This window comes from Lynx rufus, unplaced genomic scaffold (assembly GCF_022079265.1).
Source record: "Lynx rufus isolate CCGP_SWC_20201006 ecotype Redwood Valley unplaced genomic scaffold, mLynRuf1.p SCAF_20, whole genome shotgun sequence".
NCBI lineage: Eukaryota > Metazoa > Chordata > Mammalia > Carnivora > Felidae > Lynx > Lynx rufus.
The window spans coordinates 24,134,929-24,279,107 of record NW_025814835.1 but is presented as its reverse complement, the minus strand read 5'-3'; the positions used below and the strand labels follow the sequence as shown (position 1 = coordinate 24,279,107).

At 41.3% G+C, this 144,179-nt stretch overlaps 2 protein-coding genes and 1 pseudogene across 5 annotated transcripts in view; 2 read left to right on the top strand and 1 right to left on the bottom strand.

Annotated features, from left to right (window-relative positions):
• The window catches only part of ELAC1 (elaC ribonuclease Z 1), a 12,545-nt gene extending 7,408 nt beyond the window's left edge, over positions 1-5,137 (top strand). The window contains exons 3-4 of the mRNA XM_047086376.1: positions 2,239-2,706; positions 4,454-5,137. Coding sequence (XP_046942332.1) covers positions 2,239-2,706; positions 4,454-4,920 — 935 coding nt within the window. The 3' untranslated portion in view covers positions 4,921-5,137. The remainder of the gene's footprint in view (positions 1-2,238; positions 2,707-4,453) is intronic.
• A 37,864-nt stretch (positions 5,138-43,001) lies between these two features.
• On the top strand, positions 43,002-105,383 carry SMAD4 (SMAD family member 4). 4 transcript variants are annotated; one of them, XM_047086161.1, is made up of 12 exons: positions 43,003-43,118; positions 62,734-63,111; positions 63,952-64,126; positions 64,559-64,588; positions 69,530-69,742; positions 73,730-73,849; positions 73,944-74,060; positions 75,455-75,505; positions 84,975-85,158; positions 86,465-86,633; positions 97,061-97,199; positions 97,728-98,654. In XM_047086161.1, exons 2-12 carry the CDS (start codon positions 62,863-62,865, stop codon positions 97,739-97,741), a joined length of 1,461 nt encoding a protein of 486 aa, XP_046942117.1. In that variant the 5' UTR covers positions 43,003-43,118; positions 62,734-62,862; the 3' UTR covers positions 97,742-98,654. The 4 variants fall into 4 exon arrangements, with proteins under 4 accessions (XP_046942118.1, XP_046942117.1, XP_046942115.1 ...); XM_047086159.1 differs by lacking the exon at positions 97,728-98,654 and adding an exon at positions 98,686-105,383 and having other exon boundaries at positions 43,004-43,118; XM_047086160.1 differs by lacking the exons at positions 43,003-43,118; positions 97,728-98,654 and adding exons at positions 43,403-43,492; positions 98,686-105,383.
• LOC124517033 (40S ribosomal protein S4, X isoform-like) lies at positions 48,506-50,782 on the bottom strand (annotated as a pseudogene).
• Positions 105,384-144,179: the final 38,796 nt, after the last annotated feature.

The following is a 144,179-nucleotide window of genomic DNA, read 5'->3' as shown; positions in this document are numbered from 1 at the left end:
AATTCAAACAAAGCAGAAAAATATTAAAAAAGCCTAAAATCCCCCTTATAGGTAAATATTTTATAGATGTATATATGTTAAAGGTATAGGTATATTTGGTGTGTGTGTGTGTGTGTGTGTACAATTTTGCATAAACAGTATCATACTAGGTGTAACCTTTTTTTTTTCAACTGAACAATAATATATTGCAGATATTTTCCTATGGCAGTAAGTATAACTGTGTCATCGCTTAGGGGATCCTTAGAATTCCACTTCTCTATGGATGGCATATTCCCCTGTAATTTTCTTGTTCGCAAGTGAAAGGAAATTCATGCACTTTGCTTTCTTCATTTGATAGCATCCCCTAAATTTGATAATTGAGGTTGCTATTCCTTCTCCTTCTGAAATCAATTTTCTTGAAATGAAATGTTTGTCTTCCCTGAACCTGTGATAACTGTGGGAAGCAATTTTGACTTACTTAATTTGTCTCACTTGCTTTGGACTCACAGATTGTTTTGGTGTTCAGTTTTGGCTTTGTTTTACACCAGATAGGGAGAGGGCCCAGAAAGTCTCACTTGGCAGTTTTAAGGTCAACGTGGAGATCATGACTCAATAGCCATTCTAGTTATCTAGTTCTTTTGTCTGCAGAGGCCTCAGGTCACACTTATGTGTGTCTTGGCAGCTCGGACAGCAGGAAGGGGGGGTGATGAATGGGTTCCAAGAAGTCAAAAGACAGCAACAACAGGGACTAAAAAGAGAAAACAAAAAGGAGCATACTGAGGATACTTCTGGAGTGCCTCAGGGTTCTCCAGATCTCAGATCAGCCTCTGCCCAACTGTTGTTCTCTGCCATGGGGCCTGGGTTTGATGTATTAACTCAGGAAAGACTTACTTGGAGAACACTTTCGCCTTGATGTCACAGGATAAATCACATTACAATAAACTATTCCTGTTCTTTTATGGTATCAAATACTTGAAATAGATGGGCCATGAGCTAGGAGCAGAAGCCTCTGTTATACTAAAATTGTGTTAATTGGGATTGTTACTTTTAAAATGCCTTGTGGCGCATCTCAGAGAAATGCTAATGTGGCATCATGCCACATACCAGCAGTAGATTCAGTTTACCATTGATGAATTCAAGTTACGACCTAAGCCAATATGTACTGAAAAAGCCATTGTGTTAGCTCACGTTGAAAAGAAGGCATGGGCACATGTACGTTGACATAATACCATAGGAGATCTGCCCTCTGATCTACATTCTAGCATCTGTTGCCCACCTTCCCTCTGGGTTCTTCACCCCTTTCCTCTCCTGCGTCCTCCTTTCCCCCTCCTGTTTCATCATCTTCTTTTTCCTCCTCCCCCTTCAACCTCACTCAGACAGGCAGGCTCTGTCTTGGTTAATTCATCTCTGTCCAGTGCAGAGGGTCCTTACACGGCAGTTTTGGGTTCAGGCATTGGTCCAGTTGGAGCCTGGGGAACATTTATTTTGCTGGAGGTATGTATTTTTTATTCTCAGAGGGAACAGTAGAGGGCACTGTAACTGTCAGATGCTTTTGACGTTTGAGGCCTATCTAGTTTAAGTGAACTATTTTGGTACACTTTTTGTGTCCCTTTTCTTGCTTGCTTGCTTGCTTGCTTGCTTTCTGGCTTTCTGTCTTTTAAATTTTTTTTGAGGTTATTCATTTTTCAGAGATAGACAAAGCATGAGTGGGGGAGGGGCAGAGAGAGAGGGAGACATAGAATCTGAAGCAGGCTCCATGGTCTGAGCTGTCAGCACAGAGCCTGACACGGGGCTCGAATCCACGGACCATGAGATCATGACCTGAGCTGAAGTCAGACGCTTAACCGACTGAGCCACTCAGGTGCCCCTCTTTCCCTTTGCTTTGCTTTGCTTTGCTTTGCTTTGCTTTGCTTTGCTTTGCTTTCACACTCTTTGTTTCCCTTTTCTTCCCTTTTCTTTTTCTATTTCCTTTCTTTCTGTAAGAAGATATGTAGGAAAATACTCTTAAAACTGCAATACTATGTAAATTGAAGATGCTTTATGAAAAAAGTTACATCTAGATCTTGTTAAAACATAAAGCCTGTCTTGCTTCTGAAATCATGTAGAAAAATATAAAGAAATACGTTTATGGTAATAAATAGAATTCTAAATTCATTTTGCTGCTTTCTATGTAAGTTGTTACACATGTTTCAAGTAGCTTTGTATAGGTTTTTATTTCTGGAAAAACTCCCAAATTTTTTTCTCTGCCTCAATCAAAAGGGAGAATTACCAAGATTTTCATCACACATCTTCATGGAGACCATTTCTTTGGCCTTCCTGGCCTCCTCTGCACAATCAGCCTGCAGAGTGGCTCTGTGGTTACCAAACAGCCTATTGAAATCTATGGCCCTGCCGGGCTTCGGGACTTTATCTGGAGAACCATGGAACTCTCTCACACAGAGCTGGTCTTCCCTTACGTGGTCCATGAGCTGGTGCCTACAGCAGATCAGTGTCCAACAGAAGAACTAAAAGAATTTACGCACGTGAATAAAACAGACAGTCTTCCCAAAGAGGGACAAGGAAGAACTATCCTACTAGACTCAGAAGAAAACTCATACCTTCTGGTTGATGATGAACAGTTTGTTGTAAAAGCATTTCGCCTCTTTCACCGAATTCCCTCCTTTGGGTTTTCAGTCGTAGAGAAGAAACGACCAGGTAAACTCAATGCACAGAAACTGAAAGACCTCGGTAAGTGGTTTTCTTTCTTCTTCTTTTTCTTCTTATCAGTTGAGCTGTTGTTAGCTGAAGCTGTTAGAAGTGTCATAATAACCTTCCTTTCCTCTCTCCCAGGCCCGAAACTGACATTTCTCCATTTATTTCTTTTGCCCAAAGTCTGCTTATTAAGGGAAATTCTTGAGGCCAAAAGATGCTATTCAGACCAAAATCCAAATATATACTTGAATCCTTTTCTCTTCAGCTCCCTGGATCCACATTTTTAGTCTCTCTTATCTTCAGCTAATGCTGTCTTGCTTGGGAGGGTGGTTGTTGTTGTCCTAGGTCTAGGCTTTTATTTTTTCATGTCTTCCTTTTGAAATATGCTTTCAGTGACATCTTTGGCCTGAGAATTTTTGCCAGAGTTCTTAACCTTGCAACTGCAACCAGCTACTTTTCTTTCTTTCAGGATTTTCTTTCTTTATCAACTTTGCCTACTCATTCAACCTTGATTAAATTAATTTGATGTTCAGAATACTATGTCTCAATTGTTTTACATGCCTGGGTTCATCATAGGTGGAAACAAGCATACAGAGATAGACTTGGGCCCCATCTGAGGCTGTGTACCTCCTCCCTGCCAGGCCATCAAGCATGAGAGGATCTTCAGCACCTCTCTTGAAACAGTGTCCAGGTCCTTTATACCTCCAGCATCACCACCTTCCTTGTCATGGCCATGTAGACCCTATAAAAAGCATGATGGTATCTTCCGTAGATTTGTTTCTTTTTTCTTTTAAATTTACTTGTTTTTGAGAGAGAGAGAGAGACAGAGTGCGAGCAGGGAGGGAAAGAGACAGGGAGGGAGACGCAGAATCTGAAGCAGGCTCCAGGCTCCGAGCTGTCAGCACGGAGCCCAACATGGGGCTCGAACTCATAAGCTCTGAGATCATGACCTGAGCTGAATTCAGACACTTAACCGACTGAGCCACCCAGGTGCCCCTAGATTTGTTTCTTTATGCAAACTCTTCCTTCCTTCTCAACTAAAACAAAATGCTAAATAATGAGGAAAAGTGACTTAGGCCAAAGGTATTTTTATTATCTAAAAGCTGTGGAAATACTATTATATTGGGAAACTTTAAATATGATGTATGCTGGAACTAGCGAACACATTCTGTTTGTTTATAGGTGTTGTTCAGAGTGATGATCATCAGGTGTTGTTCTATATTAACGTAAGATAATTAATATAAGTTTTACCAAACCTAATTTGGTAAACATGGAACTGCCCCTGCCTACGAAGAAGATTATGTATGATTGCCAGAAGTTCTCCTTGATCTTATGATCCAAACAATCCCCTCAAACAATTTTTTTTATTAAGTTAGTCAGTTTGTAGGTACTTTGTCATTATTTAAATGGACTCGTTAAATTTACTCAAAAGATGAGCTTGTTAAGTAAAGCGGGCTCAAAAACTGTTACTCCTGTTCACAGCCGAGAATCAAAGCTGATAGCTTGACCCTAAGAAGGTCTTAGTGGGACTTAAAAGCTTAAAACTCATCTGACATGTGTGCTTGGGAAATGTTTTAAGTACTAGGGCATCACTAACATCAATAGCCAACACTGAACTTTTAAAAATGTATAAATATTCCAGCTTTCCACAAGTAGTAAAATATTTATAACGATTATGAAAAGAATTGGATGCCTTTTCCATTTTGGTGCTGTTAAAACAGACTCTCTTAACAAGTCATAAATTCCATTCCCATGATGTGATGTTATCTGCCTCCATCATTAGGTGTGCCGCCAGGTCCTGCGTATGGGAAGCTGAAAAATGGAATTTCTGTTGTTCTGGAAAATGGAGTTACAATTTCTCCCCAAGATGTCTTAAAAAAGCCTATTGTTGGAAGAAAAATCTGCATTTTGGGTGACTGTTCTGGGGTTGTGGGTGACGGAGGAGTGAAGCTGTGCTTTGAAGCAGACCTGTTGATCCATGAAGCGACCCTAGATGATGCCCAGATGGACAAAGCCAAGGAGCACGGCCACAGCACACCACAGATGGCAGCAGCATTTGCAAAGTTGTGCCAAGCAAAGAGGCTAGTTCTGACTCACTTCAGTCAGAGGTACAAGCCAGTTGCCTTGGCCAGAGAAGGAGAAACAGATGGGATTGTAGAACTGAAAAAGCAAGCCGAATCAGTGTTAGATCTCCAAGAAGTGACTCTAGCAGAAGACTTTATGGTGATTGGCATTCCGATCAAGAAATGAAACCCGGGTTCTGGAATACATACTGACATATCTGTGAATATGTTCCTGAGCCAACAGCCAAGTTGGTTGTTGTAGTTGGAGGTTGTGCTTCTAGTTTTGGTCTGAAATTATTTGGGTCCTAACCACCCTAAAAAAGGATAGAGCTGCATTGCTGAGCTGATTCAGCAGTGACAGGGAGCAAGCTTTTGGATAATAAACCATTTTAAAAAGAAAAAAACCAGCATCCTTCTTAAAGCCCAAATTTGACAAAACGATAACCTGTTCAGGTATACTTTTTGTTCTGTGGCTGCTGCCTCAGGTGTAAGCCAGTACCCCCATGCAATCCTGGGCTTAGCTTCTGCCCAGGTTTATCGCTGTTGTTGGCACAGTATATAGGGATTGGCCCTTTGGGCTAAAAATGGTATTTTGGCAGTTTGTTGAATCTGTTCATATTATTAGAATACAGAGAAATGTAATGAGACATTGGACATGCAGGATTGAAGGTAGCATATTAAATCTGTATTTGTTTGCTGGAATACTGAATGCAGGATCAAGGTAGGTGTTTGTCTTCAGTCATTGTTTTATGGAACTTTCTGCTTTGCTGTAAACCTGTGGGTCTCGGCTGGGGGTGATACCACTCCCTTAGAAATTATGGGGATGTTTCTTGTCAAAATGACTCGGGGGCTGGAGAGGGGTACTACTAGAATTTAGTCAGTAGGGGCCAGGGATGCTAGATACTAAAAAATTTGAGTCCTGTACAGTGAAAAATTATCTCCCCCCAAAATGCAAATCTCAGGCCTTTTGAAATACACAGCAAGTTAAAACCTATACTCCCAATGTAAATATACTTTATCAAAATTAGTGATGTGAATTGAACTACTGGGTAAGTCAAATTCTGCAGCAAGCATTAAAAACCTAGCTACATGAAGGTATGGGGATTGGAATGTTATGTCAAATATTATTTGACAGAAATGAGCCATGAACTGGAACTTATGAATCTGGAGGTAAAGAAATGATATCTATTAAACCGAAGTTTAATTTTTGTGTCCCTATTAATTAATAATTCTTTGAGCACAGTTTCAATAAGCTAGCTTTTCTTCCTTCTTCCTTCTATCTGCCATGGGGTTATCTCTGACTCATTTGACAGTTTCTCAAAATGGGTTACATGGAAAGCTAGTCTCAAGCATAGATTCATTCAGAAGGATTTCCTAATCACATTAGTTTGGGGAACACTTTATGTTGTGTGTCCCTCTGGAGGTGTTCTAGTTCTCGTCAATATATCAAAAACAGTACTGCTTGAGTGATAACAAACCAGTCTTTGGTGCCAGAAAGACTGATTTCAGAGTCCAATTCTGTACCTTATGGTGGTACCTTTGTGGCCTGGTGCAGATTACTTACTCCCTGTCAGCTTCAGCTTGCCCTTGCCTTTTCCTTTTCCTTTTCCTTTTCCTTTTCCTTTTCCTTTTCCTTTTCCTTTTCCTTTTCCTTTTCCTTTTCCTTTCCTTTCCATTTATTTTGAGAGAGGGAGTGTTGTGAGAACAGGGAAGGGGCAGAGAGAGAGGAGAGAGAGAAAATCCCACGTAGGCTGCCTGTTGCCAGCGCAGAGCCCGATGCAGGGCTCGAACCCGTGAACCGTTAGATCATAACCTGAGCCAAAATCAAGAGTTGGATGCCTGACTGAGCCCCCCAGGTACCCCTTGCTCATTCTACACTAGGAAAACTAATGAGACCTACTGTGTAGGATTGCTGTGAAGACTAAATAAGACAGTGCATAAAAGGAACATAGCACATGGCTTAAAGGTTGAGAAGTCCTGCAGTAGAGGGGCCTGTCATCTGTTTTGGACCCCTTTCTCAGTCCTGTTTCACCACATACCATCTATGAACATGCAGGAACCTAGAGAATTTCATAGTACACATATTTACAAATTCTGTCATGGTATATACTGTTAAATCCCTTTAGGTTCTTTCTGGGACTTCTCTCACAAAAACTTTTGACTGCTGATTCTACCCTACTCTAGGCTCCCGGGCCACCAAAGTTTGACCAGCCTAGCATATCTTGGTTTCTGAACTCAGTTAAAACAAGCATTTATTAGACACCTAATGTGTGCCCAACCCTGTACACCAGGGACTGGTTGGTAATACTCCTGGGGCTCTTGAGGTTAAAGACTGTAGCTTAATCACCTCTGCATTTTTGGAAGTACCCACTCATCATAAGCACTCAAAAGTGTTTATTGAATGAAATGAGGCCTTGATATCATGACTGCATAAACTATATGGCCTGATGTTGAGGACCTGTGCTGAGCCCATTTCATTATTGGATTTGTCTAAAAAAATTTGGCCACCTGTTTGGTTGTGCTCTGTTCAACTGAGTACCAACTAAGTGCCGGGCTTTACCGTGTTAGAACTACATAAGTGAATATAAGACACAATTTCAGGCTCAATGTCTGGTGGTAGAGACTACTAGTAAACAAAAGTAAATATATAAATCCTTCTCAGATTCTAATTTGGTAGCCTGGCACTCAATTTTGTTTTTCTTAAGTGTTATTTGGTAACTGATTTGAGCTGTGCCCTTAGAATCAGACCCTATTAATGTATGTGGTCTAAGTCATCAGAGACCATGGGAATGTAAGATTGATCAAACATAGACTGTCAGTCCATAGTGAGAATTCTTGGGCTCTCTCCTGGCCTAGAATTTTTTTTTTAAGTTTATTTATTTTTTTATTTTGAGAGAGAGAGGAGAGAGAATCCCAAACAGGCTCTGCACTATCAGTGCAGAGCCCAATGCAAGGCTCAAACTCATGAACCACGAGATCATGAGCCAAAATCAAGAGTCAGACGCTTAACTGACTGAGCCACCCTGGTGCCCCTAGTTTTTTTCTTAATGGTAGGACACATCCTAAGAATTTGTGGAGCTAGAATTAAGAATGAAGATTATACTGGACTTCCCAGAGCCTATAATATGCTCATGGTTGTATGACTCTAAGAGAGGATTAGAATATGTATCGTGCCCCAAAGTTATTTGATCACTGAATCCTTTTTGCCAAGGAACATCTTGGAGCACAGGAAAATACTGTTTCTTAATACTTTTCAAAATTATTATATTTATATTTTTTACCTGCACTGTTTATTGAGTTAATGAATTTCGTTTTTACACTTAGTATCTTTTTTGTCCTAAACTATTTATTTTTTTCATTTATTATTATTATTATTATTATTATTATTATTATTATTAATTTATATCCAAGTTAGCATATAGTGCAATAATGATTTCAGGAATAGAATCCAGTGATTCATCCCCTATGTATAACACCCAGTGCTCATTCCAAAAAGTGCCCTCCTCAATGCCCCTTGCCCATTTAGCCCATCTCCCACCCACCCAAAACCTCTCCATCAACCTTCAGTTTGTTCTCTCTAAACTGACATTCTGTCAGGGATCTATAGGTACCTGCTTGCTTTAAATTTTAAAAATGCACTTTCCAATTCTCAAAAGGTGTTTAGACTTGCCCAAATAGACCCCAAATCTGTTCTGTTTTTCTAATACTCATGCTTCATTAATATACTTTTAATGAGCTTTTAATTACAAAAGCAGCATATGCTTGGCAGATAATTTTTTTTAAGAATTCCAGGAAGAAGATTACTCATAATTCTGTCACCCAGAAAGCACCTACTTCTCATTCACTGGTGTTCAAATGGAGGTGTGAATCAGTATCAATCAAGGTAGGCCGTAGGTGAACAAGGCAGTACATAGGTGGACAAGGCAGGATATAGGCAGACAAGGTAGTACGTGGGTGGACAAGGGTGTGTAGGTAGGCAGAAGTCCTAGGGCTGTGATGCCAAAGCCTCTAATTCAGTAGGTCTGGAGTGGAACCCAAGGATTTGCATTTCTAGCAAGCCCTCTAAGACACATGGATGTCTGACCATAGTGGGTGAAAAAGCTCTTTTTCTATGCACTGAAAGAAAGAAAGAAAGAAAGAAAGAAAGAAAGAAAGAAAGAAAGAAAGATGGAGCGTGTGTAGATATTTTATATATATTTAAACATATTATGTTTGGGGCGCCTGGGTGGCTCAGTCGGTTAAGCGGCTGACTTCGGCTCAGGTCATGATCTCACGGTCCGTGAGTTCGAGCCCCGCGTCCGGCTCTGTGCTGACAGTTCAGAGCCTGGAGCCTGTTTCAGATTCTGTGTCTCCCTCTCTCTGACCCTCCCCTGTTCATGCTCTGTCTCTCTCTGTCTCAAAAATAAACGTTAAAAAAAAAATTTAAACATACTATGTTTATGTATGTGTGTATGTTTTTACATGTAGGTCTACTTCAACTGTTTTTCTAATTTCACATTACGAGCATTGTCCCATGATGTTAACTGTTCTTTGAAAGCATGAATTTAATGATTATAATATTCCATTCTATAGATGTAACATAATTTAATCTATTTCCTATTTGGGGGGCATTGAGATTCTTTTCCATTATGTATAAATAATACCATCATGAAGATTCTTTGGTGTCAATCTTTGTATCTCTGAATATTTCCTTAGGATTGATTGACTTATTGGAAGGCCAAAACCTCTGAGTGTTGTTTTAGACTCTGCATAGGAATCACCCACCTGTTTTCTAGCTCACAGCAGTGTGAGAGAGGCCTATTTTGCTAGTCAGTGGGTGGATTATACAGTTCATCAGTTAATGACTTTTCTAACACTTCTCTTCCAAGATATTTGTCTTGTAAAGATTATTTTTGCCTCCTAGTGCAAATAGCTTTATTATGTCTTTCAACTAGCATGTATAATTCAACTATAATTTCCTTGACTATTCTTATGCCAACTTAAAAAAATTGAACAGTTTTTACTTAGTGGGGTATAAGTCCTTACTGCTTTAAGTGTGTTCATGACCGATGTACAGGGAAAGTACTTTTGTCTTCGCAATGTACTTGTTCTGTCCTTACTGATTGATGGATTTTTCAAGTAATGAATGAGTCAATATTTTTTCTTATTTGGGAAGAATAAAAAGAAAATGTTGGTAATGCTTTGAATATTCACTCTTGGCAGGATAAGAATAGAGTTTGGGCATGGTGGGACATGGGGTAAAATCAAGAAATTCTTTTCTTCCAAAGTAGAAAGTAAACAGTGTTTAAAACTGGAAAATAGAGGTGCCTAGGTGGCTTAGTTGATTGATCATCCTACGCTTGATTTTGGCTCAAGTCACAATCCCAGGGTTGCAGGACTGAGCCCTGTCAGGCTCTGTGCTGAGCATGGAGCCTGCTTAAGGTTCTCTTTCTCCCTTCACCCTCTCTCTCCCCCTCGGGCACTTTTCCTGGCTCACGCTCTCTCCCTCTTTCCCTCTAAGATAAAAATTAAAAACTACTGAAAAATAAATAATGCTTTTAGCATGCTGTATTAAAAAAGAAAAAAGGGGGCACCTGGATAGCTCAGTCAGTTAAACATCCAACCCTTAATCCCAGCTCAGGTCATGATCTCACAGTTCATCAGATCATACCCTGTGTCAGGCTCTGAGCTATCAGCACAGAGCCTGCTTGGGATTCTCTCTCTCTCTCTCTCTGCCCCTCCCTGCTCACTCTCTCAAAATAAATAAGTAAACATTTTAAAAGGTAAAAAAATATAGTCTAATAATAAAGGGGGGGTGTAGTCAATACCAGATGAATAGTTAGGAGTGGAGGAAGGAATCTTGAGTGGAAGGTGCGAGGGGTATGAGGAGGAATGATCAGAGGACTACTGACTTTTATAACCTAATATAGTACGAGTATCAGTTGCTGTTTTTAAAATACTGTTTGCTATTCTGAATGATTTATGTGTATATGTATTCATTTCGTTTAAAAATTATATGAAACACATGAATATTCAGAGTAGAATAATCGTATCAGTTGTTGGTTTCCACATGGCTGCTCCAGGTATTCGACAGTTTCTCTCAAGCTTTTTTTAACATCCAATCCATTCTCCCTACTGAAAAGTGATTTTTTTTTTTTTTTGCAAAATGCAAATCTGAGCCCAGCATCCCCTACTTGAAACTTTTTAATGGCCTTGCCTTAACACCCTTTCCAACCTAATCTTTCTCCAAAGTGCCATTCATTTTTGCAGCTCCAGCCACGGGTCCTTCTTTTGCTTTGTTAGGGGCTTCTGTTGTTCCAACCTCCACTTGGAAAGTTCTTTCTCCTCCCCACAAGATAACCTTTAGTGGGCCTTCAGATCACAGCTCTGCAGTCACATCCTCAGAGAGACCCTCTCAGACTTCCCACCAGGAGGCATATTAACTCTTGAAGCACCTGCACCCCCACCTTTCTGGTGCTTGTCGCTCATATTTTCGTTTTGTTTATTTGAGTGTTTGATTAACGTTCCTTTTTCCCACTAACACTGCAGTCAGAACTGTGTCTGATTTTGTTGCCTTTTGTGCCCTAGCTCCTAGCTCATTGGAGCATACTAGGCGCTCAATAAATAATAGTGACTGGCTCAATTTTCCTTGCCATCCTGTTCTATTAAGATGCAACACCTCATTCTCCTAGGGATTTTTCCTGATCAATACTAAAAACAAAGAAAAATCCCCACCGTTACTCTCTGAACTAAAACTGGAGAGGAATAGAATGGTTGTCTGTGACCTTAATGAGGCAAATCCTTATAAATACTAATTCTAAAGCTTTAGCTTGTGTCCTAAGATATGCAGACAGATACCTAGAGTCAGAGAAAAGGTTGGAAAAAAGTTTTTGTGCCTAAGAAATTGGGATGTTGCCTTTTGCGAGGCATAGGAAAGTCAGAACAAAGGTAATAAAGAATGAGAGAAGGCTAAGCCCCATTCAGGGTAAGGAAACTGGGGGAGAACCTTAAAAACACAGATGGGTGATAATTCAGTTTTATGGTGGCTGCACTGCTTGGAGTAAGCCCCTCCAATTCCCCCAGACTATCTTTGAAGTCTGATAGACACATAGGATTTGAGTAATCTCTCCTCAACTCTGCACACCAAATAAGAACAGGTTCTGAATTCCCTGACTGTGTTGACCTGGGTGGAAAAGGGACAGCAGAAGTGAGAGTGAGACAACCCCAAACTAACACAGTTGACAGGAGCTGGAGTCAGAGGTGAACACAGCCTAAGTCTCCCAGGAATTTTCAGAAAATTGTAAGGAGGGCATTGACCTTTATGTAACCCATGGGGTGGGGAGGCAGGAGAGGTATTGAGCCAATGTCATGTGTATCTTAAAGGAGAGGGCAACTTTGGCTAATGTCTGGACACATATTTCTGTGCCCTTGACAGAAATATTCTAGGGATTAAACACCTGTCATCTCCAGGATAATAAGGAAGTAGAGGGGGGTGCCTAAGTTGACCCAAAGTAAAAAATATTTCCATTCCTAAATAAAGCTGAGAAACACTGTTGCTCAGATGTCAGCATGCTAATTATACACTCAGCAGACATGGCAGGTACAAAGATTAAATTCGCCCACGAAAAAGTAAAAGGGGAAAGGCAAGAGATCAAGTTTCCCAGCTATATAAATCCCCCTGTAACTGCCAGAAACTGTTCAGGCAACCTCAGCTAGAGCTAAGCAACATTTAGTTTGTTGTTGCCAAATGAAGCCAAGGTTATTTTGTCTAGGTTGTACTCGACATTGTTGTGGCTTCCAGAGATCATAGGTTTGTCTGAATGAGACCATATCTTTGTCAAACATCCTGGACTGGAACTGACCTTGTAGAAGTACCTATGTCTGGGTCAGCAACCCAAATGCTGTTCCTAATTGACCACAAAGGGCCTTGCTATGGAACGCATCTTCATACAGCTGGTAGATACTGGAAAACAGTTTTTTGTCCCACATGCCTCTACTAAGAGGCAGCATAGCCTACTGCAGTGGTCTTCAAACTAGGATATTTGTACCCCTCGGGACATGAAAAGACTTTCCTAAGGATACACAGGCAAGCTTCCATATGAAGGATTTCCTAAAATCAATCTTGCTGATAACTAGTGTAGGCACAGTATCTTTCTGGGTCCATTTCACAATGCTCCAGGATACCAAAAAAGGGGGAAATTGAAGTATTGGCATTGGGGCTAAAACATGAATGATTAGGTACCAAATTCTTTTGCAAAATGGGTAAGTAGTTTCTAATTTGTTGCTTTGAACAAAATTGAAGGAGGATCTAATCAAGTCTAGATCAAGGAGTATCTGACCTATGCAATGATAGATTTCTTAAATTGCTTTATTGAGATAACAATTCACATACCATGAAATTCAGCGGTTTTTCTTATATTCAGAGTGTTGTGTAAATACCACCATTATCAATTGTAGAACATTTTCATTATCCCCTGAAGAAACTCTGTACCCTTTGGCAGTCACTCCCACTTTCCTCCCAAACTTCATAGCCCTCAACCACTTTCTACCACTAATCTACTTTCTAACTACTAATCTGTTTTGTCTCTATAGATTTGCCTATTCTTAACATTTCATATAAATTGAATCATACAATATGTGGTCCTTTGTGATTGGCTTCTTTCAGTTAGCATAATGTTTTCAAGATGTATCCATGTTGTAGCTTGTATCAGCCAAATAATAATATTCCATTGCATGGATACACTGCATTTTATTTATCCATTCATCAGTTGATCCAATGATAGATTATTGAAAATACTCTTTACAATATGCCTATATCAGGAATGAAGAAGGAGACATTGCTACAGATCTTACAAATATTAAAAAGTGAAAAGAATACTGTTCACTAAGATTACTATTAGATTAGTGAATAATCTAAGAATACTATTAGATTAGTATTAGAATACTATTTACTAAGTACTAAATACTAATACTAAATCTAAAATACTATTTCAGATAAAATTGCTAAAAGAACTTCCTTAAAAAACAAAATTTTCTAGAACTGACATAAGAAAATATAGGACTGTTCAAATTTTCTGTTTTTTAAAGAAATTGAATTTGTGGTAAGAAACACTTCTTACAAAAAACCTCCAAACCCTGCCCGCCTCCCCCCTGCCCCCCCCAAAAAATCCAGGCTTACATGGTTTCACTAGTGAATCATTCTGAACAATTAAGGAAGAAATATACCTTTCTCCTACAAATACTTCCAGAAAATAGAAAAAGAGGGAACACTTCCCAACTCATTTTATGAGGTCAACATAACCTTGATGCCAAAACTAAAGGACATTAAAAGAAAGGAAAATTATAGTCTAATCTCTCTCATGAAAACCCTAAAGAAAATAATTAGTTAATTGAATTCAGTATTATATAAAAGGAATAAGACATCTTGACAAAAGGAGTTTGTTCTTCAAGGAATGGAAGATTTATTTAACATTTTGAAATCAATATTATTCACAACATTAATAAAATAAGTGGGGGAAAAAGTGGTAACATGATCTTCATAAATACAAGATTTTTTTGATAAAATTTAATACTCATATGATAAGAACTCTTAGCATATTAAGAACAGGAAGGAATGCCCTTAATCTGATATATATCCACAAAATAATAGACTAAATATTATATACATTTAGTAATAAAATATTGAAAGCTCCCCTTGTGGTGTGAGAAACGGACAAGGGTGCTCATTTAATACCACTTCTATACAACATTGTCTTGAAGGTCTTAGCCAGTGTAATAAGGCAAGAAAAATAAATGAAAGGTATAAGGAGTAGAAAGGAAGAAATAAAACTTATTGTTAGCTGATGATATGATTATGTCCACAGAAAAATTCAAAAGAATAAGCAGATAACATGTTACCATTGTAAGTGAGCTTAGCAAGATGTCTGGATACTCAATCAGTGTATGGAAAATCAATTTTGTTTTTATATTCCAACAATAAACAGATTTAAATATTTTAACTGAAGCCATTTACAGGGGCATCAAAACTATCAAAAACCTTGGAATAGGGGCAGTTGGCTGGCTCAGTAGGTGGAGCATGTGACTGTTGATCTTGAGGTTGTGAGTTTGAGCCCCATGTTGGGTGTAGAGATTACTTAAAAATAAAAATCTTCAAAAAAACAAAAACAAAACCCTGGGAAAAGATCTAATGAAAGATACGCAAAACTTAATTGAAAACTACAAAACATTATTGAGATATATTAAAGAAGACTCAAATACATGGAACTTTATACCATGTTAATAAATTTGGAATACTCAGTGTTAGAAAAATGTCATTTATCCCTAAATTTATCTTTAGTTTCTTGGTCTAGGTGAGAGTTATATGGGTGCCTTTATGGTGTGAAAATAATCAAGCTTTTCAGTTCTGATTTAGGTATTTTTCTATATGTAGTTATACATCAATGAAAATTTAAGAACATTTTTGAGTTATATGTCAATTATATCTCAATGAAGCTGAAAAAGGGGGGAATATTTTTTGAAGAAAAGATTCTAGGAAGAGTTCTAATTCCTATTTCCTGGTTATTTGATCAAGCACCAATCTAGGTACTGCTATGAATTTTGCAAATATGATTAAAGTCCCAAGTCAATTGACCTTAAGACATGAAAATTATCAGTTTGAGCCCTGGATCAGGCTCTGCGCTGACAGCTCAGAGCCTGGAGCCTGTTTCGGATTCTGTGTCTCCCTCTCTCTCTGCCCTCCCCCTGCTCACACTCAGTCTCTCTCTCAAAAATAAACATTAAAAAAAAGATATGGAAATTATCTGGATGGATCTGATTCAATCAGGGGTGTTATTTGAAAGCAGAGAATTTTCTCTGGCTAGTAGTAGAAGGGTAAGTTAGAGAAGTTTGAAGCATGAGAAATATTTGAGAGTCCATTGCTGGCTTTGAAAATGGAAAGGGCAACATTCAATGACCTGAGAGTGGTGCTTTGCCAGTAGCCAGCTGGGAAACAGGACTTTGGTCCTACAACTGCAAGTATCTTAATTCTGCCAACAATATGAATGAAACATTTTCTTCCCCAGAGCCTCCAGATAAGAACTCAGTCCTACTAATATCTTAATTTTGGACTTGCAAGACCCTAAGCAGAAAACTCAGCCAGTAGTCCTAACCCCTCTACCCACCACAGACTTCTCATCTATAAAATGGTAAGATAATAATGGGTGTTATTTTAAGCTGCTGCTTTTATGGTATTTTGTTATGCAATAATAATACAATAGAAAACTAATGCAATCACTATGTAATTAAAAAAATATTTTTGTTTTATTAAGATAGAATTCACATACCACAATTCACTCATTTAAAGTGTACAATTCAATGACTTTCATTGTATTCATAGGGTTATACAAGCATCACCACAATCAATTTTAGAACATTTTCATCACATCAAAAAGAAATTCCTTACTCATTAGCTATCATCCCTTAGTTTTCCATCCCCTAGCCCTAGGCAACCACCAATCTACTTTCTGTCTCTCTGGATTTGTCTATTCTAGACATTTCATATAAATGGAATCATACGATGTGTGATCTTTTGTGCTTGATTTCTTTCACTTAGCATGCTTCAAGTTTCACACATGCTATATCCATGTATCAGAACTTCATTTCTTTTTATGTCTGAACAGCAAATATTCCATTGTATGGATACACATTTTGTGGATATATGCATACATTTTGTATGGATATATATTTTGTTTAGCTATTCATCAGTTGATGGACCAGGCTTTATTCATTCTTCCTTCCTTCCTTCCTTCCTTCCTTCCTTCCTTCCTTCCTCCCTCCCTCCCTCCCTCCTTCCCTCCCTTTCTTCCTTCCTCTCTCTCTCTCTCTTTCTCAGAGCAAGATATATATTTTCTAATGTTTATTAATTTATTTTGAGAGGGAGAATGAGTGAGCACACAAGCAGGGGAATGACAGAGAGAGAGGGAGAGAGAGAATCCCAAGCAGGCTCCATGATGTCAGTGCAAAGCCCGACACGGGGCTTGATCCATCAAACCCTGAGATCATGACCTCAGCTGAAATCAAGAGTTGGACGCTTAAAGAACTGAGCCATCCAAGCACCCCTCTTTCTTTTTTTTAATAGTAAAAAAACCCAATAAACACATAAACTTGCCCTAATAATTTTTAACTGTACATTACAGTATTGCTATTACCAATAACACACTATTGTACAACAGACCTCTAGAATTTTTTCACTTTGCATGACTGAACCTTTATACCTATTGAACAACAACTCCCTATTCTCCCTCTCCCTAGCCCATCAGTCATATAATAATATAATATAATATAATATAATCCTAGCCCATCAGTCATATAATATAAATGATATATGTAAATAAAATATAATATAATATAGAATAATAAAGAGTATATGGTAAATATTAAATGAGGTTATAGGATAATCTATTCCTTCTATCTATCTGTGTCTTTCTAGAAGAGCAGTTTAGCATGATGGCTAAGAGAGTGTTCTTTTAAATTCCAACTGTATCATTAGTCATGTGATTCTGGACAAAATCACTTAATCTCTGATTCATTGTCCTCTTCTGTACACTGGGTAATATAATAGTATCCATCTCACAGGGTCATTGGGAGGCTTAAATGAGTTGATATGAGTGTAACACTAAGCATAGTGCCCAACACATAGTAAGTCCTCAATCAATGCTAGCAAACAATATTATGTCTAAGTTATATAGATTATAAATGCCTCAAAAGCAGGGGCCCTTGCATTCTTTATAGCTAACGTGTAGAGACTGCTCAAGTTTTATCCATTTGCTTGGCTCAGCAGTATTAATTTATTAGCAGATGCAGGCATTGTCTTGCTTGCTGGTTTCTCCATCTGCTCTAAATTTAGGACTAAATAAAGACAGTTGTGGGGGTGGAGGAAGGTTTAGAGATCTCTGGTCCAAATCCACTGGGTTTTTGTTTTGTTCGAAAGCTGTAATCCAGAGAAAATTTAGAAGCATTTGCTGAAGACCATTTTTAGGCATTTGCAGAAATGTGTAGCATCTATTTACATTGTTATGTGCATCCATACTTCGAATCTTCAGTCATTTGCATAGAGTAATATCCTAACTGGTGTTCCAAATTTGATGGTACTCTGTATATGGTAATTCCTAATTCATTATAACATATAGATATTAAATAAATTGATTTATGAGAAGCAATTCACTTTTTCAATCTTTGTAATTAGAATAGTCAGAATCTTACAATCCCCGATTTGAATAAAGATGTCTAAGAATAGGGCAGTGTAATTAAACTTTACATTTGTATAGTGCATAATAATACCTTACATCTGTATATCTTTTTTTTCAATGTTTATTTATTTATTTTGAGAGAAAGACAGCATGAGCAGGGGAGGGGCAGAGAGAGAGAGAGAGAGTATCCCAAGTAGGTTCCACACTGATAGCACAAAGCCCAATGTGGGGCTCAATCCCACGACCCTGGGATCATGACCTGAGTCAAAATCAAGAGTCAGATGCTCAACTGACAGAGCCACCTAGGCACCCTAACATCTGCATATGTCGTTTGATGCAGGGGAGTATGATGAATTCCATTTTGTAGATGAAGAAATTAGAATCAAGAGGTGTTGGAGCACCTGGGTGGCTCAGTTGGTTAAGCGTCTGACTCTTAATTTCGGCTCAGGTCATGATCTCACAGTTCATGAAATTGAGCCCTGCATCAGGCTCTGCGCTGACAGCATGAAGCCTGCTTGAGATTCTCTCTCTCCCTTTCTCTCTGCCCCTCCCTCCCTCTCTCTCTCTCTCTTTCTCTCTCAAAAATAAATAAACTTAAAAAAAAAAAAAGGAATCAAGAGGTATTGACTGAGTTGCCTAAATTTACTAACTGGTATTAAATGGCAGAGCCAAGGCTATCCTCAGGTTTCCTGACTGTTAGCCAGTGCCCTTTCCATCTGTTGGCAGAGGAAAAAGTTAGGAATTCCCACTTTCTTCCACCAAGTTTTACAGCCTGACTCTACTAAGGACCAGACATTATTTTCCAGGATGGTCTGTGTGTGAGCCTTCAGTGAAGCCCAGGCCTCCCTTGGTCAGTCCCATTTTGTAAATGCTACAGGCTCATCCCCCTGACAATGAGGATTTATACTAGGGAAATGTTGCAGGTAACAGTGTTTAACTGCATTGCTGGAACTGAGAAACTTTGGAATTGAAAGATCAAAAGCAATCATCTATTAAATAACTTGAATGATGAGGGAAAATCTTCTAGTCAGCACTCAACCTCTTTGCTTCTCATGTCAGGCTAAAGATGCCTATAAAACCCCATGTAATGTGACTGCAGAAGGTGTTCTGTAGACAGAACATTGAATAAAAGCCATCATAGGAGTTTTGCAGTTTGTTTTCCCTGGAAGGAAGCCAGCATCCCAGAATTTCTTGTCATTGAATAGATGAGAGGGAGCAGGATTAAAGTGGAAAGAGAAGTAGCCTGAACTTCTAGTTGAATGAGACTGCTTCTATGTGGTTGATGGAAAGTATTTATACTGTAAAGGAGTTAGCTTGAGTGGTAGAGACAGAATGACTAAAATCTCAATGCAAGTTGTGTATAAATCCTGACCAGACAAGTATAAACTGGCATAGACAGGTATGAAGCATATGATGTTGGGGATAGAAACTGGTGAAGAGAAAGCCAGTGTAAAGGACCCATTTTATGTAACACCCAAGTATGATAGGAGTGTTTATGTTTCAGAGGACCAAAACCAAACTGAATGAGCCTAAACAGTAACAGAAGTTAATTGATTTCTTTTAAGTCAAAAGAACAGAGATGCTACCAGCATCAGGTACAACTGGATCCAGAGCTCAAAGGAGATCAGGGCTTTTTCCTCTCTCTCCTTCTAATTTTTAGCTCTGCTCCCCTCTGTTTATTATCTCTTTGCTAATGTAGAAGGACTTCCTCTACCTAGTCAGGGAGGAAGGGCAAACTGATGCTCCATCCTAGCATAGCAATCTCAGCACAAAGAAGGAATATGGCTTCCGTGTATAAATTCACACAGGATTGTGATTGGCTAGTGTAGGCCATATGTCTCCCTGTGGACCAGTCTAAGGCTCAAAGGCAATGGAGTGCCAGAACTGGTCAATTCTTGCTCTTGTGCTCACACCCAAATCACAGCCCATGGAGTTTATTATCAGGAAATTGGTGGTGAGAAATTTGGCTGGGCTATCACAGTCCACTATAGCTGTAGTTCTCCAATTTACCTGCAGATAAAAATCATCTTAGGGTATCTGGGTGGCTCAGTCAGTGGAGCGTTTGCCTTTGGCTCAGGTCATGATCTCATGGTTCTTGAATTCAAGCCCCACACCGGGCTTGATGTTGTCAGTGTAGAGCCCACTTCATATCCTCTGTCTCTCTCCCTGCCCTTCCCCTGCTTGTGCTCTCTCAAAAATAAATAAAACATTAAAAAAAAAAAAGGGGTGGTGGTGCCTGGATGGCTCAGTTGGTTAAGCATCCAACTCTTATTTTTGGCTCAGGTCATGATCCCACAGTTTGTGAGCCCCACATCAGGGCAATTTTCTCAAAAATTCTGTACTGCACTGTTAGCTGTTAGAGGGATTCTCTCTCTCTCTCTCTCTCTCTCTCTCTCTCTCTCTCTCTCTCTGCCCTTCTTCTGCTCCTACTCTCTCTCTCAAAATAAGTAAATAAACTAAAAAAAGTCACCTTGGCCCATTATAAAACAGATGCCTAGGCTCCCCCCTCAAACCAATGCAAGCAGAATTTACAGGAGAGACAGATGGTAACTTGTATAGTAAACGAGTAACCCAAGTGTGTTAGTTTCCTGTTGCCACTGTAACAAATTGCCAAAATCTTAGTGGCTTAAAACAACATGAGATTATTGTCTTACAGTTCTGGAGGCCAAAAGCCCAAAATCAATTCAAATGGACTAACATCAAGGAGTTGATAGGACTGCTTTCTTCGGGAAGCTCTGAAGGAAGAATCTGTTTGTCTTTTTCAGCTTCTAGTGGCTTTCTAGTGGTGTTCCTTAGCTTATGGCCATTCCTCCATCCTCTTAGCGTTTTCTACTCTCACTTTTCCTGTGTCCCTTTGGGGAGGGCCATTGTGACTACCTCAAGGCCCACCAGGATAATCCAGGATAATCTCCCCACCTCAAAATCCTTAATTTAATCATGCCCACAAAGTCTCTCTTGCCATATAATGTGATATTCATATGTTCCATGGATTGGGTCATGGACATAGTTGAGCCATTATTCATGCTACCATACCACATAATTGTTATTAGGTAGATTTGAGACATACCACAAGGAATGCTAGCTAATACTAGAACTGCAATGTAAATATTCCAAACCACAAATATACAAGCATCATTAATTGTTTAACTGTATATAATATATAGATGCCCAAACTGGGTGGCCCACATACCATGTCTTTGCATGCATCAATTAATCTTGCCATTTTGTGTAGGAGACCATTGAATGAATTTACTGCAATCTGTTTGTATTTTCACCCATGCATGGGTATTTGGCTTATTTCCTGTTCTATTTTGAATAAAACTACTTACGAACATTGGTGTACAAGTCTTTGTGAAGACCTATGTTTTCATGTGGGGGTGGGGGTAAATATCTATGAGTCGAATTGCTGGGTCATATGATGAATGCATATATACATTTTTTAAGACACTGCTGAACTGTTTCCCAAAGTGACTGTACCATTTTACTCCCTACTAACATTCCAAGTGCTCCACATCCTTGCCAACACTTTATACAGCAAACCTCTGTAATTTTAGCTATCCTGGTGGCCACAAAGAGGTATCTCAGTGTGTGTGTGTGTGTGTGTGTGTGTGTGTGTGTGTGTTAATAAGCTCTATTTCAGTGTGTGTGTGTGTGTGTTTTATTTTAATTTATTTTTTTCAATATATGAAATTTATTGTCAAATTGGTTTCCATACAACACCCAGTGCTCATTGTGTGTGTGTGTTTTAATAAGCTCTAAGCCCAATGTGGGGCTTGAAGCCTTGACCCTAAGATTGAGAGTCACATGCTCCACTGACTGAGCCCGCCGATGCCCTTCATTGTGGTTTTAACCTGCATTTCACTGATGACTATTACTCTCGAGCTTCTTTTCTTGTGCTTTTGGCCATTTGTATATTCTTTTGGCATTTTTTTTCCTTTTTTATTTGTACCATTTTACTCCATCACCCTTTTTGAATTTTTTTGAGATCCTGTTAATGCAAATGCCCTTCAGGCAACAGTGGTACCTACATAGGTGGTGGTTTCTGCTAAGTGAGGCCTAGGGAGGAAGTGATGATGGTAGATGAGGTTAGGGAGGTGGGGACAGGTGGGGTCAATGCTGAGAACAGGGTGAGGAAAACTGGGAGACTTTGGATCAGGAAAGTTAAGACAAGAGCAGCTGCAGTTTGGGTAGAAATGAAAGCCTTCCTCATCACCTTGGGGCTTTCCTCCCTCAGTAGTGCCTACTGAATTGTGTTGTTTTGCAACCAAAAGAGAACTATAGCCTAAGAAGGCACTGTGCTCCCTAGTCATCTGATCCAATATAAATTCTGACATTCCTGGGTAGTAACTGTGAAACTTCTTTGGATTTGTATCTGCTGAGCCTTTATTTTCTTATCTGTGAAAATGAGTTATGGCACCTTCCTGACAGAATTATCGAATAGCTGAAATGAGATCACACATCCAAAAATGCTTAGCAAATTGTGAGATACCCATAGGGTATACTGTGTTGTTGCTCCTAGAAGTTTTAACGCGGAAGTGATTGACAACAGGGTTAGCTTTGACAATCAGTTGGCTTGTGAAATTGCATTTCTAGATCCTTTTTGCCAACCTTTTTCAACTTCCAGGTGAAAATTGTCTAAGAGCCACTTGGAAATAAGAGTTTGCCAAGAAGGATGGAACAAAGGAACAAAGATTTGACTTGATTCCTGAGTGTTACTCACTTGATTCTTACAATGGCCCTAAGTTTCTTTTAAGGATAAGGCCAGGACATTTGCAACTACGTGGATGGAACTGGAGGGTATTATGCTAAGTGAAACTAGTCAGTCAGAGAAAGACAAAAATCATATGACTTCACTCATATGAGGACTTTAAGAGACAAAACAGATGAACATAAGGGAAGGGAAGCAAAAATAATATAAAAACAGGGAGGGGGACAAAACAGAAGAGACTCATAAATATGGAGAACAAACAGAGGGTTCCTGGAGGGGGTGGTGGGAGGGGGGATGGGCTAAATGGGGAAGGGGCACTAAGGAATCTCCTCCTGAAATCACTGTTGCACTGTATGCTAACTAATTTGGATGTAAATTTTAAAAAATAAAAAATAAAATAGAATAGAATAAAATAAAGGAAAAAGGATAAGGCCAGGAGCAGAACTGCGGGGTTGGAAGGCTACGTACTCCTGTTTCCAAGCAGTGATGCCAAGTGCTCTCCTGAATGGCTGCCCAATTTACACTCCCACCAAGAGCACCTTAAACGTCCTGTGCCCTAGTCACTGCCAGCAGTTAATGCTATCTGATTCTCCTTTTTCTTTCTTCTAATCTGAGATGTGTAAAGTGGTATTTTAGCTCTAATTTACATTTCACTGACTACTAATGAGTTTAAACATCTCTTAGGAGACTTGATAGTCATTCAGATTTCTCCTGTGAATTGCCTCATCACATCCTATGCTCATTTTATTTTCTGTTAGATTTCTTATATTTTCCTTGGAGCTATCTTAGGATTTTTAAAATATAAATCTTTATTTTGTGTTGACTTTGAATATTACAAATAAGCTTTCCCATTTGATCACCTATTAGTTGTGTTTATGGTGGCCTCTAGAAGACAGAAATAATATGATTTAATCAAATCTATGGCTTTCTCCCTTAAAATTTGTACATTTGGCATCTTTTAAAAGAAAATTTTCCCACCCCTAAAGTCCCAATGATATTCTTCCACATTTCCTTCCATTGGCTTTACAACTTTTTTCTTTCAAATTTAGGACTTAATCTGCTTAGAGGATTTTTTTTTTTTTTTTTGCATATGTTGTGAGATTCAACATTCAGCTGATTATTCTAGCTTTGCAATATGTCTCATTATTTGGTAGGGTGCATCCCCCCTTTTACTCTTCTTTTGAGATGTGTCTTAACTCTTTGTAGATATGTGTTCTTCCATATATATTTAATTCTCTATATACTTTAGAGTCAAATTCTCTTCAAGTAGGATTATAATACAATTAGATTTAATTTATAGGTTAAAATTGAGAGAATTGCTATTTTTATGATGTTAAGCTCTTCTAGCAATGAACATACAATATGTTCTCATTTATTCAGGTTTTCTTTAATGCCTTTTAATTGAGTTTTACATTTTTATCCAGATAGTTTATGTACATTACTGGGTAATTTAATTTCTGCATATTTTATAGTTTTATAACTCTGTAAATGGTATCTTATTTACTGGAATTTGAAGGTGTACAGAAATACTATTGATTTTTATATGTTGCCCTGCTATGTGGCAATCTTTGTGAATTTGTGTGAGATCTGATAACTTGTTAATTCTCTTGGGTTTTCCATATAAGTGACAATAACACATTTATCTCTTTCCTTCCAATCCTTGAACTCTCTTCTCATGGCATTAAATTGGTCATTCCTCTATATTTGTATCAAATTGCAGTGGTGGTTAGCAAGTCTGTTATCTTTCTGAATTAAAAGTAATCACATCTAAGGGGTTGCCATCTAAAGTCTTTGAATTCTAGATCCTCTTTTATCTTTTTATTTTTTTAATGTTTATTTATTTATTTTGAGAGAGAGAGAGTGAGAAAGAGAGAGCACACACACAAGCCGGGGAGGGGTAGAGAGAGAGGGAGAGAGAGAATCTCAAGCAGGCCCCACCCTGTCAGTGCAGAGCCTGATGCGGGGCTCGATCTCACAAACTGTGAGATTGTGACCGAGCCGAAATCAAGAGTTGGACGCCCAACCAACTGAGCCACCCAGGTGCCCCGTAGATCCTCTTTTAAAGGGCTATCTGGTTAGTCAGGCTCACCAAGGTTAATATTCTTGATTAATTTAAAGTTAACTGATTTCAGAACTTTAATTATGTTTTTAAATTTTTTTTTTCAACATTTATTTATTTTTGGGACAGAGAGAGACAGAGCATGAACGGGGGAGGGGCAGAGAGAGAGGGAGACACAGAGTCGGAAACAGGCTCCAGGCTCTGAGCCATCAGCCCAGAGCCCGACGCGGGGCTCGAACTCACGGACCGCGAGATCGTGACCTGGCTGAAGTCGGACGCTTAACCGACTGCGCCACCCAGGCGCCCCTGTTTTTAAATTTTTTTTATGTTTTATTTTTATTTTTATTTTTGAGAGAGAGAGAGAGAGAGAGAGAGAGAGAGAGAGATCATGAGCGGGAGAGGGGCAGAGAAAGAGAGAGAGAGACAGAATCTGAAACAGGCTTTAGGCTCTGAGCTGTCAGCACAGAGCCTGACATGGGGCTCGAACTCATGAACTTCCAGATCATGACTTGAGTCAAAGTCGGATGCCCAACCAACTAGGCAACCCAGGCACTCCCAGAACTTTAATTATATCTGTACAATACTTTATTTTCCTTTTTTATCATGTCCCTTTGCCCTATAACGTAACCTAACCACAGGAATGACACTTCGTCATATTCCCAGGTTCCGCCTGCACCCAAGGGGAGGAGATTTCACAAGGGCTTGTCTCAGTGAGGATCATTATACAGTTCTGTCTACCACATACTTCCAGTTCAAATCCAGGACTCCACACCTTCATCTATGTAACCCCTATATCTCCTTTCTGTCATGTCAGAAATCTCAGTTCTCAATAATACCAACCTAAATTACTCATTTCCTTTATCCTGCAATACATACTAGCATTCTCAGAATAATAATACTAAAACTCCCTAGCACCTAGGTAGCTTAGTCAGTTATGGGTCCGACTCTTGATCTCAGCTTAGGTCTTGATCTCAGAGTTATGAGTTCAAGCTCCATGTTGGGCTAGCACTGTGTTGGACTGGGCATGAAGCCTACATAAAAAGAAACCATGATATCAAACCTCTACCACCAATGTGATTATCAAAAATAATTTTTAGAGATTTTTTATGTGTATGCTTATGTTTGTATTGCAGTTCTTTCGTCCTCAGGCTATGTCCTGCTAGGGATATAGAGTCAAGTTATTTGTTTTAAAGTCACTTGGTGGGCACCTGGGTGGCTCAGTCGGTTAAGTGTCTGACTTCAGCTCAGGTCATGATCTCACAGTGCATGGGTTCGAGCCCTGTGTTGGGCTCTGTGCTGGCAGCTCAGAGCCTAGAGCCTGCTTCGGATTCTGTATCTCCCTCTCTCTGCCCCTCTCTGTTCACCTTTGTCTCTCTCTCTCTCTCTCTCTCTCTCTCCCTCAAAAATAAATAAACTCTACAAAAAATAAAAATAAATAAATAAAGTCACTTGGAACAGCTCCTTTGTGTGCCACCAACTTGAAACAGAATCAGGTTCATCTGTTTCAATTTGTTTTCACATTTTAGGGATTGCTTTTTAACTTTAATTTAATTTTATTTCATAATTATATTAAAGATTTACGTAGTTTTACAGTAAAATTCACGCAACCGGGTATATTTAGAGAATTCTAGTTTCTCTCTCCTTGTCTCTTTCCTCCTAAGTAGATTTTACGATTTCTTATGACTTAGTTTTCCATTGATTTTTAAAATAAGCAAATGTGTGTATATGTTTATATCTGATGGAGTAGGGGGAATCTCATGACAATTTCAAATTTTTTAACGGTTATTTTTCTATTTAAAATTTTGTGTCAACAGGTATTTTCTGTTTTTCCAGCTGTATACCCTTCTCATCAATGTATTCAAATTTATTAGCAGATAGTAGTTAATAATCTTTTTAAAAATGCCTATTTTGTCTGTAAATTATTTTTTCCTTTTTATTTGGTGTTCTATTTACTTGCATATCTTCCTGCTTTTTATTGATCTTGGCACGATGGTCACTTTCAGGAGTCTTTTGAAAAAAATCATCTTTTAGTTTTGTTATTCATGTGTACTGCTTTTCTCCCCTCTCCCCTGATGCCTCGTTATCATTGATTTTTGCCCCATCTTTATTCCTTTCTGCTTATTTCTCTGGGGTTTTTGCATGGGGCACTTGGCTCATTTGATTTCAATATTTCTTATTTGTTAAATGTATATAACTCTACAAATCCTTTTTATGTACCAGCTATGTACAGTTTGACACACGGTGCTTTTATTATATTTTGTAATTTCCAGTATGATCATTTTTTTTTTCAACGTTTATTTATTTTTGGGACAGAGAGAGACAGAGCATGAACGGGGGAGGGGCAGCGAGAGAAGGAGACACAGAATCGGAAACAGGCTCCAGGCTCCGAGCCATCAGCCCAGAGCCTGACGCGGGGCTCGAACTCACGGACCGCGAGATCGTGACCTGGCTGAAGTCGGACGCTTAACCGACTGCGCCACCCAGGCGCCCCAGTATGATCATTTCTTTATTCTATTATTTAATAGAATTTTTCATTTCCAGACTTCTAGGAATTTGAAGGTATTCTTTTGTTAATGATTTCCAAATTTATTGTATTATGATAGAGAACATGGCCTGAATGATGTGGATTATTTTGGAATTTATTGAAGCGCATGACTAGTACATGACTGATCTTTGGAGTCTTCCATACATTCTTGAAAAATGTATATTCTTTATTTGTTGAGTACAAAGTTCTCTATTAGATCGAGCTCACTAATTGAGTCATTCAGTTGACCTACACTGCATATACAATCTTCTTTGTCCCTCATGATGTTTTCCACCTTACAGTCTCTTTCAGATGATATGAAAGTTACTACCCTGGAACTGTTTTGGTTTATATTTACCTGTATCTCTTTTTCCATCCCTTAATATTCAGATAATGATTTCACTGGGCACTTTCTGGGGCATGTTGTACAACAGCATGGCAAGCATCAGGACGCCCTTGAGCCAAGCTCAGTCCCTAAGGTTGCAGTAGGCGAGGCGAGGCTGTCTCTGACCCTGCAAATCACCCTGCTCACTTTCTCATTTTCCTTTCCCACATCTGTGTTGTTCGTTTTTATATTCCTATCTCATAGCACAGTGACTGACACCTGGTAGGCACTCAGTATTTTCCAATGAATGAGTGCATTCAAAGAGTATATAGCCTCGTTAGGAAAACAAGACCCCTTTAAGAATAATTGGAATGTATGGAGCACTGACCACATGCTGACGCTTCTCCCCACATATTACCTATCTGATCTTATCCCCTACCTTGCTCCTCTCTCTTGCCCTGCCCTAGCTGCGCTGATGTTACTGTTGTTCCATGAACACATCGACCTCGTTTCTGCTTCAGAATCTTTACACCTGCACTCCCCAGATTTTTGCATAGCTCACTTCTTTGTATCATTCAGGGCCCTGATCAAATGTCCCCTCTTCAGACATCCTTCCCTAATCATCCTATCTAAAATACTACTCCCCACCCTCTCCAAATCTAATCACTCTCTCTGGTATGTTGTGTTTTTTTTAATGGTAATTATCACTAGTATTGTTTGTTTGGCTACAGGTTTATTGGTGTATTGTCAGTCATCCACCAGAACGTAAGTTCTTTGAGGACAAGGAGTTTGCCTTGTACGCCACGGTATTGTCATCCACAGTAGTGCCTGCCAAACACCAGACACTGGGTATATTTTTGTAGGATGAGAGAATTTGCCTTTAATCTTGGGAGGAGAACATTTTTTTAACAAGTGTGATGATACCTACTTTAAGAGAGGAAGTAATTAAAGCTGAGAAAGGTTCAGTAACTTGCCCAGGAACACACAGCAATGGAAGCAGGATTTGAATACATGTCCATTTGACTCCAAAGCCCATCTGTAATCTCCACTTCTATGCTACTGTCTGTTTACAGGACATTAGGAAATCAAGGGTCAGTGGAGTGGCTGGTGAGATCAGCTGGGCTGGAGTCGTTGGTAGGGGAGAGTTGGGCCTCCCGATGGGATTTGGCATGGTGAGGGAGGCAGGGAGGGAAGGACGGCAGGCAAACGCTGGGCCTGGGCCTGGGATTGTTCACATGGCCTTTTCCTTGGCCGAAGAATCTGTTGGGACTTGCTCCTGGGGGAGCAGTGGGAATGGAGGGCAGCTGTAAGGGAGGATGGCATAAGCCTGCATTCCTGGGCCTTTGGGTCAAAGCCTGCACCAAGAACCCCTGCCAAGGAGCCTTTGTGGACTGTGGCTAAGACCAGAGTCGGCCTGGTATTCTAACTAACCCATGGAGCCTCAGGCAAGTTCAGACCAACTGCGGCTCCTGGGCCACACCAGTGGTGTGTGTGTGTGCTGGGGAGGGCGGGCCGGGCGTCCAGGCTGGAGACGTGCTGCGGAACCAGGGCACCTTTCTCAGTGAGGATGGGTGTCAGCGCTGAACCAGGTGGGGGCCAACCCGGGAACCAGCTTCCCGGAAAAACGGGCGGGAGGCAAACAGCTGCCGCCGCTGGTGGCCTCCCGGGGCGTGTGGCTGGGAGGGTGTTGACTTCTCACTTCCTTGCTGGTGAAAGATGCGCGTGTGGAGGCCCAGGTAGCCAGGCCCAGAAGGCGGCTCCATGGGCAGCAGTGCTTCCGCACGGGGCTGACCTTGCGTGGGCTGCACGGGGCGGAGGGCAGGAAGCGTGGGGACAGTTCATCCGCAGCAGCTGGGTGCAGCTTGTCAGAAGGGCCCGGGAAGTGAAAGTCCACCAGGCAAAGGAAAGGGGAAGAGAAAACAGCAGAGGGGAGAGGTGGCCGCAGCCAATGGGCGCAAGAGAAAGACAAATCTGAGTGGCAGGTGTTGTGGGAGCTTCTGCCGGGCACCTTTTCTTGGAGGAGGGGACAGCAAGGAGGGGACACCTTTTCTTGGAGGCTGAGTACTGGAAGCAGCTTCGCACATCCTTCACACAGCCGGTTCCCAAGGAGAAGCGAGGTAAGGGCTGTTCAAGCGCTCACAGCACCCTTCTCCTTCAAATCCTGCGTTTCCACCTCTGAAAAGGTGGCACTTGTTTATCCTTGAACCCTTTAAAATAAAATAGTAACTGCAATTTTCTTCCCAGGTAAAGTTAATTACCCGCCTCAAGGTTGTCTCCCAAGAAAAATTCTTTAAAACTAAGGAAAGATTTTGGTGATGTTAAGGTTAGATGTTTTCCCCCCTCGGAGCTGAAAGCTCAAAACCCTTTGCACAAATATTCATTATAAGATCCTTTTATCACTAAAACGATACCAACTCTACCTTTAAAAAAAATGTTTTGTTTTTGCCTTTGATGAAATTGTTATTTCCAGCACCCCCCTCCCTGCAATGTTCCCTGTTGTGCCTGTGACACTGACTGAGACGGTTAGATGCTACATTCACTTGTTTGAACCAAAAACTGTCTAGTTTTAAGGCAGATCTGGAGTCTCCTAGGGGAAGGGAGAGGCTGGATAAATTTTAGGCGTTTCAGTTAATGTTCATCACCATCCAATTCCTCACCCGAAATAAAGCATGGCACCCAGTAGGCTCACTCTGCATGTTTCCTGAATGAAAGGATGTTTAAAAAAAGAAAGCTAAGCTAATCATTGACAAGCATTTGAAGTAGGTAGCATCGCAACTGTGGACTGTCTCCTAAATCAGCTAGTTTTCCTTTCTATTTCCCACCTCAAGAAATTTTGCAGTTTAGGCTCTAGAGATCTAGGCTCTGGAGTCTAGGGTCTTGCGTTCAGAGCTCTGGTCCAGCGGCCAGCTGCATCACTTCACCTGGGAGCCTGTTAGAAATGTGGCCCCACCTTGGAGTCACCAAATCAAAACCTGCATTTTTTGTTAAAATTTGTTTTTAATGTTTCACTTTTTTAGAGACAAAGAAAGAGTGCAAGGCCGGGGAGAGGCAGAGAGAGAGGGAGACACAGAATCCAAAGCAGGCTCCAGGCTCTGAGCTGTCAGCAAGGAGCCTGATGCGGGGCTTGAACCCATGAACCCGAGATCATGACCAGAGCCAAAGCTGGACGCTCAACCGACTGAGCCACCCAGGCACCCCAAACCTGTATTTTAACAAGATCATGTTAAAGTGGAAGAAACACTGTTCAAAGGCACCTGGGCCACTTCCTGAGGCATCTGGTCAGGAGGCCCTTCTGGGTCCTGGCTTCAGATTTGGGTTGCAGGACTGCTCCACACTGCACTCAGTGTGGAGGGCTGGAGGCTGGAGAGGGCTCAGGTTCCAGCTCTGCTGTTAAAGGGACTTCATTACATGGGCAGGTAACTTAAAAATTGTTTTAAAAACCCAGTCTTACAGAAAACTTGCAAGGGTAGTACAAAAAACTTCTGCATATCCTTTACCCAGATTCACAAATTATTAACATTTTGCCACATACGCTTTAATATTTTCTTTCTATGCTTATATATTATTTTGGAACTACTGGGAGGCTAGTTACATACATACATGCCTTTCTTCTTAATACTTCAGTGTGTACTTACTAAAAACAAGGACATCCTTGGGCCGCCTGGGTGGTTCAGTTGAGCTCAAGTCGGTTGAGCATCCAACTTCGGCTCAGACTGTGATCTCGTGGTTTTTGAATTTGAGCCTCGCATCGGGCTCTGTCCTGACACTGCAGAGCCAGCTTTGGATCCTCTGTCCCCCTCTGTCTCTGCCCCCCTCCCACTCATGCTCTCTCTCTCTCAAAAAAAAAAAAAAAAAAATAAATAAATAAATAAAAATAAAAATAAAATAAAATAAGATAAATAAAATAAAAACAAGGACATCTCTTATGCCACCATAACACCAGGGCCAGATTCAGGGGGGAAGCAAGCAATGCCTGAGTCATGGCCCTGAGAGGGCTTCCCAGGAGCTTTGCTCGCCACACCCTAGGTCCTGGCTTTGCACACTATCGTTGCCCAAATCAGGAATCCTAACATGGATTCACTACTATTATCCGATCTGCTGTCCATATTCCAATTTTGTCAGTTGTCCCAATAATGTCCCCCCCTTCTTCCATCCCCAGTTCAGGAGCACGCACAGCATTTGATTGTCATGTCTATTGCGCCTCCTTCAGTCCAGAACAGTTCTCCAGTCTGTTTTTCATGACATCGACACGTTTGAAAAATACAGACCAATTATTTTATAGAATCTTCCCTAATATGGGGATAAGTTATTTTTAATCTCTTGATAGTTCAGTTTCACCACCTATAGATTGAGAATAATCCCTGCTTCGTGTTGAATTGAATAAATTAAGACATGTTATAGACTTGACATATGTAGGTGTAGGTGGATTAAAAAGTTAGCTAATACTGATTAGGTGCTTGTCAGGACCATGTTACGTGCTTTACAGGCATTATCTCACTGAGTCCTCTCTACAGCTCAGTGGCACAACAGGCTTTATTTTTATCCCTGTTTCACAGATGAAGAAACTGAGACTTAGAATGCTTTGTCCCCTGTCTCATAGCTAGTAAGAAGTGAAATGAGAACCTGAACCAAGTGAGGCTGCCTCCAAGGGCTATTTGCTTAGTAACCTTGTTAGTGATGCATACCTCAAATGTAACTTTTTTTTTTTTTTTTTTTGAGCAGCAGGCAAGTTTATTAGAGTATAAGATCAGAAAGGAAGAATAGTAGGAAAGCTCTCTTTACAGAGAGGGGGCATTCGAAAGTGAATGCCACCTAGAATGTAACTTTTTAAGATAAAATGTACATAACATAAAGCTTACCATTTTAATAATTTTATTTCCCCCAGCTTTATTGAGAGATAATTGACATAAAGCATTGTATAGTTTAAGGCATACGATGCAATGATTTTATACATGTATATATTGTGAAATGATTCCCCTTATAAAGTTAGTTTAATACATCACTCACCTCACATAATTATACCTTTTTTTTGGTGGCGAGAACATTTAAGATCTTAGCAACTTTCAAGTATATATGATACAGTATTGTTAACTAAAGTCACTATGCTATATGTTAGATCCCTAGAACTTATTCATCTTATTATTGGAAACTTGTATCCTTTGACCAACATTTTCTCATTTCTCCCCCAACCCTTGGCAACCACCATTCGACTCTTTGTTTCTATGAATTTGAACGATTTTATTTGTTTGTTTTTATTGAAGTATAGTTGACACACAGTGCTACATTAGTTTCAGGTGCATGTGTTTTAACCATTTTAAAGTGTACAATTCAGTCTTTTAATATATTCACAATGTAGCACAACCATCAGCACTAATTCCAGAACATTTCCATTACCTCAAAAACAAACCCCGTGTCTTTCAATTCCCCTCCTCTCCTGTCCTGTGACCACCGCTAATCTGCCAATCTACTTTCTGTTTCTATGGATTTGCAAATACACACAATGGAATACTACTGAACAATAAAAAGGAGCTAACTACTGATACACGGCAATAACATTTTAGATCTCAAAAACATCATGCTGAGTAAAAACAATCCAGATGCAAAAATTACATGTTGTAAGATTCCATTTATATGGAATTTTCGAAAAACCAAAACCTGAAAAACAGGAAGCAGGCAGCGGCAATGGTTGCCTGGGGCCAGGAATATGGGGGTGGGGATTGACAGCAAAGGGGCAGAAGGGAATGTTCTGGAGTGATGGCAGTGTTCTAAACTTGATTGTAGTAATGGTTGCACAATGTATACATTTACCCAAATTCATCCAACTCCCTTAAAAAGTTTGTAAATGTAAGTTGTACCTCAGTAAAACTATAAAACCCAAACATATCTGTCCCCCAGTGGAGTTCAACTCATGAGCATGTCTTCCTTCATAGTCTGGCTCCAAATCTATCTTCCCAGCCTCATCTCTCACCTCTGTGCATTCATTCAACAAACATTCTCTGACACTTCCACACTTGTTATGCAGAAGGCCCTCAAGAGAACCTCTGTCCTCAGGGACAAAGGAACTCACAGTCTGGTCTGGGAGCAGAAAGAAAGGGCACCCAGTCCTGACAAACATCAGGGATCCTAGAGGATCATCAAGTCTTTTTTTTTTTTTTTGAATATATGTATATATATGTGTGTATATATATATATATATATATGTATATATATGTGTGTATATATATTTAGTACCTATCACGGGGCTCAAACTCATGACCCCAAGATCAAGATCAGGAGTCCCATACTCTTCCAACTGAGCCAGCCAGGCACCCTGATTATCGACAGAGTCTTAAAGGAAAGGAAGGGCATACACATTCCAGTCACTCTGAATTTCAAGTTTGAATCTAGTTTCAGTTTAATTTTTTGAATAGGTAATGCATCTACATGGTTGAATAATAAAAGAAGTTATACAGTGAAAAATTTTCTCCCATCCATTCCTCATCTGTCCAATTCTCACTCTACTCCATACAACCATTATTGTTATAAACGTATACTATTTTTCCTCCTTTATGATAGAAAAGATAGCATAATATACACATTGTTTTGGACTTTGCATTGTCATTTGGCAGTAAACCTTTGAGATCTTTCCATATGGGTACAGTGAAAACTTCCACTTAAATTACAGCTATCTAGTCTTCCATTGTATGGATGTGCCATAGTTTATTTATCCAGTCTCCTTTTGGTAAACATTTGAGTTATTTCCAACAGTCTGTTAAGGCCAACAACGTTGTAATATGTACCCTCTTGAACGTGGTGTATTGCGTTTTGCTTTGTTTGTATATGACAAGTATACCTACGGCTATATATTGAATTCCACAAACACACCAATCACTTTCATATCTGTAGCCTGTTTTCTCTGCCCTGAAAGTCTTCACTCAATCCTATTCTACTGGCAAACTCCTACTTTCCCTCAAAGTCCAGCTCAAATGTCACTTTCTTGTGAAGGCTTCTGAACTCTGGCAAGATTAGGTTGCTCCTTCTTTGTTTTTTCACAGCATTCTGTGTCCACCTCATCAGAATTATCTATTAACACTTCACTCTTCCCCCACTAGACTCGGCGCTACTCAAGGGCATGTGCTATAGATTTCTCTCTGAATCCCTTAGTACTTGGTACCTGGTCCGTATTGAATAAAAATGTGCATTGTGTGAATGGTTAGGGCTGACAGAGGGGTGTGTACTGCTCCTGTCCCTTGCTTTCAGCTGCCTCTTGGTCTCTGTCAGTACTTAGAGGACTGCAGCCAGACAAAGGTGGGCTGTGATTTCCCTTCCCCTCCCACGTAATTCCTTCCTGCCTGCCCAACCCCTTTCCCCCACTTCGGATTCTGTCCACAGCTGCCTCTGTCACCCTTGCTGGATCTGGCATGGATAGCAGCTATTGTAGCTTTTTAGTAGATTAAAATAAATAAATAAAATGGAGCATTGGCTCTACCCATCTTCGCTCTTCTTCATCAAGTCTTTGGCCTCCTATAGAGCTGAAAGAACAAATCACTTGATAGTCAAATGTACACCAGTCACTCTCAAACATAATGTTCTACACTTTAAGCCAAAGGAGATGACAGTTTACTGTAGTGCTTTTAGGGATGAGGGAAATAGTGCTTTGCAGTGTTTAGGTTAATCAATATTAAATGATTTTCAAGGGCAACTTAGATTATTTTTTAAAACATTGGGTTAACTCCCATTATGCTCCTAAAATAACCCATTGGTTCTATGTCTTTTTTAATGTATGAGCTCCTTTCATTTTCTCAGTACCCTTTATTACTATTCACTAGACCTGGCATAAAACAGTTATAATTTATCACTTGCCTAGCTAATGAAAACAGACAGAACCAAACAGGCTGAAAAAAAATTGGGTTAACTCTAAAATGTCATGATGCCTAACTCATGCCTTGAGCTGTCAATCGCTACATCATTTCCACATTTCCATTAAGCATCTAACTCTTTTTTTTTAATGTTTATTTTATTATTATTATTTTTTTTGAGAGACAGAGAGACAGAGCATGAGCGGGAGAGGGGCACAGAGAGGGGAAGACACAGAATCTGAAGCAGGCTCCAGGCTCCAAACTGTCAGCACAAGCCCGACATGGGGCTTGAACTCATGAACTGCAAGATTATGACCTGAGCCAAAGTCAGACGCTTCACTGACTGAGCCACCCAGAAGCATCCAACTCTTGATCTCAGCTCAGTCATAATCTCACAGTTTGTGGGTTCAAGGCCCACATTGGGCTCCGTGCTGACAGTGAATAGTTTTTTTTTTTTTAAGTTTTATTTATTTATTTTGAAAGAGAGAGTGTGATCAGGGGAGGGGCAGAGAGAGAGAGAGAGAGAGGGAGAGAGAATCCCAAGCAGGCTCCACACTATTAGCACAGAGCCCTATGGGGGGCTTGAACCCACGAACTCTGAAATCATGACCTAAGTGGAGATCAAGAGCCAGATGCTTAAATGACTGAGCCACCCAGGCACTCCCACATGAAAAATTATTCTATTTCTTCCTCAGTGGGCGGTGCTGGAAGTGGGACGGCTAGGTCTTCAACTGTGGGATGAAAAGGTAAAAGCTCTATGTTCTCCTTATCCTGGGGAAACTCTGTTTCACAGGAGGTGAGCCTCAGAGAAAACAAAAGGGAACAAGAGCCCAGGGCAGAGACGGATGGAAGAACTGAGTGAGATGTTTCACCTGAAGAAGTCTCCGGAAAGGTGGTGGCTTAGGTCCCCTGGAGTGCCTTGGCACTGTGGTCTTCAAAATTTCTTGCTTGCATGCCTCCTAAGAGAAATTTGAGAAACGATGTTTCTTCTTGTACCTTTAAAGGTCATATCTAAAACGTTTCATCTTAAGTTTAAATAATGGCAAAGTTTGTTATTTCTGGCATATTATAAGTATTGGCATTTTAAAATAAGATTGTTACATCATTCTGTAAGTGTATCCAAGGGAATCTAAATATCATAATGCATCTATGATCTATTTAAAAAAATACATGAACAAGCTTTTCTTAAAAAGAAATTCTGTATCACTCTTTTTCTCCTTATCTTGTACTTCCATTCTACTTGCTCCTGAACATTTTAATATAAGATTTTAGTCTGGAAAGTCTTTTATTGATCAGCCTATCATATTTCCCTAAAAATTAAAAAAAAATCTTTGAGTCTCTAAGTTTAAAACATTCATCTTGCTTGTATTATTAATACAATTTTGAATACCTAATTGGTATAAACAACATAAAATGTTATAAATTTTGATGAACTACTGAAATTAAAATGTAGAATATTTTTGCTGGAATAAGACATGGTTAGAAGCATGAAACACCGTATTCATTTACCCAAACAAATTTCTCAAGAACCTCCTATGTGTCAATAGCAACTCTAGTCACTTGGGATATATTAGTAAACACTATGTATAAATCCCTGCCCTTGTGGAGCTTACATTCTAGTGGGGGGTAGGAGACAATAAGCAATAAGCATAAATATAAGTAAATAACACAGTAAATGAGAAGAGCTATGAGGAAGATAGATCAGGGTAAGGGGAATCTGGGGTGTAGGGTAGGGTTCAAAATGAGTTATGGTTTTAAAAAGGTTAGGGTGGGCCTCATTGAGAAGATGACGTATGACTCAAGAGGGTTAGGGAGTTAGCACTGCAGGTATCTGGGGGAGATGTGTCCCAGGCAGAGGGAAGAGCCAACACAAATGCCCTAATTTGAGAATATGGCTCATATCTTCTAGGGTCAATAAAGAAAGTTAGTAGGGCTGCAGCAGATTCATCCAAGGGAACAACAAGAGATGAGATTAGAAAAATAATGATTGGGGTAGGATGGTGGTGAAAATCTTGTGGAACCCTGTAGACTACGGTAAGGACAGTCTTTTACTCTGAGTGAAATGAGGAGCCATTGTGGAGATTTAAGCAGAGGAGTGACATCATTATGTTTTCGGAGGATCACTCTGGTTATTACGTTGAGAACAGACGCTAAGGGGCAAGATGGAAAGCAGGGAGAGCTTTTTTTTTTTTTCCTTCAATATATGAAATTTATTGTCAAATTGGTTTCCATACAACACCCAGTGCTCATCCCAAAAGGTTCCCTCCTCAATACCCATCACCCACCCTCCCCTCCCTCCCACCCCCCATCAACCCTCAGTTTGTTCTCAGTCTTTAACAGTCTCTTATGCTTTGGCTCTCTCCCACTCTAACCTCTTTTTTTTTTTTCCTTCCCCTCCCCCATGGGTTTCTGTTAAGTTTCTCCGGATCCACATAAGAGTGAAACCATATGGTATCTGTCTTTCTCTGTATGGCTTATTTCACTTAGCATAACACTCTCCACTTCCATCCACGTTGCTACAAAAGGCCAGATTTCATTCTTTCTCATTGCCACGTAGTATTCCATTGTGTATATAAACCACAATTTCTTTATCCATTCATCAGTTGATGGATATTTAGGCTCTTTCCACAATTTGGCTATTGTTGAGAGTGCAAGCAGGGAGAGCTTTTAGAAGACTAATCCAAACATGCGATGGTGGTGGCTCAGACCAGGGAGGAAGCAGTAGAGATGGTAAGGGATGCTCTGAATCTGGACTAGACACTGGACATAAAAGAAAGAGGGAAGGCAGCATGCTTCCAGGGCTTTTGATCTGAGCAATTTGAAGGATGGACTTGTCGTCAATGAGAGAGGAAAGCTGGTGAGTTGAACAGGTTTAAGAGAGAATATTTTTTCAGTTTGTGGCATAAGTTTGAGATGTACAGCAGATTGCTGGATATCAGAATCTGGAGTTTAGATGAGAGGTCTGGGCTGAATCTATAAATTTGGAAATGTCATCATATATGATGATATCATGTATCTCTGATGTTGTTGAAAGTTAGGAGATTTAATGAGATCACCAATGAAATAAGTATAGATGGAAAGGAGAAGTAATCCAAGGAATGAGCCCTATGTCATTGCAAGGTTGTCTGGGAAAAGAGAATCAACAAAGAAGAGATAAGACAGGGAAAGAGGGATCAGGGATGAAGGAGGAAAATTGGTGGCTGTGGTTAAAAAAAAAGGTGAATCAAGTGATTAGCTATGTTAGCTGTTACAGACAGGTCAATTAAAATGAAAATTGTGAATAGATCAATGGACTTAGGCAATATGAAGTTCATTGTTGACCTTGACTAGAATAGTTTTGATAGAGTAGTAAGGATGAAAGCATGAATGGAACTGGTTTAAGTGGGAGACCTGCTCACTTGGATACTTCAAATATGCCACATATGTAACCTTATATGCACTGGTGTGATTCTATTACATATGCATGTAATGTTATCACAGGCATTATATTTGGCATGTTTTTTAACTTTATATAAATTGTATCATATGGCATGAATTCTGCTGCTACAGGGTGGCAGGAGAACCAGAAACAGAAAGCATGGAAAACTCTTGAAATTTTGTTGGAATTGAAGTACAGACACGAGGCAGTAGCGGACAGAAGTGGGTCAAAGAGGCTTTGTATGATTGGAGAACTAACAGCTGCTTGTCAGCTGGATGGGAATGACCCGGTATAGAGGGAAACATTGATAATTAGAAGGGGGCAGATAATTGCTGGAGTCATGGTGATGATCTTGATTAGTCAAGCCAAGATTGGTATTTGTTGCCTTAGCAGAGGGACTGGCTTTAGCTAGGAGCATGGAAAATTCAACTACATAATGGAGGGAAGGTGGAGAAGAGGTTATAGATGTTGGTATGAGGGTATGGGTAGATGGGATCATGGGATTGTGTGGAGATTTTCATCTCATTGCTTCAATTTTCTCAATGAAACAGGAAGCAAGGTTACTGAGAATAAGGATGAAAGGGAAGGAGGTGTAGGTTAGAGGACAGAGAGCTATGACATCCAGAAGAATGGAGGAGTGAAGTGGGAGTCTGGGGCAGCACTGAGGGCGCACTGGAGGTTGAGTGATGAGATTAAAGTGAAGCTAAGCAGTGTCATTGTGTTTTTCTCCAGCCACATTCAGATGCGTGAGTGCTGGTGTGGGGTAGGTGGGAGCTGGCTTGATCAGGATTGTGGTTTTGCCTAGCAAGCACAACAAAGGGGGATGAGAGTGTGCCGGGGTGGAGAATGTGTGCAAGGGAGTGATTGTAATGATTGGCCAGATATTTAACCTGGGTAAGGATGGGAGAGAGCAGATACGTACTTTCAACAATTGCTGCAAGGAGATTTGTAAATGAGATCGTGTTCAGAGTATATTTGAAATTGTGATTATGATGAGTTGCAAAGTTTGATAAGGCTCCTATGATTATGCCCATGGGAGTGAGTGGCAGACTTAGGGTAGGACAGGATCCTTGGAAGAGAAGTCAAAGAACTGAGAGGTCAGGATATTGGGAAGATCATCCACATGTACATTATAAGCACCTAGGATTAAGACAGAAGAGGGGCGCCTGGGTGGCTCAGTCGGTTAAGCGGCCGACTTCACCTCAGGTCATAATCTCGCACTCCGTGAGTTCGAGCCCCGCATCGGGCTCTGTGCTGACAGCTCAGAGCCTGGAGCCTGTTTCAGATTCTGTGTCTCCCTCTCTCTGACCCTCCCCCGTTCATGCTCTGTCTCTCTCTGTCTCAAAAATAAATAAATGTTAAAAAAAATAAAAAAAAAGACAGAAGTGGTATTGGAGTGACTGACAGAGCAAATGGTGACAAAATGAAGGGGAATGAGAGCAACGATGAGGGGTACGGGATAGGAAGATTTAAAGCTGCAGGTTAGTAGGAAGAGAGGGGGATGGTCTGTTGAGGAGCAGGGAGGACACCTACCCGGCTTCCAGGCACAGTCTAAGAGACTTAGGATTGAAAACACAGTTACCACTACTTTCAAAGGGGGAAGGGAAAGCACTGTCCCAGGGGAAAGTCAGGTTTCCCTTAAGCAAGGAAGTGAAGAGAACTTGAAGACAAATTCTGAGGAGGTTGGGGTTATAGGATTATTATTTGCATAAATAAATAGACGGTGTAGTGGATTCTAATACGGCCCCACATGATCCCTGTCTTCCTATGTGGTCTCCTTCTTTTGAGTAAGGGCAGGGCTTGTGAGTTGCTTCTGGTCAATAGAGTATGGCAGAGGCACCTGGGTGGCTCAGTCGGTTAAGCCTCTGAGTTCAGCTCAGGTCATGATCTCTATATTCTTGAGTTCAAGCCCCGTGTCGGGCTCTGTGCTGACAGCTCAGAGCCTGGAGCCTGCTTCAGATTCTGTGTCTCCCCCTCTCTCTGCCCCTTGCCTGCTCTCACTGTCTCTCTCTCTCAAAAATAAATAAGCATTAAAAAAATAGAGTATGGCAAAGGTGACAGGATATATGCAATTATGCATACGTGATTGTTACATACGTCTGTTACCAGTGTCTTACACTGAGAATCTCCCCCTTGCTGTCTTTGAAGAAGCAAGCTGCTATATTGACAAAAAACTGAAGGGACCTCCAGCTGACAGTGAGCAAGGGACTAAGGCCTTCAGTCCTGTGCAGCCTGCAGGGAACTGAATGCTGCCAGCGACAGTTTGGAAGTGCATACTTTCCCATCCAACCTTCATTTGGGATCTTACAGAGGACCCAGCTAAGCCATGCCTAAACTCTTGACCCACGGAAACTGTGAACTAATAAATGTGTGTTGTTTTAAGCTGCTAAATTTGTGGTTATATTGTCATACAGTGATAAATAACAAATACGAATGGCAAAGGAAGAGGTTTAGTTATATCAATGTTACTTTTTAACTCCTTCTGAGGTATAGTGCCTAGGAATCACATATTGATCTTTTACCAAATCACCGAGTTAGAGCTTCCTTCAATTTTGTTGGCAGCAAGAATTGGAAACCACCTGACTTGCAAAAGAATTTATAACCCATTCATTTGGGCCATTCACTTCCACATCACAGACACCCATTTCTGAATTGTCCCTTTGAATTGCCCTGGAGGTTTTTACATCTTGAGCTGATGCACCTTAAGTAATGGGTGAGAGTTTTACTTTTTTTCTGTCCGGTGGGAGAAGGACAGTTTTGAAAGGGGACACTCTGTCCTCAGGTGATTTCTCAAGCTGAGCAATTTTTATTAAATAGCACATATAGCAGTGGAAGATGTGTAAATGAATTCCCTTAAAACTAGTCTTGGAAAGTCTTCCTGCACCCTAGGAGTAGGGAACACCAGTGAACATGACAGTTGTAGAGGCTTTCTGGTAGAAGAGGTAAGAGCCCAGGACATGATGGTGGGTAGGACAGCATGGGGATAGGAGGTAGGACACTGTGTGAAAGGTAGGAGGGCAACGAGACTTAAGAAATGACTTTAGAACTTCCCAATAATTAGTTCCCGTGGGACTCCCAATGGAGGTATTTCCTAGGTGGTAGAAAAGTAAAATAAAAATTAAAAAAATATGTAATTAGTATGTGTTTTCCGAAACTTTTAAAATATAAAATAAACGCATGTATCTTGGAAAGCTTTCAAATAAGTATTAATTCAAAAGCAGAGTTTATGCCTTTCTCTACCCAACAGGTAACCTAGTTAACAGGTGTGTTGTAGGTCCTGGAAGGTCCCTTCCAACTCTGAGGTTTCACCTAGATTCTTCCACTCACTTTTCATAACACCTGGCCAGACTCTCAAATGTGTGATTCCTTGACTCTCCTGTGCATCTCTTCAGCCCAAAAAGGGATTTGGCAAGTTTAAACACCTTTGGATCTAGTAACCCAGGGCTGGTGGAAAGGGAAGGAAGGTGCGGTCATCGCCTGTTTCTTCCCAACGTAAACCGCTACAACCATCTTCTCCCCGGAGCTGGCTGTCCAAGCCTAATTTTTGTGGCCGCAGGTCCTCAAAAAACAAGGCCCGGCTCATCGCTGTTTACAAACACTTACTGGACGCCCACTCTACTCCGAGCTCTCCAGCGCTGCTTGCGTACTTTTCTGTAAAGGGATGCCAATTTCCCTGATGAACACACTGCAAGCAGCCTCTCTGGGGCAGCGCCCTCCGCCAGGCCCGGAGCCCAGACCGGCACTCCGGGCAGCTTGCCGACTGGTGCCGCCTCGTGAGCGCCTGCGCAGAGCGACCCTCCCGTCACTCCGGGCGGGAGGCGGGGGCAGCAGGGAGAAAGGAAAGCTGCAGGGGGAAAAAGGGCCAAACCCTGAAATTACCCGGATGTGGTCTCCGTGCGCGCATGCTCAGTGTCCTTTCGACAAGTTGGCAGCAACAACACGGCCCTGGTCGTCGTCGCCGCTGCGGTAACGGAGCGGCTCGGGTGGCGGAGCCCGCGTTCGCGCCCGCCCGCTCTCCTCGGGAGGCCCTTCCCGCCCTCCCCGCGACTCCACGGCCGCCCAGGGGGCGGGAGCGGGTGAGGGGAGCCGGGCGCCCCGCGAGAGAGGCCCCCGGTCGCGGGGCGGCCCGGGAGCTCTAGGCGGCCCGCGCGGGCAGCGGCGCGGCGCCGAGGAGGGGCGGCCTGGCTCGGACGCGGCGGGGCCGGGGCCGAGGAGCGCTCCGGGCCGCCAGGGGAGCGACGGGCTCGGCGCTCCCGCGGACGAGTCGCGGCGGGAGAGTGGACACTCCTCGCCATCGCCCGAGCCCAGGTAACGCGCCATGTCCCCTCCCCTTCCCCCGGCCGGGCCCGCGCACCCCGCCCGCCCGCGGCTTCCCCGCCCCGGGGCGGGCTCCCGGCAGCGGCCGGGAGCAAGCAGGAGGCCGGCGGGTGCGCCGGGAGAGCGAGCGCGGCCCCCTGACGGGCCGGGCCGGCGGCCCCTGCGCAGGGGCCGCGGGGCCTCGCGTCACTCGGGCTACGGGCTGGGTCCTGCGGCCCCGAACTCCCCTTGCGGATTGTGGCAGAATCAAGTTAAACTCGGACCGGGACTCCTGCTGCGGCCGCCGCTTCTCTTTGTTGTTCTTGAGTAGTTTCGCTGTCCGCCCCAGCCGAGTGCGCTGGGTTGGCCGGAGCGTGTCGCCTCAGGTATAAATGAAAGTTGTAAATGGCTTGTCTTCATTTCTTTTCTTAAGCAAATTTTTGTTTTCTCTTTGTCCTTCACTTTCCCTTCCTGGTTGTGTCATTCCAGTTTATGTTTCTGGCTTTGATTTGTTTACTTACTTTTTGAGTATTGTGGGTGATGGCGGTATGCGGGAAACATTCTCGGCACCTAACTGACCACCCCCACCTTCCACTCCTCTAACAAAAAATAAAGGACGTAGTTTATTTTATTGCTAGGATTACGTGTACTGAGCGTGAAATTGGTATACGATGTAGGGCGGTGGCTCCATCACAGCCCCAAACTGCTGTTATAATCTCTCCGGCAAGATTTTCAAAGAAATGGGTGTGTTTGGTTAACTGGAAAGATTTCTTTGAGGGTGCAGAGAGGTTTTTAAAACTCTGTTGATGATTGATAGCTATCCCCCCCCTCCCCGAAAATACTGGTAAAAATTTTAATGAGTATATTTTTAATTAATTTGTTTTGAATTTGGTTTCCTCATGCCTTTCGTTTTTGCACTCTAGTTTAAGGTGAAACCGCTCGTTTTTCCGGAATTACAAATATAAGATGATGTGGAATCATTTTAATTAGTCTGAGTTGATTTTCTAAAGGCATGTAATCTTGGCTAATTTTGTTAACAACCTTTGACTTTTGCCAGACTTACATCTTTTTAGCATCAATAGCAGTTTAATAATGTGGGTTTTAAAAAGTAGGTTCAGTATTTTTTGTTGGAAGAAACTATGTAGTCTTATAGAAAATAAAGAAATGCATACTTTCATAAAGTAATTAGATTTAGAATATTGCAGTGGAATAAATTTTATTGTGGATTTCATTAACTGCCTTTGCCTTGTTGCACTGAGACTGTATTTCAGTTGAAATATAGCATAGGAAGTTCCAATGTGTAACTTCTTTTTCTGCTAAGGACTTATTTCTTATTTTCTCTTTTGGAAAGTTCTGATATGCTTAGTACATGACATTTCAAGTTGTAAATGATTGATATCATTAACGTTTTAAAATATGATATCCTGTTAATGCTTTCTAAGTTCATTTTTTTATGGTTTTGTTTTCTTAAATGGGTTTGTTACTGAACAAAGTAATACAGGTAGGCTAAGCATTTAAGATTTGCAGAATCTTTAGTTATAAAGGTGCTAATGAATTATGTAAGTTTCAGTTGTTGGAATTAAAACTAAAAGCCTTTCTAGAGAAAATTGATACATTTTGTGAGTCTATTAATAGAAGTGGCTTTTTCTTTGCTTTCCAGGTTTTTGGGGTGAGGTTGCTTTAAAGAGGTATTACACCTTAATTTTCTGATTTTCGAGGTGGGAGTACCTAATAGGAATTTTTCTGTATAGCTAAGTGCCTTCATTGTAAATCTTGAGCTTAGAAAAAAACTGCAAATCAATTTCAGATTTAATGAAAATTTGGGCTGAGAAGGTGAATTTGAAATTTTTGTATACATTTTATATGGATCTTTGGCCTTTTCTGATGGCTTTGTTGTTTGAAACAATTCTGCTTATACTATGAAGCAGCAATTCTTATTTCAAAAACCTATGCTTCACTTTTTAAAGCTGCATTTTAGTTGAGCTATTTCTTTATTTGTATGTGAATTATTTTTTCTGCATTCCTCTTTAGATCTGCCCCCCAACCCCCCAAATTAAGAGCAAGTATTAAACTAATTTATGCTGCCCAGTCACACACCGCCTCTCTGGCTTGGAAGCTGTTTTTTCTGATTGAGCTGGTGTTATAGTAACATCATTAGCCACTATTCTAATTGAGCTGTGAATTGCTGAGGCCCCTACTAGGGCAGTTAACCCCACAGGATCTGCCTCGTTCATTACATTTAAAATGCATATTTAGTCTTGTCTAAGATTTTACCTACTTTGGCGAGAACATATATTATTATTTTTTTTATGTTTAAACTTACTTCAGTTCTATTTTGGCCTCCTCTAGCTCATGCCTAACTTTTTTTTCATTTTTCATTCAGTGATTTTAAGGGTGAATGGTTCTTTAAACATCTTATGTTGGCATTTCAGTGCTCCTTGTACATGTTTTGATTTCCTTTTTTTCTAGAAGATTGTGTAGTTAGGCAGGAATTTTTGTTTTGCTTAAGTGATTAAAGATGACTGTGGGGGCACCTAGGTAGCTCAGTTGGTTAAGCTTCTGACTTCGGCTCAGGTCACGATCTCACAGTTCATGAGTTTGAGCCCTGCGTCGGTCTCTGTGCTGTCAGCTCAGAGCCTGGAGCACGCTTTGGATTCTGTGCCTCCCTCTCTTTCTGCCCCTTCCCTGCTCGCGCTCTCTTTCTCTCTCAAAAATGAATAAACATTTAAAAAAATAAACATGACTCTGAGGTGATGTTTAATCATGTGTAAAACTAATATGACTAAGTTTCATTGATTTCATTATTTTCTACACTCAGTGAAAGTTAAAGGACTTAGATCAGCATAACACAGAATTTAATTTTGTTAAATTATCAAATTTAGGGCTTTTTACTCAACAGTTGATGAAGATTCAGTTGCTTTAAAAAGAGAAACAGTTGACAAATATGTCTAGATATTCATTTGAATAACTTTCAGTATGATACTGTTTGCATCATAACATAACAAAACATATGCTTGATAATGAGTCAGATTTAGTATTTTTGGATTTTTTGTTTCATTTTTAAAATGTGTAATTTTGGTGATGGAAAATGTGGCCGAATTCCAGTTTCTCAGGAACAAGGTATTTTAGGTTGTGTCACCTTGACACTATTATGTGATATGTTTGGCATCCAGGAAAATTTGTTTTAACCGTGAAAGTGGATAGAAACTAGGGTGGTACTTATGTAAAGCTAAGATGATGGGTGGTCAGAATCTTGTAATTTAAGTCTTGATTATTTGCTACTGCAAATGATACAGGTCAGATAGCTAGCTACAAGAGACCGATTATAAAGAGTACCTGTTGGGGTACCTGGGTGCCTCAGTCAGTTGAGCATCCGACTCTTGATTTTGGCTCAGGTCATGGTCCCAGGGTGGTGGGATCAAACCCCATCTCTGGCTCCATGCTGAGCGTGGAGCCTACTTGAGATTCTCTCCCTCCCCCTCTCTCCCTCTCCCCCTCTCCCCTCTCCCAGGCTTCTGTTCTCTCTCTCTCAAAAAAAAGTGTCTATTATAACATCTTAATTTAAAATTGGTGATAATTGGGGGTGCCTGTGTGGTTCAGTAGGTTAAGTTCCCGACTTTGGCTCAGGTCATGATCTCACGGTCCGTGAGTTTGAGCCCCACGTGAGGCCCTGGGCTGATAGCTTGGAGCCTGGTACTGCTTCCGATTCTGTGTCTCCTTCACTCTCTTCCCCTCCCCTGCTCACACTCTGTCTCTCTTTCTCTCTCTCAAAAATAAACATTAAAAAAATTTTTTTTTAGGTTGGTGATAATTGTAAATACGTTTAGGCTCAAAGACTGTGTTAAATGAAAATTGCATTTTAGAAAACTTGTAACTGTATGGGATCCATCTTTTTATTGCTTTTTTACTCCCAAGGTTTAGGACAGTGGTTCTCAACTTTGGCTGCATTTTGAAATCTTTCGGGGAGCTTTACAAAATACTGGTGGCTGGATCCTACCTCCAGAAATTGTGATTCATTTGGCCTGGGGTGCAGCAAGATCAGAGTTGGAGGTGATTTAGCTGTTAGAGTCCTCTAACTTAATTTTTTTAAATGTTTTTAATTTATTTTTTGAGACAGAGTGCCAGTGAGGGATGGGTAGAGAGAGGGGAACAGAGGATCTGAAGTGGGCTCTGTGCTTGATAGGCTGACTGCAGCAAGCCTGATGTGGGCCTCGAACTCATGAACTGTGAGAGATCACAACCTGAGCTGAAGTCAGATGCTCAACCCACTGAGCCACCCAGACACTCCATCTAACTTTATTTTTTGAACTGTTTCAACTTGTGTTGGCTTTACATTCTTTAATACAATGAGGTGTCTGTGTACTATGTAATCATCTCACATCTAATTTAATGGGTCTCTTGAAGGTATTGCCCCATTCGTTTTGCTTCAGTGTTTGTCTCTTCATTTGTCGCTCTCTCCCCTTTTCTCCTCTTTGTTTTTCAATTTATTTGAAGTGTCTGGTAGCAAGTTTTAGGTACTTGTATTTCCCATGATAAGAAGTTGGTATAGCATCACTATTCTGAATAGGGAGTTGATCTCCCCCCCCTCCCCCCCCCCCCCCCCCCCGGCCGGCCAAGTACTCTAAAATACTTACTTGGGCTCCTTTTAGAGATTTAGGATTTTGTGTAGGTGCCAAAATTACCATCTAAACTCCCAGTGGAATTTGTTCTTCAAGGGGGGAAGGTTAATCTGCTTGGAAGCCATAACATTTTCTAGGCACCAGTTAACTAGTCACTTCACTGGTTCTGAAAGGCAAGCTGCACCTTTTTGCTGTCAGGAGTTAACTTAAACACTGGGAGACAGTTGTTCAGCAGGCCCCACCAGTTGGCATTTTTTTATATCATCCAAGGAGGGCATGTCCAGTTCATTTACATCACCTGGAGTAGTTCCCAAGTGCTAGTTGAAGAGTGGTTGCATCTCCATCTCTGGAAGAGCTTTATTTCTCTCTTCCCATGCTCCATCCCAACACACACACAGATTCAGAATGGGAATTGAGTGGAGGAGGCATGGGAATCTGTATTATATATTTTAAAAAAATAGCTCTTGATTTTATAGGCTTTGGATATTTTAGTATGCTTATCCTTATTGCTTTAATATGGTACCAGCTTTATTTTGCAGTCATTGATGCACTGGAGTAATTTACTTAAAATCTGTCAAATCCCAATTTGCATGTTTAGAATGCATATCATTTATGTTTGTTTTTTTTTAAAGGACTGCTACTGAATATTTGTGTTTCTTTGTAGTAAGGGATGATTTCTATATTTTAATATTGATGAATTCAATCTTTTCAAGTCAAAATGTATTTCTGGTTTTTTTTTTCATGCTATATGATCTTTAAGTATAAAGACTTCCAATCACATCACCTACGGACCATTTTACCCACTGCTCTTTTGGCCCCCAGTCTCTTGTCTCTCTCTTCAGCAATGGTGAGGTGGATACCCTTTCCATGGGGAAGAGAAATCCATGTTTTGTTGCCTTTGTGATTAACAAAAATGTTGGAGAGCTGGGTGGCAAAGCTGTTGCCATTGGCATCTTTCACATGACCCAGTTCTTCCCAGGTTAGAACCTTCAGTCACCATACACAGATTACCGGTATCAAACTTGATGAAATCAGTAATCTTTCTAGTCTCCAACATTCTGAATAGTGTCATTCACCTTGATTGAGGGGATCAGGATAGCAGATGGTGAGAGCATCATGGGTCACCAGATGAGGCATTCCTTTTATCCCCATAAAGATCGTTCTCATTTTGCACAACTTATACTTGGCCTCCTTAGGTGAAATCTGATGAACAGCAAAGTGACCCTTGGTGTCATAAATGAGACAGAAATTCTCCCCAGTTTTGTCAATGCTGATGACATCCGTAAAACCAGCAGGGTAGGTTGTATCAGTGTGGACCTTGTCATCAATCTTAATAAAGCACTACATACAGATCTTCTTTACTTCACGTCCTGTTAGGGCATACCTAGTCTGATCTTTAGGGAAATAATGAGAAGGAGATGATCTCTCAGTTTGTGGGGACTGGTAGATGGATGAGGGGCAAACATGCCAATCAGTTAATCCAGCATCCTGTGCTCTGGAGCTGCTACATGCTTCAGAGGCTTCTTGGGACCACAAGCATGGCCACAGTAGGCATGAAAAGAGCAAAATATATTTCTAAATGTAAAACTTTATGAAGGATATTTATCAATGGTATTCATTAGTGAATTCTAGAGCATATCAACAGATGCTAATCATTGTAACAATTCAGTAATTTGGTGAAAGGATGGCCGGAAGTAGTACTTAATGTGGTAAGATAAACCAGGTATCATTGTACACAAACACACTAGGTACATCTCTGTCATAGATATGTCCCACTAAATTAGTTAAAGGAAGAATTTCGTGTGTATACATGTTGAAATTAAGCAGCGAGTTTTAAAGAAAAATGATGTAACTTTTGTGCAGTTAGTCTTTTTTAAAAGTTTCTTAAATGTTTATTTTTTAGAGAGAGAGCGCGAACAGGGGAGGGGCACAGAGAGAGGGAGATATAGAATCTGAAGCAGGCTCCAAGCTATCAGCATAGAGCCTGACATGGGGCTCCAACTCACAAACCGTGAGATCATGACCTGAGCCAAAGTCAGGCACTTAACTGACCGAGCCACCCTGGTGCCCTGTGCAGTTAGTCTTTTTTATCAGTTGAATATATCCATGATACTGCAATTTGTTTCACTGTCTTTTTGCTAATTTGTAAAGTGAAGTATGTAGACTAGCATAGGCTAGATCAGTGCTTTCTGAAACTGACAGCACCTCAAACTCTTAGAGTGCTTTTTAAAGGTAGGGCTCCATTCCTGGTACATAGTTAGTAGGACTGGGCTAACCTGCAGGGGATTCTGAAACACCTCTTTTGAAAGAATAAGCTACATGAGTTGATAGTTTCCTTTGTGTCAAAGGTTTTAGGAATTGTATTTTTCAGTTATCAGTTATTAAAATTCAGTTTTTAGAACAGTGTTTCCCAAGGCACCTGGGTGACTCAAGTCAGTTGAGCATCCAACTCTTGGTTTCGGCTCAGGTCATGATCTCATGGTTTGTGAGATCGAGCCCCACATTGGGCTCTGGGCTGATGGCGTGGAGCCTGCTTGGGGTTCTCTCTCTGTCCTCCCCCACTTGCTCTCTCTCTCAAAATAAATAAACATTAAAAAAAAATAAAAATTGTGTTTCTCAAAGTGTAGTCCACAAAATCCTGGGGTCCCCGTGGCCTTTTCCTTTTAGGGGGCTCATGAAGTCATTATTTTTAATATTTAATTTTGAGTGAGAGAGAGAGAGAGAGAGAGAGAGAGAACACAAGTGGGGGAGGGGCAGAGAGAGAGGGAAACAGAATCTGAAGGAGGCTCTGCACTGTCAGCACAAAGCCTGAGGTGGGGCTCAAACTCAACCATGAGATCCTGACCTGAGCCGAAGTTGGATGCCCAACTGACTGAGCCACCCAGACGCCCCATCAAAATTATTTTTATAATAAAATATGTTACTTGCTGTATTTCTGTGTTGATATTTGCACTGATGGTGAAGAAGTGGGTGGCACACCGCTTGTACCTTAGCATGAATCAGGGCAGTGGCATTAAACTGTATGAATCTTTACTTGTTCTTCACAGCCAAACACATCTTAAACGTTTGAAAAAGTCTCGTTTCACTTAAGAAAAGCCTTGGTGAAGCAGTAATAAGTTTTATTTTTGAAATCTCTACTCTGGAGTGCATATCTTTTTAATACTCTGTGTGATTCAGTGGAAGTGTGCATAAAATACTTCTGCACATCCACGTACAAGATTCATCTCTAGGAACAGTACTTGTGTGGTTGAGCTGCAAGGTAAATTAACTTTTTTTGAATGGAATACCACTTTTATTTTTACTTAAAACTGACTGAGATGAACTATAGTTTCTCATACTTGGATATTTGTCAGGTATTTCCTTGAAAATTAATGAAGTGGGCCTGACACTCAAGGAGAATAATTAGCTGTTGCCAATGATAAAATCCTGATCTTTCAGGTGAAAATTAGATTTGAAAACTTGTGTCTGTCACCATGGGCAGATCATTACACCAGCTGTGTAATACTTAAAGATTTTTCTGATGAGATTGGTGATGATATTAAGGAATGTGATTTTTAAAAGATGTATATTGTGTAAGGAAGTGTGCCAGCATTTGGAAGATGTGTATAATTCATCGAACCAGTACTTTTTAGTGACCAATGCGTGATGTTACAAGATATATCACCAATATATCACCAGTATACACCAAACAGAGCCAAGAAGTTCGTTGATATGGTTTCAGATTCCACATTGCAGCTAACCTTTAACGATTGCCATTTGGTGCATTTTGGTGTTGAATAAAAGATGAATAATCATTATGATCTAACATGCTATTAAAATACTCTTCCCTTTTCCAAGTATGTGTGTGTGAGAGGCACATTTTCTTCATGTTCTTTAACCAAAACAACAGATTGAATGCAGAAGCAGGGGCACCTGCCTGGCTCAGTTGGTGGAATGTGCGACTCTTGTACGTTTGAGCTCTATATTGGATGTAGAGATTACTTAAAAAGAAAATCTTAAAAAAATAAATAAAATAAAAAAGTGCAGAAGCAAAGATGAGAATCTAGTTGTCTTAAGTTAGATACTAAAGAAATTAGCAAAAATGGAAAACAGTGTCACTCTGAATACTGATGTTTTTGTTTTGGAATATAGTTATTTTTCATACAACATATTAACACATATGGGCTTATTATTTTAAACTAATTTAATAAAATGCTTGTTTAAACACTTTTTAGCTTTAGCACATGAAAGAAACATTAACAAAAGCTGTTTGGAATTCTTAGTAATTAAGAATGTAAATAAGGGGACCTGAAACCAGACAGTTTGACAACTGCTGTGTTTTTTTTTAATGTTTATTTATTTACTTTGAAAGAGGGAGGGAGAGAGAGCAAGTGTGGGGGAGGGGCAGAGAGAGGGAGAGAGAGAATCCCAAGCAGGCTCCCTTCGCAATGCAGAGCCCAATGTGGGGCTCAATCCCACAACCATGAGATTATGACCTGAGCCGAAATGAAGAGACAGATGCTTAACTGACTGAACCACTCAGACCCCCCTTGACAACTGCTATTTTTAAGGTTATTAATTGTCTATTGTTGACAGGATTATGATTGGTTCCACTTTTTATGTGGTTTGTGTTATATCGCTGTTATTTCTATGAATGTTAAGTCAATTTTTGCTTAGCAATTATGTACTGGAAAACATGTATCAGTCAAATTTTTGTCAAAAGGGGAATTCCTTGGCTTGGTCTGAAAATAGAGCTGGCCTCAGAGTGCCAGATCGTGGGTCACAACCAGCCAGTATCATCAGGACTCATTGTCTTGTATTTGCTTTCCTTTCTGTTAGTTTAAGTCTTGGGTCAGGTTGAGGATAACTACTTCCAGTGTCAGGCTCAGCAGAGAGAGATTTTTTTTCCCTTTGCAGTTCCAACAGAAGTCCTGGAGCTGTGTCATTGATCTGACTTGGGTCCTTTCCCATCTTAGAAGCAACTAATGTGGCTAGGAGGTGGCTCTGGTTAGTCAGCCTGGGGATCGTCCCACCTGCCCAGATGGGGAGATTCTCCTTGGAAAATCAATTGCAGGATAGTTGGCAGACAAAAAACAGGTGTCACATTCACATAGAGGACTTCGTTGATTCTTTTTTTTTTTTTTTAATTTTTTAGAAGTGTATTTATTTTGAGAGAGGGAGCGTGAGTGAGCAGGGGAGGGATAGAGAGGGAGAGAGAGGATCCTAACCAGGCTCCGCACTGTCCGCACAGAGCCCAGTGTGGGTCTGGAACTCACGAATGGTGAGATCCTGACCTGAGCCGAAACCAAGAGTTGGATGCTTAACCAACTGAGTCACCCACGTAGCCCCTGTTGTTTCTTCTTTTAACTTCTATTATGAATCTAGAAAAATGTTAATTTTTTTGGCTTAATAGAAATTTATTTTAACCTTAATTAACCTCTTTAAGTTTATTTATTTTTTTTTTGAGAGAGAGAGAACAAGTGGGGGAGGAAGAGAGAGAGGGAGACAGAGAATCCCAAGCAAGCTCTGCACTGTCAGTGCAGAGTCCGACGCAGGGGTCGAACTCACGAACTGTGAGATCATGACCTGAGCTGAAATCAAGAGTTGGACGCTTAACCCACTGAACCACCCAGGCACCCCCTTAATTAACTTCTTTAAAGCTCTGTCTCCAAATATAGTCACATTCTGATGGAGTTCTGGGGTTTAGAGCTTCAACATATGAATTTGGGTGGGAGAGACCGTTTAGCCTGTAACACCCTGTCAGTAACAGTATTTGAAACTCTGATATGAAATACTCAGATCAGGCACATCTTAAGCTCCTTCTAAGATTCTCTGGATTCTTTAGCGGCTTTGGCAGCTTGTTCTGTTTCAGCTGCTGCTCCAGCCTTCCTCTTCTGTTTGGGACTACATGGTTTCACTACCTGGAGGTGACCATTCACTGAGACCTGCTGCAGAGCCTGACTGATCAGTTGTCACCCTGAGTTTCTGGCCTCTCCTCCTCCTCTGGGACCTGGATGAGATGCTGTGTGGTGGGGCATGGGATCTCATTTCTGGCACAGCAACCAAAGGGGCCAGATGATGCAACCCAGAAATGCAGAGAGGTTAAGTCCCCATTGAAGCAAACTTTTTTTTTTATTTAAAAAAAATGTTTATTTAAAAATTCTGTTTATTAAACAGAGAGGGAGAGGGAGACACAGAATCTGAAGCAGGTTCTAGGCTCTGAGCTGTCAGCGCAGAGCCTGACACGGGGCTTGAACTCATGAACTGTGAGATCATGACCTGAGCCAAAGTTGGACACTTAACTGACTGAGCCACCCAGGTGCTCCGAAGCAAACTTTTTTTTTTAATTGAAGTATAATTGACATATAATATCCTATCAGTTTCAGGTGTATATCATGATGATTTGATGTTTTTATATGTTATAAAAATATCTCCACAATAAGTCTAGTTACAAAGTTAATTTTTAAATAAGATTATTTAAGGTAAAGCTGGTATACCAGTATGACACTTACCCAAGACCAGTGGGTAAACAAGAAGCTTATCTCTAAATTTGTCCCTTGTAGTTCATCTTTCTCTTTTTTAAGTTTATTTATTTTGAGAGAGAGAGAGTGCAAACAGGGGAGGAGCAGAGAGAGAGGGAGAGAAAATCCTAAGCAGGCTCCGTGCTGTCAGCGCAAAGCCCAACGCGGGGTTCCATCTCATGAACTGAACCGTCAGATCGTGATCTGAGCCGAAATCAAGGAGATCAAGAGTTAGGTGCTCAACCAACTGAGCCACCCAGTCGTCTCCCCTTGTAGTTCATCTTAAATGTTAGCACAAAAACATTCTTTTTATTTGATTGTATTATTTGCACCTGAGATTTTATAATCACTTATACCTGTGCACTTAATCCTTTGTGCTCTTTGGAGTTTTTCTCCCGTTGCCCTCAGTTTAAGGAACTTCAATTCTTAGGAGCACCTGGGTGGCTCAGTCGGTTGAGTGTCCGACTTCAGCTCAGGTCAGGATATCACGGTATGTGGGTTCGAGCCCCGCCTCGGGCTCTGTGCTGACAGCTCAGAGCCTGGAGCCTGCTTCGGATTCTGTGTCTCACTCTCTCTCTGCCCTTCCCCCACTCACGCTCTGTCTCTCTCTGTCTCAAAAATAAATAAAATGTTAAAAAAAAAAAAAAGGAACTTCAATTCTTAGACTTTCCTCTGTTTAGAAACTAGGCTATAACTTCTGCTGTAGGCAGTTGAACTAAGCCTGCACAACCTTTTTATGTTTTCTGCTTGTAAACCTATAGTTTGAATTTCTTTCTAGTGATATTTCACCGTGCCAGGCTTTTTTCCCCCTTGTTAAACATAAGCATTTGTCTCATATTCCCATATTAACTAGTTTATTGATCATTGATCAAAATACCTATAACTTCTAGAAAATCTGTTTCATATGTATAATAGTGCCAATAATTCAAAAGTAAATAGCCATCTGAGAATAAAAAAATGTCAACATTCATTAACTAAAGTTTATGAATTCCCATGAGAACCTCTCAGGCCAGCATTCATCTTTGCTGTTTTAGAGAGTATCTTAATTAGTTTGGTTGTCTGGCTCTATAGTTCATGGAGTTCCTGTTAGACCTGTGGTCAGTATAGCTTATGATATATAGCAGGTGCAAGGCTAGAGACATAACACAGTAGGTGGGTAGATGTAAGGGAGCCTCTATCTCTTTTGCTGACTTTTTACCTCCCGTTACCCCTGTCATCATGGGATGGTTTGTTCTATTACAGAGACTTTATCTAATAGTTGTATGTTAGAGACTTTTAAATAGGCTTACCTTCCCTACTGAGCTCTTCAAACTCACTATATTTAAAACTGAATTTATTTACCCTTTTAAAATCTTGTATTCTTTCTTTATCATTTAGTTAACTAAGAAATGGGTCCTCTTTTGACTCTCCCTTCTTTTCACCCTTTATACTTAGTTGATTAAAAAATCTAGTCCATTCTACCTAGAAATATTGGTTCTCCCTTTGTTTCTATTGCCCATGCCCCAACCTATCACTTTTCTGATCATTGTCTCCTGACTAGTTTTCTGTCTCCCTTTCCCGAGTTATTCTCCATGTTCTTACTGTAGTTTTCTTTCTAATGCAAATCTAATGTTGTTATTTCTTCCCCTTTCCTAATGATGAATCTAGACAAAACATCTGCACTCTATATCCCTCTGCTTGTCTGGATTTTCCTGCAGCCTGGCAAATTCTTATTCACGTGTGGTAGTTATTAGTATTATTCCACCAGTATTCTGATGGCTCTCTTCTGGCACATGGTAGTATTGTGCTTCTCTGCCTCCTTCCCCCACACTGAAATTAGGCATAGTCCAGGGTGTCGCAACCTCAGCACTGTTGACATTTTGGGTTGGCTAAATTGTTGTTGTGGGTTGCTGTCTTGTACATTGTAGGATGTTTAGCAGTAGCTCTAGCCTTTACCTGCTTGACACCCAGTAGTACTTTTCCTCCTACCTCCCTATTGCAGTTGTAACAATCAAAAATTTCTTTAAACATTGCCAAAAGTCCCCTGAGAGAGTTTTTTCCTGGTTGAGAACCACTGACGTGGCCTTTTAACTTTGGCCAATCAAATGTGAACAGAAGTGATAGCCTTTAAAAGACAGTATGTGTTGGGGCGCCTGGGTGGCTCAGTCGGTTGAACTGACTTCAGCTCAGGTCATGATCTCATGGTTCGTGAGTTCGAGCCCCGCGTCATGCTCTGTGCTGACGGCTCAGAGCTGGAGCCTGCTTCAGATTCTGTGTCTCCCTCTCTCTCTGACCCTCCCCCACTCATATTCTGTCTCTCAAAAATAAATAAACATTAAAAAAAGTTTTTAAAATTTTTTTTTTCAACGTTTATTTATTTTTGGGACAGAGAGAGACAGAGCATGAATGGGGGAGGGGCAGAGAGAGAGGGAGACACAGAATCGGAAACAGGCTCCAGGCTCTGAGCAGTCAGCACAGAGCCCGACGCGGGGCTCGAACTCACGGACCGCGAGATCGTGACCTGAGCTGAAGTCGGACGCTTAACCGACTGCGCCACCCAGGCACCCCTAAAAAAAGTTTTTTAAAAGACAGTACGTGAGTTATCCTATCTTTCCTCTTGCCATTTAAGGACATAGGTAGTGATGGAGTCTTTGTTAGCCTGATCCCTGAAAGATGTTAGTGAGCAGTGACCTTTTTATCTGTGATGGACATATAGTTTAGTTTATTCAGAAAATAAACCTTTGTTTTAAGCCACTGATATTTTGAGGGTTGGTGGTTGCTGCAGCCTAGCCTAGCCTAGCCTAGCCTAGCCTGATACATCATGCTCAGACTTACTTTAACTCTGGACTTCCATCCTTTCTCACTTATGGTCCTGAATCACTTTAGTACCTACCTCTATTAGCATCTCTTACTTAGTGTAGTAATATTTTGGATCTTCTAGATTAGTGGTTCTCAGTGGAGTAAGTAGTGCTGTTTAAGGGATGTTGTGGAAATTAGTGAGAGGAACTTTGGTAGATGAGGGTAAGGGATGCCATCCCTTAATGTGAGGTTCTGTGAAGAATTACCAGTGCATCTCATAGCACTTTGACATGCCCCAGAAATTCACGTAGGAGGAAAATGTTATAACTAGCTTACTATCTGACTCCATCTTAACGTATAGTCAGTTTTTCAGGAATTAAGTTTCTCTTAATTCTTTTTCTTACAATTTTTTTTAATGTTTATTTATTTTTGAGAGAGAGCATGAGTTGGTGAGGGGCAGAGAGAGAGGGAGACACAGAATCCGAAATGGGCTCCAGACTCGGAGCTGTTAGCACAGAGCCCGATGCGGCAATCGAACTCACGAACCGTGAGATCATGACCTGAGTCGAAGTTGGACGCCCAACCGACTGAGCCACCCAGGCGCCCCATCTTAATTCTTTTTCTTAAATTGAAGTTGTTATGTTTGGCACTTTCTCAAGAATTCACCATTTGCGGAAATCCATCTCACCATCTGCAGTGCCATTGTGCTGTTGGAGTTGCCAAAACACCACACCTCTCTTGGAAGGTGTGAATTTGTCATAATTATGCTGTCATAATTAAAGTATTGTTAAATTTTTAAAAATACGTGTGTTAGAACTTTGTTTCAGAATAACTAAGAGGAGGTAATATAAATTATTTGTTAACCAAAATGGGATATTTGGTAGAGTTGAGAACCACTTTCTGATTATGTGCTACTTGCTTTTTGTATCTGGAGTGCTTTGTGCATATTTTAGATACAGTGTTTGTTGAATTGGTCAATTTATGGTTCCTAGATTGCTTTTTTTTTTAAATTTTTTTTTCAACGTTTATTTATTTTTGAGACAGAGAGAGACAGAGCATGAACAGGGGAGGGGCGGAGACACAGAATCTGAAACAGGCTGCAGGCTCTGAGCGGTCAGCACAGAGCCCGACGCGGGGCTCGAACTCACGGGCCGTGAGATCATGACCTGAGCCGAAGTCCCGAAGTCGGATGCTTAACCGACCAAGCCACCCAGGCGCCCCCCTAGATTGCTTTTATATACACTGTTGCATTTGATTACCGTAGAGAATCTGTAAAGTTGTTCCCATTTTACAGATAAGATAATTGAAAAACATATTAACTTGCCCAGTCATACTGCTAGAGTTTTAATCAGAACTTACAGTTTTGTTTATACCGTTCTAGTACCTTTGTCTATCATTCCGTACCACTTGTAAAAAATTATAATCCAGAGCTGTTTAACGTAGGAAAACACGTATATATCCCTGTTGGTATTATTTTATCTTTTAAAGATGTGTACTTATTTTGAGAGAGAGAGAGAGCACGAGTTGGGGAGAGGCAGAGAGCGAAGGAGAGAGAGAATCCCAAGCAGCCTGGCATTGTCAGTGGATATCAGCACAGAGCCCAACTTGAGGCACGATCTCACAACTCATGAGATCATGACCTAAGCCAAAAGCAAGAGTCCGATGCTTAACTGTGACTGAGCTGCCCAGGAGCCCATGTATTATTTTTTATGCAAGGAACTTTATATTATGTTTTAGGCACTTGTGATCATAGGAATTCAACAAGGATAAAATCAAGAACATGGTGCCTAAGAATGTTTTCAAAGGAAACTGTTAAAACAGTTTCTAAGATACCATTAGGTCCCAAATAGCTTAAGTTTTAGGAATGGTAACATCTGGGTGTGGGGAAATAATTACACTCAAATGCTTTAATTATAAATTGGTGCAAATCTTTTGGAATGTAATATCAGAAAATGAACTTAACAACAAAAAGTTGTATTCTTTAAAATTTGTTGCAAGGAAATGCCACAGAATAAAAAAGCTATAGTCACTCTATATTTGCCTCATGTATGTCAGGAAGTGTGCATGGTGCTGGGAATTTCTAAGGTGAGAAAGTTTTGCTGTTTTCTTGAACTTCTAGATTTGTGGCAACAGTGTAAGACAAAGACGTAATCATATAACTGTAATATAACGTGTTGGGTTGTAATTGGTGTGTGTTTTAAATTTGAGGGAGGGAATCAATTAACATACCAGGAATACACAGTAAACATACCAGGAAAGTCATTCTCCAGATTGGTGGGGAGAGGAGACATTTAAGCTGCAATTTGAAGGATAACTAGGACTTAGCCATGTGGATAAAATGAGACTGGATGTTTTAGACAAAAGAAATAGCATGAGCATGGATCTGACAGTGCATACAGAAATGCATCCATTTGACCGTAAGGAGCACTCACAAGTGCTAGGAGTTGGGCACATGTAATGAATGAGACAAGTACAGTCCGTGTACTGTAGATCTTTCAGTCTAGATCTTAAAATTGTTGTGATGTTGGCATTCAGAAATTTCAAACTGGTGGTTCTCTTGGGCCAGCTTTTTTTTTTTATTGCTATTAACTATAATTTATTGTCAAATTGGTTTCCATACAGCACCCAGTGCTCATCCCAGCAGGTGCCCCCCTCAGTGTCTTGGGCCAGCCTTGAGTTGAAGGTGTGTTGTGTTTGGCATACACGGTGGTTTTTCTCTCTTCCTCTTCCTTCCTCCCCTTTCTCCACAAATAAGTTGCTGATACTTAAAAATAAGATTTTATATACAAATGGGCATTGGAGATCGGTTAGCAGTGGTCTAGCATTCTCAAACGCCACTTCCATGGGAAGTGAATAGTGTTTACCCATTTTTGATGGGTGTGCACTTGTGCTCCTCAGTACTTTTCTTTAAATCCGAGATATTTATATAATTTGCCTGGCTCCTGTAGAGGAGTTGTGAGTCCTGAATGAGTGATTTACTTCTGTCCTTGCCCTTCTGAATTTTCTTTTACAAGTTTTAATAGAAATACAGAAACATGAGTAACGTGTTATGGGAAAATCTTCTTTTAAAGTAAACATTCTAGTACTCAGACTATAAACACTAAACATTTTAGTACTCACACTGTAGCTGCTTTTTACTGAACATTATGTGCTAGGCATTTCATGTAGTTTTTCTCCCTTGAGCTCTGTGTACTCCTTTTAAGCCACGTTCAGAGTTTAACTTAATCTGTCCAACTACTTAGTGTGAGAGCTGGGATTCTAACCCAGGTCTCTGACTCCCAACGTCCCCCACCACCCCAGTCAGGTAATCTTGGGTTATTCAGAAAATCTACCTTCAACATGTATTTATTGAATGTGGGCAAATGCTTGCTATTCAAAGGTATAAGAAAACGTTCTCTGTATTGGGCTAATTTAGTTGAGAAGACAGGCATTTATGTAAAACAGATAACAATAGAGGGGAACATGAGGTAAATACCAAGTGATTGATAGAAATGCCTAGGAGACCCAAAACTACAACAGCATCAGGGAGAATAGAGAGGAGACTGCTAGAAATGACAAAGGTAGAGAATCATGTAACTTTGTGAGAGAATATGGGGGTAGTAAAAGAGAGGAGTAATGGGGGTAGGAAAAGAGAGAAGGAAGTCAGAGATGACTTATCACGCTTTCCAATGCTGGGTAATTGAGTGGAATTAAATAAAGTAAAAGTCATCAGAAGAGTAACAAGCTTTGGTAGAGACTGATGAGTTAGTTTTATTAATTTGGTTGGGGGGGTGCGGGTAGATTAATTTTAGTAAAGCTCTATGCCCAATGTGGGCCTTGAACTCGACCCCAAGAACAAGAGTTACATGCTTTACCGACTGAGCCAGCCAGGTACCCAGGGGGGTAGATTTTTAATGATTCAAGTAAATAGCAAAAGAAAATAAAAGCAGAATAGGCATGGAATAGAATATCATCAGCAAACAAATTAAAAACAGCTCAGCATAAAGTATAGCCTCCACTCCTGCTTTACTTCATTTATTCTTAGACTGATGGCCTTTTCTTATTCCATGTGGGATCTTAAGGTTAGATAAGTTACTTTAGTTTCACACATATTGGATAGATGCTTCACTAATACTCATTTTCTATATTTTGATTTCTGTTGAAAATAACTTACTTTATTACAGGTAAAATCTTTTGAGGAATTAAGTGGTCTTTCATTTTAATAACAACTTTATTGGGGGGCGCCTGGGTGGCTCAGTTGGTTAAGCATCTGACTCCTGATTTTGGCTCAGGGCATGATCTAATGGCTTGTGAGACTGGGCCCTGTGTTGAGCCCTGTGTCCAGCCCTGTGTCGCATTGGGTTCTGTGCTGACAGCACTGAGCCTGCTTGGGACTGTCTCTCTCCCCCTTCTTTCTCTGTCCCTGCCCCACGTGCATGGGCTTGCGGCTCTCTGTCTCAAAAATAAATAACCATTAAAAAGAATAGTAACTTTATTGAGATATGATTGATATACTCTAAAATTCACTCTTTTAAAATGTATAATTCAGTGGTTTTCATATAGTGATAGAGTTGTGCAACTATCACCATTATCAATTTTAGGATATTTTATTAGCCCTAAAAGAAACTCCATATCCTTTGGAGTTGCCTCTGGCAACCATTAATCTACTTTTTCTTTGTATGCATTTGCCTGTTCAGATATTTCTTGTAAATGGGATTATACGATATGTGGCCTTTTGTGACTGGCTTTTTTCACTTAGCATGTATTCCAGGTTCATCCATGTTTTAGCATGGTAATGGTACTTCATTCTTTTTTATGACTGAATAATGTTTACATTGTATGGATATATATACTCATTTAAATAGTCATTAGTTAATGGACATTTGTATTACACTTCTGGCTGTTACGAATGATAACTGCTGTGAACATTTATGTACAGGTTTTTGTGTGGACATAGGCTTTCAGTAATCTTGGGTAGAATTGCTAAGTGTGGAATTCCTGGGTCATACAGTAACTCTGTGTTTCACATTCTGAGGAATTGTCAAACTACTTTTCAAAGTGGCTGTACCATTTTGCAGTTCCACCAGCAGTGGATGAGGGTACCGTTTCTCCACTTCCTCACCAATATTTATGATTATCTACCCTTTTGCTTTACTCAGCCTAGTGAATGTGAAGTGGTATCTCCTTGTGTTTTTGATTTGCATTTCCCTGTTGACTAGTGATGTTAGCATATTTCATATGCATATTGGCCATTCTTTGGAGAGAGGAGTATTAGAATCCTTTGCCCATTTAAAAATTTGTGTTCATCTTTTTTACTGTTGTCAGTGGTCTCTTATAACAAAGATGGGTGTTTTTAACTGATAAACAGCATTTCGTATCAGGTGATGGTAAATTTTTCATGTGTATTATGGTAGACATTTAGGTTTAACTAGTCAATCAAGCGTGTTTTAAAGTGCTGGTCTTCATTAGTAATCATTTAAAAAAGTCATGTTAAGATTTAACTTTAGGGTGACTAGTTCAGTCCACAAGACTTGATTGAGTATGCCCCTATAATAATGAGAAGGCCTAACTTTAATATTTTTTTTGAATGTCAGAAACAGCAACATTTTAATTAAGTTATTTAAAACTCTAAGTACAAAATTTAAATTATGTCATTGAGTCTTTGACTTAACTGAAGCAACTCCCTCTTTTCCCAAGTAATTGAATCTACTTTGTGAAATGTGTTTTAATGTCATGTCTCATTTTTTTTAGGTTATCCTGAATACCACATGCCTAATAATTTTCCTTGCAACGTTAGTCATTGTTTTTCACTGCCTCCAAAAGATCAAAATTTCTCTGGAAATTGGAGACCTATTTGATTTAAAAGAATAACTTTGACAAATGGACAATATGTCTATTACAAATACACCAACAAGTAATGATGCCTGTCTGAGCATTGTACATAGTTTGATGTGCCATAGACAAGGTGGAGAGAGTGAAACATTTGCAAAGAGAGCAATTGAAAGTTTGGTAAAGAAGCTGAAGGAGAAAAAAGATGAACTGGATTCTTTAATAACAGCTATAACTACAAATGGAGCTCATCCTAGCAAATGTGTTACCATACAGAGAACATTGGATGGGAGGCTTCAGGTTAGTCTTGTTCTAGAGTTTTTCTATATGTTTTGTAGTGGCAGATTAAAATATTCTTGCTTTCTCTTACATTACTATTGGATAATTTAATGTTTGCTCCATTTCTTCAGGTACTCTACACCCTGTACCAATATGATTATGGGAATATATGGAAGAATAGATGTTCCTTATAATAAAGTTATATTTTAAGTTTTTTAATGTTACAAGAAAAAAATTCAAAGTAGAAAATTTGGAAAATAAAAGCAAAAAGCAGAAGAAACCCCATACCTTTAGCACTTTGTTATTCATTTTTGTAGCTTTTTTTCCTTCTTTTTTTGGTATTATATGTACATTTTAAAAACTGAGTTATATTTGGTCCTTTTATAATTTAGAAATCTGATACTGTATATTTGGTACTTTTATATGAAAAACTCTAAAAGAATTCAAGCATATCTTTAAAATTTAGTATTAAAAGCTTATATCTTATAATTTTTTTAATCTTTCATTTTCAGTGATTATATTTTTTGTATAGAACTATATCATATATCTTCTGTGCTGTGTGTTTTTAAAGAAACATACAGAAATCTTCTGTCATTAGATTTAAAATGTTTATTTCTAGATTTTAGAAATGGGTACTTCAGCAAACTCATACTTTTTTTTTTTTTTTCATTTTAAAAACTTGAGCACAGGTCTCAAAGAAGTAACTTTAGTTCATAAATGTTTCTCACTTATGAGATGGGGGTTATAATACTGACTTTGTAGGATTGTAAGAATTAAATGAGAATATATATTAAGTGCCTTATTTAATGTATGATCAGTATATTAACTGATGATCAGTAAATGGTTGTTTGTTTTTCCTAGGTGGCTGGTCGGAAAGGATTTCCTCATGTGATATATGCCCGTCTCTGGAGGTGGCCTGATCTTCACAAAAATGAACTCAAACATGTTAAATATTGTCAGTATGCATTTGACTTAAAATGTGATAGTGTCTGTGTAAATCCATATCACTATGAACGAGTTGTATCACCTGGAATTGGTGAGTAGACCTTGCTCTTATCCTTAGGTGCACAAAGGGAACAGATCTCAATAATTTGATTTTTCTACATTAAATTATAAATTTGGAGATAGCCCAGTACTTCAACTAAGGTTAAAGAGTCAGATATTCTTAACGAAATATAAATATTTAAATTTGAACTTTAGAACAGATTTGTATTTTGACTGCTAAAATTAAGTATACACTATAGCTCATATTCTGCCCATTTAGAACATTATTTTTAAAAAATAAGATGGAAGGCATTATAGGTTGAATAGTTTATGTATTGTCAGTTATAAATAGTATTTATACTACTAATCTTGGATTGAAATGGTTTGTGAAGTAAAATTACATTTTGTAATTTTAAATACAATGGAAAATATTATTGTGGTAATGATTAATGTTTCATTTTCTTTTCCCCTTTAAAAAATTAAGATCTCTCAGGATTAACACTGCAGAGTAATGGTAGGTAATCTGTTTCTTGTAACTTTCTGTTTTCTTTTATCCTGTCCCCTCTATTTTTTATTGACCTAAAATTAGTTTGTGTGAGTTCTGGTAGCATTTACAAGAAAAATACTTAACTGTTTTGGAAATGTAGATTTGGGGGGACATTTATCAGTATTTAAAACTGGATTTAAATGGGCTGTTGGTTCCTTGGATTTGAACTACACTTATGTACCAAAGTGGTCTAAAAAAAATGATAGGAGAATATAAAACATAAACAATATTTTTTGATTGGTAAAAACAGACTATTTTGGAAGAAAATCTCACAGAACAGTTTAAATGAATATAGATACCGATAATGTCTGGTAATTTAGAGTCATGTATAACATATCCTTTAAAAATACCAATATTCTAATTTTTCTTTGTTTCTAACTTATTTATATATATATAAATATTTTTTCAGTCTTGTTACATTTTGAGTCGATAAAACAAGGCTACTTTAACTTTCATAGATAATTTCCAATTCTGTTTTTAAAAGGAGAGTTTTGAGGTGGGGAAATTAAATCAATGGGGGGGTGTTTTTTGTTTTGTTTTTTAGTGTAATATTTGAGAACAGAGTTCTGTTAAAACTTTAGCGCTGTTACTTAGAACGTGTTAATGAACTAAAATTTTTGTAGGAACTAATTAATTTACAGAGAAATTCTGATAAAGAACCACTATCATCTTAGAAAGGTGTGCTGTTCTGGAGGGAAATCGGTGGGTTGGCACTTCTTGTTGCAGAGTCTTACGGGTGGGTCAGAACTACCATCCATTTGTTTAACAACCTTAAACAAAATTTAGGAAGAGCATGAAAGTCTACTTGTTTTTATTGTCCATTTTTCTTCTATGTCATGAATAATGGAGGAAGATTCTAGTGCCTTTTGTTACTTGTTAGTGGTTAGTAGGTTTCTGAGAACAGTGGGTTGGTAATGTGGTAGTGGTCTGGGAAGAGTACCTTTAAGATTGGTTCAAGCCCTTGATATTATGTCATTTATTTTCTTTGAAAGTAAATACCCTTCAGATTTTCACCTTTCTCCATCCCTGCTTTTGGAGAATTAAAGTACTGGGGTTTGGGAGACTGTAGTGATAATTATATCAGAATTTCCTTAGTGGTGGTGGTTGTGAGGAGATCCAATTCTGAGGACTCATCACACTCCTCCCTTACTCTGAAATACTGCTGTTATGAATAGCTGTTATTGGTCGGATTGTGTGGATGATCAGCTCTTTTTAGTGGCTCTAGGGCTGTTTTAGCCTTCTAGGTCCCCCTAGTGGTGGTTTGTTAAGGCCAGGTTCAGTGGTTCATTTCCTCAGAAAACAACAGATGTTTTTCACAGTCCCTTCTAGATTTGGACAAAGAAATAATACAAAGCCAGGTAAAGAAAAAGTTAAGAAAATGGGATAATTCCTTCACTTTTGAGTTGGAATTTTGGTGATAATCATTTCCAGCTTATTTCCTGTCTTCTATGAAACTTTCCATGGCCACATCAGCCTGCATATTCATTTTAAGAAGATTTAATGAGCGTGTATTGCTTGGTACTGTGTTAGGATCTCGGGGTGATAGGATAAGTAAGGTATGTTTTCTCCACTCTAGGTAGCTCATAGTCTAGTGGAGGAAGGAAAAGGAAAAGGTAAATGAGACAGCAAGAGTAGCATCAGAGAAGTGCTGTGGTCGGAGGTGAGCCCAGTGGCTTCAGCTTTTCTGTCCCTTATACATATTCCTTACACTTCATAGGACATTTTCCAGTCACTACAGGTATGACTGCTCTAAAAGTACAATGAAATCATCACAGCTAACACTTACTAAGTACACATTTGTGTCAGGTACTGACTGAGCCAAGTGAATTCAAGTGTTGCACCATTCCCATTATCCCCTCCATGGTAGGTGGCATTGTCCACACTTGATTAGATGAAGATCAAGATGGACAGCTAGGAGAAGCTGGAGTAATGTGTACTCAATATTAGATACTTAAACAATAAAAAAATATTACAAAAGAGTGTAAGTTCTATGAGGGTAGAGATTTTTCTTTTGTTTATTAATATATCCCAAGTGCTAGAACCGTACCTGGAACATAAGTGCTCAATAAATATTTACTCAGTGGATGAATTTGTGGAATGCTAGTCCATAAAGAGAAATACTTAATAGTTTGGTGTCTGTTTTTCTGGACTTAAAAAATATATACTATATGTTTTTTAATTTTATTTTTTTGAATAGGCAATACATGGTCCATAAATCAAAATACTATAAAAAGGTATACAGTGAAAAGAAGTGCTCCCACCCTTGCCCCCATTCCCCCCTACCTCAGGTAATCACTTTTACTAGTTTCTGGTGTTTCCTTCCAGGGTTTCTTTACGCAAAAATACATGTATTATTTCCCGCCTTTCTTAAATAAAAAGCATATTGTGCACTTGTTCCGGACCTTGCTTTTTAAATTACGTGATGTGATTTTTTAAACATGCATGTGATCATAGTGTACAGTAGTGTTTTGTAACCTACTTTTTTTCTTTTGCAAAAAAGTATATTGCAGACATCTATCCTTGATACCTACAGTTTCACCTAAGGGACATGGTTTAAGTTATTTGACAAAGAGACTTGTAGTCAGGTAGAAGTCTCAAGCTTACATTTGGGGAAGGTTTAGTCAATGTATTAGGCAAAAAAAAATATTATGAGGCATAAAGTAGGATTTAATTGTTACAACTGCACATTAGGCCGAAGAGTCCACTGAAAAGCAAAAGCGATGAATATCAAGTTGACCAACTGTTTCCTCAAATCAGTAGCTTTCTCTTTATGTACTAGTAATACCAGTATCTGATAAAAAGATCCTAGTCAGTATAACAACAAAAACTCTAAAATGTCCAGGAATTAAATAGAGATGTCAGGATCTATATGAAGAAAATTATAGAACTTTGTTGAATGATATAATTTTTTTGAAAGATGGAATAAATACAGTAATACTCACTTTGTGTCCCAAATGATTTTTTTCTTGAATTTTTATGATTTGACCAACATTAGTGATGAATGGTTGGGTCCAGTTTTTTCTTTTTTCACTTATACATAGTGATGTGTTAAGCATCCTTTTGGTTATCTTTTTGTTTCCCTAGAATTTTTTCATGTTTAAAAATGTTTTTAAATTAAATTTTATTTTGTTAAGTGTTTGTTTTGAGAGAGCAAGCACAAGCAGGGGAGGGGAAGAGCAAGAGAGAGGGAGAATGAATCCCAAGCAGGCTCTGCACTGTCAGCGCAGAGCTGGAGGTGGGGCTCAAACCCGTACACTGTGAGATTATGATCTGAGCATAAACCCAAGAGTCAGACACTTAACTGACTGAGCCACTCAGGTGCCCCTCCCTAGAATTTTTTAAAGAAAAACTTTTGGGAACGGAATTTTTTGGTCTTAACTATATCGGTGTCTTCATGACTTTTGATGTATGAAAAAGCCCTTTAAGAGATTGTACATAGTAATTTGAACAATGGCTTATTCTTTTAAATATTCTCAATTAAAAAGGTTATGTTGGGGCACCTGGTTGGCTCAGTCTGTAGATTACACAACTCTCAGGGTTGTGATCTCAGGGATCTTAGGGTCATGAGTTCAAGCCCCACTTTGGGCATGGAGCCTACTTAAAAAAAAAAAGCCATGTAACTAATTGGTATTTATGTATAATCAGTGTTTTCAAAAACTGACATAAGGGAAACACAAAGGGTGCTGGATGTTGATTCTTAATGGAAAAGAGAATGTCTTCTTGTGGACTGTTAATTGATTATTCTAAGAGAACCTAGTATTAGAATTCTGTGGGTTGTAAAATTATGGGGTAGTTTTAGTTTAGAAGCAGTAAAGGGTTGTTTGCTAAAGACAAAAAGCATACCCCAAAACAATAGTCTAAAACAAATAGGGAGGTTCTGGGCAGAGAACAGTTGACATTATCAGTGCAGTCTAAGTTTTCTTTTTTTCCTTGAGGAAAAGGCAGCTTTCCCTAATTTGTTAAAGGAAAAGTGTTGTTGTATCGGCTAGAGTCTAGGTTTGCTTAAGGCATAACCACATAGGTGAAAGATGTTGATTATTGGGTTTTTTCACACCATATGTTTATCAAACATCATTTGATTTGGGTTTCTAGAAGGAAATTTCAGTTTGACTTACCATTTAGGATTTTTCTTTTTGGTTCTAACCCTGGAGGGGACGGACATTGAATACGTTTCAATCTTTGAATGCATGACACTTAACAATAAGTCTAAATCCTGGAATTGGATAGCTATCAGATCCCACTCATTTCTACAGTGTGAAATTAGCAAGAAGATACAGCTAATTACTTGATCTCAATTTGGTCTTCTCATCTGGATAAACATTTTCCCCAGCCATTTGGTTTTCATCTAACTCCTGTGTTTAAGATGATTATTACCGGGGCGCCTGGGTGGCTCAGTCGGTTAAGCGTCCGACTTCGGCTCAGGTCATGATCTCGCGGTCTGTGAGTTTGAGCCCCGCGTTGGGCTCTGTGCTGACAGCTCAGAGCCTGGAGCCTGTTTCCGATTCTGTGTCTCCCTCTCTCTCTGACCCTCCCCTGTTCATGCTCTGTCTCTCTCTGTCTCAAAAATAAATAAACATTAAAAAAAAAAAGATGATTATTACTTCTAGGTTAATCAATAAACTAAGGAATACCTCTTCAGGATCATTGCTGGAAGTTGTTGGGAGTATAGTCTATCTTCACATTTCTGGGGGGTCTGTCAGATTGATTGGTAAAATATATTTGATGTCACTATTTCTAAATGCATAGTTTTTGTTGATAAAGTAGTATTCTTTTCAAATATTATGAAAAAATTCTGAGTTAGAGTTATTTACATTATAGTTAATTTTAGGTGTTATTACAATACAAGATTTTTTTTTTCTGGTAACAGAAGCTTATAAAATTTTTAAATGTGTTTACTTTTTTATATAGCTCCACCAAGTATGTTGGTGAAGGATGAATATGTTCATGACTTTGAAGGGCAGCCATCATTATCCACTGAAGGTCATTCAATTCAAACCATCCAGCATCCACCAAGTAATCGTGCCTCAACGGAGACATACAGCACCCCAGCTCTGTTAGCTCCATCTGAGTCTAATGCTACCAGCACCACCAACTTTCCCAACATTCCTGTGGCTTCCACAAGTGAGTAGTAGAATCCACTGTAGTCAGCAAGTTGATTTTCCCTATTTAATATTTACATGTAGTCATTTGGAGGAAACTCCAAGTAAAAATTAAAAGTAATGTGATATCTTTTATAGGAAAAAAGTATTAAAAAGGTCTTTCAGTTGGTCCTAGAAAAAATGGTGTTTGTAATTTTGCAATTTACTTAAAAATTTTTTTTAATGTTTTAGTTTTGAGATAGAGTGTGGGCAGGGAAGGGGCAAAGAGAGAGGGGTATAGAGGATCTGAAGTGGGCTGTATGCTGACAGCAGAAAGCCTGATAGGGCTCGAACTCATGAACCTCGACATTGTGACCTGAGCTGAACTCACAAACTGCGAGATAGTGACTTGAGGTGAAGTCGGATACTAAAGCGACTGAGCCACCCAGGCTCCCCTACTTAAGTGTTTTTATGTTGATGTACAGTCAACTTGGAATTTAAGTAATAACTTTGGTTATAATATTGATTTAAATTAATGGTCAATTTGTACTACCTCTACTACTACATGCAGAAGTAAGAATTGTCTTGAGCTTTCAGGTATGTTTTAGAGAAGTGTTTGAGTAGTTAACAAGTAGTTTTGGACCAAGATGTTTGTAAACATTTCTGTTAATGGAATTGCAAGCTTTACTTTAATCAGTTTTTATTTTTTATCTGGCAGAATATTACTTTATAGTAGCCGTTTCAGTCTCCCTTGTACAAATTTAGAAAAAAGGATCTTGATAAAGGTGTTCATAACTTATATCCCTTAAGATAGACATTATGTATTTTAGTCAATTTTGAAATAAAGCTAAATTCTGTGTATCTTTTTTTTTTTTAACAAATTTTTCTAAAAGGCTCTTCGTGATAGACATACACCATCTTCTCTGCTACATTATAGAGACAGAGGGATATTAGGCTTATCTTTTCTTGGGCCTGATCAGGGCAATAATGATTCTGTTCTTTTTTTTTTTTTTTTTTTAATTTTTTTAACGTTTATTTATTTTTGAGACAGAGAGAGACAGAGCATGAACGGGGGAGGGTCAGAGTGAGGGAGACACAGAATCTGAAACAGGCTCCAGGCTCTGAGCTGTCAGCACAGAGCCCGATGCGGGGCTTGAACTCACGGACCGCGAGATCATGACCTGAGCCGAAGTCGGCCGCTTAACCGACTGAGCCACCCAAGCGCCCTTTAATATTGTTCTTTAATATTGTTGTTTATTTGCACAGTCACCAAATGTTGCATGGTTTGCTGTTTGGCAAGTGGAGTCGCTTTTTTTTTTTTTTTTTTTAAACTAATTACAGAGCAGGGTCTTGGCATGTATATGGTGTTATTTGCACCTGGTTGCTAAGGAGAGTGTATCTCAGCCCACATCAGCAGTAGATTGTTGATAGATCTGGACTAATACTTTGTTAGCTGCCACCAAAGGAAGCATTATTCTATTTAATATCAAATGAGATTCAGAATAGAAATTTGATCTTTGGAATAAATGGGGGACTAATTTCTATAATTGAGTTTACAAGTAAAGTATACCAAATATCCTCCCTTTAATTCATTTTACCTCTTCACCAAAATGTATGTAGCAACATATTTTGGATTTGCTACCTGAGATGACGGTCTCACCATAGACAGCATATTCTAAGTGGATCTTATAGTTTAAGCATATACTTTAGAGCCTGGGCCCTCTTAATCACTTAGTGCTTCTATTATCTGTCTACTCTTTATTTACCAATTTGGGAATATAGTTTACAGAGTGGTCAGTGATGGATAATAAAAGAAAGCACATTATAGCCAGCCAAGCATAGATTAGTGATAGAGTACAGCCACTTACTTTTATTGATATTATCTGGAGATTAAATTTGCATGCCTTTGTTGATGCTTGCTAAAGTGACTTCATTCTAACTGTTCTATTCCCTAGAGCCAAGTCTATTGAAAACCAGGAAAAGTGATATGAATGAAATGCAGATAGTTTTTCTTGGTATTTTTTAGATATATTTTCATAGTCGAATCGTGATTTTTAAAGAATTTGTTTCAAAATGTTCTGTAGATCTCAAAAAAGTGTATTGATAGGATTAAAAGAAAAGAAATTGGACAAAATAGGGGAATTGGAAGACTATTTCAGGGGCTCCTGGGTGGCTCAGTTGGTTAAGCGTCTGACTTCAGCTCAATTCATGATCTCTCAGTTTGTGGGTTTGAGCCCTGCGTCGGTCTCTGCACTGGGGGTGTGGAGCCTGCTTGGAATTCTCTCTCTGTCCTTGTCTCTCTCTGTCCATTCCCCACTTGTGCTCTCTCAAAAATAAATACACTTAAAAAAAAAAAAAGGACGACTTTTTCAAGTAAGCTTATCTAGGTGTATTGTTTAATTTCATCTTACACACTTGGAATTGTGTAATAGAAATATTCAGTACTGATAACAACCTGTGTTCATTTGGCACTTGAATATCTTCAGGTTTTTTTTTTTTAAGTATCTGTAAATTAAAATAATCTCATTTCTCTTATATAGGGACGCTTTTTGTAAGGTAGCTAAGAATCTGACATGTACAGTTGTTAAAAGCAAGAGTAAAAATGTCATTAACATTTGAAGATAACTTGGAAAAATATTTTTGGGATGAGTAGGAAGGGAGGTTTCTAAAAACATCATGTTTAAAAATAAATAATTGGGGAGTATTGAAATAATCTCTTTAACTTTTAATTTTATAATCCTAGCCTTAAGGAAATGTGATTTGTAGAGAGGAGAAAAATGTTCCTTTTCCTTGATACTTTTATCGATGGTGTCATTTCCTTTTGTGTATCTTGATTATATTCCCATTTAGATGAGAAAAGATTGAAGTTATGTCAGTGATAGATAACAACTGTGAAATTTCATTGCTTTCCAAATGGAATAAACAATTGACTTCATTAATGCTTGCTTAAAGAAATCAAGCATTTTCCACTTAAAAAAAAAAGGCCTTAAAAATGTAGGTCATTGGGTCGCTTGGCTGGCCTGGTTGGTGGGGCATGTGACTCTTGATCTTGGAGTTGTGGGTTTGAGCCCCACGTTGAAGATAGAGATTACTTAAGAAAAAAAAAAAACAATAAAATCTTTTAAAAAATGTAGGTCAGTAAGCAATATTGTAGAATGGTTTTGAATAGAATAGAAGCCACAGGAGTCTTACTCCTTCTGGTATATTACATATAGAAAGAGTAAGTAATTTCTTGTAAATCCAGGAATATGGTAGTGTTCTTGGAAAGAGATGATTTTTGGTTTTTAAAAGTACATGAAAAAATTTCAAAGTAGACTTCGAGTTTGTTGTGGTTTTTTGTTTTTTGGGTTTTTTTTTTTTGTTATTTTTTGTGTGTGTGGTTTTTTTTGTTTGTTTTTTTGGGTTTTTTTTTTCGGTGGTTTTTCGTTTTTGTTTTTGTTTTTGTTTTTGTTTTTGTTTTTGTTTTTACTAGCAATGCTCTATTGATTTAACAGTGAAGCTTGAACTTTTCTGAACTTCACCTTACCCATCACATTCCATTTAAAAGATTTGCCTGCTCTGCTTTTCTTTTATCAAACCATAGCATTTTGCCATTACCAGTACCAGTGCTGATGATAATGAATTTCTAGTTTTCAACATTTTCTTGAGCCTGGACTTTTTGAGTCCTAATTAGAAGGGTCTAGAGCTAGATGGCATGGCCAGTGATGAGCTGATGTGCTTCTGAAGTTACTGTGATAGGCTAGACATGTAGTGGGATTTTGCTGGCACGTGAAGAATATTAATGAAGGAAAAGGCTTCTAAAATTAGCTAGGCATTACTTTAAGGTAGAATAATTTTCAACTTTTTCAAGTTAAGGTTTGCCTTCATAGATGACTTTAGGGTTTGTTATTTGATAGACCATGGACTAGTTCCACTTTTTGCCCATCTTTATAGCTTCAATCATCAGTTATATTTGGTCCTTCATTTACTGTATAAAAACGCAGGATTGCATCTAAAAATGTACCGTATTAATGTCTTCTTGTTCCTCTAGGTCAGCCTGCCAGTATACTGGCAGGCAGCCATAGTGAAGGATTGTTGCAGATAGCTTCAGGGCCTCAGCCAGGACAGCAGCAGAATGGATTTACTGGTCAGCCAGCTACTTACCATCATAGTATGTACATGCTTTTTAAAATCTTTTAAGTAGTTGAGAAAAAATAGGCAGACTTTATAAAAGCAAATTAATCCATGTGGGCCTTAATTTTTAGACAGCACTACCACCTGGACTGGAAGTAGGACTGCACCATACACACCTAATTTGCCTCACCACCAAAACGGCCATCTTCAGCACCACCCGCCTATGCCGCCCCATCCCGGACATTACTGTAAGCTCTTGTTTTTGTTTTAAGGGCCTTTTCTTTTTGAGAACTTGTTTTCTTTCTGTTTTTTTTTTAAATGTTTTTACATCTTTTATTCATCTTACAATTTAGTTTCATTAAATGATTACTGCTTTTCAGCATTTTGGTAAAAACAGTATTATTTACTTTTCATAGTTTTGTTATCATACCTTTGTTTTAGAGGAGTAATGTTTACTAAATTTATTTCTCTGTTGCTAATGTTTCATTAACATCACATTGATTTCCATTCATTTGTTTGTTTACTTTGTATATGTTCTTAGGTCTCATGTATATCTGTATATCCACCCTAAGTGGATTGAAATCCCTTGAGTGTCAAGATCTCAAGGTTTCCCTCATCATAGTATTCAGCAAAATGCAGACACTTACGTGTTGTCTCTATCATTACTCTGTGCAGGCTTGATTTGGAGGGATACTCTACTAATAACCATAGCTTGTAATTTCAGACAGAAGAGGAACATTGTTCATTTGGCTTAGTGAAATCAAGACCCTGAATTTTTCATATGTATCCAATTCCTTTTCCTCCATTATAAGATTAATAGAACCAAAGAAAACTTGGAACATACAGAAAAGTGTAAATAAGAAAATTTACAGAGTCCTACCACGTAGAGATATCCACTTCTAATATTTTTCATATTTTTTCTTCCAGTCATATAAACGGGTGTATATATATTGGGAGAGAAAGGATCATACTATGTATATATTGTTGTATCCTGCTTTTTTTCAATTATGTTACTATTTTCCATATCTTAGGGAATGTAATTTTTTATGGCTGCCTGGCCCAGCAAAGTGGTTAAGGTGCTGAGGTTGGACCCTTAACTGGCTGTGTGACCATTGGCAGGTTATATAACCCCCACTAACTAAGCCTTAAGGGTAATAGTATCTATCTCAAGGAGTGTTGTAAAAAGCAGATGGAATAATTCGTGTGAAGGGTTTAGCACAGTGTTTTAATGCTTAATAACCTCTCAATTTATCCTTCATTTAATAAACTTTAAACATTTGTTTTTAGAACGGACCTAAGATTTTGAATTATTGTTGTATATTGCATTGTAAATTACACTCTTACCACCTTACATGAATAATTCATTTATAATTTAAATCTTGTGTGTACAGTTATTGCAAATTGCTTAACAGCACTTGGCACATAGCATTAAAATGTTAGCTATTAAATATCCACAAAAGTACCTTGAGAGTATTTGCTTATATAAAGTAATCTAAACTAAGCTTTTAAATTTTTAGACATTGAATAAGTTTTAAACCACTCCTAAGGTATGATAGTTATATTTAAGTAAGGTTTATTAAAAGTTTTAGCATTGGAAAACTTTTAATAAATAAAATTGGGATTTTTATTGTCTTTTCTTCAGGGCCAGTTCACAATGAGCTTGCATTCCAGCCTCCCATTTCCAATCATCCTGGTAAGTGTATTTCAACAATGATTCCCTATATTTAGATTTTCTTCATAGTAATTAAAACACACACACACACACACACACACACACACACAGGTTTTAGTCTAGTTACACAGTAACCTACCTAACTTTTTAGATAAGTACAGTACTCCTTATGGCATTAGCTAATCAACAGTTTATGAGTAGCCAATAGAGTCCACATAAGCTGCCTATATTTGATACTTTTTAACTGTCTGAAATAAAAGACAAGAACTGTTTTTTCAGCTAAAATATGAAGTACCAAAGTGCTGGTTTTAGCATTGAATACATAAGTATGCAGCAGAAGAAAACTAGGTTTCAAAATAGAACAGCTGTAAAAATGTAGTTTGAAAAGCCAGGGAAAAATCTAAAATGTGCGCTGGAAATAAAAATAATTCACTGTGTCTGTTTTAGAAGATAGATTCAGGAATTTTTGGTTAACTGGAATTTTTAGAAACTTTTTGATTAAATTATGTTCAAAGGAGTAAATAGCTGAATAGATTTCCTTAATTCAAATTTGAATATATCTTTTAAACCATAGCAGTAAAAAAGCAGAGAGAGTTAAAATACTGAAGGCTTCTTAACATAAACATAGCATTTTGAATTACTTTCCTCTATCCCTTCATATGTTTTTCTTAGCTTAAAAAGATGCAAATAAAATTGATCGCTTAATTTTTTTCCTAATTAAAAGTAATTTGTTTTATTATGAAGAATTTCAAACATATACCAAATATCAGACAGCACCCCCACCCCCACCCCGACCCCCCATTGTACTAATCCCTCAGTTTCAGCCATTGTCAGCTAAGGACCAGTTTGGTCTCATTTATACCCTCACCTATTATTTTGAAGGAAATCCTATAAAATTGTTTTATATATAAATATATCAGCATGTATTTCCAATAAAATTTAAAAAATAATGTAACTACAATAACCATAATGATCATTTTAAAGAATAACTTATAGTTCTTCGAATAGATCTACGTAATTTTCTTAAGCAGTGTTTGGTTTGTTATTTTTTATGTTGGTTCTAATTTTTCTTCTAGCTGTTAAAAAAAAACTATTGAGGGTAAGATTTTTAAGCTTATAACACTTCTCATGTTTCAGTTTAAGAGATTTGAAGAGTTTCTGAATCAAAAAGCCAAACTGCTTTATAGAGATCACATCAGAGTATGAGAACCAGTTTTTCTTACCATGCTTGCCAGCAGAGGCATGATAGTTCAATAGTCTTCTTGCTGATTTAGGAGGCAAATAATACTGGTTTTGATTAGAAGAAAAATGCTACTGGCGGGGCCTAAGTAATTTTTAACCATACATATATACTACTTAAATTATCCTCTTTAGTGGGTTTTCTATATGTTATTTGCATATTTATTGAACATTGTTTATGGGTTAAGGAGCCTTCCCGTTTTTAAAACATTTTTATTGAGAAATATAGAGAAAAGTATATAAAACAAGTATACATACAGTCTCATGAATAACAGTAAAGCCAACACCTAGGTAACCACCACCCAGATTGAGAACTACAACAGCACTCCTAAAAAACTTCCTACCCCATGCATTTTGTTTCAGTCAAAAACTTTTCTTCTTCATCTCCAGAGATCGGCACTATCCTGCTTTTTGTGGATACTGTTTTTGTTTTTTGAAACTGATGAGTGCATCCTTAGACCATCTAGTAGATTGGTTTTACTTGTTTTTAAAATTATATGAATGAAATCATTATATCAGAATCTTAATTTGTTGTGAATAAATATGTTGGGATAAGAGGGGAAAATCTAGAGTCTTAAGAATGAGAATTTTTTCTGACTTCAGTGAAGCAGAAAGTCATTAGTCATTGAGAGTCATTAGTGATGCCTGGCATTTTGGGGAGCCTCAGTGTCCATATGGCTAAGTGGAAGGTGGTCTGCAGGAGGGAGGGTAACCAGAGCTCAGAAGAAAGACCTACTCTGGATGGGATGGTGAGGTGGGGTTAGAAATGGTGGCTGGTTATTTGGGCTCAATTTGGATTCAGCAATTGCTTTTGGTTTCCTGATAGATTTCCTTCATTCTCATGATGCAACTGATGTTGTTGAGGTCTAACAGTTCCTGGTGATTAGGGAATAACATTAACTAGTTATGAGGATACACATCTGGAGCACCCCACACTGGTATTAAAACTTCTGTCTTGAGTAGACTAGACTTAATGACTTAATGGTAAGAATTATTCTGAAAGGTCTCTGTCCAAGTGGTTGTGGGAGAGGATCAACTATGCACATACACCTGTAGTGGAGTCAGCTGGTTGGAATGCAGAGGGCTGTGAACTCTTTGACTATGAATAGAGGCCCCAGAGGAGTTTTACCTGACAACTGTTATCTTCATTACTCCTATTACAGTATTTTTTTTTTTATTTTTTTTCAACATTTATTTATTTTTGGGACAGAGAGAGACAGAGCATGAACGGGGGAGGGGCAGAGAGAGAGGGAGACACAGCATCGGAAACAGGCTCCAGGCTCTGAGCCATCAGCCCAGAGCCCGACGCGGGGCTCAAACTCACGGACCGCGAGATCGTGACCTGGCTGAAGTCGGACGCTTAACCGACTGCGCCACCCAGGCGCCCCTCCTATTACAGTATTAAGAGAATATTTTAACTGGTCGCCCTGTTGGGAGGGCTTGTAGTCATGGTTTACTGTCTACTCTTATTCAGTATTTCTTTTAAAATTTGGATCCAATTATTTCTCTGCTGAAGAACTTGCATTAATTTCCCTGATCATTGCTTGGCCAAAAGGATGAAGTTGGAATTCCTTAGCTGGGCAGAAAATAGACTCTGATCCTGTTCCATGTGTACTTTTCTAGCCTTGTCTCTTTATGCTTTAACCATCCTGAAGCACATACTCAAGCTTGCCCAGGTATCATTCCTCTGTGCTTCTTCTTTGTGTTATGTCTTGTGCACTATATTAGTTACCTGTGTTCTGCAACAGACTACTCCCCAAACTTAACTAGTTAAACAGTAATAACCATTTATTATACTTAGTTTCTGTGGGCCAGGGATCTGGGAATGGTTTGGTTGGTTTGCTTTGGCTTAAAGTCGCATGAGGTTGCAGTCAGGTTGTTGGCTTGGGCTGCTATCATCAGAAGGATTTTCTGGGGCTGGAAGATTCACTTTCCAAGTGGTTTACCCATATAGCTGGCAAGTTAATGTTATTGTAAGCAGTAAGCTCCACTTTCTCTGCATGGAGCTTCTCAAGTGTCTTCACACGATAGCCAGCTTCCCTCAGAGTAAGTGATCAAGAGAAGGCAAGACAGAGCCTCAGGGTCTTTTAAGACTTATCAGAGGCACCTGGGTGGCTCAGTTGGTTAAATGTATGACTCTTGATTTTAGCTCAGGTCATGATCGCACAGTTCTTGAGTTTGAGCCCCACGTCGGGTTCTGTGCTGACAGTGTGGAGCCTGCTTGAGACTCTCTCTCTCCCCTTTCTCTGGCCCTACACTGTTCACACACACACCCTCTCTCTCAAAATAAATAAAGAAAGAAAATTCAAAAAAGAGGATCAAAAGTCATGTCATAATTTCTGTAAGGTCCTATTTTGTGAGGAGGGGATAACACACGGATATGAATATCAGGAGGTGAGAATCCTTGGGGACCATCTTGATGCCCACCCACATACTCCTAACCTCCTAAATGTGTGTGGCAAATTCCATTGATTGATTGATTGATTGAGACAGAGCATGAGTCAGGGAGGGGCAGAGAGCAAGGGAGAGAGAAAATCCCAAGTAGGCTCCGAGTTGTTAGCATGTAGCCCACTGCGGGGCTCATTCCCATGAATCGTGAGATCATGACCTGAGCCGCAATCAAGAGTCAGAGGCTCAACACCCTGAGTCTCCCAGGTGCCCCTGTGCAAACTCTTTGTAAAGATCCAGCTGGAGTATACCACTTTTGGGAAGCCTTTCCTAATCCCTGTGTCCTCTGCTACCTAGTACTTTTAATTCTACTAAATTACAGTTGGTAGTTCACTTCTTATCCTTGATTGGTGAACAAATAGAAAAGAAAGCAAAGTGGGGCGCCTGGGTGGCTCAGTTGGTTGAGCGTCCAACTTCAGCTCAGGTCATGATCTCACGGTTGGTGGGTTTGAGCCCCGCATTGGGCTCTGCGCTTGGCAGGTCAGAGCCTGGAGCTTGCTTCAGATTCTGTGTCTCCCTCTCTCTGCCCCTACCCTGCTCATGCTGTCTGTCTGTCTCTCTCTCTCTCTCTTTCTCTCTCTCTCTCTCTGTCTGTCTCTCAAAAATAACATTTGGAAAAAAAAAGAAAAGAAAGCAAAGTAATACTTGTTTTAGGTGTGTGGTTAATGTGGCCCCTTAAGGTCTGATTAAGAAATGCTAAAATGTTCTACCCCAGACTTAGGACCTTTAAGAGGGAAAATAAGCATATACTTCTGAATATATAAAATATTTGAAATAATTAAAAATCCTCAATAATAAATATAGTGTATCTATTTTGAGAAATAATTTTTCTTTATTAAAACATTTTTTAATGTTTAATTTTGAGAGAGAGTACAAGCTGGGGAGGGGCAGAGAGCAAGGGAGACACAGAATCCGAAGCAGGCTCCAGGCCCTGAACTGTCAGCACAGAGCCCGACACTGGGCTTGAACTCATGAGCTGTGAGATTGTGACCTGAGCCAAAGTTGGACACTTAACCAACTGAGCCACCCAGGAGCCCTGCGAAACGATTTTTGAGGACAGTTACATAAATGCTTTCAGACATAGATGTAATATAAATTGTAGAAAATGAAAATAATTAGTATTGGTCATTACCTTGGTATTAAGGATTTCAGGTAGGCCATATACTTGATGATTTTTATGCTTTGACTTTGATAACTAAGTCGAAAAAAATTTTGGGCAAGGTTAGTCATTTTATTTCTTTTTTATGGATTAACTTTGTTTTTGCTTTTTCTTAAAGCAAAAGCTTTTTCTTTAATATTCATCAAATTAAATATTAATTGCAAATTAAAGTGAGTTTCCTCAGTGTCTTTGAGGTTGTTTTGGTAATTCACAAATGGATTCAAAATTGACAGATTTCCAAATTCAGGTTATATTTTAGTAGTTTGGAACTATACCATTCAAGAGAGAGTCTTTATGTGTAGATAAAAGATTCTCCTAGGGCATCTCATTCAGATCTAAATAATAAAAGAAATAATTCATAATGAGTCTCTTGGGCACTTTAACCAAGTTTTTAACTTCTTGAATTACTTGCTGTCAGAAATTGAAGATAATGCCTTGGAGATTTATATTTCCCAGTGTAATTGAATAACATTTATTTGATAAACTGTGCTTTATAATACATTTCTCCATTATAAAAAATATTTAGCTAAGTTCTTATATAGTAAAAAAAAAATTCAGGTTGCTAACTTAGTCTTTTAAAAACCTTTTCTCTCGCCTGGGTGGCTCGGTTGGTTAAGCATCCAACTTTGGCTCACGTCATGATCTCACAGTTTGTGGGTTTGAGCCCTACGTTGGGCTCTGTGCTGACAGCTCAGAGCCTGGAGCCTGCTTTGGATTCTGTCTCCGTCTCTCTCTCTCTCTGCCCTCCCCCCTCCAAAGAATAAGTAAACATTAAAAAATAAATACATAAAAACCTTTTCTCTGGCCAGTAATGAGCAGTCCATAGGCTTCATGAGACCAGCTCAACTTCACTAGTTCAGCAACAAGGAGCTAAAAGTATCAAATGAGCAAGCACATTAACAATCCCACTCCATCTTGGTAGGTGTTGTTGAGTTATTAAGAATGTTCTCTCTAATTACATCCTGCTGTTAATACTAGTTTTGAGAAGCTGCAGGCTTATCACTTATATGGCATTTGATCCTTGGAGAAAAGAGCAAAGAGAGATCTAGAAAGTCTTTTTTTGTTTTTTAGGTTTATTTATTTATTTTGAAAGAGAGAGAGAGTGTGAGTACAAGCAGGGGAAGGGCAGAGAAAGAGAGAATCCTAAGTAGGCTCTGCACTGTTAGCACAGAGCTGAATGTGGGGCCTGAACTCACAAACCATAAGATTATGTATGACCTGAGTCAAAATCCAGAGTTGGATGCTTAACCAGGTGAGCCACCCAGGCGCCCCAGGATCTAAAAAGTCTTAATGAGTGCTTCTTATTCCTTACTCCTGTTTATTACTCAATTAGCAAATTGAGAGTGGAAAGTTTTCCACATTATATACTATATCCCAGGACTGCCAAGTTCTCTGGAACCCTCTTAGATTACCTCTGGTTCTCTCTGTCCTCCTAGATGGTAACCTCCTTCCTCCTTTCTTAGGCCTTAATAATCTCTTAACAGATCGTCGTTTTTCTTCCCTGATCAATGGTGTGCAGTTCTGATGCCAGTTTCTGTTTACTTCAAGTTTCTTAAAATACTTCTTCCCAGTAGCAGGAGATCAACTCATACTAAACCTATTCAGATATGCAGCTTTATGTAACCATCATTGCTGTCTGGTATCTGAGATAATTAGGTAAATGAAAACCCCTTTGGCAACTGGGAAATAAAATAAGGTTTAAGCGCAGTTGCGGATATTACAGTTCATGATGATAAAAGTATCTTTTTTCTTATTTAAACATGGAGATTATACAATTCTCTTTTTCTCCCGTAAATTGACTCTAATGGAAAAAGGTTGCTCACCATGGAACTTTACTTCTGGATAGTGTTCTTCAGTATGAACTAGGAAATGCATGTCCTTGCGCCTTATTTTTTACTGAGCATTATAGACATTCATGACTTTAGGGCATTGTTTGTAACAGAATTTATTGTGTGGACTGTGTAAAGACCTCTTTTAAGTGCTATTACTGTTTTTTTTTTTTGCTTCCAAAACATTGGGTCGTTGTTAACTTACTTAACACAACCTCTTTAGTTTTAGCTTCAACCAGTATACCTGCCAGTTACGTTTGCTGAGGCTTTTGGTTCATAGCATAATGGAATGTTTTCTATAAAGAATAACTTCATAAATATTTCAAACTGTTTTTTTAAGAGGGGACTTCAGTGTATCACTACTTTTCAAGTTTAATGATAACCAAACATATTTAAAGAAATTTAAGTATTTGTGATTAGTTGATTTGATCTGTGTGGCAAAACATTTCAAGTTAAGTTTTTGAATCACCATCTTCATGTGGTCTGTTTTATTAATTCTTAGTTGAAAAGTACTTTCTTCCTTGACAGCATTTTTGTTTTTTTGTTTTTTGTTTTAAATGTTTGTTTTTGAAAGACAGAGAGACAGAGTGAGAGAGGGGGAGGGTTAGGGAGAGAGAGAGACACAGAATCCGAAGCAGGCTCCAGGCTCTCAAACCCAGGAACCGTGAGATCATGACCTGAGCCGAAGTTGGACGCTCAGTCCTACTGAGCCACCTAGGCACCCCCTTGACAACATTCGAAAAGCAATTAGATACATAGATTTTACAAGATTTTTGAAAATATATTTGAAATGTCTGTCATACTTCATTTTAAGATATTTTGGGAGTTTGAGAAGATCTATTGTTTTGTCATCCCAAGTATCTTTATAGATTGTTGAAAGTTTTATTGCTGCAAATTTTAGATGAGTCAGAGTTCATAAAGGGCACATTAAGAAGCAGATCAATAATTGGTTTATCAGCAGAAAGCTTTCAGGGGCACCTGGGTGGCTTAGTTGGTTGAGCATCCGACTTCGGCTCAGATCATGATCTCACGGTTCGTGAGTTCGAGCCCCGCGTCGGGCTCTGTGCTGACAGCTTGGAGCCTGGAGCCTGCTTCGGATTCTGTGTCTCCCTCTCTCTTCCCCTTCCCTGCTCATGCTCTGTCTCTCTCTGTCTCTCTCTGTCTCTAGTAAGTGGCAGTGGCCTTTTCCCCCTTAAATAAGTCAAATCCATTTTTATTCCAGGGCCTTTGCATTTGCTTTCTTCTTAGTATACGTGCTGCTGAAGCGAGCACATCATTTGCTTTCTTCTTGAAGTGTTCTGTTCACAGTCTTTACATAAATACGTGGTCTTTCAAAGTTTATCTTTTCAGATAGGATGTACTCCTGCCCTCTAGTCTGATGATTCTTTCCAATCATCTTCTGTTCCACACCCCATTTTATTTCCTTTACAGTATTTATCATTACCTGAGTCATCTTACTCATTTATCTCCTTATTTGCCTCTGCATTTCCATGAGATTAGGGACAGTAGCGGTCCTGTTTATTGCTGTTGTATGCCATGCCTAGAATAATTTCTAGAGGGGTGCCTGGGTGGCTCAGTCAGTTAAGCGTCTGACTTCAGCTCAGGTCATGATCTCAGGTTTCATGAGTTTGAGCCCCATGTAGGGCTGTGTGCTGACAGCCCGGAGCCTGGAGCCTGTTTCAGGTTCTGTGTCTCCCTCTCTCTGCCCCTCCCCTGCTTGCACTCTGTCTCTGTCTCTCTCAAAAATAAATAAGCATTAAAAAAAAAATTAGAATAATTCCTAGATACCCTATAAATTGTTAGTTAAAGGAAAACCAAATAATTTCCATTTATGTTGTCTCTAATAATTGTATTCAAACAAAAATTAGAAATACTTGATCAACTATATTTGCAAATCAAACCAAGTAGTGCCTTTTTTCCCAATCCCATTTAAAATTATTTTAAATCATTTATCGTTGCTTCAATGAATACACGGAATACATCTTCAGAGTTAAAATTGTAGTAGTTAACATCAATTGACTTCACCAAAAACGACCTTTCGATCAAGAGACAGTTGAGAATTCCTATCCAGAGCAACTGTGTAGTGGAGTGTGATTAACCTTGACTCTAGTCTAGTCTAGTCTGGGATGGCTGACTGCTTATGCCCTGTCTCTCAATTAGGGATCTATACAAATATGCCATAAATTGATGTTACTCAAGAACACTTACCTGGAATATGTCTTAGAGTCAGTGTGTTTTAAAAAAATACAAGTTAGACTACGTAGAAAATATATGCAGCCAAATGAAACACTATGATAAAATAATTTATTTTAGATTCTAATTACTTCCATTCTTTAAATTCCTAGTTGGCTGTGTCCTTTGAGGTAAGAACCAATGTCCAGATTTTAAAAATGACTACAGTTTCAAGAATGCTAGGTACTGAGCTGAGAAATGGAAGACATGGAAGTGTCTACTTTTTTTTTTAATGTTTGTTTATTTTTGAGAGAGCAAGCACAAGCAGGGGAGGGGCAGAGAGACAGAGGGGGATACAGAATCCCAAGTAGGCTCAGGCTCTGAGCTCTCAGTGCAGAACCTGACACACAAACTGTGAGATCATGTCCTGAGCCGAAGTCGGGTGTTTAACCGTCTGAGCCCCCCCAGGTGCCTTCGAAGTGCCTACTTTTAATACATTGTCATTTTCATCAAATTCTTTTGGGTGCTTTTCAAATGCCTGTCTCTTCCCTTCACCCTTTCTTTTAGGAAAAGCTTTGTCTTAAGTGAAAGTGAATGCTTTGTATCTTACATGGGTAGGTGTTCTCCTGTTTATCCTCTGTAGCTCCTGAGTATTGGTGTTCCATCGCTTACTTTGAAATGGATGTTCAAGTTGGAGAGACATTTAAGGTTCCTTCAAGCTGCCCTATTGTTACTGTTGATGGATATGTGGACCCTTCTGGAGGAGATCGCTTTTGCTTGGGTCAACTTTCGAATGTCCACAGGACAGAAGCCATTGAAAGAGCAAGGTATTGTTGACTGTATAGTTATTTTAAAAATTGAATATAGTACATTGTCATTTATTCTTCAAAAATTTTTTAATGTTTATTTATTTTTTGAGAGAGAGAGCAGGGGAGGGGCAGAGAGAGAGGGAGACAAGGCTCTGTGGGGCTCAAACTCAGGAGCCATGAGATCACGACCTGAGCCAAAGTCGAACGCTTAACCGACTGAGTGACCCAGGCGCCCCCATTGTCATGTATTCTAAGTTCTGTTTTTCATTGTAGACTTACAAGATTTTGAATATAGACAAAAAAGTAAAGATCATCTTAAAAAGTCAGAAAATTTGTAAGCACTGCAGTATAATTGTGGATGTTTGTTATTTAAGATATAATAAAAAGTCTTGTTTAAGTTAATGACGTTTCTATATTTTGAATAGTAAACTAGACCTTTTGGTATCCAGTTTGAAAACTAATCTTTATTTCCTCTGATCGTATATTATTTCTACAAATCTGTTGAGAGGAAGTAATGTAAAACGAGGATGTTTTTGTAAATATTATTTATAATGTTGGAAAAATGATAAAGGGTAATGCTTAAGTAAATTTTGATGAACTTTCATTTTTTATGTAGTCATTAAAATGTTAATTAAAAGTTTATATATCAAATGTAAATGCTTAAGATGAAATATTATAGGAAAATATAATAGTTTTAGGCACTTTATGATCTCAACTCTTTAAGGAAGTATATATGTGCATAAGTATGTACTCATGGTTCTATCACTAGCTATGTGACTTTGGTGAATTACTCTCTAAGCTGGTGCTAATAGAATTATCTGTGATGAAGAAGATAGTTTATATCTGTGCTGTTCACTGCAGTAGCCACTGCCTACATTAAAACATGGCTATTGAGCAGTTAGAATATGGTTCATATGATTAACTGAATTTTATAATTAGTTTAATTTAAATAGTCACATGTAGCTAGTAGCTGTTGACTTGGACAGTGTAACTATATGCTTTTATAAGCTTTAGTTTCAACATTTATAAAATGGGTTTAATGGTATCTACCTTACTGAATTGTAAAGGTTAAGTGAGGATTTATGTTAAGTATTCAGCAGGTAGTAAACATTATGTATATGCTCATCGTTATTTTATATGAATAAGATATTTTAAAAAAGGAAATACGCAAGAATGTTAATAATGGCTGTCTTTCAGTTATGGTGTAATATAATGTCTTTTATTTAAAAATTTTTTTTAATATTGGGTATGCAATATAATCTGAACCAAAACTTATTTTTAAATACTTATCCAAACAAAATGTGATTCTCTTTTTCTTCCTAAGGTTGCACATAGGCAAAGGTGTGCAGCTGGAATGTAAAGGTGAAGGTGATGTTTGGGTCAGGTGCCTTAGCGACCATGCAGTCTTTGTGCAGAGTTACTACTTAGACAGAGAAGCGGGCCGTGCACCTGGAGATGCTGTTCATAAGATCTACCCAAGTGCATATATAAAGGTTAGTTACAGTCTTACTCAAATATTTTAGACGTAGAGAGCTCTATTGTTAAAAGAATTGAGATGGAGGTGGGAGCAGTAGAAAAATGTCTTTTACGTATTAAACAATCAGAAGTGATATTTGTGTATAAAACATATTTCCTGGGGCATTTATTGATGTTATTGCCTATTGAGTTTTATGGTTGCATTCATGCCCTATTTATTAATAAATTTGTTTATTAATAAATTTGTTTTACAGTAATACACAAGCTCTTGAAAATATTGAGTGAAATCTCCAAATTTGTATTCCTTTGATTTATAAAGTATGTAAAACTCAGACTCTAGAATTTTATCTTAGCCAATCTTCAGGATCGTATGGAGGGGAATTCTAAAATAAATAGCTTTTCAGATTAAGAACCTGAGAAATGAAAAATGCTTCAATACCAGGTTATTAAATGTAATTTTGTGCATTAAATGAACATTTATCTATTGTTTATTATGATATTTATTATATTGTTTTGCATATTAAGCCTGAGGTGTTTATCATTTATTACCTATTCAACCCATTTCAATTTTGGTTTATAACATAAAACACTCTTTTTGAAAGAAAGTTGGAATTAGAAAGGCTAAATATATTTTTAATTTCAGATTTTGTACAGTCATCCTAAGCATCTTCATTGTTGGCTATTGTAAATTAGTGGAATTAACTGTATAACTCATCACTTATTTCCAGGAAATTCCTGAACATACAAGTAATATAGTCAAATAGTGTATACAGAAATGGAATTGCTTGTTTGCCTCACAACAACAAACCCAATATCTCATTTTCAGTTAAAGGATATAGGGATCTATATAATGAAACTTTTTTTTTATAATGAAATTTCTAAATATTATCAAGTAGAGTGAAAATAAGAAACCTTCATGTACCCCTCATCCAGCTTCAACAATTATCAGCATTCTATCAACCTTTATTGTGCTTACCACTTTACTTTTTTTCTCCAGTAATTTAAAGCCATTTCAAAATATTCTTTCAGTTCACTCATAAAATACTCTCGTACGAATTGCTAATTGATAAATATTTCTAAAAGACATAATCACAATGCTATTTATCACACCTTCTGAAATTAACAGTAATTTCCAATAATTTAACAGTAATGTTAAGTCGTGACAGTAGAGAACCATTTATAGTTTTGATCTGTTAGAACAATGGAATACAATAGAACAATAAAATATTGAAATACATTTATTGATAGGATGTTTATGATGTGGAAATGTCAGTTGTTAAACAATACATAGACTATGATCTGTTAAACATTACATAGGATATTTGTATTCGTTTATATATATACCCACAAGTCAGTGGTGTGTACAATGTCTTACCGGGAATTGTCTCTGGGAGGTGGAATTATCTTCACTTGCATTTTCCAATTTCTTCACAAGGAATTTTAGTTATTTGTGCTTTATTGTTATTTTTAAGTGGTGTTGGATTTCCTCGTATGCTTTGCAGTCTATTTTATATTGGTTGGCAAATTTGTCTTGAGAGAATTAATTCTTTTTATTTTTTTTCCTCCCTGTTATTGCTTCTCCCTATAGGGCAGTTTTGCCTTAGTCTGGCACCCTGGGATCCACATCTCAGAACCAATTCTTATATTTAGGAGGTAGAGGAATTTTGTCCCATGAGGAAATTGAGTTCCAATCCCCAGGTATGCTCAGGGCCTAATTCCTATTGCATAGGTTTCTGTTGCTTATCTCTGCCATGGGCAAGAATTTTATTCCTAGGCGCATTTCTGAATTAGCTGTCAGAGTATTTTACCAGCACTTGGTTTATGGGCAAGTGCCCAGTTGTAGACCTCAGAGAGCCTGGCTATTGTATCTTTCCTTATTATTCTAAGAAGTTAAATTACTAACCTCTACACCTTCTTTTTTTGATCTTGGTAACCAAGTACCTCCTGTCTTTAGTCCCTGCTCTCCACTGTAGATTTTGTTTATCCATCATCAGTTGATGGACACATGGATTATTTCCATTTTTTGGCTATTGTGAATAATGTTGCTCTGAACATTCACGTACTGGTTTTTAGGTAGATGTATGTTTTCAGTTTCTTGGATATATACCTAGGAGTAGAATTGCTGGATTATAAGGCAACTGTGTTCAGCGTTTTTGGATGGATTGCCAGACTATTTCCCAAGTTGCTATGCCATCTTACATTTCCATCAGCAATGTATATATGAGAGTTTTAATTTCTCTGTATTCTCATCAACACTTGTTACTATCTATTTTAGCCATCTTAGTGGGTGTGAAGTAGTATCTCATTGTGGTTTTGATTTGCCCCAATTGATAATAATATTGGACATCTTTTCATGTGTTTATTGGCCATTTGCATATCTTCTCTGGAGAAATAACTATTCAGATCTTTTGCCCATTTTTAAATTGGGTTCTTTGTCATTTTGTTACTGGGTTATAAGAGTTCTTTATATATTTTGGGTATCAGTCCCTTATAAGATACATGATTTGTGTATATTCAGTTCTTTGGCTTGTTCTTCATTTCACTTTCTTGGTGATATGACTTGCAGCATGAAAGGTTTTAATTTTGATGTAGTTCAATTTATCTATTCTTTGGTAGCTTTTGCTTTCAGTGTCTTATCTAAGAAACTATTGCCTAATCCAAAGTCATGAAGATTTACTTCTATGTTTTCTTCTAAGTATTTTATAGTTTTAGCTCTTTATTTTAGGTCTGTGCTCCATTTTGAGTTCATTTGTGTTTATGGTATAAGGAAGGGATCCAGCTTTATTCTTTTGAATTGGAATATCCAGTTCTGGCAACCATTTGTTGAAAAGACTGTGTTTTCTCTTATGAATTATCTTGACACCTTTGGTGAAATTCAGTTGACCTTGAATGTAAAGGCTTATTTCTGTGTTTATATACATATATACATACATATATATATATATATATACACACACACACACACACAATTATACATATGTACATATATATACACGTACATATATATGTATATATGTGTATGTACACACACATATATATACATACATATATACACATACATATATATATATGTACACACATATATGTGTACACACACACACACATATGTATATAATCCTTATGACAGTACTACTCTGACTTGATTACTCTAGCTTTGTGGTAAGTTTTGAAGTTGGGAAGTATGAGTTTTTCAACGTTGTCCTTTCTCAGGATTGACTATTGACCACTCTTTGTATTTCTATGTGAATTTTATGATTGGCTTAAGGGATATATATCTTTAATAATTGTTCTACCCTTTGTATGTGCTTATAGCAGAGAGAAAAAAGTGTTCATGTATACTTACTCATCCATCTTGACTTGGAAATCTCTGGGTTACTTGAATAATTTGCAGCGAATGGACAGGGAACTATGTGTTGATTATATACTATGTGTCAGACAAGAGTTATGAATTTATTTGATATAGGGTCATTTTAAAACATTTGAGTAGACTCCTACAATTAAAGTAATTTTTAGGATTGTCAAATAAGTGTAACATCTCTGTTTTAGTACAAATGGCTCTTGAAAAGCTCCTAAGGTATGAGATATATCATCACTTGATAAACCACTGTCAATGGATAGATATTCAAAGTAATCTAAGGCTTTTGCTGTGAACAATAAATAACAGTCTTGTGGGACATTTTAGTGGAGTAAAAAACAATATCCTGTTTTTATCATATTAACTGTTAAGATTTTAAAAGAATGATTTCTGTTTACCAAGCATATTATTGTTCTTCAAAAGAATCTTATTAGCCAGAAAGAAGGACATACAAATATACCCTAAGTCTAACTATTGGCATGTTCTTAATTTACTAATTTTTTAGGCAGTGATAACTAGAGGATCTGTATAATGCTGTATAGATTTATTGATCCTCACCAGAGATGATATTACTGGGGTCAATTATATGCAAATAACATGAACCTCTGGAAGGAGGACCCACACATTGGGAATACACCTCTCCCTATCCCCCCAAACATGCATACACACACACAAACACATTTTTCTCTTTTTAATTAAAATGAGGAAAACATGAGTTTGGAGAACCATTTTTTCTTTTTATAAATCAAGAAGCTAAAGCTAAATTGTGAAGTTTCTTTTCTCCTAAGATGTTGATTTTTCCCCCTTCATCTTTCATGACATTATAGTCATCTTTCATTCATGAAAATCTGATGTAATGAAATGTCATTTTACAAGGTTTAAATGAAGCAAATGTTTGAGTTCTAAGTGGCCTTGTTGTTTTGCTCTCAAAAGTAAGATGTTTTGTTTTGTTTTGTTTTTGAGAGAGAGCACATGTGCGGGAAGAACGAGTGGGGTAAGGGCAACGGAAGAGGGAGAGAGAATCTTAAGCAGGCTCCACACCCAGCACCGGAAGGCTGACGCCAGGCTTAATCCCACTATCTGGGCAGTCAGGTTTTTTAACAGCTTTATTAAGATATTGAGATATAATTCACATACCATGTAATTCATCCATTTAAATTGTACAGTTCAGTGATTTTTAAAAATATATCCACATAGTTATGCAGCCATCATCACAATCAATTTTTGAGCATTTTCATCAGTCTAGAAAGAAGCCCTGTACCCTTTAGTTATCATTTCTCAATCCCCCATTTCTCTCAGCCCTAAACAACCATTAATTTACTTTCTCTATAGATTTGCCTATTCAGAACATTTTGTATAAATGAATTCGAATAGTGTGGTCTTCTGTGACTTCTTTCTGTCTTTTTTTAAAACGTTTATTTTGAGAGAGAGAAAGCATGCATGCATGAGAAGGGGAGAGGCAGAGAGAGAGAGGGGGAGGGAGAGAATCCCAAGTAGGCTCTGCACTGTCAGCACACAGCCTGACGCACATCTCAGTGTCACGAATTGTGAGATTATGACCTGAGCTGAAATCAAGAGTTGGACATTTAATCCACTGAGCCACCCAAGCACCTTTTCTGTGACTGCTTTCATTAGATATAATGTTTCAAGCTTCATCCACATAACAGACATGTGTAGTTCATTCATTTTATGGCAGAATAATATTCCATATACCACATCTTATTTATCCATTCTTCAGTTGATGGATATAGGAGTTTCCATTTTTTGGCTATATTATGAATAATACTACTACAAACATTAGTGTACAAGGTCTTATGTGAATGTATGTCCTCATTTCTCTTGGGTATATACCTAAGAGAGGTATTGCGGGATCATAAGGTAACTCTGTGTAACATTTTGAAGGACTCCCAAACTGTTTTCCAGAGTGACTTAAACTGTTTTACATTCTGATCTGCAGTGTGGGAAGCTTTCAATTTCTGTACAGTCTCATCAACACTTATTATCTATCTTTTGTATTTTAGCCATCCTAATGGGTGTAGAGTGTTATCTCATTGTGATGGTTATTGATTTGCATTTCCCTGATGATGTTGAGTCAGGTTTGGTTTTGCACACATAAATGCTAGGGGAGGCTTCTAAACCATAGGTAGGCTAGGTTGAAGATTATTATGATCCCCACTTACGTTGATTTCCCAATTACGGTGTATTGTGATTCTTACTTACCTCCAGATCAGGTAACTTAGCAAATTTTTAATGAAGTCTTATGTTCACATGCCCAATATACAACACAATTCCCTTTCTCTTTCTGGGTTGCTATTTCTTGGTGTTGATTCCAACTGAGAGTGTTGTAATTAAGCCTTATAATAGAAAAATGTCAAAATTTGACTCCTGGTTGAAAGTATTCTGAAGATGTTGACATTGAGCTTTAAGTAATAGGTTTGTAATAAATTTATATGAGAGTAACCACAGGAAGCATGCTTAAATAAATGGAAGGAAGGGAGTTGATTAGGTCAGCAGTGGTGATCAGAAATATCTTCTGGATCTGAGCCCAAAAGGATATTTAAACTTTGATTCCTTTGAATTGTCTTTATTAATAACTCCGATTCTGAAAGGAAGATGGTCACATTTCAATGGTAGCCTTAATTTTAGCATCCAGTAAAACAGATAAAATCTGTTATGGTTTAATGGATCAGATACAGTAGTAGAGAGGCAACCCAGGTTTTAGTTAGGTTTCAGTTACTGGCAGTATAGCCAGTAATTAGAAGTGTTCTGGTTTGAGTGCTTTAATTACATAAATCTACTCTGGAAGGATTTGCTGAAGTGCTGAATAAATAATTTCTACATCTGCAGATAAAAGTGATAATATTATAAAATTTCATTTTTTGTGGTTACCTATAATAATGTGTAGCTGGTGTTAGCATAGATTTAGGCTAAGACATTCATAATTGTGATTGTTTACAACATTGTAAGGAACTGTGTGTGAAGATCTTTTGGCTATTTTTAATGATTCATGACGGGGGTGAGGGTACATTGAGAGCATATTTGAACCCTAGGAATTTGTAAGGTATATTCCCTGCTCCTGGACAGTAAGACTATATAGGTACCATACTTGGTTAGTGATGTTTTAAAAAAATTTTTTTTTGGTTGTAAAGAGCAAAGTGTAAAACACAAAACTATGAAACTCCTAGAAGAGAACATCAGAGAAAATGTAGATGACCTTGGGTGTGGTGGTGACTTTAGGTATGACACCAGAAGTGCCCCATGAAAAACAATTGATAGGTTGCACTTCCCTGATGAAATTAAAATTAAAAAATTAAAAACTGTGAAAGTTTGTCAAGCAAATGAGAAGATAAGTCACAGACTGGGAGAAAATATTTACAAAAGACACATCTGATAAAGGATTGTTATCTAAAATGTAGAAAACTTTTAAAACTCAGCAATAAGAAAACAACCTGATTTTTTGAATGTGCAGGGGGTGCCTGGGTAGGCTCAGTCAGTGAAGCATCCGACTCTTGATACTGGCTCAGGTCATGATCTCATGGTTGGTGAGTTTTAGCCCCGCATTGCCGCAGAGCCTGCTTGGGATTTTCTCTCTCCCCCTCTCTCTGCCCCTCCCCCACTTCAGTGGGTGCGCGCGCGCTCTCTCTCTCTCTCTCTCTCCCCCTCCCTCCCTCCCTCCCCCCCCTCAAAATAAATATTTTAAAAAATGTGTAGGGGTACCTGGGTGGCTCAGTTGGCTGAGCATCCGACTTCAGCTCAGGTCATGATCTTGTGGTACGTGGGTTCGAACCCCACATCAGGCTCTGTGCTGACAGCTCGGAGCCTGGAGCCTGCTTTGGATTCTGTGTCTCCCTCTCTCTCTGCCCTCCCCCCACACTCGTGCTCTGCCCCCTGCCTTCAAAAATAAATAAACAATAAAAATGTTTTTTAATATGTAAAAGACATGAATAAATGCCTCACTGAAGAAGATATACAGATAGCATATGTATATCATATATATATGTATATATGTATATACATGTATGTATATCATATATATATGTCATATATATGATACATATATCATATATATGTTCCCTATATGTTATTAGGGAGTTGCAAATTAAAACAATGAGATACCATTATATACCTAGTGGAATGGCCAAAATCTAAAACGCTGACAACCCCAGATGCTGACAAGGATGTGGAGCAACAGGAACTCGCATTTATTGCTGGTGGGAATGCATAATGGTACAGCCACTTTGGAAGACAGTTGGTAGTTTCTTACATAGTTAAACATACTCTTACCATATCATCCAACAATCAGAGTCCTTGGTGTTTACCCAAGTAAATTAAAAACGTATGCCCACACAGAAACATGCACTGGGATGTTTATAGCAGCTTTAATAATTTAATAATTTACTAATTTAATAATTGCCCAAACTTGGAAGCAACCAAGATATTCTTCAGTAGGTGAATGGATAAACTGTGGTACATTCACACAATGGAATATCGTTCAGCCCTAAGAAAACATGAGCTATCAAGCCATGAGAAGACATACAGGAATCTTATATGCATATTACTTAGTGAAAGAAGTCAATATGAAAAGGCTACATACTCTGTGATTCTAACTACATGACGTTCTGGGAAGGTCAGAACTATGGAGACAGTAAGAAGATCAGTGGTTTCCAGGGATGAGCAAGGAGGGAAGGATAAATAGAGCACAGAGGATTTGTAGGGCATTCACACTACTTTGTATGGTACTCAGGTGTTGGATACATGTCATCATACATTTGTCCAGTCCCATTAAAATGTACAAAATCAAGAGTGAAACCGTAAGTAAACTATGACTTTGGTAGGTTTATTGACTGTAACAAATGTACCACTGTGCTGGAGGAGGTTGTACTTGAGTAGTACTTGAGTAGGGACAGGGAACTCTCTTTACTTTCTGCTCATTTTAGCATGAACCTAAAACGGCTCTAAAATAAAAAGTTTTATTAATTTCTTTCTTAAAAAAAAAAAGTGGTTGTAGAGCTATTTGGCTTTTCAAATATTTGAGTTCCTGCTTTGTGCTGTGCTGCATAATGCCTTCTGAGAGGTCATAGCCCAGTGGAAAAGTTCAGAATCTAATGGACTCTTCAGAAATCTTGAAAAAACAGTGGTTTCTGTTCTGGGCATAGTGGAATTTCTGATTTTCAGACCTAACTCTGCCATGCTTTCTGTCCTGAAGTCTTTCGGAACTTATAGTTTGGCTGGGTGTTACATACCTATATACTTGACAAATTCATACCTCTTCAGAAAATGAGATAGTTTAAGTTTTGTCCTTTATTGATGCTAGAAGATAGGCATTGAATAGAGAAGTAAGTAAATAGAAATGTGATTTGCTATTTTGAGAGGATTGTTGTGTTTATTGTTCGTGTGTGTTCTTATTTTTTAGTACCAGGTACCATGATTAAAGACAATCATAATTTCTTTTTTAGGCATCTGAAAATTAGTGGTTTGGGCTCTAAACCTGTTGTTTATCTGAGAAAGTCATATGTTATGCATTATTTGATCTTTTCTTTTCTTGGCAAGGATAATTATGCTTGCTCATATTTGGGTTTTGTGCATACTGAGAGGACTTTTTAAAAACTTAATTTACTCTGAATAAGGAATATAATCACATGGTTCTGAAATTAAAGTTTGCATTGAACAGCCTGTTTCTACTCTGTCCTTGTCTTCCTTTCCCACAGCTTCTGTAGATGACCACTCTGTTTGCTGATCGTTCAGTGCTCTTTTTAAAAGCAAATATAAGCAAATACATTATTTTAGGAAGTTGGCTTTTTACTAGAAAGATGATATGGCTTATCATTCATAATCTGTTGCTTACTTAAAGAGCATGTCAGTACTTTCATAAGGATAAGGGTAAAAGTGGCAGTCCCCATAACCAACCCTTGGTGTGGCTGATAAACCACCCGGAGATTTCTTAGGAACTCCTTAACTCATCCTGAAAGGTAAATGGTGCAGGGGAGGTCAGAACCAAAGTATTAGGTAACATTTATTGACAGCTTAATGTATATTATGCCAAGTTTACAAACTCTATGAAAAAGCATGTACACTTAGCATTCCCATTTTATAGATAAGTAAGTTGAGACTCTAGAGAGGTTAAGAAATTTAATTTAACCCATGTAATTAATTAGTGACAGAATTCAAAACTAAACTTTTTTTTAAATGATGAGCATTATCAAACATACAGAAAAGTCGAGAAAAAATAGTTTAATGAAATCTTGTGTACCCATCACTGAGATTCAGTTGTTGTTAACATTTTACATTTGCTTGATCTGTCGTTTTTTCCTTTATTTCTTAAGTATTTTGAAACAAGTCCTTGGGGCGCCCGGGTGGCGCAGTTGGTTAAGCGTCCGACTTCAGCCAGGTCACGATCTCACGGTCTGTGGGTTCGAGCCCCGCGTCACGCTCTGGGCTGATGGCTCAGAGCCTGGAGCCTGTTTCCGATTCTGTGTCTCCCTCTCTCTCTGCCCCTCGCCCGTTCATGCTCTGTCTCTCTCTGTCCCAAAAAAAATAAACGTTGAAAAAAAAATTAAAAAAAAAAAAAACAAAAAAAACAAGTCCTGAATGTTATGTGAATTTGCTCCTGTGTACTAAAGCATACATCTCTAAAAAATATAGATTCTTTCTTAAATTGCGACAGTGCCATTTATTACACACCTCCAAGTAGCTAGAATGGTAAAGAAGTTGGCCCTGTGACCAAGGTCATCAATCAATTCAGCCTAAAGAGAACTCTCAGCACTTTGGTTACGAAAGGGTGGTTTATTTTATGCAAGTGGTGGTTGTTCACAAGGACAGTGTGACTGACCCTTGCTGAGCTAGATAAAGGCTGGAGAGGCCCGTGGCAGCCCAAGCCCTGTTGATAGTGAAGTGTGCCTTTAGGCTGAGTTCCAGTCCCCTTCTCTAACCACCAGCTGTAATCGACATAAAAACTTAGGTTTTTAGATTAATTATTCTGAGAGCTAAATGAAGCTATGAGCTTTAAATAGATTTTGCATTGGCTTTTGATGTGTGGTAGAATCTCTTCTGATGGACTCATAGCATTGAACTTGCACTTCTTGTTTAAAGGTCTTTGATTTGCGTCAGTGTCATCGGCAGATGCAGCAGCAGGCGGCCACTGCTCAAGCTGCAGCCGCTGCGCAGGCCGCCGCCGTGGCAGGAAACATCCCTGGCCCTGGATCAGTAGGTGGAATAGCTCCAGCTATCAGTAAGTATGCTTTTGATACTTTGTTGTCAAGTGTAGTAGTTGGCACTTTATCTTGATTCACTCAGCTGATTAGTTACTTCAGGCAATAATGGAAACTAAAGTGTTCTTTTACTGGGATGATAACATTTTTGAATTAGCAAAAAACTGGTTTTCTGTAATAGTTGTCCTTTGTCTAGGACACTGTCTTCATTCTTTTTGTTTGAAAAAGGGAGTATGGGATAAAGGAGAAAGGGGGTCATTGTTAGATTATATTGATCAATCTCCTGTTTTTTTGTTGATGCTTTTAATTCCTGCCTCACCAGCAAGGGTGGGTTGTAATCACCAATGTGCTTGGCTTTATTCTAGAAGGAGAGCATATTTCAAGTTCAGAATTAGGTACCTCTCCAAATTTTTTTTTAAGTACGCTAAGCATGGAGAGAAAACTTACGTGAGGGTGGTATTTTGATAACTTGTAGACTTTTTTTTAATTTTAGGGTAAAATTGAACTGTGTGCCAGGTTTCACACTGATGGGGAATTTTTTACTGCAGAGTTAAACTCCTGACTATAGACTTTTATGATGGAAACACGTGGCACCCATCTTCCACGTCTGAAGGCATAACTAGTGATTCATTCAACCCCTGTTCTTAACCTCTTCAGTGTGGTAAGCAAATCACACTGGCTAAGAAACTGCAGCGGCCCTGCAGGTTTCTGTACAGCACATGCAGACTCCTCCCACTAGTTTCACTGTGATATTGATGAATGGAGACTGACTATATGACTGTATGTTCTGACTGGAAAATTAGATGCAGAATCTCCTTTGTGACTTATGTTCAGGAGTTTACAGTGTAGAGGTAGATGAGGCATATTCCCTTAGAGAATTTGACTTTTTAAAAAATTTGAGCACCTAAACCACTAATTTGCTAGTGTTGATGTTATAAACATGCTTTTACTAAAGAGGCCAGAATTATTATTAAATTTCTCATTCTTATCTACTGCCCCCATTGAGTAATTGCACGGTACCTCTGTTACACTGTGAAATTGAGAGACAGACATCATCTGGGTCATCCAAGAAGTCTTAGTGGAACCAGGACTATTAACTGTCTCGTTATTAGTCATGTCTTTCATTGAACCAGGCTGTTTAGACAGACAGTAAGGTTCTTAGAACCAACCTGTGGACATGTGCTACCTCTTAAAAACAAGTTATTTTTTCACCTTCACCTCTCCTTCTAAAGAGAAAAATAGGTGGGGTGTTGGTGGATTGTGGTAATTTACTTTATAGTTGCTGGTAGCTAGAAGACTCCTGTGGAATGTGAATTGTCTTAACCAAAAGTTTTCAGTCCCTGTTGATAAAGCGTAGATCTACACTTAACTTCTTGGCACTTTGACAGAGAAGTTATATGCTGGGGAGAATGAAGTAAAGAAAGCTGGTCACTTTATTGATAAGGTGTAGGGAGGATGGAAGAGATCAGCCTGTCTCTCTGACGTCTTCCAAATCTTTTCTGTTAGGTTTGTCAGCTGCTGCCGGCATTGGTGTCGATGACCTTCGCCGTTTGTGCATACTCAGGATGAGTTTTGTGAAGGGCTGGGGACCGGATTACCCAAGACAGAGCATCAAAGAAACGCCTTGCTGGATCGAGATTCACTTACACCGGGCCCTCCAGCTCTTAGATGAAGTGCTTCATACCATGCCTATTGCTGACCCACAGCCTTTAGACTGAGGTCTTTCAGTGTTGGGGCCCTTAACATTGTCAGGATGGTGGACTATAAAATACAATCCTGTTTATAATCTGAAGATATATTTCACTTTTGTTCTGCTTTTTTCATAAAGGGTTGAAAAGTGTGTTTGCTGCCTTGCTCCTAGCAGACAGAAACTGGATTAAAACAATTTTTTTTCCTACTTAGAACTTTTCAGGCATGGCTCAGAGCTTGAAGATCAGGAAAAACACATTCTTATTAAATCTTTACCAGTTATGTATGAAGGAATCATTCCAGTGCTGGAAAATTTAGCCCTTTAAAATGTCTTAGAGCCTTTTATATGCAGAACATTGATACATGTGTTATTCTACAGAATAAATTCAATATTGCTGATTTTAAAGGAGAGAAGTTCTCAAAGTTAATTCACCTATGTTATTTTGTGTGCAAGTTGTTATTATTGAACATACTTTACTCCAAAATATTGTGCCATGTGGGTGAGTTAATTTTACCAAGAGCAACTTCACTCTGTGTTTAAAAAATAAGATAGTAATGTATTATATAACCTTTTATCCAAAATATTTTTTTGCAAGTTAAAACGAGTGAAGACGATTTCAATTCAGATGGTCTTGCAACTTCAGTTTTATTTTTGCCAAGGCAAAACACTAATCTGTGTGTATACTGGGAATTCCTTAAAATCACCCACAAAAATACACCATTTAAAATTTACACTTGTTATCCCTGTTCAGGGTAACTATTTGTCAAGAAATATTCTTTTGCCCTGTTATACAGTAGATATATTCTTTTATATTTCTAGGCACAAGGTGGTCACTACGGAGCCTAGAAGAGGAATTTCTTTCCTTCATTAATTCATAAGGAAAGGTTTTGTATTTTTAAAAACACTAAAGGCAGTGTCACTTCACCTAATATCTCACCATTCTGCAAAAGTGGCAATGCTTAAACTAAGTGAGTATTTTGGAAACTGCTAAATTCTATGTTAAATACTGTGCAGAATAATGGAAACATTACAGTTCATAATAGCTAGTTTGGATATTTTTGTACTTGATTTGATGTGTGACTTTTTTTTTTTCGTATACTGTTTAAATCATGTATGTTTTGACATTGTTTAAAATTCAGTTTTTGTATCTTGGGGCAAGACTGCAAACTTTTTTATACCTTTTGGTTATTCTAAGCCCTTTGCCATCAATGATCATATTAATTGGCAGTGACTTTGTATAGAGAATTTAAGTAGAAAAGTTGCAAATGTATTGACTGTACCACAGACACAATATGTATGCTTTTTACTTAGCTAGTAGCCTAAATAAAACCGAATCTCAACATACAAAGTTGAATTCTAGGTTTGATTTTTAAGTTTTGTTTTCTTTTGCACTTTTGAGTTGAACCTCAGAAGCAAGATACCTTCTACTAAATGACAGGCAACAGCCAGTGCTATTGGACAGCTTTGGTTTCCCTCACACTCTGCCAGGACTTCCCCACAGACATTATGTATCGAGTGTAGAGTTGGTTGGGGTTGTTTTGTTTTGTTTTGTTTTATTTTGTTTTAGCTTTTATTTTACTATAGCAAAATAGGCCTGATTGTCTACAAGGTAAATAGGTTGTCTACAGGATAAAATAGTGTGAAATAAAACCAAGGATTATCTTTCAGATGCTTTTATGTTTTGCTTGGAGGGCCTTCTTAGGTGTAATAAGATTCTTGAAGGTGTGTTACAAGTATGAGATTTGAGAAACACTTAGAATAGTCATCCTTAAATGACTTAAATGAGTAAGTCTTCTACTTCCTTGCTCAGAAGGTCATCTTCAGAAGACCATCCTAGGAGAACCACTGAGTTTGCTTATTGTGATTTAAACATAGATCTGGATCCAAGCTACATGTTTTTTTTTTTGTTTTAAAATATTTTCTCTGCCAAGCTCATTTGAACTCTTGAGTACTTACGGATACTTTTGTTAAAGACCAAATTTTAATCTGTAAAAGTTTGGTGATTTAAGTTTTATTGGCAGATTTTTTAAAAAAAAAGATCATCTTCATTCTCTAGAAATTGCTGACTTTAGGTCCATTTTACTGTGAATGAAGAATAGGAGTGATGAGAGATTTTTTAAATCCAGATTATTTGATTAGGATCATTTGATTAGCATGCTGTGATACAATCCGTTGCCTCCTTTTCTCCTTTAAGGAAGGTTTTCATGTTTAATCGTCTGGGGAAAGTGTGTGGAAATATTTGCTAAAAAGTCTTTCTTTGAGGCCAAGCCACCTGTCTTGGTTTCTTTCTACTAAGAGCCATAATGTTAACTACCATAATGTTAACTAGAAGCATTACTTCTAGTTGTTAATTGCTTTATGTTTGTACCTAGATTCAGTCTTATGCTTCTGAGAAAACATCTAGTATGTTCATGATCAGTTATTTTTGAGAGCTTAGTTGTTAAACAGTATTTCCATTTCTTAGAGATAGTCATCTTTGATGAGTAAGACTCAAGAATCACTAGGTTTAAAATTTTATGGCTACTTTAGGGTAGAATAGTTTCTGCAGTTCTCAGAATCTGATTATTTTGAGGATATGGTTCCGGGTAGATTTTCTCCAGCTATTTCATATCTCAAAATGTTGAGCTTCATTGCAAGCTGAATTGAGAGTTGAACCAAGTACCCTTCTAATCCAGTATGAGGCCATTCCACTTTGGTCCAGTGCCTTTCAGTGCGTTATCAAAGGGAATCCTAAAATGGTGTTGCCTTTATTTTCCAGGGAGTAGATTCTTTTGAGGGATATGCCCTATCTCATTTTTTATAGTGTGCTACCCCTGGTATACAAAGATAATGATAATAACTCACTGCCATATAACCTTGTTTTTCTAGAAACACTGCTCATTTGTATTGACCTACCCACCAAATAGGTCTCTTGTCCCATCCTTCCTGTAGTCATTGTAGGTTCACAGGTTGGGTGGTCTAGTTTAAGGATTACCATCCTCGAATTATCCAAGGAAACTGAATACATGTTAGCTGTGTTGTATTTCAAAGTTAAAAATCCATTTTTGTGGGGGAAGGGTGTGGTATAAAGGGGGGTATTTGTAATAGAAATTTTGAAGGTAAAATAAAATATCCTGTCTTCCAGATGGTAAACATCTTACTTTTACAAGTTTATTGCAGGTATCTTTTTGACTATGCCCATCTGGAAAAAGGAAATTTTACATTGTCCCATGGTGCTCCTCATGCATATATGGAGGTTAAGGAATATAAGGTGAAATATTTCTACTCGTGGTTTGGTGGTAACTGGTTAATAGTTACTCACTAGCTATTATGCAAAATTAGATTAGTTCAGATCTTTTTTAGAGCCTTTTGGAAGAAGCAGTTTTATTCTGACTAGGGCAGAATCTTTTTTGGTGATAGTTTCTATAGTTCTCCTCATCATTAAGTCATTTTACTGGCATTTTATTTAACGCTAGCAGATTGGGAAGATGATGAATTTTAGGTTACTGAGGTAAATGAGTATATGAAAGCAATTATCTGCAAAATCACTTAACTTTTTTGTAGAGGGGGCTTGGCTAAGACTAGCAGATAATAGCATGAAGAAATGCTGTTTTTTTCTTCCAGTTTTCAAAACTCCTTACTACACTATTTTGCTTGATCTTTATAGTAACTCTGTGAGAGGGGGTTAGAGGGAAGGAAATGCTTTTTTTTCTTTCTAAAGGCAGACCTCATCTTGTCACAGGTAGCTCTCTGTGAATAGTTGCCTAAATTCTGCTTTGCAAAGATTACAGAAAAGAGGCTCTGAGAATCTTTTGTGCAAGCCTTTCCATTTTTTTCTGACAACTAGGTAACTTCTCCCAGGATGTATCAGGAAGGATGTATATGGTTAGTGGCCGCATTCACAGAAGCATCCTCGGCTTGGCCTTGTCCCTAAGCACTTGTGCCAGTGCTTCCGGCTGTTGATCTTGTTTATCTGCTGTCACTGTGGAATGGAATTTTCTGCATTACCCAGACTTGCCTTATTTAAGCAGTAAGCCTTTTTATTTTAGCCATTTTGGGGACGGAGTTATTAATGTGTATATCAGAGAACATACTAGATACAGTGTTTTTTTGTGTGTGCCAACCTGTCTTTGGATGTCAGGGGCTGCTAAGGTTTTGCAGACTGCTATGGTTTTGAATGTTTACCTTTTTTCTTTTTTACACAGTACCTTTCAGTATTCTCCCTTTCTGAGAGGTCACTTCGTGTGTAGCTCCCTTTGTAGTTTCTTCTTCGCTTTCTGATTCGTTTTTCCAACTGCTTGGGCAAGAAACCCAGATAACCAGACTTAGAACTACCTTTAAAACACAAGGACAAATTGGGACAGGTCCCAAGAAACTTTCCTGTAAAGTATTGAAAAGGCCTTCAGTGCTTTGGTGTCTGACATCTGTTTGACTGCTTAGAATGATTCCTGATTCTTTGCTGAGTTCAGGTAGTTGAAATAGGGAGAAGTGGGTCAGATTCATATTTTCTGCCTTTGAAAGATTTTGAAAGATTTTGTTGCTTCCATCTCAGTGCTGCTCGTACAAAAACTGGGGTTACAGGGGTTACTAAATTATCATCAGTAGTCAGAGGCATGCCTTGCCTAGAGGATACCAGCAAAAAAAAAAAAAAAAAAAAAATCCTAAATGAACAACAAAAAACAAACCTTAGGAAATGAGAGGGTTGTTTTTGTTTTGTTTTGGTGTCCCCTTTTGAGTCCTATCTTGGGGCTTTCCTCCTCTACAGATATTTTTGACCTATAGGTGCCTTTATGAGAATTGAGGGTCTGATATCCTGCCCCAAGGAGTAGCTAAAGTAATTGCTAATGTTTTCAGGGATTTTAACATCAGACTTGAATGAATGAATGAAGCATTTTCCTCCCTGCCCCGTCTCCCTCCCACCCTCCTTCCCTCCCTCCCTCCCTCCCTCCCTCCCTCCCTTCCTCCCTCCCTCCCTCCCTCCTTCCCTCCCTCCCCCCTCTGTCTTTCTTTCATAGGAAGGACTGAGGTGAAGACAATCATTTCTGTCTATTGATGTGGATAGTTTTCAGTGTATTTAAGATGCTTTCACAGTAAGTCTCAGAGCCCATGTTCTTATTCAGCCTAAAACTGGTGGCTCTGGGCTGGCACCAGGTACACTCTGGTTTGCACTCTGCCACTGATTTGATGTATGACCTTGAGCAGGTCATTTCCCTTCTCTGGGCCTCAGTTGCCTCATCTGTAAAATGAGGGAGTTGGACTAGATGTGTTCTAGCTCCGAAATTTAAGTGACCTTGCCTACCTCGCAGCAGTTTTTGATTTCTTCCTTAGTTTTGCTCTGCTGTTTGAAGGGGCTTTTTACTTATTTCCATGTTATTCAAATGAGATTAGGCTTGATATTTTATTACTATTCTCCAATGGACAAGAAGTTACATAGTATGTCCTTGAGACTTAAATTTAACCAAAGGCCTAGCACCACCTTGCAATAAATACTTAGAAAAAGAAAAAAAAAAAAACTGAGAGGAGGGGAAAAGCCTTCATTCTCTTTTCCCATCATCTAGATTAAAGGTTTCTTAAGGCTTTTTTTTTTTGAGTCATGGCATTCTACCTTTTGGGCTGGTGTGTGTGTGACAGCATCCTCTTAATGCCGTGTGCTGGTGATTTTTTTTCAACTAAAATGAAATTGAAAACTTACTGTAAATGCCTAATGATATTAGAGGTCATTACTTCTGGTCTTTGGTTTCTTATCTCTTTTATAAGTTGAAAACAGGGGAATTCCTCTGAACCACATCAATTAAAATGGTTCATATGATAGAAGAAAACCATACCAGTGGATGATCATTCACTTTATTCTTGGCTCTTTTTGGGTCCATTTTGATTAGGATACTTTTGGGTGGAGCATTCCTTTCAGAGTACTTTTCTGGCCTGTTCTTAGATGAGTATCATTAATGAACTTGTCTTTTTCAAGGACCTTGGGACCTTCCTTGGGGGTGGGTTAAGGGTGGGGGGTTGGGGAGTCCTGGTAGAGGCCAGCTCTGTGGTAGCTGGAGAGGAAGGGGTGAAACCAGCTGCTGTTGCTATGGCTGCTTGTCATTGATAGAAGGACTCATGGGCTTGGATTGGTTGAAAGGCTAAACATGGAGTTGACAGACTTCCTCCACATATTGGGTTCTGGCCAATGCCTTGGACATGTGATTTAAGGGAAAAGTGTGAATGCTTGTAGATGATGAAAACCTGGTGGGCTGCTGAACCATTGGAGGAAGTGACTGGGGGGTGGGGACTTATTTGGTCATGGTATTTCCCAACTCTGTCTCCTCCCCTAAAATCAGAGGAATGCAGCTATGCCAAAACCCAGAGAAGAGCCACACTTAGCTTCTGCTTTTGGGAAAACTGGTCAGCTAAAGCTCCGGTAGTTCCTTTGTGGCTTTCTGTATACTTTTGCCTGGTTGAAGTCTGTGGCTAAGAAATAGTTGAACCTTTCCTGAGAACTCTGTAACAAAGTATGTTTTTGATTAAAAGAGAAAGCCAATTAAATCATTATGTGCTCATTCTTTTTCTTAAGCTTGTGGATGTCTTGAATCTGAAAAGAGTTCCTGATCACTTAGAGAATTCTCAAACTTGAGGACAACAGTTTGCCTTTGCTGCTTTGTGACCGTTGAAATGGAAAATACAGCATTTCAGATATGCCCACGGAAGAACAGTCCCCATTCTCTTCTCATTTCTAAAAGGCGAGGGTGGAGAGATGGCAGTAGAAGAGGTGGATGCTAGAGGATTATGAGAGCCAAGACACTTAAGGGAGAGGGGGACACTGAAAACTAGAGACCCTGTCATCGCCCATCTAAGGATTAAGGAAAGCCATTTCCCCCTTCCCCCCCAGCTGCCTCTTCTGTGAAATGGGGGTCAAGGTGGCGGGGAGGGGGTCAGATAAGGTGGCTCTATGGCAATGGATTATAAATTTCATGAGCAAATCAATATCTTCTTTCTGATCCTGCTGACGTGAATTCCAGGGACGTTTATTAGGCTGAGAGACTTGTTCTCACCAGATCTAAAGTTTACAGGATTTTATTTTAGACTAGAACTTGAAGGGGGTACTCGTTTGGCATTCTTTGGGGGAAATATAAACCTTTCTTTGTAAAGCACTGAAGTATGAAGGGCAGTTGTATGTATTCATCTCTGCTCTCTGCTCTTGACCCTTGACTCTTTATGCTTATCCTGCCTCATCAAAACTCTCACAAACCCCAAATCCCCTCAGACCCTTCTTACCCTGTGATAAATTGCAGTGCCCTTTCCCCTCACCCCTTTCTGTTCTAAAAGAATTTTTTTTCTTTTAGCTCTGGCCATACTTTGGGGGTGGCACCCACTTCTGTATTTTGATGTTGGTCTGTTGAGCCACCACTTGGAGCTCATGTTGGACGAGCTGGATGTTGGAGCCCTCCAGATGGATGGACAGAATGGGTTCAGAAGGTCAGAGAACTTGTCTCCGGCAGATGTACCTTAAAAGAGTGGCTAAAGGAAGTTCTCTAAACAGAAAGGCAATGATTAAAAAAAAAATCTCAGGAAGAAGGAAAAAACGTGGTAAGCATAAATATGGACAAATACAGTAGACTTTCCTTTTCATCTTAATTTTTCTAAATTTATGTTTGATCGCTGAAATCAAACATTGCTGAAATCAAAGCAAAAATCATATCACTGCCTAACATAATTCTAAATATGTATAGAGGAAATATTTGAAACTACTGAAAAAGCTTTATAAAGAGAGACAAATACTACAGATAAAATGGAATTCTAAAAAAAAGTTCAAGTAACTTAAAATGAGGCAGGTATAAAAAACAGAAGCAAAAAATAGAATGAGAAAATAAAATGGCAGACTTAAGCTTTAATGTGTCAATAATTAAATGTAAATGGTCTAAATATACCAATTAAAAGTCATTGGCAAGCTATTGGCAGGTTAAGAAACATGATCCGACTATATACTGCCTACAGGAAACGTTTCAAATAAAATGATGTAGACAAGCTGAAAGAAAAAGTATGGAACATATATATCAAGTAAAAATTAAAGAAAAGCAGGAGTGGCTATGTTAATATCAGATAAAAGATTCCAAAGCAAAAAACAAAAAGCAAAGGGACATTATATAATGATAAAAAGGCTAATCCATCAAGAAGATACAGTAATCCTGACTGTGTGTATACCAAACCAGGAAGCTGCAAAATGTGCGAAGCAAAAAGTGATAGGACTGAATGGAGAAATAAATCTGCAACTGTAGTTGGGAACTTCAACATCTTTTTAAACAACTGATAGAACAACTAAAGTCATCAAAGATGTAGAAGCCATCCAACAACACTACCAAACTGCATATGCTTTTCTTTAAAAAAAAAAATTTTGTTTAATGTCTGTTTTGGGGGGGGGGGGGAGGAAGGGCAGAGAGAGAGAGAGAGAGAGAGAGAGAGAGAGAGAGAATCCCAAGCAGGCTCCATGCTGTCAGCACAGAGCCCAACACAGAGTTCAGTCTCAGGACTGTGAGATCATGATCTGAGCCAAAATCAAGAGTCAGATGCTTAACTGACTGAGCCACCCAGGCACCCCTAAAATACACATGCTTTTCAAGTGAAAACACAACATATACCAAGATAGACTATATCTTGGATAGACCCAAAACTCAACAAAGTTTTAAAAATTGAAATCATAACAGAGTATTCTGACCACAGTGCAATCAAACTGGGAATAAATAATAAAAGGAAAATCTCCAAACACATAGAAAAAAGAACACACTTCTAAACAATCTATGGGTTAAATAAGTAATTTCAAGGGAAATTAAAACAAACAAAAACTCAGCTGAATGAAAAGTGAAAATATATTGATATTTGTGAGATACAGCTAATGCAATAATGAAAGGGAAATTTATGGCACTAAATGCAAACATAGAAGAGGAAAAATCTCAAATCAGCACCCCAGGCTTCAACTTCAAACACCTAGAAAAACCCAAAACAAGCAAGTAAGCAGAAGGAAGGAAATAAAGAGCAGAAATCAATATAGTTGAAACAAAAACAATAGAGAATATTAATGAAACAAAGAGCTGGTTCTTAGAAAAGATTAGTAAAATCAACATACCTCTAGCAAGATTGACAGAAGATACAAGTTACCAGGATGGGGAAATATCACTTCTAGACTCTGGAAACATCAAAAGGATAATAAGGGAAAACACAAATTTGTCAACTTCCATGATTTCGATGTCTAATTTTCAGCAATTTGTTGAAAAGCAAGCTATCACAACTCACCCAATATGAAATAAATTATTTGAATGGCTCTATAGCTATGAAGGAAATTAAATTCATAATTATAAAATTCCCCGAAAGAGGGGCACTTGGCTGGCTCAGTCAAAACAGCAAACGACTCGATCTTGGGGCTGTGATCCTGAGCCCGTGGTGGGTATAGATATCACTAAAAAAATAAATAAAATTAAAAATTAAAAACAAAAATCCCCAAAATGAAATCTCTAGTCCCAGGTGGTTTCACTGGAAATTCTACCAAACAAAGAAATTTAATACCAACTACCCAGTCTTTTCCAGAAGTGAACACTTCTTAATTTACTTTATGAAGCTAGTATTCTCCTGCTACAGAGCCAAAGACAATGCAAAAAATATCCCTCATGAATATGCATGCAAAGAGATCCTTGACGAAATATTAGCAAAACAAATTCAGCAATATATAAAACATACAGTGGTTGCCAGGGACTGAAGAGGGGATGGGCTGTGAGGTCACTGGATGTGAATGTAAGAGAGGGATCCTTGTGGTGATGGAAATGTGTACCTTGACTGTACCTTGTGTTACTGTCCTATAGTTTCTATAGCCTCCCCAGTAGTTTCTATGGGGGGTTTCTCTGTATAATTCGTACAGCTGCGTGTGATCTATATATTGTTTCAAAATAAAAAGTTTAACTTGAAAAAGTCATTACTGAGTGGGTCCAGCTCCAGGATTGGGGCTTTGGACCCCTAACAGAGTGTGCACCCAAGCAGCTGCTGCCTCCCATTTCTCCTGAGCTAAGGCGAGAGGGGTCTTGAGTGGCGAACCCTGCAAAGTTCCCATGGGAAGCATACAGTTCTTAGAACCCACTGTTCAGTCTCCCTCCCCGCATTCTACATCCTCTTTTAACTGTCCCTCATCTGATGCTTGATACTATATTGTCCACTTAAAACATTTGTTCAGAGGGTAGATCTCAGTGTTTAGTGTTATCACAGTAAAATAAAGAAAATTTAAGTCATTTCTACAATATTTATAATGAAATAGTCAATGATCTTTTAAGAAATTAAAAAGCAGGGGTGCCTGGGTGGCTCAATAGGTAAAGCGTCCAGCTTCGGCTCAGGTCATGATCTCATGGTTCGTGAGTTCGAGCCTCACGTCGGGCTCTGTGCTGACAGGGTGGAGCCTGGAGCCTGCTTCCGATTCTGTGTCTCCCTCTCTCTCTGCCCCTCCCCTGCTCGCTCTCTGTCTCTCTCAAAAATAAATAAACATTTTAAAAAAAGAGCAAGTATTTTAATCTATACTTAATGATTTCTGGTGACTTTCATCCTTTTGTGTAGATTTGAGTTTCCATTTAGCATATCTTCTTTATGCCTCAAGAATTTCCTTATTTCTTACAGCACAGCTCTGCTGGCAGTATGTTTTCTCAGGTTTTGTTTGAGAAAGTTTTGGCTTCATTTTTGAAAATTCCACTGGATAAAGAATTCTACGCCGACAGTATTTTCTTTTAGCACTTTAAAGATTTTATTACATTGTTTTGTGGGTAAAGATGAATTTGTGTGTCAACTGAAAGAATGTGTCACTAAGAGAAGTAACACAGGGAATTAGGTCTACTGAGCAGGAATCACCTCTCCAAAAACAAATAACCGAAGTACCTAGGGCTGGACAAGGCTTCCATTTCAACGCCTGTGTTAGTGACTGGAGCGGGAAACTCCGTCTTCATTGCTAAGCTCAGAACATCCCCTCCAAAACCAGCTTTTCACCCAAGCAGGGCTGCCTCTTCCAGACCACAGGATCCAACCAGAGAAGCCACACTCCATGCTGACGCTAGTAACCCAGGATCCCTGGGGGCTTACCAGGAGGCCAGAGGCCAAGAGGAGGAGGGGACTGGAGTTCTTGATCATGGCTTATTTGTCACTCTCTGAAGTCTTCCTGTTGCACGTACTTGGCACCTCAGCTAATAAACAGGGCGGGGGGGGGGGGTCACACTTCTACATTCCCACCTGCTTGGAACTATTTCTGGCTTTGCTATTCAGTTTCATGGGTTTGCCTACTCCTGTGTTATTAACATACTATTTAAATTCCTATGGCTTTATAATTTAACACATGTGATGTAATATATGGTATGTCAATATTTAATAATATATTTAGAATCTCTGAATAGGTAAGAATATATTTTAAATCTTGCAGGGCTAATGCATTCTCATAGAAGGTCCTAATGCACATAGAGTACAGTATTAGAAACTTGTTTAAAAAATGTTTTATTTATTTTTGAGAGAGAGAGAGAGACAGAGCATGAGAGGGGCAGAGAGAGAGAGAGGGAGACACAGAATCTGAAGCAGGCTCCAGACTTTAAGCTGTCAGCACAGAGCCCGATGCGGGGCTCAAACTCACGAACCATGAGATCATGACCTGAGCCCAAATCAGATGCTTAACCCACTGAGCCACCCAGGCGCCCCTAAAACTTCTTTGCTGCTTACCTCCTACTTCATTTCTCTCCCTAAAGCTAACTAACTCTCCACAGATGTTTTATATCCTTCGATCTTTCCAATGTTTTTTCAATGTATATTTATACACAGTTTATTTTCTGCTCACACCAATGAAATTATAATACAACATTTTATTAGCTATAAGATGTCATCAATAATAATATACACACATACTACCAAGAAGAGAATATACTGTAGGTAAACTGACACAGTGCTTGCTTTTCACTTATTTTTTTAAATGTTTATTTTTGAGAGAGAGAGAGTGGGCAAGGGAGAGGCAGAGAGAGAGGGAGAGAGAGAGAGAGATTGAGAGAATCCCAAGTAGACTCTGTGCTGTGAGCATAGAGCCCCATGAGGGGCTTGAACTCACGAACCGTGATATCGTGACCTGAGCTGAAATCAAGAGTCAGACGCTCAATCAACTGAGCCACCCAGGAGCCCCTTCACTTAAAATTTTTATTTTATATTTATTGGAAGTTTAGACTTATTTACACATAAGAAAATTTTGTTTGTATTATATCTCATGTCCATACATTAAACGGAAACATAAATAAGTTGGTTCAGGCGTTTGCTAAATTTCTGAATGTTCAGAATCTGATTTCTGAATCTCTTCTGACCCCAAACTGCCCATGACAGGTTTATACACTGTATCCTCCCGTGCATCATCAAGAACCTTGTGATGCAGCATTTCTTTTTTTTTTTTTTTTTTAATTTTTTTCAACATTTATTTATTTTTGGGACAGAGAGAGACAGAGCGTGAATGGGGGAGGGGCAGAGAGAGAGGGAGACACAGAATCGGAAACAGGCTCCAGGCTCTGAGCCATCAGCCCAGAGCCTGACGCGGGGCTCGAACTCACGGACCGCGAGATCATGACCTGGCTGAAGTCGGACGCTTAACCGACTGTGCCACCCAGGCGCCCCGATGCAGCATTTCTTAAAAGACTACTTTGCTACTGTCTCAGGGAGTTTCTTCCAGATTGCTAATTCCTTCCCCAGTTGTTGATACTGCACTTTCTTGGTCTACCCAGGAGTTAACAGAACGTTGTTAGGTGGTAGGGGTCATGTTCTTCCATCAAATAGTCCATAAGTGTTTATTTTTTTTTATTTGAAGAGAGAGAGAGCACATGTGCAAGTGAGCAGGGGAGGGACAGAGAGAGAATCCCAAGTAGGCTCCATGCCATCAGCACAGAGCCCGACACGGGGCCCGATCTCACAAACCGTGAGATCATGACCTGAGCCCAAATCAAGAGTCGGATGCTTAAGAGCCACATGGGTGCCCCCTTAAATGGTTTTGTTAGCTGAAATTTTCAGGGTTTATGTATGCTCGGGCAACATAGCTACATCTCGGCTGGTACTGGGCCAGTAGCACTTAAAGAAGCCATTCATTGTAAGGTGAATGTGTTGAAATGTGTTAAGATGTGTGTCTCAGAATCAACTGATAAAATATGACATGTCCGTATTTTTCTGCAACTTCCTTTTCTCACCTAATGACATGTGCAGGAGATCTCATGTTCATTCATATAGACCGCTGAAGATTTTACATGTAAACACTGCGGTATTTTACAGTATATTCCATATACTGCAGTCTGTCTAAACCGTGTTCTAACCCGAAAAACAATCCAGTGAAGTAATGGGCAGAACACATGAACAGACACTTTCCCAAAGAAGACATCCAGATGGCCAACAGACACATGAAACGATGCCCAACGTCACTCATCATCAGGGAAATACAAATCAGAGCCACACTGACATGCCACCTCACACCGGTCAGAGTGGCTAAAATGAACAAATCAGGAGACTATAGATGCTGGCGAGGATGTGGAGAAACGGGAACCCTCTTGCACTGTTGGTGGGAATGCAAACTGGTGCAGCCACTCTGGAAACAGTGTGGAGGTTCCTCAAAAAATTAAAAATAGATCTACCTTATGACCCAGCAATGGCACTGCTAGGAATTGACCCAAGGGATACAGGAGTGCTGATGCACAGCAGCACTTGTACCCCAATGTTTATAGCAGCACTTTCAACAATAGCCAAATTATGGAAAGAGCCTAAATGTCCATCAACTGATAAATGGATAATGGAAGATGCAGTGTATATATACAATAGAATACTACTTGGCAATGGAGAAGAATAAAATCCCGCCATTTGCAGCAACGTGGATGGAACTGGAGGTTATTATGATAAGTGAAATAAGTCAGTCAGAGAAAGACAGATACCATATGTTTTCATTCATAGGTGGATCCTGAAAAACTTAACAGAAGACAATGGGGGAAGAGAAGGGGGAAAAAAGTTACAAACAGAGAGGGAGGGAGGCAAACCATAAGAGACTCTTTTTTTTTTTTTTTTTAATTTTTTTTTCAACGTTTATTTATTTTTGGGACAGAGAGAGACAGAGCATGAACGGGGGAGGGGCAGAGAGAGAGGGAGACACAGAATCGGAAGCAGGCTCCAGGCTCTGAGCCATCAGCCCAGAGCCTGACGCGGGGCTCGAACTCACGGACCGCGAGATCGTGACCTGGCTGAAGTCGGACGCTTAACCGACTGCGCCACCCAGGCGCCCCAAGAGACTCTTAAATACAGAGAACAAACTGAGGGTTGATGGGGGGTGGGGAGAGGGGAAAGTGGGTGATGGTCATGAGGAGGGCACTTGTTGGGATGAGCACTGGGTGTTGTATGGAAGGCAATTTGACAATAAATTATATTTTAAAAAGTAAATAAACCCTGTTCTAGTATAGATACCTGTCTTGTTTCTAAATAGTATGAAACTGCTACCCTAATTATCTTTCACCATGGATATTTCTCTAGGATAGATATTTAGAAGTAAAATTGTTGTTGGGGCGCCTGAGTGGCCCAGTCGGTTAAGCGTCCAGCTTCAGCTCAGCTCAGGTCAGGTCAGGTCCTGGTTCATGAGTTTGAGCCCCGTATCAGGCTCTGTGCTGACAGCTCAGAGCCTGGAGCCTGCTTCGGATTCTGTGTCTCCCTCTCTCTGTGCCCCTCCCCGCGCATGCTCTGTCTCTCTCTCTCAACAATAAACACTAAAAAAAAATTTTTTTTAAAGAAGTAAAATTCTTGGATTGAAGTGCCTGCCCACTTAAAATTCTGAATTGTCCCCCAGAAGGCCTTATCATTTGCAAGTCTTAACAAATATTTGAGTGTCTGTATTCCTCATCCTTGCCCACAGTGGACTTTATCAACTTAGAAATTGTGCCAATAACACTGGATTAAGAGTGATCTCTTGGGGCACGTGGGTGGCTCAGTCGGTTAAGCGTCCAACTCATGGTTTCGGCTCAGGTCGCGATCTCACAGTCTGTGAGTTTGAGCCCCACATCAGGCTCTGAGCTGGCCGCGCAGAGCCTGCTTGGGATTCTCTCTCTCCCCCTCTCTCTGCCCCTTCCCTGCTTGTCTCTCTCTCTCAAAATAAATAAAATATAAAAGAAAAAGAGAAGAGTGATGTTGTGATTTACTTTGCATTTCCCTGATTACTAATAAGATAAAAAGCTTTTGTATATTTATGGTCCACTACTTTTTGGTGAGTTGCGTGTGCCTAATCTAGTTGTCATTTTAAAATGTATCAGTAGAAGCTTTTATCTACTCTGTTTCTGGGTATTTATCCTTTGCCTCTTGTATATCTTTAAACGCTTTCTCCCAGCCTGACCCTTGCTGCTTTCACTTTTGTTATTGCTCCCACTGTTTACTTGAAACTTTGAGTTGATGGAGTCAAATCTCTCAGAAATTTCCATTACAGCTTCTCTATAGCTTGCTTAGGAAAGTCTTCCCAATTCAAAGTTTACATAAATATTTTTCTACTGTATTGTGATACTGTAGTACTTTACAGGCTGTATGGTTATCTACTTATCTTAGTCATTTAATTCAGTTGTAATTTATATATGATGTGAGGTTTCGTGATCTTTCATTTTTTCCAAAGGGATACCTACCTGATTCAACACCATTTATTAAATAAGCCATTTAGTCACTGATTTATTTCTTGGTGTGCCTCCTTTATCATGCACAAAACATCCACACGTGTGTGTGTTCAGTTCTGGGCCCATTATTACATTCCATTGATCTGATTAATCTATCTGTATCCTTGCGTCAATACCAGGAACGTTCTTCTGGCTTTAAAATATTCTTTAATGCCTCCAGGGTACATCTCCCCTCATTGCTTTTCTTTCTCTGGGTGTAGGAGCAGGCGTGTCCTGCTATTAGAGCTACCTACAGCGGATTTGAGGGAACACCCTGTCGTGGCAGGTGCCCAGAGAATTGACAACTGGTATTAGTTTTCCATTGCTGTGTAACAAATTATCACATACAGAGCAGATGAAAATAACACCCATTTGTTAGCTCAGATTTTCCGTGGTTCAGGAGGGAGTCTAGCACATTTTAGCTGGTTTCTGTGACATAGAACATAACCTAATCAAAACCAGCATCTTCACAGTCTCAGGGATTATTCAGAGAAGGTACACCTGGAGTGCAGGAAATGTTGGGGTCCACCTTACAATTCTGCTTTTCATGTCACCTGAAAGGGGTGCAAAAGAGAGACTTCTTACATCGGATAAGAAGTTATACTTGATGACTATTCTGTGCTGGGCACAGGCATTTTGTGTGTGTGTGTGTGTGTGTGTGTGTGTGTGTAAAGTACCTCCAAAGAAGCCCAGGTAGAGTTTCCACAAGGAGCTCATAGTCTGATAGTCTTAGCAGTTAAAGGGTGCTGGGCCACATGACTTTCTCGATGTCTTCTCTTTCCCAAGGAAACGTCTCCAGCAACCTCATCTATTTCTCATAGGAAATGGCCTCTAGACTTCTCTCCATTACTTGTCTCCTGCTGAGCAGGAGTGGAGGAAACAGGGCAAAGACACAAATTTGCTTCAGGCCAAGGCAGCAGGCAGGCAGGGCCTTAACTGAAGGGCCACCAGGGTCACCAGCCTTCTGTGAAGGAAGCTGGAGGATCAGGGAAAACTTCCTGAGGGAGACGGACTTTGAACTTGGCCTTGAACACTGGGGAGAATCTCAGCGGGACACAGGAAGGGTGATTCCAAGAATGGCACAGCAAGGCATGGATGTCGAAGCCTGTGGGCATTTCCCGGAAGGGCCAGGAGCAGTGTGCAGGGAGCCCCGAGGGCGAGGAGCCGGGAGGAACGCGGAGGCCGGTCTGGCCTACGAAAAGGCAGAGGAGTTCGACTTCCGTGAGGATGCCAGATCCGCTTGACTTGTTTTGACATTAGAATGTTTTTTTGCCACTGCCTGGGAGGGAGAGGCTATATTCCAAGGTAATATTCCATGTCAACACCTAACATGAAGAGAGCGAACGAGAAACACAGGAACTTAAGCCTGAAGTAAACGCAAGCATTCCCGAGACCACCAAAGCATCCCTGATGAGCTAATGAACAGGAGTCACGGCTGAACCAAGTACATCTTTGGAAGGCGGCATCACCTCATAAACGCTGCCAGCCCTTTGCTGGCTGTGACAAACCAAGCCCTGGGAACTTCGGTTTTAACTGAGTCAGACCACAAGCACTGGTTATGGGCTGAATTGTGTCCCTCCCCAAAAGATATGCTGAAGTCCTAACTCCTGGGACCTGTGATTGTGACCCTCTTTGGAAATAGGGTCCTTGCAGATGTGATCTGGTTAAGACGAGGTCATTGGGTGGGGCCCTGATCCAATTGGACCAGTGTCCTTATACACGGAAGAGGAGAGACAGGCTGACACACGAGGAGAGGGCCACGTGAGGACGGAGGCAGAGACCCAAGAGACGCATCTACAAGGCCAGGAACGCAGAGCATCGCCAGAGGCAAGGAAGGGTTCTCCCCTACAGGTTCCAGAGGGAGCACCCGGAGTTTGGACTTCTGTGACAGAACCGTGAAAGAGTAAGCTTCCGCTGCTTTGAGCCACCTGGTTCCTGGTGCTTTATATGGCAGCTGTAGGAAATTAATACAGTGTTCATCTGTCCATTCTTCAAACGTGTCACATGTGCCTGCTGAGCCAGGCTCTGTACGGGGTGAGAGGCTGGCAGCACGGGCCACGGTGTCCCTAAGGGAACCCACCGAGAATGGGAGCCTCAATCGGGAAAGACAAAGGCTGAGGGGCATATGGGACGGGATGGCAGCGAGGCTGCGAAACCACCCAGGACAAGTTAGAGCGGCAGGACTTTGCTGATTGCTTCCTGGGGTCCTGGAGGTGCCATTGTTTGGCTCACCGAGGACCAGCAAAAAGGGGTGCTCAGGCAGGAGGGGGAGTAATGTGCAAAATGTACCCAGGGTGAAGCGCCTCTGCGGTAATCTTTGCACAGTTTACATAAATCAGCTGCCAGGAGCTGGAGCCTGTCCTAGCGGAGGGTCTTGGTGACTGTCAGATCTTACACCTGCAGCAACTTCTGTAACTTCTTTAAGTTTCAGTTTCTTTACCTGTACAACACTGATAGGCATACTTAACGTCTGAGGTTTGACGTGGGGCAAAAATGAGAACAACGAGTGTAACTGTACTTAAAAATGTGCCTGGTGCACAGGAAGGGAAAGCCAGTATGTTTGGGGGATGCCCCTTTACCTTTTTGATGTACAGTGTGTCACTGTACCCACTGGGGGAGGGCTGCTTTGAGGTCCTCCTTCCTGCACTGGTGACCTCCTCCCCTCACCGGTGCAGCCTCTGCCATCTGGGACGTGTCCTGGGAGCCCCTAATCTGGCCCCAGGGGGACTGTTGCTCCAAACTTTGGGGCTCCGGCTGCCAGATTTCAGGTACAGGGCAAAACCTTTGCCAGGTGACAGACGGCATGAAGCAGAGGACCCCTGGGTCTCCTGGAGGGGGGTGGGGGGGGGGGAGGAGGGAGGGTCTTTTTCAGCACCGGCTTTGAATTCCCACAGATCTGTCAACAGGAGCCAGGCGAAGGGGTTGGGTAGATCGGTGTTTACTGGGAGACCAACAGGTAGTCAGGGGACAGGTATCCTGGGGGGATGGCGCGGAGACCGGCGTCAGAGGCGTGGCCGGTGGGACCCTGGCACCGAGCCGGCTTGTCCCCAGGAGGGGCGGAGGAACGGGGACCAGCGGCCTGGGGCGAGCTGGCAGGGGACAGAGGAACGCAGTCCCAGGGCAGGCAGTGGCGGGGAGTGGATGGAAGGAGGGAAGGGCCCACCCGGGAATAGGTAGAGAGGCCTGGAGGCGCCTCTCTGGGCTTTCCGCTTCCTGAGATGACCACTAGGTGTCGCCATTGCCCCAAGAAGCCAGCCGGAGCGGCGGTCCTTTGAGGCTCCTCCCTCTCCTCCTTCCCTGGCAGTTTCCAAGTTAGACTTGGTCCTGCAAAGATGACACGCGCCGAGTCCCAGCCTTGAGTCGGATGCCAGAGGCCTGTGCAGAGTGAAGCGGGCCAAGCCCACCTGCTGACCCCTGAGGCCTGGGAACCAGACCGACTCTGATGCTCTTGATACCCGAATTTTTGCATGTTAAGGATGTTGAATTTGATGCTGCAAAGGGCTCCTTGGGAGATTACCTGTGTGACAGCGGTCGTATTTAGTCTACAAGACCCTGGGTCCTGCAGATGAACTAAGCCAGGCCCTTAGTTGCCAAGGATCTGGAAGGTGGTGGTGTAAGCTCTGCTCAGGACAGAGACCCCCCTCCCTGGGACCGTCCAACTTGGAGGCCTGCGGGTGTCCTGGGCCCCTTCCCTTCCTGGGGCCCAGGGGGCGCTCCTCAGGAGCGTTGGGTCAGAAGCTTCCCCGCCCCATGCTAGTGGCTTGGGTTTCAGAACATCAGAAGGAAAATTGTTACCCCCCCACCCAGCACCGGCTCTCCAAAGAGCCCCTGTAGCTGAAAGGCTGAGGGAGCCCCCCTGAACATGGGGAGCTGAAGCCAAAGAGGAAATTCTACAGCCAGGCCCAGGCGGCATGAAAATAACAATGACGACGCCCAGGAAGACTTACATTTAGTAAGCACTTACTGTAAACCAGGCACTGTTGTAAGCACATTACCTATAATCACTGACTTAATCCTCGTGAAGACTTTATAAAGGAATCTGATCACTTTCGTGCAGATGGGGGGGGAGGGGGTAGGTAGTGAGGCACAGAGATCTTAAGTCTCTCTGTGACTCAGTTTCCTGAAAAGCCAACAGTTTTGAAGGAAAGTGCCCTAAACACCCCATGTGAAGAGTTAACTGACCTGTGGCTCCAGAGGAAAGATCCCGCCACCCCTCCCCCCACCATGTGAGCCATAAATTATTCTACTGAAATAGAAGGCAACTTAATGGTGAATAAGTGGCAAAGTGTAAGGGTGATACCGGGAAAATGTTTTTTTTGGGGGGGAGGGTGCGGGTTGTATACTCTGCGGTGGGAAGTGAGCATTAGAAAAATTGCTGGAGAGCCTGCGGGCTCTAAGGAGCTGGCCGGGAATTTTTCACTTAAGGCGCCCCCTGGTGGTAAGGGCGCGCAGTGCCGCCGCCTTGGCAAAGTTCCTCGGAGGTCAGCCCTGGAAGGGGTTTCTCACCCTGTTGACGGAAAGCCTCCTGGCGGCGTGGGCAAGGGGCAGCTTGACCACTAGACACGAAGCTGGAAGGGACACTCGTGGAGTGACTGTCCCGACTGGTGGCCCGCGACAGGCGGGCGTTTGTGGTGTGTGCACCATGTGGTGGAGGCGGTGTTGGGCAAAGGCAGACTTGAAGGGGCTGGTAAAGGGGGATCTGAAACCACAGCAGTCCCAGAACTGCCAACAGTGTGAGAAATTCCATCACCAGAGGGAAGAGGACATAGCACAAGGCTGGGTCTCACATCTGCCCCTTTCAGAATTTAGAAACTTCTTCTCCCTGTTGAGGCAAGGGCTGGTCCCCAGTCACTTCCTTCCAGGCTAGGAGGCCTAGTTCCACCCCAGGGAGGGCCTCTGAGGAAGGAGCTCATCAGGCACTTCCCAGAGCCTGGGGCTGGGGGTGGGGAGCAGGACCCTCCCCCTGGGCCTGCAGAGGGCAGATTGAGGGTGTCTGCCCTCTTTAAGAGCTGCCGTTACAGTGAGAACTCACACTCCTGCCTCTGCTGCCCCAGGCATGGCTGCGGGCGCTCACGGAGCCCTCACACTGCCCTTCTGGGTCGGCAAGTCGCTGTGGGGCACGCTGCTCCTGAGACTCATGTACCCCCATCAGCCAGGGTGCAGGAGCTTTCCAGGCTGTTGTTACAGCCCTCACTTTGCCTGCCAGCTCCAAGGCACAAGTTTCCTGCCTGGTGCAGCTGCTCTGATGGTTGGGGGCTCCTCTCAGGCTCGCTGGCAGCCCGACCCTCCCCCACGATGCTGGGCCCACGGTGGCTGCAGCTCCCAGTCAGCCAGGGGTCACGGAGGGTGAACCACGGACACACTGACAACCGTCTGTACCCACACGCCATCCTCTTCTTCGCTTTCATTACCTGAGATAACCAACGCTTTCTTATAAAACAGGTTCTGTGTGAGACCATTTTACCCGACTGCAGGCTCGGACACGTGTTCCGAGCTCATTGACCCGAGGGTTGGCCAAACTATCGTGTTCCGCACGTGAGGTGTGGTAAATGCCTTTTCAGCTTACAAGATTTTCAGGTTTATCAGGACGTAACCCCATCGCAAGGGGAAGATACGCCGCAGATGATTAAGTCTCGGAGAGAAGAGACTGAAGAAACAGAATGCAGCTTTTGGTCAGACGCAGGAGGGTTTCCTTTGGAGGGAGCCCGGGAGAAGGAGGCCCAGGGCTCAGAGGTGGTCACCAGCAAGAACTCGCAAGCCTGGCTGCTCAGGTCTGATCCTAGCTCTTCCACTCACGAGCCTGGCCTTCGTTCTTCTGAGCCTCAGTTCCTCATCTGCAGAATGGGAATAATCACGACCCTCACGCGGCTGGCTGTATAAGGATTAAGTGAATTCGTGTATATGAATAACTCAGCACAGTGCCTGGCTTGCTGAGAGGGCTCTCTGTAAGAGCCAGCTCCTACAGGTGATCCTTGAACAATGTGGGAGGCTGGCGGGGAGGGGGTTGGGGCACTGACCTCCCTTCTCAACCCTGAACAGATGAAAATCCAACTATGACCTTGATTCGCTCAAAACTGCACTAATAGGCTGCTGTTGACTGGAAGCCATAAGTGAAAACATAAACTGTCAATTAGCATGTATTTTGTATGTTGTATGTGTCATATACTGTATTCTGACAACAAAGGAAACTAGAGAAAAGAAAAAGGTATTAAGCAAATCCTAAGAGAAGGGGTGTCTGAGTGGCTCAGTGGGGTAAGGGTCCGACTTTGGCTCAGGTCATGATCTTGTGGCTCATGAGTTTGAGGCCCGTGTCAGCTCTGTGCTGACAGCTCAGAGCCTGGAGCCTGTTTTGGATTCTGTGTCTCCCTCTTTCTATGCCCCTCCCCTGCTTGCGCTCTCTCTCTCAAAAAACAAATAAACATAAAAAAAAAAAGAAAACCATAAAAGAAAAATACATTCACAGCACTGTACTTTATAAAAAACCCAAACCTGTAAGGGGAACTGCCCAGTTCTAGCCCGTGTTGCTAAAGGGTCAAATGTATTATTTTTCCTCTGAAGTGAACACTTTAGCGAATTTGTGGATACGAGCGGGGAAGGTCCAAGCGGATGTCCAGCCTAATCGTTTCTTCTACAGGTGAGAGCACAGCAGCCGGGAGAGCTGCTCTCCTCGATCCCACCTGGACCCTGGGCCCAACACCTGCCAACACCTTTCTCTGCCTGCTTGCGGCCAGGTCGGGACTGTTTGTGCAGCTCTCCCGGGAATCTGTGTCTCAGCAGGGGCAGCGCCTGGGAGGGGGCACCATGGCCGGTCTGTGCCTCCGTCCAGGGGCCAGGAGCGGACAGTCCAACTCAGAAGAGTTTAACCCAACAGCAACAAAAAGGTGACGGCTCATGTGAGTGGCAAGTCTGGGGTGCTTTTCAGGTACAGGTGCATCTGGGGCCGGAAAGGATTCCGTGAGGACACAGTGTTTGTGCTTCTCATTTGTGTTTCTTCCGGTGGGTCTCGTTCCCAGGGAGGAATGAGGGGCGGCCACCAGCAGCTACAAGTTTACATTGTCCTCCTGTTTAAAATGTGGGTTTTATTATTATTCAGATGTGAGAGGCCAACCGATCAGGAGACGATTGCCATTGGAAAGATAGTTTGTTACTCAGGGTCCCCAAGAGGGGGCTCACCACGTCCTGCAGGGCCCGCAGGTCAGGAGGCAGAGGGGGCAGGAGGCAAGGGAGGGCAAGAGCCTGTACTATGGACGAGCAGGCTAAGCAGGTTTGGGATTGCTGATTTGGAACAATTTCAGAGAGCTCTGGGGAGGAGGTGTCTGGTCCTGGGCCCTGTGGTGATAAGAGCAGGGAGAGAGTAAGAGCCCCGGGTAGGAGGCGATTGGAGTGGGGGGTGTGGGCTCTAGACTGGTCCGTTTGCATATGGAAGGCAGGAGAATCATTAGCCAACTCTACGAGGGGCAATCTTGTCAGCAAGTCCCCAGACAACAAAACATCAGAAATACAGCACAAAAACAAAACAAAACAAAACAAAACGAAAAACACCTCCCACCAGTAAGGACGCGCCTCTCAACACCGCCAGCTCACGTCTGGGAGATGCTCTGATTGGCCCCCTGACGTCATAGGCTTAACACTAAACGCTGGTAGGGGGTGCCGGGGAAACCGGATCCCCCCTACATTGTTGACCGGATGGAAAATAGTAGCGACACTCTGAAAATGGCTTGGCAGTCTCTTAAAAAACTCAGCAGACACATGACCTGGCAATGGCGCATTTACCCCAGAGAAATGGAAGCTCGCGTCCACACAAAAACCTGTGCATGGATATTCATAACCGTTTATTTGGAGTAGCCCCCCAAAAGCCAACCCCAAACTGTCACATGTTGTATGATTTCACTTGTACAACGCTCTTGAAATGACAAAAGTAGAGAGATGGAGAAAGAGGTTCCTGGTTGCCAGGGATTAGGGATGGGCGAGTGGAAGAGGCAATACGAGGGTAAACCTCTCTGGAGCTGGACTGGTTCTACATCTTGGCCCCGGGTGGTGGCTCTGGGAATGTGTACACATGGGTACAGCTCTACCCACGCATTGTATCCGCGTCGATTCCTCGGCCACTATACTTACGTAAGATGTAACCACTGGGAGGAAACGCGTGGAGGGTACTTGGGACCTCTCTGTCTTTTTTGCCACTTCCCGGGAGTCCGTAACAATTTCTAACTAGAAAGTAAACAGATGTTAAACTCTTAGCTCTAAGGGGTGTTAAAAACCCTTGGTGGGAACTCTAGCTCTGTTAGGCGGACGAACAGTTGCAGTTGTCTTGGGGAAAGGCGTGGGTTCCGGCTCTATTTTTCTGCTTGTGTCCCGGGAGGACACAGTCTCTGTTTTGTTCTTCTGTCAAACTCGGCTGCGGCCATGAATCGGCTGAGTGATGAGCGTTAGCTAATCAACGGGGTTAGCTGTGGAGATAAAGAAAGACCGAGGGTCTTTAGAAAGAAGAAAACTGAGGGAATTTTATGTGTGTGTAACCAAAATGAATCCCACCTGGCAGCCTGGGAAGAGCTCATGATGTTCAGTGAACTCATTAGGAGACAATTTTATGTGCCCTATGATCGTACGCACGTATAACATATAAAAGCAGGTGGATGAAAACAGAAAGAGAATAAGCACAAATGACTGTGCTTTTACAGCAGTTGGGTAAATAGTGGATTTTCCTCCTCTGTTTTTTAAACTATTTATGAATTATCTGTGGTATTTTTATTTAAAAAAATTTTTTTAATGTTGATTTATATTTGACAGAGAGAGAGACAGAGCACGAGCGGGAGAGGGGCAGAGAGGGAGAGGGAGACACAGAATCCGAAGAAGGCTCCAGGTTCTGAGCTGCCAGCACAGAGCCCGACGCGGGGCTCGAACTCACAGACCGCGAGATCGTGACCTGAGCCGAAGTCAGACGCTCAACCGACTGAGTCACCCAGGCGCCCCTATCTGTGGTATTTTTAAAAACCTGCTTATTTATTTATTTTTGAGAGAGACAGAGAGAGAGTGTGCACAAGCCAGGGAGGGGCAGAGAGAGAGGGAGACACAGAATCCGAAGCAGGCTCCAGCTTCCGAGCTGTCTGCTCAGAGCCTGACATGGGGCTCGAACCCACGAACTATGAGATCGTGACCCGAGCTGAAGTTGGATGTTTAACAGACTGAGCCACCCAGGCACCCCTGGTCTTTTTATTTAGTTTAAACTTTACTTTATTTTTTAAATGTATACTCTGAGATGTATTCTTCTCCCTTGTCCCCCAGCAACCACTTTTGTTAGCGTCTTGTGTGTTCTTCCATATTTCCTTTAATTTTTTTAATATTTATTTTTGAGAGAGAGACTGGGAGTCAGGGAGGGGCAGGAGAGACTCCCAAGCAGGCTCAGCACTATCAGCGTGAAGCCTGATGTGGGGCTCAGACTCACAAAACGTGAGATCGTGACCTGAGCCATAAGTGAGATGCTCACGACTGAGCCACCCAGGCGCCCCTCATATCCTCTTGATGGAAATCCAAGCAAGCCTGAATAAGATTCTTTCCAGCCTCATTCCACCATAAAAGTAGCATTCTAGACGCATTGTTTCTGCTCCTGGTTTTCACCCAGCGATCTTTCCGTATTCGTGCATGGTACTTTTTCCATAAACAAACTGAGGGGAAAAACAAATGAGCAAATGGAAGTGTGAATGTTGTGACTGTGAACCCAGCAAGGAAATGAGGATTCTGCATGTACAGCTCACCTGGTTGGTCGAAGTGCAGGCCACCTCCCTCCACTGCAGAGCTTTGTCCCCACTCGTCTCCTAGCGAGATGAAGGGCTCACATCCTTTGCCCTTTTACCCGGCAAGCATCACTCTCCAGTCCAGGCAATGGGGCAAACATGTGTCTCCATGTTGTTTCATCAGTTCTGAGGGCTCGATGTGAATGGGCTTTGCCAGCCGCTGGGGGCACGAACCTGCCGTGCCCTTGTCACAACAACTGTGGGGAGCCGAGAGGAGCCCAGGCTCTGGGGGCCGCCCCGTTCCAGTCAGGCTGCTGACCCCCACAGGGTCTGGGACCCTGCTTCGCCTGTTCTGAAAGCGGCAGGCGTCTGGGTGTGGCCGGCCCCACCTCCTGGAGACAGGACTGCACTCGGGGCCCTGAGGGTGGGATGTCCTCAGGAACAGAGGATGGCCTGAGAGTCGAGAAGGTGGCAGAAATGCCAAGCCGAACATCTCACCAGGGGTGACTGCCCTCAGTCCGGCTTAATTTGTGTCTTTCTCCTTCCCCTGCCTGGATGTGGCTCTTGAGGACAGCCGGGGGGAGGCTGAGTATCGAATTTTGCTCCCACCTGTGGTACATTATCTGTCCTTGGGGCAGAAGAACCAACAAATGGCCAACAAATGGTGACCTGGCCCTGTAGCATTAGAGCTGGAAAGCCCCAGACCTCAGACACCCTGGGCCTCGGGGCCCCCGCTCCAGAGCCAACTCTTTGTATCTGGAGGATGGTCACCTCTCAGGGCCTCAGTCTCCTCATGGGAAATGGCTAGAATGGCCGCCTTCCCTTTTGTCATGGGGTGCAGCAGAAACAGATCAGACGGCAAACCCAAGTGCCCCTGGTGAGGAGGGAGGTGCTTGGGGGGAGCAGCTGAGGAGAAAAGGGTTTTTTCTCAGAGACACCCAGTCTTCTTGGCGTAGCTCTGATCTCTTTGCCTTTTGATCAAAAGAGGGATGGAAACCATTTCACTCTCCTCTTACCTCTGCTCTGAGAAAAGCCGGACATGTAGCTGATTACAGCTGTGAGCCACTGCAGGACCCCGCGGGGGGACAGGCAGAGAGAGGGCTGCGGGGCTGGGGGCACGAAGCCACATCCAAGGGGCAGCAGCTGCTGAGCGCCAGGCAGGAAACAAGGCTCCGGTCCCCAGAGCTAAGTTTCCAGGAGAATTGGAACCCATTTTTTGTACTGACATTTCCTCATGTTGAAACGTTGGCAAATGATTCAAAAAACTGTTAAGACGCCGAGAGCCAATCAAAACAGGTCTGAGGGCCAGATTTCAGCCTCAGTCTGCCAGTTTGCTGACCTCAGACCCAGACCTCTTCAGGGCCGCGTGCTGTCTGAGGGCGCACAGCCAGCCATTTCCGCCAGGGGACAGGGCCCGCGGACCTGCCCCCCTCACCCCCCTCACCCCCCTCACCCCCCTCACCCTCCTCACCCCAGGCTGGCATTCAGCTGTGAGACATTGGAATACTTCGTTTTGAGGCAGAAATGCACGAGGGATATTCGGGGAGTTTGGCACCTGTCCTTGTTTCACAGGAGCAGTTTGAAATCACGTGCATGCTCTGCAGTGACACCGGGTGACCCCGGCCAAACCGGTCACTTCTCACTGGGCCTTAGTTTCATCGTCGGTAAAACCGAAGGGGTCCAACGAGACGCTCATCCAGGTCAAAATTTCCTTGGCTCCAGGACCAATGTTTTGTGTGGTGGGGTGTAACGTGATATTATATATATTTTTAGAGGTTATTTTGAGTGAATGAGAGAGTGGGGAGGGGCAGAGGGAGAGAGAGAGAATCCTAAGCAGGCTCTGAGCCAACAGCACGGAGCCAGATATGGGGCTCGAACCCATAAACTGTGACATCATGACCTGAGCCAAAACCAAGAGTCTGAGGCTTAACCGACTGAGTCATCCAGGCGCCCCTGAAAATTTTAAACGTAAAATTGAAAAATGTTACATCTGAGGCTCACATCACATTTCTGTTGGACAGTGTGGCCTTAGAGACCCTGCTAAAACTGTGAGTGAAATTATTGCATTTTAATTTCACATTAGGAGGGGCACCTGGGTGGCTCAGTCTGTTGAGTGTCCGACTTGGGCTCAGGTCATGATCTCACAGTTTGTGGGTTTGAGCCCTGCATCAGGCTTCCTGCTGACAGCATGGAGCCTGCTTGGGATTTCCTCTCTCTCCCTCTCTCTCTGCCCCTCCCCTGCTCACTCGTTCTCTCAAAATAAATAAATAAACTTAAAAAAATTTACAAAAAATTTTTCTAGTAGCCGCATTAAGAAATAAAAAGAAATAGGGGCGCCTGGGTGGCTCAGTCAGTTAAACATCTGACTTTGGCTCAGGTCATGATCTCACAGTTCCATGAGTTCGAGTCCCGCGTCGGGCTCTGTGCTGACAGCTCAGAGCCTGGAGCCTGCTTTGGGTTCTGTGTCTCCCTCTCTCTCTACCCCTCCCTCATTAGTACTCTGTCTCTCTCAAAAATAAACAAACATTAAAAAAAATTTTTAGGAAGAAATAAAAAGAAATCGATGAAATTAATTTTAACAATACATTGGATCTAATGCAATATAAAAATATTATCAGGGGGCATCCGACTTTAGCTCAGGTCATGATCTCATGGTTTGTGAGTTTGAGCCCTACATCGGGCTCTGTGCTGTCACTGCAGGGACTGCTTTGGATTTTCTGTTCCTCTCTCTCTCTGCCCCTCTCCTGCTGGTTCTCTCTTTCTCAAAATAAATAAACATTAAAATAAAATATTATCAGTTTAACTGTAATCAATTTAATTTTTAATTTTTAATATTAATTTGTTTAATGTTTATTTTTGAGAAAGAGAGAGCAAGTGGGGAAAGGACCGAGACAGAGAGAGAAATTTCCAAGCAGGCTCCCCTCTGTCAGCACAGAGCCCAGTGTGGGGCTCTAACTCACGAACCATGAGATCATGATCTGAGCAGAAGTCAGACACTTAACTGAGCCACCCAGCTGCCGTATTTTATTTTATTTATTTATTTATTTTTTTTTAAAATTTTTTTTTTTTCTTCAACGTTTTTATTTATTTTTGGGACAGAGAGAGACAGAGCATGAACGGGGGAGGGGCAGAGAGAGAGGGAGACACAGAATGGGAAACAGGCTCCAGGCTCTGAGCCATCAGCCCAGAGCCTGACGCGGGGCTCGAACTCACGGACCGCGAGATCGTGACCTGGCTGAAGTCGGACGCTTAACCGACTGCGCCACCCAGGCGCCCCTTATTTATTTATTTTTAAATGTTTATTTATTTATTTTGTGACAGCATGAGCAGAGGGACGGGGCGGGGGGAGAAGCAGAGAGAGGAGAGAGAGAGAATCCCAAACAGGCTCCATCGCGTCAGTGGGGCTTGACCCCACAAACTACAAGATCATGACCTGAGAGGGAGAGAGGAAATCCTAAGCGGGCCCCACACTCCGTGCGGAGCCCCACGTGGGACTTGATCCCATTACCCTGCGCTGAAATCAAGAGTCAGACGCTCAATCAACTGAGCCACCCAGGCGCCCCCGTGTGAATTCAATCGTAAAACTATTACTCAGGTATTTTTTATTATTGAAAACCCAGTGCATAGTTTGCACTTCAGCCATCAGGTTGGACAGCACAGCTCCAAGGCCGGAAGTGACAACCATTCCCACGTTCCCAAGTGAGAGGCCAGGTCCCCCAAGGGGGAGTGAAAATTCTGCCTTTCACCTGGTGCACAAGAGCGGTGCATTATCTTCCTTTCCCTGCACCCAAATTTTCTTTCCACTGAAAACACGTCTTCCTAGCGGAGGGGGGCCGCACCGTGTTCGGCTCGCCTGACACGCACTGCTCTCCGACCCAGGCGATCTGACGCGTCTGCTTCCACCCCTCGGCCGCCCGCCCTGGGGGTGCTTCTGAGTAGGCGAGACCTGCATGGGAGACCTGAGGAAGCCACTCTGGGGTCACAGCTGCCCACCACCTTTGAGAGCCGGGGGGGGGGGGGAACATCCCCTGTGTGCTTACCTCCCCCGGAAGGAGCCAGAGGCAGATACCAGCCCAGGCTCCCAGCCTGCAGCAGCCAAGGTGGGTGGGGGGGTGGGGGGTGGAGGAGGAGAGGCGGGTGGCGGGAGGGGTGGGGTGAGGGGGGAAGCTTGAACTGGAGATGAAGTTTGGAAGTCCTAGATTACTGAACTGGGGCTATTTTTGTTTCTAGAAGCAATTGGAGGATTTGTCTTGAAATACCCCAGCACACAAAGTGTGTGTGTGTGCTGGGGGGAGAATGGGGACGGATGAAACAAGAAAGGCCGTTCATAACTGTTGAAGCGGAGTGACTGGCTACGTGGGGTTCATTGCAGCACTTGTACAGACGGTGGTTGTGTGTGAAAATTTCCACAACGAACTTTTTTTTTTTTTTTAACATTTATTTATTTTTGAGACAGAGAGAGACAGAGCATGAACAGGGGAGGGGCAGAGACAGAGGGAGACACAGAATCCGAAACAGGCTCCAGGCTCTGAGCGGTCAGCACAGAGCCCGACGCGGGGCTCGAACTCACAGACCGTGAGATCATGACCTGAGCCGAAGTCGGACGATTAACCAACCAAGCCACCCAGGCGCCCCCACAATGAACGTTTTAAAAAACCGTTTAAATGGGGAGTGAACGGGAGAGGCACAGAACCTGCCAGAGACTCACTCCTGTGCAGAATCAGAGCTAGCCCCACAGAACAGGGTTCAGTGGGTAAATTATGGGCAAAAATGGTAAAACAAGGAGACCCTCTAGTCCGATGCACCGTTTGTTTTTGCCGGTGGGTGTATACGCTCCCATCCGCCAGCTTGCCCCTGCCTCATTCCTTGGGATGCGCCTTGTTGCTGACTTCCCCAGCACGGCTTTTCTTGGTGATTTGATGACACAGTGGCTTCTTGTGACAGACACCTAGATGGATGTTCCCGAAGCACAGAGGCCCTCGGAGCATGGAAGGACGACCTCTGGGAAGATATTGAGCACAGCAGGGGCCATTAGTCACCAAGGATCATTTGACATTTTGAAATGAACTCATGGTCTCTCATAAATAAGCCCAAACACTGAATCATGCCTGGGGCAGGGCGGCCGTGGCTGGGGGTTGGGAGGTCCCCACACTTCCGCGTGAAGTGCTGCGGGACGCATTGTATAATGTCTAAATGTGCGTAAAGTGAGCAGAGGGAGCGAGGGGGTCCTTGCGGGTCTCCTTGAGGCCCACTGTTCCAAGCCACGGCCCCCGGTGGCTCCCGGGGCAGGCAGGTGGATGGTTGTAGTCACTATCCGCATTGGTGACCAGCCTTTCCTGGCTCCTGTGCATGAACTTAGCCCTCAAGCTTGGGACCCGGGCCGCTGGGCCCGTCCGGCTGCCCTTTCTCAGGCCTGGAAGGTCCTCAGGCCAGAAAAGCCGTCATTCATGTTGAGGCCATATCTGAAGGTCACAGCTGAGGCCTCCATGGGCTTCTCTGCCTCTCTGAGAAACAAGACTTTCATTATGGTTTTCACTTCTCCCCCTGAGTAATTAGCGAATCCATTTTGAAGACTTCCAGGGTGCGAGGCATCGTTCAGTACTTGTGTGAATTATTCAACCCTCCCCGCAACCCTGAGAGGAGGGGATTATGGCTTCCCTGCCGCATACGGAGATGAGAAAGCGGAGGGGAGGCTTGCAGCAGTTGCTGCTAAGTGACCTAAGGACACACAGCGAGCGATGGTGACCAGATTCAGCCCAGCACCCACTGCGTGATCCCGCCTCCCAGGGAGCGGCAGGAAACCAGGCTCATTGTGCACACAAATCGAAAAGGACCTGACTCAAGGAAGGCTCTGGGGTGGGGTTCCCCTCTGAGGTCCTGGAAAAGGACTGCATTTCCCGAGCCATGCAGCTGTGACGGTCCAGTATGTCATGGTGACAAGGCTCCCTTGCCAAGCAGGGGTTCTTGGGTGACCCCAAGGAGAATAATTGATGAAGAATTTGTGATGAGGTCACATGTTCCTTTTGAAGTGCAGGAGAGTCGTTTTCTGGGCTAACCTGCCCTCCACCCAGCTGGCTGTGCCCATCAGGTGACAGACATCTAGACGGATGTTCCCGAAGTACAGAGGCCCTCAGAGCATAGAAGGATGACCTCTGTGAAGATATTGAGCAGTGTGCTTGCTCAATTGTTCAGTGGTCCTGCAGAAACCATCTGAAGAAATGAACTAACAATGCTCAGAGTTCACATAGTGCTTTCCTTACGTGATTTGTTTCTCTCTCCCCATAACATGGCAGCCGTACTTTAGACCCATTATAGAGATTAGGAAGCAGCAGCCTACAGTGACAAGATCTATTGCTTGGCAGCTCGTCCAGGACTCAAAGTACAAATTCAAAATCAGGTTTTCCAATTAAAACAAAAAATGGAAAAGGAAGACGGATGCCAGGCTGATGGGATTTTAGTACAACCACCTTGTGTGTCCTAAGGATTTCTCTCCAGCCCAGGTCCTCCATACTTTCTGGTCATCCACATACCCCTCTTCTCCCTCCTCCCAGGGCTTGGTGCTGATGAGTAAAGATACTTTATAGTCACTCACCTTGGACAACGAGGGCAGCGTGATCGCTGAACTCATCAGCAAGCGTAAGTTTGAGCAGGCTTCTGGGTCCAGATTTCAATAAATGTGGATCCTGCCAGACTGGATGATGGTTTAGGATGAATTAAAATTGACTTTTCATTGCAGTACTTAGATCCATGACAGGGATACAGAATTCATTGAGCCTCCTGAGTAAAGGCTGAGGAAAGCCCAAGGGAGGGGGGCAGGTGGGGTGGGAGAGGGGTTGTGACTTACCTGACACAGGATCATCTTGGCCCCATTTGGCCAACGGGAGCCCAGGGCAGTTAGGAGTCCCCTTCCGAGAGGCAGACGACCCTGCCTGCCCTTATTTGATTTCTCAGACCTCTTCTGTGGGTTCTTTTGCCCGCCCCATCCCTCTGGCTATGTCTCCTTGGCCTCTGTCCCTCCCCTGCAGGTCACTAGCCTGCACAGAAACAGTCCTAGCCAAGGGGCTTATAAGGCATTCCTGTTGACAAAGAGCTTCGGTGCAAAGCTTTGAGGCTTCTTTTGCTGACTCCTCCATGAGGATGAAGAAAGGTGGAATGGACTTCTCCAAGGTCACACAGAGCCAAGCTGGAAACCCAAATTTCCTGTTATAAGCCCAAAGTCTTTCTGCTCCAGCGCTGAGAAACAGGTCTCCCTCCTTAACTCCTGCTGCCTGTGGTGTCTTTAAGATGCATGTGCCTGTGAGCATACTCACTTGCCAGGAACTCTTAGATTTGTTATTCATAAATATATATCTCCCCAACTCTGAACTCTAAGCCCTTTGAACCAACTCAGTATATTATAAAACAAATAAACAAACAAAAACAGTGCAAGGAGGCAAAAAAAAAAAAAAAGGTGCCTATTATTCCTGTGTAAGACCTTTTCCTTAAATCTCCAAATGCCTCCTTCCGACCCTGTTACCCCCCCAACTCCAACAGGTAGTGTGGGCCCTGTGGTAGGATATGTGTTTCTAGAAATGCTTCTCAGAGGTGCCTAATATGGACTTGCCCATTGAGAGCTCCCCAAATCTGGGGAATGTTCATTTGCTTGCTTATGTGGGGATGAAAAAAGAAAAAAATATTACAGTTGCCCCTTGAACAATGCAGGGGTTAGGGGTGCTAACACCCTGTGCAGTCAAAAATCCACATATGACTTTTGACTCCCCTGAAAGTTGACTACAAACAGCCTACTGTTGGCTGGAAGCCTTACCGAGGACATAAACAAAATTATTATATTCTTACAATAAAGTAAGCTAGAGAAAAAAATTAAATTATTATTAAGCAAATCATAAGGAAGAAAAAATATATTTACAGTAGTACACTGTACCTTTTTCCATTCATCAGTCAGTGGACATTTGTTCTCTTTCCATAATTTGGCTATCATTAATAATGCTGCTATAAACATCGGGGTACATGTACCCCCTCGAATCAGTATTTTTATATCCTCTGGATAAATACCTAGTAGTGCAATTGCTGTGACATTGGGTAGTTCTACTTTTAACTTTCTGAGGAAGCTCCACACTGTTTTCTAGAGGGATCATGCAGTTGGCTCTTGTGTCTTTGATAGCTCCTTTTCCATCCCTTATGACAAGACATCCTGGGCTCATTTTGTACAGTTCTTGTCCCAAACATTTCTCCTTGAGGCACTGGTTCCTTTCAGTGGGAAAGAATGCACTACTATCAAAATCTGGTTACTGAAAATAGCTGAAAACATTACTTTGTGCGTGGGGCAGCTGGGTGGCTCAGTTGGTTAAGCTTCCAACTCTTGATTTTGGCCCAAGTCATGATCTCACGGTTTGTGAGATCAAATCCCGAATCTGGCTCTGTGCTGACAGCGTGGAGCCTGCTTGGGATTCGGGTTCTCTCTCTCTGCCCCTCCCCCCGCTTGCATGCTCCCACGCACTCTCTCTCTCTCAAAATACATAAACTTAAAAAAATAAATAAAATAAAATACTCACCTTTAAAAGAAGATTGCTTTGTGTGTGTGTATACTCCAATCTACCCCTTCCTCATTTTCTTTTAGGAGCATTAATACATATGATAATCTGTCTTTTATACCCTTCATACAGTCTTCGTTTTAATTTTTTTTTAACATTTCTTTATTTTTGAGGGGGGGGAGGGGCAGAGAGAGAGGGGGACTGAGAATCCAAAGTGGGCTCTGTGTTGATAGCAGCTAGCCCGATGTGGGGCTCGAAATCACAGACTGTGAGATCATGACCCGAGCCAAGGTCAGACGACTGAGCCACGCAGGTGCCCCATGCAGTCTTTGTTTTACACACACACACACACACACACACACACCCCTATACACAGCTGTCATTTGGTTGTCTGAACTTCATTCTCTAGTAGTTTCCTAAGCAAGGGCTACAGAACCCACATGTCCTGCATTTTTACATGTTGTTACTGTAATATTTATATTTAAGAACCAACTTGGCTGGATAAAAAAGTGCTTGGCTTTCATTTTCTTTCCTTGAGTATCTTAAATATCTAACCCATTTTCTTCTGGCATAAAATTTTGCTGTCAAAATGGTTTTCAACAATTGAATTTTCTTTTCCTTATGAGTTACTTGGTCTTTTTGCCTAGGTGTCCAAAAGATGTCTCTCCTTTTTATTTTTAAAGTCCAATATTTTACTAGAACATGGCTTGGTATTGCTCATTTGGAGTCAATTAATGTGGTGTGTCTATTTAGTTCCTTTCAGACTTTTTGTTTCCCCAAAGGTTCTGGGAGAAATATGTTACCATCTCCTAACGATACTTACAGATTTGTCTATTTTTTGTTTTAGTCATCAACGTTTTGCTGCTTACATTGTTGAGGCTTTTTTATTATGCACATATGGATTTTGATTGCTAGATCTTTCTGATGAATCAAATTTTTTATTGCTACAAAATATATCTTTACCACTAGTACTGCTTCCTGACTTTAAGTCTTTTTTTGTTCTTTTTAAAGATTTTAATTTTAAGCAGTCTGTCCATGCAACATGGGGCTGGAACTCATGACCCCAAGATCAAGAGTTGCACACTCCACCGACCCAGCCGGCCTGACACCCCCAAAATTATTTTTTCCCCAATATTAATGTCTACTCTGACTTTCGTTAGGTTTTTAATTGCTATATATTTTTCCGTACTTTTAACCTTTCTCTATCTTTTTATTCTAGGTGTGCTTCTTATAATCAACTTATAATTGGGTTTTATTTTTATCAAGTCAGACTATCTTTTAATTGGAGCATTTAGTCTATTTACATTTTAATTTAATTACTAATTCACTTGGGCTCAAATGTTATTCTTTATTTTCTCTTTGTCCCAGTCTAAGTTTTCTTCTCTTTTCTTTCTTGCCTTCTTTGTTCTTTTTATTTTATGTATTTTTAATTTTTTTATTATTTAACTTTATTTATGCTCAAGTTAGTTAACAAACAGCACAGTCTGGGCTTCGGGAGTAGCTTCCCGTGATTCATCACTTACATAGCACACCCAGTGCTCATCCCAACAGGTGCCCTCCTTGATGTCCATCACCCACTTTCCCCACCCCCACCCCAATTGTTTTTATTTTTGAGAGAGAGAGTGTGTGCACAGACACATGCACGTGAGTCGGGGAGGGGCACGGGGAGACACAGAGAGAATCCCAAGCAGGCTCCACACTCAGCTCAGAGCCCAACGCAGGGTGCAATTTCACCACCCTGGGATCATGACCTGAGCTGAAGTTGAGAGATGGACACTCAACTGACTGAGCCACCCAGGCGCTCCTGATCCTTTTTAAATTATTTCATTATTTCCTCTCTTAGTTTGGTAGTCATGCTTTTTACAGAGTGTAGTTTCTCATGGACAATTTGCAGATTACGATAGTTTTTTGAGTTCTCACGTTTCTAAAAGGAATGATTACTCATGAGTCCCTTAGAAAAACCTTAAGACCATTGATTCGTTTCTGATACACATGCTACTGTGGTCAAGCCTACCTGCCCAGATGCCTGTGAAGCTTGAGAAGCAAGGCTCAGTCTGCCACCTGCTCTCCTCTGCGTATCAGCAAACGCGCCCCGGCTCTGCGCACCTGCCTCGACTACCCGAGTTTCCGCTCTCCGTGAGATCTCGGTCCAGTAGTTTTTCAGTCTCATGATAGCCCTCGTCGTATGCCTTCGAAAATTTGCGTATTTAATCCAGCCTTTCTAGTTGGCCCCAGCGAAACCGCTGGTCTGATTTACCTATTCTGTCATTACTGGCAGTGGAAACTGAGAACTATTAACTACGATCCAGTTGATGAAGACCGCTGAGCAGGTCTGGAGGCAGGTGTCGCTGCCAATAGATTGGCCTATGGCTCTTTAGTGTCCGTGGTGTCTGGGAAGGGCGACTCAGGCCCAGCACGTGCTGTCGTGAGGGTGGTGTGTGTGACAGCCCGCCCTGGGAGCCGGACGTACTGGCTAGCTGTCTGAGTAAACAGAATCCGAGAGGGCACCTGAGGTGGCCTGCGTTGACCTGAGCAGATTTGGGATCCGTGCCCAGGGCCGCCGGGGCCTACCCAGCCCCTACAGGTCAACATGAAAATAGTGTCTTTGTTGCACTTTCACAAAGATGGCTATAACAAGTGCTCAGTGCTGCTTTAACAGCCTGTAGTTCAAAAACCAGAGTCTGAGCCGAAGGTCAGAGTCAGTGCATCCTTGCCAGCGGCCGAGGAGAGCTGAGATAAGGCGTTCCTGGGGCTGGGGTGCAGTCGACTGACGAACCTGAACGAAGCCATACGATGGGCTGTGGGGGGCTCTGCAGGACCCTCGCTGCCAAGGGCACGATGTGGGGCTGGGATTTGCACACCTTGCACGAGGCTGCGGACTGAACTCAATCTCCCCCAAAGTCACGTGTTGAAGTCCTAATCCCCAGTTCCTCAGAATGCAACTGTCGGTGGGGACAGGGCTTTTAAAAAAGTAATTAGGGTTAAATGAGGTTGTGTGTGGTCCTTAATGCAGTAGGACTGGTGGCCTTCCATGAGGAGGGAGAGACACAGAGATGAGCAGGCCCGGAGAAGAGGCCATGTGAGGACACAGCGAGAAGGCTGCCATCTGCAAGCTGAGGAGAGAGGCCTCAGGAGAATCAAACCTGCCAGCACCTTGGTCTCAGACTTCCAGCTTCTAGGACTGCGAGGAAATAAATTCCTGTCGTGTAAGCCTCCCCCCGCCCCCAACCCCCTGTGGTGCTTTATCGGTGGCCTGGGCAAACAAATACACCCGGGGTAGGGTCAGATACTCTCAGGTGACAGGGTGACAGAGGTGATGGTAAGAACCCCTGTCCTTCCTGGAAACTCCCCCCACCCCACCTGGGCCTGCGGTATCTGGCTTTTTGAAAAATCACTTCCAAGTGCTCCTCCGTGTGCTCTGTTTGTATCTGGCTCTGCCAGCCCTACCCCATCCTCCTTAACCAACCCCCCCCTTCCAAATGACAGGGCTCTAGCAGGTTTCCTTCCGAAGGCAGAGAGCCCAGATCTCTGGGGTTTCATCCCGAGGAGTGCTGGCACCTGCGTTCTCGCCTCTGTTGGAAGCACCAGAAAGACTGCGGATTGGATTTGCTCCTTGGTGGGGTCCCCACATCTCAGGTAGCGGGGACACCTTGCCACCTCATGGGCTGTTCATGACGTGCAATGAACCCACCACTTCTAAACCTCTTGCACCGCCTACGGTCTGCTCCTGTGAACCCGGGGCTCTCGGGGAGGCTGAGAATGACCCAGTCAGAGCTGGGGTTCTTGCCCTCATGGTCGGGACAACCCAGGCCTAACTTAGAGGACCCACGACCTGGTGAGGGAGGCCGGAGAGCACGAGAAGCTCCAGCGTCCCTGAGAGGAGGGGGGAGAGGGAGATGAGGCCTCTCACCCTGCCACGGCTCCTGGGGGCAGACCTTGCGTGGGTGTGCATGTGTGTGGGCGCGCGCTCACCTCTAGGCAAGGGCACACGCAGGAAATTTACTTTTCACTTATTGACCACAGAGCACTAGAAACTAAGATTTCAGCTGCTTAAACTCAGCGCCTAGTAAACATACAAGGGATGGGATACCTCCCATGCGTTCCCTCTCTATGCTAGTCCTAAACCCTAAAACACAACTCCCACATAAACCTTCACTCTAGATAATTCTGGAAATCTAGTTCCAACACTAATGTGATAATCGTAAAATCTGAGTCATGTATAAACCTCTTTTAAGACAAGGAAACCAACAGGTGCCTGGGTAGCTCAGTGGGTTAAGGGTCTGACTTCAGCTCAGGTCAGATCTTGCAGCTCATGAATTTGAGCCCCACATTGGGCTCACTGCTGTCAGATTGTCAGCGCGGAGCCCGCTTGTTTCTCTGTCCCCCCTCTCTTTGTCCCTCCCCTCCTTGCCCTCTCCCCAAAATAAATATTTTTAAAAAATAAAAAAAATTGGGGCGCCTGGGTGGCTCAGTCGGTTAAGCGGCTGACTTTGGTTCAGGTCATGATCTCGCAGTCCATGAGTTCGAGCCCTGCGTCGGGCTCTGTGCTGACAGCTCAGAGCCTGGAGCCTGTTTTGGATTCTGTGTCTCCCCCTCTCTCTGACCCTCCCCCATTCATGCTCTGTCTCTCTCTGTCTCCAAAATAAATAAACGTAAAAAAAAAAAATTTAAAAAAAATTTAAAAAAATTTAAAAAGGAAACCAAAAGTCTAATGATCCCCAGGGAGGACAAATTATTTTACTCCTATTACGTAAATAACTACGAACACAATGTTATTTAAACTCCGTATACTTAGTAGCCCTCGCACACCTCTAAAGCCAAAACCAGCGTACAAATGAAATGCAGAAAGCCCCTACATCACTGAATCTCAAGGGAGCTTTCTTGACTATGAGCTGCCGTGTTATTTTTCTGCACCAACCACCGAATATCGTGCTTGGTGACACCACCTTGTGTGGAAGAATTGCAAACATCCCACGTGCACAGAACACTATGGTGTTGTTCACGAATGAGGTCCTCCTTGCCATTCATTGAAAAACTACGCTGTGCCTCTGAAATCTCTAGAAACACTCACGTATGAGATGATCTTTCACATGATGTGGAACATGTTTACATTAGTTTTTAAGACCTTTTTGTTCAAACGAAAATTAGAATTCTCGTAGAGCGGTCGGGGACCTCTGGAATGCGTCTGGCGATTCTCAGGGCGTTTGCAGACCCCAATTTAAAAATCGCTGGATTTGGGGCGCCCGGGTGGCTCAGTCGGTTGGGCGTCTGACTTCGGCTCAGGTCATGATCTCACGGCTCATGAGTTCAAGCCCCGCATCAGGCTCTGTGCTGACAGCTCAGAGCCTGGAGCCTGCTTCCGATTCTGTGTCTCCCTCTCTCTCTGCCCCTAACCCACTCTCATTCTCTCTCTCAAAAATAAATAAACATTAAAAAAAATTAAAAAAAAAATCGCTGGATTTGAGGTTCAGGTGAGAAGTTCTCTACCTGCTTCCCTCTGAGCCAGGTTTGTCCCCCGCTACTCTAAGGCCTTGTGGGGCTGGGCCCCCCAAGGTGCATGGGCCTGGCTTGTTTTTATTTTGCTTTTCCTGGGCGGGGCCGGTGCCTGTTATGTGTGCAATGCCTTATAACCGCCCAAGAGAGCGCTCCCAGACCCCCAGCTGTCTGTGGCGGGTCCCCAGGGAGGGGCCTCTGCCACACTGGCCGGGGACTGGCTGGGGACTGTGCCTCCACCAGAGGAAAAAAATAGCAGTTCGGTCCTTGGGAAAAACTGGCACCTCACACGACCAGAATAGCAACTGGAGACGTATTTAAAAACAGAAACACCTGCCTGGGAATGGTGAAAGGAAATGAGATTTCAGAAATGCATCTGAGAAGCTGGGAGGCAGCAGCCCCTCCCTGCCCCCAGGGAAAGTCCCCTGCCACAGCCCTGTGGTGGCCCTGAGGCAGGTGCCAGGGCCCCCGGGACCGCTTGGTGCTGTCCAGCGGCGTGTCTGGAGGCTTGGCCAAGCCCCCACTCTCCCTGGTGCGGACCTCTTGGCTGGAACCGAGTCAGAGAGAGTTGGTCATGGAGGGAAGGGGGACAGGTGGCCCTCTGAGGCCCACCCGGCTGAGCCTTTCTTCAATGGACCACACGGCTCCTGGCAAGTCCTCTTGACTGATGACGTCCCTTCAGGGGCCTCCCTGGGAACTTTTAGGGGAAGGGGAGGAGTGCTGTGTTCAGTCCGGGGCAGGGTCTGCAAAGTGGGGCACGTACATTCCGGACGGGGTGCAAGACGATCCATGGCATGGAGGAGAGAACATACTAGTCTACATATTTAGATTAATGTTTTCCTTCAGTGAAAAAGAGAGCTGTGCAGCGTTATTAACGCCAAATGCTGATGGACTCCTGATGGACTCAGCCCCTGAAGTGTCCTGAGGGAGGGGAGTCCTGAGGGGGTAGAAGTTGCCGTTCTGGGCAACCGTCCTGTGCCCGCTGATGGGAACGGAGAGATTCCTTATCTATTTTGAAGTAAACAAACTCTCGCAAAATAACAAGTGGCTGTTGATTTCATCTTTTTAAATTTTTTTTTTTTGGAGATTTTACGTTGTATATAAAATAGGAATATGTACGTAGATATAACTCATAAAATAAGATACATCATCAGAACTTGTGTGGAGGCGGGAAGAGCATTTTGTCCCCCAGGTGAGGGTGGGCGGGCACGACAAACACAGGAGGGCGGGTGATGTAGTTTTTCAAACTTTCAGTGCTTCAGAATTCCCAGGCGGCTTGTTAAAACACTGGTCGCTGGGCCCACCTCCAGAGTTTGGGATTCAGTCCCTCTGGGGTGGGACAGGTGCATCTGAGTGCCTAACAGGTCCCCAGGTAACATTGACTCATCGGGAGCCTGTTGGGTCCAAAGGAACAAGCCCAGCCCGAGGGCAAGCAAGCTGAAGGTGAGCGAGGCCCCCCTCTGTCGCTCAACCTTCCTCACAGTGAAGACCAGCGACATCCAGCCCCAGCGGGCCACAGGGCCTGGAAGTCACCCTCAGGGACAGATTCCTTAGCCTGAGGCCTGGCTTTGCAACCTCGCCTAGAAAGGGAGGAGCTAGAAACAGTGCTGGGGATTGCTTTTGGCTGCCGGGGCAGGGGTGGGGGGTTAGGGGCTTAGAGCCCCTCTACTGGCCTCACCTGAGGATGTGGAGCTTGGAACCCTCAGGCTGTGTTGTCACAGCGATCCGATGGGTTCCCTGCAGGGCCCTTCGCTAGCTTTTGACTTCAAATCTTCAATAAGGTAAAGTATGTGCAGCGGGACAAAAAAAAAAATCTTATTTTTCATTCTCTTGCTGCCTTCTGGAAAGGGTGGTATTGGTGGAGGAACTGAATAGCCTCTGGGGGATGGGGTGGGGGCAGGGTGCTGGGGGGGGGGGGAAGGAGGAGGAAGCTGTGGGCCGCACTGGGGAGACTGCTCGTCCCCCACACTCATCCGCAAGTTGGGCGGAGATGGTGCAGAGGTCCCGGCCCAGCACCGTGTGGTGGTTTCCTCCACCTCCCCCTGCCCTGGGCTCCCTCCCATAAGTATTCACATCCGGTTTCTTTTTTTTTAAAGCATTTTTATAGGGGTCTCTCGAACACCAGAAGCAGTAACACACCAAGGGATGTGGCTGGGACGGCAGGGGATGGCAGGATTTCAAGTTCGGGCTGGGCAGTAAAGAGTCAGTGTCCCTTACACTGGGCCCCCATCACATTCACTCACGGGCCGTGTGCTTCTGAGGGAAGGCCTACTCTCAGATCAGTTTTCTGCACCTGCCTTTGCTGGCTGCCAGTGAAGAATATTAGAATTTCAGCCCCAGACGTGCAGCAAGCAGGGAGAGGCCCAGCCCCCAGTGGGGCCAGTGCCTGGCGCTTACCTGGGTAGGCTAAGTGTGGGGGTCCCTGGGCTCCTTCCTTCCTCGGCATTCCTCACGGGGCCCAAGCTTTGTCTTTAGAGTTAATTATGGAGCCTCCTTTACCCACAACCGAGTGCCCGTAAGGATCCAGTGAGAACTATGTGGGGTCCCGTGGGAACTGTGTGGGGTCCCTCGAGACCTGGGGTCCAAATCCTCTCCACCGCTCCCTTGCACAGAACCATGGGTGAGGAGGGCGCCTACTGCGTATGGTCAGGGGATGAGGTGAATGTTTACAAAGTGCCAGGCCCTTTGGATGCTCCCTTGCAACCTTATTATGTGCTGATTCAATTTGACTAAATTTGAAAAACCTTTGTAGGTTACTGCACTGAAAGCTAAACTTGGAGGATCTTTTTTTTTTTAAGTTTATTTTTACTTATTTTTGAGAGAAAGAGAAAGAGAGAGAGCAGGGGAGGGGCAGAGAGAGTGGAAGAGGAACAGAATCCCAAGCAGGCTCCACACTGTCAGCATAGAGCCCAATGTGGGGCTCGAACTCACGAACCCGTGAGATCACGACCTGAGCCGAAATCAAGAGTCGGATGCTTAACCAACTGAGCCACGCAGGCGCCCCTAAACTTGGAGGATCTTATCCCAGCTTCCAGGGCACCTGAAGGTGAGAGACATTAACTCATTCACTCATCCACGCACACAGAAAGCTTTCTAAGTGCAAGTCAGACAATAAACTAATAAGTGTGTAAGAACAAACAGCAATGAACGCCTCTCTGGGACGGCTACTCCTGCAGAAGGGCCTTGGGGCTCCCTGGCGACTGTACCTGTGGGGGAGGCTGGTGGGGGGGGGGGGCAGGCAGCGGGAGGAACCAGTGGATGGAAGCCCATTGCTGTCTCCAGGCAAAACGGCAGAAGAACCACAGAGGGGCTGCTGGGCTTAAGGGCTCACAGTGAGACAAAGGGGAGCCCAGAAGCTGGAGGGGTTCTGCAGTCTCAGCTTCCCCCTAGCTCTGAGTTGGCGACAGCCTACCATCCCTGCAGGAGCCCTTCTCTGCACACCTTGCCCCCTAGAGGCATCCCAGTGTGCTTTAAAGCACTGAGTCTGGAGCTTTGCACTCAGGCCTGGATGTTAAACCTCGCTCCCCTGCTCTGCCTTGGGAGAGTCATTTTAGTGCTCCGAGTCTCAGTTTTTCCACCTGTAAAATGGTGATAATCACATCTCCTTATTCCCTCCGCTCAGGAGAATCAAAGGAGATCAGAGGAAGTGCTTTAAGGACAACAGCCTCTTGTACCCAGTACCTACCGCGTGGCATCGAAGCGCCAGTCTACACCGGCAGCTTCCTCCTCAAACGGGTTTTTCTACTTTAAAAACAACGAATCAATAACAAAACCCTTCAAAGGTCACAGCAACAGGGAGCGGTCTGACCTTCCAGCCGCATCATGGCGAGGCAAGGATCCCCACAGATGGATGGAGCGAGGAGAAAGGAGCTGAATATCGGTGCAGCTGTGCCCAGCTGGCTCACCTCAGCCAGCGTTAAAGCCACGGCTCCGGCTCCGGTGAGGCCCAAGGGGTTCCAGGGACTGCCCCCAGGGGCTGCACAGGTGGCCCTGGGGACTGCATGGCGACAGCAGTGGCCGTCCTCATCCCAGCCTCCATGCCTGGGGTGCTGGGCTGCTGCCCCGCCCCATGCTTTCACCTGAGCCTTCACCTGAGAAGTACAGACACTGATGGAGGGCACCTTAGAGCAAAGGTCTCCCCTCTGCCTGTTTTGCATGGCCTATGAGCTAAGAAGCGTTTTCATGCCTTTAAGTGGTATAAAACTCGTTTCAAAAAAATAATTTTTTGTGACATGTGACAATCATAAAATTCAAACGTCAGTGTCCATAAATCGTGGTTTGTTAATTTGTTACGTAGTCGACGGCTACTTGCACGCTGCACTGGTAGGGTTGAGGAGCTGCGACGGAGAACATACGGCCTGCGAAACCTAAGGTACTTATTATCTGGCCCTTCACAGGAAAAGTGTGCCAATCCCTGACTTAGAACTTAAAAAAAAATTTTTTTTTACATTTATTTTTGAGACAGAGACAGAGCGCAAGTGGGGGGAGGGTCAGACAGAGAGGGAGACACAGAATCCGAAGCAGGCTCCAGGCTCCGAGCTGTCAGCACAGAGCCCGACGTGGGGCTTAAACTCACGAACTTAGAGGTCATGACCTGAGCTGAAGCTGGATGCTCAACCGACTGAGCCACCCAGGCGCCCCACCTGACTTAGAAGTTAAATGGACTGTCATGTCTTCAGCAAAAGAGATGAAGCTCACAGTGGTGGAATTTAGGCACCTATCTGCGGCAGGTGGCCCCTTCTGGTTGACTTTTCCTGGAGAAGGTGTGGGGAAAATTAGATCCAGGTAACAAAGAGGCAGCAGGATATAATGGAGAAGACTGGAGTTTCTAATTCCAGCTTCAACTAACTAATAATTATGTGATCTGAGCAAAAAGGCTCTTCGTGTCCCGGCGCTTCTGTCATCCATTCAAAATCTGCCCTCTTGGCCTCCAACAGGAAGATAATAGCTGTGAAATGCTTTGAGATCTTAAAGCATCACTCAGTTGCAAAGATCAGCCAATTCGAGAGCATCCTGATAAGGCGCATGTCTTCCTTTCAAGGGGAACAAAGGTGACCGCAAGTCTAGTGATTTGTTTTCATCCATCCCAAGTCCAGATCCTTGATTTGACAACAAGACTATTATAGGTCCCAGGCATTTGTGCAATTGAGATTCAGTCCTTCCCAAGCCACCCAGAAGGCCCCTGACTGTATACTTGTCATTTTGCTGATGTACAGAACTCACTTGCTACGGAGTGAATCTAGTGGATTTGTGATGAAGTTTTGGGGTGGTGGGGGGTCCAGAGCCGACGACCAAGAATTCTTGAAGATGTCTTTGGTGCAAAAAGGGATTTTATTAAAGCCCAGGGACAGGACCTGTGGGCAGGAAGCGCTGTGCTGGGGTTGTGAAGAACGGCTATGGAGTTGGGGAGGTAGGGTCAAAAGGGAGGCCTCCAGATACCCCAAAGAGGACGCCTAAGATATTGAGCCTTTGCTACTGTGAAGCTAAGGTTGTTTTTCCTCCAGTAAGGCATTAGCATTAGGATAGTAGGGGGTGTCTGGGGGAATGTTCTACTCTGTATTTGCCTCAAGTATTTGTCAATGGGCCGCAGGTTTTGAGGAAATTTAATTTTACCCACCATTTCTTTCTTGTCTTTGTTCCCCACCGTTCCCCTATGGGGGGATGGTGATACTAGGGGCTCCAGAAAACGGAGTCTATAGGTTTCTGGAGATTAGGCTATTGATAAGACTCCCTTTTTCTTGTAATTTGTAAACTGATGGAGACTCATGTCCTGCAGAACTGTGATCTCTGTCAGTTAACCATTTGTTCTCTTCCCTTTGTTCTTGGGCAACCAGGAGAGCCTGAGGAGTATCACACAGACTCCACCTGGGACAGGGGAGGGGGGATG

Excerpts from the sequence above, each read along its gene's own strand:
- SMAD4 (XM_047086159.1), top strand. The coding sequence starts at position 62,863 with ATGGACAATATGTCTATTACAAATACACCAACAAGTAATGATGCCTGT. Across the intron at positions 69,743-73,729 it reads CATTCCTGTGGCTTCCACAA|GTCAGCCTGCCAGTATACTG; the intron begins GTGAGTAGTAGA and ends TTGTTCCTCTAG. Across the intron at positions 85,159-86,464 it reads GAAGCCATTGAAAGAGCAAG|GTTGCACATAGGCAAAGGTG; the intron begins GTATTGTTGACT and ends TTTCTTCCTAAG.